The sequence below is a fragment of the Copadichromis virginalis genome, linkage group LG7 (genome assembly GCF_057382275.1).
Source record: "Copadichromis virginalis isolate Kocher_CV1m ecotype Utaka linkage group LG7, C_Virginalis_male_GT1.1, whole genome shotgun sequence".
NCBI lineage: Eukaryota > Metazoa > Chordata > Actinopteri > Cichliformes > Cichlidae > Copadichromis > Copadichromis virginalis.
The window spans coordinates 62874154-63018332 of NC_140624.1; the positions used below are offsets into that span (position 1 = coordinate 62874154).

A 144179-nucleotide genomic window follows, 5' to 3' on the forward strand; every position below is an offset into this window, starting at 1 on the left:
GGTTTATCGAAGAGTTCATGCTCCACTCACTGACTGCAAGCTTTCTCTGATCATTGTATTGTGTGAGCCTGGGGTGAATGTCCTTCACTTCTGTGAAGATCGTGATATTGTGTTAGCACACATCTGAATGCTTCAGTGCAGCAAACTGGCAAAAGTTCAGCTTTTCTGGAGGTGCACACATTCACTGATGATCAGTTAATCAAGTGAATTTGATTAGCAGCACCTGGCTGCTAGCTTCTCTCTTAATTCCTGTGGAAGCAGTAAGATTGAGTAAGGAAGCAGTTGAATGTCCTGTGGAGACTATTTTTCATGTAACTCCATGTCATGCTATAAATTATAGATATTAAAGACTAGACTTGACCACCATAACATCATCTATTGCATTTTTGACTGTTCAATATGAAGGCTTGGTATGTTTAGGTCTGTCTCAGGGTTGATTTTTATTATTTATTTACCTTTTTTAGCATAGGACTGATTATTTTTGCCAGGTTCATAAGCTAACATGCCAGGAAGTGTAGAAATGAACTTAACCCAGACTTCTTGGTCAGTCTATACCACACAGTAACCATATCTTTTGTGTCCTAATCCCTTTACAAATGCCCAAAAAGGGACCAACAGCACAAACAAAGGACTAGTATTCAAATGTGTCAGTTATGTAAAAAACATTCACCCACAGCTGTTATTAAGTGCAGAGTATCTTTAAAGACCAAGAGGATTTTTTTAGTTCAATTTTATTTATATAGCACCAAATGACAACAACAGTTACCTCAAGGCTCTTTATATTGTAAGGTCAAGACCCTACAACGATACGAAGAAAACAGAGAAAAACCCAACAATCACATCACTCCCTATGAGCGAAACGCTTATTTATGTACTGGAAAAACTGAGTTGGATGGGGAATGAAGTGTGAGTTCTAGATGATAGTATGTCCACAGAGATGTGAAAAGACTCCGCCAATGAAATATCTGGCAGGCAGGAATTTAGTAGAAGAGAGGCTCCTTTGTTTTGGTTATCTTTTTTTGTTCTCATGTGCTTGTTTGTGTGTGTACAGGCTACTGGCCAGATAACTATCAGCTTATTGTTTTGTGTTCATTTAGACTGGGAACATTGCTGCTATTTATAAGTCTGCATTCCTCACTTTTACTCTGTTAACCTTCTTTTGCTTTAGCCCGCTGTGTGTGTTTGTGCGTGCGTGTGTGTGTTAAACTGTGGATCCGTGCCGTGTTCTGATTAGAAACAGATGAAACCTACACTCACATATGCTTGCGGAGTGAGTCCAGTTCCTTTGTGTTGGCTGAGATCCCTCCCTGCTAAATGGCTGGAAACCGGTAGTGGTCTAAAAATAGCCCAGAACACAGCTAAGAATAGCCATGACGGGCAGTGAGTGTGTGATTGTGTGTGTGTGTGTGTGTGTGTGTGTGTGTGTGTGTGTGTGTGTGTGTGTGTGTGTGTGTGTGTGTGTGTGTGAACCACAGGAGGAAAATAAAGAATAGGAAAAGAAGCAACTTCAGACTGAGTAACCACATTGAAGTTCCCCACAACCTCCTTCTCTTCCCTCCTTCCTTTTCCCCTCTCTGTCCAGTCCAGCACATACCTAACGAGAGGAAGTCAAGGACTTCATGTAAAAGTGTGTCCGATATTTATATATACACAATGAGATGTCCTTTTTTATTTCTCATTTAGCAGTGGAGGAAAAGATTAGATCCATAACTAAATATAACAGCAGCATTGCAGAAGCACTCTTGTGAGTTAAAACTAATACAGAAATACTGAAAATACCACATTAACAGTAGAGCGAAACTAATGTTACACTACTGTCTCACTTCTTTAGTGTTGTGGATGGAAATCTGTGTGCTGTTAATGTAGTTAAAAAATAATCACACATATAAACATTTAGATGTGTGATTACGGTTTCATGGACAGGTGTGGACTGTTTTTAGTTTTTCGTGGCAAATTAAGGGTCAGAAATTTTTTCCAGGTCCTTAGTTATGTTACATCCTTTAAAGGAAATGATCCCCTGGGCAGCATTGGGGTGTGGTCTGTAGCAAGATGGTTCTGGGTTCGAGTCCACCAGCTGGCTTGGGGCCTTTTTGTGTGGATTTCATGTTCTCCCTGTGCCTGCATGGGTTCTCTCCAGGTATTCTGGCTTCCTCCCCAGTAACGTGGTCAATTAACATGGTCAGTGAATGCTTATATGTCCCTCTTTGTTAAACAAAGTGGGTTGGAGACCTGTTAAGGGTGTTCTCTGCATAGGTGGCAGTAGGATGGACCTCTCAGTGTGTGGTCTAAAAAGGTATTGCTGCATCACTGAGCTGAAAAAAAAAGCAGACCTATCAGACAGAGCAGAAACTTTGGAGGTGATGAAAGGGACATTCTTCAAAAGAAAGGTAGTCAGACATACCTTTCATGAGCAACATTACACAACATCTGATTCTACAATTAATATAGAAACCGTCATAAAGGGGACAAAACTGCTTAATGATATATGAACTTTTCCAGTACTACAGAATCATGTTGGAGTTTTTCCCATCCTCTACAAACTGTCATTCACCAACCTCAGTCAGAAGTAATAGGTTTACAGCTGATAGCTACATAGAAGCTATTTCTTAAGGAAATCATGAGGAAATTTTCAGAGAAATGCGTAGAAAGTTTGGGATCCATAACTTGAATGTTTACAGTTGTTTCTTGTGTCTTTGTAAATAATGTTGGTCTAATTTTGGACAAAACTGCAATCTGCTGCCTGCGATGGTGTAAATGTTGCATGTCATGTTCCTTGGCGCATGCTCACTTTCAGAGCAACTGCGCACACACACTGACGCTCACATAGATTTAAAGTATCGTCTGATGTTAAAGAGAAGGAGACCGCTCACGAAAAGAGATGCCAATGGAGCAAGTGAAGCCAAAAAGAGAAAACAAAATGGATGGAAAAGCAATGAATGGTGGAGTTGGGTGGGAGACGGGCAGCTGATTTGATATTATGGGATCTCCCTTTCCCTCTTTCCTCGTCAGCTGTCTCCCCCTAAGTTGCAAATGCCAAAGCAGGAATCTGTTCCAGCCACCTGCCGTTACACATATTCAGCCCTGACAAACACACACTCCTCATCAGTGGTTGGAAATAACTAAGACCTCAGGACATGTACTTATGTATTTGCATTATTATGTGAAGACTGTGATATCGCTTACTGTCCAAATATCTGGTTACTTTGGAGCAGTCAGGGATCAAACCACCAACCTTCTGCTCTACCTCGTGAGCTACAGCCACCCCCAAATAATGCTTTTGAATTTCATTAAAACACAACAAGACTAAAGATGTAATTTAATGCTCTTTGTATTCAGACATATTTTGTACAAAGAACCTAAGAACCTTGCACCTGATTTAACAGCACTGTCTGACAACACCAGCTCACACCACTTAATGAATGTGCTGTGATCTTGGCTATATTTACAAATGATCACTGAGCGACAAAGTTAGACACAACAGAGTGACTCTCAAACAGGGCCTAGCTTTGGTGTGGGCACAGCTGCTGCCCAGAGAGAGAGCTGGAGGTCAATGAGGGCAAGAGTTCTGCTATAGAGCAGTACTCTCCATAGATATTTCACTAGGTGCCTTAAAAGAAAGGCACCTAATGCTGTATAAATGAAATAGAATTGAACTCTAATGAATGTTAGCTGAATATTTGCGTGCGATTCTATCAGTCTCACCACTGGCAGCTAAATTTCCCCACTACCTTTTACAAGTAATTGACTGATTGAAAACCACCAGTTAAGTTTCCTCCATTCAGTTTATACAGTAAGAAGCAATGATGTGTATTGCAGTACCTAGAAGTATATGAATCTGTAACACATTAGCTTCGTCTCGGCAAACTACAACACTAGTCCCTTGGAAGAATTTAGTGTATACTGTGTACTTGTATGTTACAACTTGAATTGCTTTTTCTTAAGTATCTTATTAGATGGATGCAGTAGAGATGGACAGGATATATGGGAAACAAATAGGATTCAGTCAGATACGCTATGGAAAGATGAGTTGGATGGAATTTTGTAAGGTAGATCTTACAATAATACAACAGAGAAAACCCCAACAATCATAAGACCCCCTCTATGAGTTAGCGCGTTGGCAACAGCGGGAAGGAAAAACTCTCTTTTAACAGGAAGAAACCTCCAGCAGAACCAGGGTCAGGGAGTGGCGGCCATCTGCCGTGACAGGGGTGGGTGAGGGGAGGAAGACGGGACAAAAGACATGCTGTGGATTGGAGGTGGGTTTCAAAGCAGCTGTTATGTGCAGCAACTGTAGGCAAAGCAAAGCAGCTTAAATGATGTGCATAGATTTGTCTGCCGGATGGGTGAAAGTGAGCGGGTGAAGTTGCCTGGCTGCAGTTAAAGCTTGACTGCATGGCTGCTGATGTAGCTGACAAACAGCTACAGATAGGTTTCTGTTAAAGAAAAGAAGCTGCAGACTGAACTACTTGTGAGGCTTGTTAGCAGATTTGGCTGCTTGGTTGTGGAACCTTTTAAAATCCTGGAAAAGTTTTTTGTTTTCTTGTCAGTGATTGTCTCTTAACAACAATCGCCTCATCTTGCACACTCTCCCCATGATCACTTATTCTAATTTTCCGAGAGAGAGAGAGAGAGCGAAAGAAACTGTGTGTGTTGTCTTTTTCTTGATCTTTGTGAACATTTTATCCACATAACCCTGATGCTGTAACCTCAGAGGCTAATTGTACAGATGATTGTGCAGACTGCCAATTACTCATCAGGTTATCGTCATTATTATAGAGGTAATTTTTCCTGTGATAATTACTGAGATTAATTTATCTCTCAGCCCTAATTACAATTTTGTTTTTCTTCTATCCTCTCAAATGAATCATTTCACAATCGCTTTGGAGTTGGGTCAAACCTAAATTTGAAACCAGCAGACTAAGACTAACTTTAATGCTTAAACACTGTTTACAGATGTAATACCAGTCATTAGGAGACCTCTACTTTACCTTAAATTCACATTTTATTGCATAAACACGTGAAGTATTTTTACAGTTTGCTCCTTTAATAAGTTAATAAGTAAAATGTTTCCACCTGACTTCCTTGCATTCAGTCTTTATTTCCACTAAAAAAGCAAAGTGAGGCGTAATGTAGTAGCACTGTGTGCTCTGTGTGTATTTGATGAGGGAAAAGTAGGCTAGTGGAGTCAGTTTTATGTTTTAATAGAGCAGCCAGATTGACAAATTGCAAGGGAGTGACGAGGAACACTGCGGAGCACAGTGGCAAAAAATAACCTTCTACGGCCATCCTTCCAGTAGCCACACTGGTATTGGTGGAAGCTGCCTCACCCCTCCCCTCACTGCAGACCCTAACCCCCCCTCCCTTTTAAAGCACAACAGGTGTACATGACTGGGATGAGTGGGATAGCTGCTCCAACAGTCATATTTGTATGTCTGTGTTTGAAAGAGGCACTGCCATGCTCATACGGTGACAGACTGGACTAACGGGCTGTGAAGCGCTGAAGCAGGCCACCAAGACCCAAACCACACACATGTACAAACAGACGCACACACACTCACATCACCATCATCATTATCATCCAATATCTGTGTAAGAGAAGAGATTTCCCAATATTCACATGAAGCATCTGACCTTTGAGACACACACACAAATTAAATTCTGTTTATTCTTCACACATAACATGAGTATAAAAATTCAGAGACCTTTTTGTGAATGCTGTCACATGCTGGTGAAACGAGTATGTTGGGTTTGATTGTACCACTTGCATTTTACACTGCTGTCTGGCTTATAGAAGTCAGTTTGGAACCTCACTGGTGGGATAGCTGCTCATTTATCGCCCTCTTGTGGTTGGAAATGTTTGTTCTAAGTTCGACCTCTTCATTAGAAGAAGAGTCCTGGTGAAAGATCAAAACTTTCTCAGAGCAGACTAACTAACCACACAACCAGGGCCTTTAATTCATAAAAATCATATTTAGATTGCATGTTTTATAGTTTTATAGAGCTACTAATTGTAGTAGTCACAAGTAGCAGTGCAGTGCCAGTCCGATGCCTGTATAAACGGAGAGGCTACCATCAGGAATGGTAGTCATTGTTAGTTTGAATATGTGGGTCATCAAGAATGAGATTTCCATTCCAGATTCTTCTGGACCGGATAACAATTACTGCCTCTGATGCTGTTGGCCAACATGGTGCTGGTGGAAACTGTACTACTGCTGGCTGAATACATAGCAACAGAAATAGAGGGAGGTGTGTTAGGAGGCAGCGAGAGGGAAAGAAAGGCAGGGGTGTGGAGTTGAGAGTAGGGACTATGGCTGCTAAAGGGAAAGCTGATATGATGGAGAGAAGGATGGTCGATTTTGACTTTGGACATCAAGACGACTAAGGAAGTGAAGGCAGACGTAAGGATTTAAACGATTTAAGTCAAAAAAGGAAGAATTATGCACTTAGTTCAGGGAGGAATTGAGAAAGGCTCTGGGTGGTAGGGCAGACTTACCAAATGACTGGAAAAGTACAGTTGAGGGAAACTGCCAGAAGGTGTTTGGTGTATCAGGACAGAGCAAAGACAATGAGGAATGTTGTTGGAATGAGGAAGTTTTAGCAAAGGAAAAGTGCGATAGCCATAAAGAGAAATAAAGTAGACAGGAGTGCTGGGAGGCTAGATGTACAGCAGAGAGAAGGGAAGCAACAAAAAGGCTTATAGTGAGTATGGAGGAAAGTTAGCAAATGAAGAAGAGTTGGATGAAGATTTGGTCCAGGTGACATACCTGTGCAGTTATGCAGATGTGTGGGAGAGAGGGTAATGGACTTTTAGACCAGACTGTTTAACACAAGAGGGTGGACAAGCTTAGAAATGAGGACATCAGAGGGACAGCTCAGGTTGAGGGATGTGGAGACAAAGTTAGAGAGGTGAACCTGAGATGAGGTTTAGGCCATGTGCAGAGGAGAGATAGTGGACACACTTTACAAAAAATGTTGAAGATGGAGCTGCCGGGCAGGAGGAAAAGAGGAAGGTCTCAGAGAAGATCCGTGGATGTAGTACATACAGTAAAGTCACCCTGCTGTGTTTGACTCTTTTGTTTGTCTTCTTTTATCCAGACCCTGCGAAAGAAGGGTTTAAACGGCTGTGAAAGCCCTGACATCGAGGCTGATGACTCTGCTGGCCAGAGCCCAGAGTTGGACGATAAATACCGGAAAATCAATGAAGACATTGACCTGATGATCAACCGACAGAGAATCTGTGTATGTTCACACCTGCTCTTTTTGATGCATAGCGTTGTTTTAAGCAGCTTCGTGTTTCCTTACCAGTGACGACTGGCTTTGTTTGTTTTATGTGCAGGGTCTGCCCTCCAACTATGACATGGGTATATCCATCCCAGGCAGTAATCAGGGTGGGCTGCTCTACTCCCATCAGGGCATAGGGGGCAGTCTAGGTAACCATAGCCTGCTGCCCATCTCTCACTCATCTCTGCAAAGAAACAGCATGTCGCCTCAAAGTCCTTCCAGCACAGGAAATGCAGGTATGTTTGTGGTCAGTAGCTTTTTCTTCAGTCCTCATCAAAGACCTTATTAAATGTTCAGCTGTTTTGGACTGTAACACAGCTAGAGCTCAAAATGGGCCTTTGGGCAAATAAGCAGGCTGGTCCACACCTAGCAAATACTCGGTGTTAACCTACCTAGCACGTGTTTTCCTGTTTTTTGTCTTCTATTTAAAAATCTTTTCACAATCCTGCTGATTTTCCTTTCATAGACAGCCTGACGCGCTGCAGTGTTTCCAGATTTTCTATATGAGAAAAAAAAACAGTATTGGCCAACATTTGGTCCAGCAGTGACAAAAAGGTGTAGCAGTCAGGCATTAATGGCATTTTAGACTTAAGAATACAACTTAAAAAGTGACTCAGCCGTGAGTGTTTTCCTACTTTTTTCTATGATAATGACAATCAATAGATATGCTAAGGCCATAACAGGATCATTTTCCCAGTAATCTTTCTATTGTGGGTTTGCGTTAACTTTGCATTTCCTAACACGGTTAGTAAAACTACAATTTTGCCAGCTGTGTTAGGTTCTCTTGAATCGTCTTTTTCTTTAGTAGTAATTTATTGGGAGCCCTATATAGTATGTTCATTTGAATAATTATTATTCTTAAGAATGAAGACAATCTCTGCATATCAGGTTTGGAATAACAGCTGAGCTCTACATGATAAATAGTTTGCAAAGGTTCCTGATCAAGAATCTAACACCCAAAGTATTATGGCGTTGTATAATAAAAATGAACAACAAAACCCAGATTGTATACTCATTTGATGTGTGTGTTTCTGTCTGTAGGACTGATGGGTTCAGAGCTGTCGAGCACTATTTTGTCAAGTGTGGGTAAGAACGCAACTCTGTCTTATTTCTTTATATATATCTCTATCACTCTCTTTGTATAGATAGATCTTCGTCATAACAGAGTAAACTGAACACTGTCTTTAGGTCACCTAAATATTAAATGACATAAACGTGTGAAAAGTCAGATAGCAGAGCAGCCATAACTACAAATGTAGATGATGTTTTACATAACAGTCGGTTTTAGGCACTGAAAGAACAGCCAGTTCTTGAGGGGCTTCATCTACATTCCTCCACTCCGTCAGTTGTTGCTGCTGTGGTGAACATGATAGTGTAGTCTTCTAGTGGAAACAGGTAAAATGTGAGTGTAGTGGATCCAGCACTGCTGATTAGGGCATCATTATGTATATGTTTGCGCCACCTTGTGCTCAGTATGAGAAGAAATATGCCTGCTCTAAACAGTAGGTGTTACCAGTGGTAAATGTCATCAGGGCACTGACTGCAGCAGCATTTCCTTAATACAGTTTTAGTTGCTAGAGATGCACTATAGCGCCTCCTGGAGGGCAAGGAGTACATAAGCTCAAATACTCTGTTTTTAAGGGCTGAGTAAATCAGGGTGATGATAGGTAAATCCTGTGCTGTAAATCTCCTCTCTCTTAAAAGTCCAGCTGAAAACACACCATCCTCTTTCAGGCTCTTCTCACACACTAGGATCTTGACAAGATCAAAACTGGTAGCACGTGGTTGGGTGTGCAACTTTTTTTTTTAACCTGGAACCCTTTGGTTGCTAAGATATAGAACATCCATTGATGAAATATCTTGCAAGCACCTCAACAGCTTACTGCTGCTAGACCCACAATTAAAAAAGGTGCTTCTCAGAGTGTCATTTTTCATTTCATTTGGTAATTTGAGGACATGCATGAAGAAAACTGTAGCGATAATGTCTCTTCTTGCTATTTAGCACTCGTGTAAGTCTCCTCCCCTGTGATTGGACAGCTAGGTATCTCCCCTGTATCCAGTTCAGATGAGGAATAAAGCAGTACATTGGGAGTCTGTCATTGCTCATTGTTCAGCTGCTTAAACTCTAAAATATAAAATTCATTTCTGAGACAGACAATCTTCCCTCTCTGGTTATTGACTTCAGCTAGAGTTTGCAGTTATAAAACTTTGAGTGGATGGGCACGTTTTCAGACTTTTTCATTGGAGTGATGCACTTTGAACTTTCTCCCCAGATGTTCCGTTAAAGAGTGCTCCAGTAGCATTCAATCAACTATACATCTGCAGATACTGAAGTTAAAGACACTTTTACCAGCCTCACACTAGAAAAAGGGAAGATTCACCTATTTTATGTAAAAATGGTGTCGCACGAAATCTTAGAACATCCTGCTGAAGTGGTTGGTCAGAATCAGAAGTTTGAAAACAGCAATGATAAATATACTTCCATGAAATATAGGCACAAATAAAAATGGGTTTGGGGTACAGTAGTGATTTTGTAGTCATTTGTAATGAGAGATACCTTTTTAAAACTTTGCCCGACCAGGAAACGACAGCTACAGCAACCACTGCACCTCCCCTGGACTGCTGTCTCCAGGAGGCGCCCCCAAGAACATGCAGGATAAAAGTCCTTCAATGAACATGAGCCGTAAACCTGACCTGCGAACACTGATGCCCCCTTCCAACAAGTGCAACAACATACCAGCTGTTGTAAGTGCTTCCTTCTGCTTAGTCTTTTGATTTGTTTGATTTCATAAGTTGATTTTTATGTGCGGACTCATTTGAGTTTGTGCTTTATTGCTGCCCTGCAGTGTGAGGACTTTGACCTGATGTTGGTAAGTAGCTCTGAAAAAAATCTGATCAGCAGAGAGAACCATACTTTTCATGTATGCCTCCTTCTGCTAGTTTATAGATGATATACAAGCTACAAATATGTGAAATTAGTGCCAATGTCATTTACATTATTACCTTAAGTAAGGGAACTATTTGTACTTTAGAGATATTTGAAAAATTCTGCCGCTGAAGTGATTTTAAGGAACCATGAAGAAAGGCTCCTGAAGATGAGCTTGAAAATTTAGGATCTCTAAAGGAGTTATTGGCATGACCAGGTCACCGTGAATACCAGCAAACGCTAGAAGTACCACTTGAGATTACTGATTTTCTAAAATGAGCAAATCATGATTACCAGGCATGGCAGATAACCATAAAATGCTGGCCCTGAATCAGCTGTCACTGTTTAGCTTGGTGACATCTTACCTTTTCTTTGCAGAACCAGAGAATAAATCACTCCCAGACAGCTCAGACCTTGTCAACCCCTGCTGTCACTCTCTCTGCCACCACTATCCCCAGTCAGGGGATGGGTGGGTACCAATCTACACTTTCCTCATCTTATGGCACAGGTGATTACAACAAAAGCACACTGCTGCTGGACTCCACAGGTTTCCTCGTCTTTGCTCAAGTTTCTCTTTTTGTCCATCTTCAGATTTCTCCCTCAGCAGTGACCTGCCATCGCTGTCCGGTTTTGGAGGTTCTGTTCTGGGATCAGTGAACTGGCAGCAACAGCAGATACAGAATCTACAACACTCAGCACTGGGACACATGGGGTAAGCAGCTGTGTATATTACCTTCAGGCCACAGGCCAAGCCTTAGAAAGAATTGTCCAGAATCAATGCAATAATTTCAGCTGTTAGTGTCCTGGTTTATCCAGCATACACTGGAAAAAATGAAAATTAAAAAAATAGTTAAATTAATAGTAATTGTTACTTAATTATTCAGAAATCCCCTTAAAATCAGACATTTCCACGGAGCCCAAGTGCAACATGATCACATTTCTGTAAATCAATGTTTCCATCCACTTGTATGTTCAATTGGAAACAGCAGCCAAAAACAAGAATCTTCATATTCTCACCAAAGAATTAAAACAAGCGTTTAATCGACATTTCCTCTAAAGACGTTCTTAAAATTTGCTTTGCTCTGAGTTTAAGATGCTGTTTCTCTTGCTTTGATCTTACAGGAATTTGTGCCAGAACTCAAACCTAAACCTCTCCTCTGGCCATCAAAACGTCCACATCAAGTCTGAGCCAGCCTCCCCTCCCAGAGACCGGATGGTTGGAACAGGACTTGAAGGAGGCATGACCACAGTTGGATACTCCACCACAGGCCGGGGGTCCCATGAACAAGGGCGTTCCCCTGGTGACAGCGTGTCCAGCTGTGGGAGCTCATATGAAGGCAGCGATGAGCGAGAGGATCACCATGGGAACGACAGCTTCCTCCTCCACCCCCTGTCCAGTCATGAGGAGCACCACAACCCATCAGTTAAACGGATGAGGCTATCAGAAGGGTGGACGGCATGATCAGAGCCTCTCTACAGCCGGGGGAGGAGTATTAGTAAAGTTACCGCATAGTGTTATTATTATTATTATTATTAACATCATATTCTTCTTGTACTGAGTGGGTGTGCTATATGTGTAACATGTACATGGGGGTGGGGCTGCTATGTGTGGATACAGTGATTGCTCAGCTGTATTTCCAGCATATACTCTTGGTAGACTTCACACTAATGACTGCTTGAAGTTCAGAACCAGTTTTCAGACATCGAGAAAGAAAAGGAAGAAAACTGTTTGACTTAAATCCAACTTTTTACAGTTTTCAGAGCTTCATATTGTCCAAGGAAGTTTTTATTCATTTATTCATTTGATAGTAAAAGTGAACCAGGCCAATCCCAACCAGAGCCAGATTCTAAAACATCCAAAAGCTTTAAATGAAAGAGTTCAGTCAAATTAAAGAAGTGCTCAGTGAGTTAGATGAGACTTTTGTCTGGGCCTAAAAGTATTCATAATCACTTCTTCTTACTGTTCCAAAGGCAGGTGTTCATATCATTCATTTCCCAATGTTGAGGTCAGTGAATATATGAATAATCCCAAAGAGTCAAGAAAAATGGATGTATTAGAGGAATGTAGGAGTGTAAAAAGAACAATATAAAAATTCTCCTGAAAAGGAAATACTTCAGTAAATCACAAATATGTGAAAAAAAATTAAAAACAACTAGTTTAAACTTCAACTAGTACAAAGAAAAAAGTAAGAAGGAAATATCCAACTGTTTTCATTCAGAAGTAAAAGCTTGAAATTGTTAAGAGTTTCTTTTCCCCCCCACCTTTTCTACAAACACTGTTGGTCCATGATATCATTCAGGAGCCAAACATATTGAAGCTGTCAGAGGGGCTGTTGGTGTACATGTATTGCTTGTTTTATGTGTGTGTGTTCATGTGTGTGGGTATAAGCAAATAACATATGTACATATGTGCTACTTATGAGCATATGTATGCAAAGCAACAAAAAGATCAAGGTGAGAAAATCTGGTACTCTGAATAGTGACTCTAATGGTGAATTTAATGTCAGGTGGCTAAATGGAGCATCAGTTCACTGCTGCAGGTACAACATATTTATGCACATAATCAATCACTCATGTAACCAGAACATATGGAAAGTAAAGTGTGGCGAAGAAAATGGGTTGAAAAAATGGGAGTATGAGTAAGTGCAGGAAGAGAAAGTGATGTCAAATCGTGAGAGGTTTCATTGTGAGGGAGAAGAAAGTGATCTGGAACAAGTTGGATAGAAAACAAGTTTCATTTATTGTGAAGACAATTTCAGAGCAAAAGGGGTGACTACAGTTAATTCAGACATGATACCAAAAACATCAGAAAACACTGAAGCAAAAAAAGCTGTGATTGGAAGTAACTAAGTAAGTAATTCTGACAATGACCCACCTCAAAGTATTTTAGTTAAAATGTCAGTCACACAGGCTACATATACACAAAATGATGTATATTAGCAGAAGGAAGCTAAAAGCTGTAGGAATTTTATTATTAATTAGAATTGTATCATTAATTATTATTATATAAATAATAAAACCAAAAGAAATGAGGAAATTACACCCAAATTCTGGTTCTAAATGTAGTTTGTAAAATTAAACAATAGATTTACTTACTTTCTTTTTAAAATGTTCAAATGTAAGTAATCTGAAGTGAAGTATAGTTCACAATTTGGTATCCAGTTTATAAAAAGACAATCTAAAAGTTGTTATTCCTAGGAAAACAAACGAGGTCGTGTGTGGAACCAGACAGCAGAGGGCGCTCGCGTGAGGCGACTGCAGCAATGAAACTGTTATTCGTGTCTTTGTAATTGATGCATGAAAGTTAGCATGTGCTGATAGCTTTGCAGGATTTAGCAGTCAGGGTGAGGATCCTAAAAGCCATATTGACTGGGACAAGTGATGCTTTGCTGCACAGAGTTTGTAGTGTAGTGTTTTTCAAACTAAACTTTGCTTGTTAGATCAGATTGATATTTTTGGATGTCTGCAGTCCCGTGTAATAACAACGATATAAAAAGCAGCAGCAGAATGCACACATGCACACCGTTTCCCATCAGATGTTCAGGGAGACGTTTGCTCTAAGGTAGAAAAAAGTTTGTTTAGCTGGTGTCAGACCCAACGTGATCTCACAGCGACAATCCGTCAGAGCACAAAGGACAAAGCTCCTGTTTTCCACTTACCACTTTCATCATTTTTAAATACTAGCAGTGGTGGAAGAAGTCCTCAGGACGGTTAAGTTCAAGCGAAGTACCAGCCAAAAATGTTACCCGTTAGACTGTCCACCATGGTTTAGTCTAGTCAAGGGCGTAGATTTGGCATGGACGGATGGGACAGTAAAGAAAGACATTGAGTTGTTGTGTGGGACACCAGTAGTCCATGTCTGTTGCTGTAACAGTAGTTCATGTTTAGAATAAGAAATCCCAGCTCACTGATTTGATAGAGGCAATAGTGCCTAAAATGTTGCATAATTTTGGTGAGAGATCTTTTACTTAGAGTAGTTTTATGGACAAAAACCACCAGGTCATTCAGTGTTCCCGTAGTGCTAATGTATCAGAGATGTTGGTGTACTATAACTGAAGTAATGTTAAGTCTTTAAAGTCATATTCTTTTATTGTCATGACTGTATTTGAAGCTATTTTTATTTTTGTATGATACCTGATTTATATGGAATATGGCTGAAGTAAACTAAAGCCTAAAATACTTAGTCATTTGTTTAATAATAATTTAACATTATATAATTCACATATAAAACTATGAATTGTAATTTTAAACGGTTTAAAAGCATGTAGAATAGCATATGTAGGCAAGTATATTTCTCCTTTTTTTTTTTATCAAGAAGCAAAGACAAAAAGGAAAAAAATAAGAAACAGGGCAGCGTTCAGTGGTTGAATCATCCGTCCCCACCAATGCCAAAACCAAATCTACGCCCTTGAGTCTAGTGCTTCCCATGGTCATTTTACAAGATTGTTCATGATTTTACCTTTTTATGTAACAGCAATAATAGAAGCACATGTGAATACATTTTAGGATTTGCCACCATATTTAGTAAAAAATGTACTAAGAACAAGAATTTTGTCCACCATACACTAAGTTTATCTTTGGATATAAAATCTTGCAAAATAAAGAACAAAACATACAGTTATGAAAAGTTAAAGTACTTGGCTACTTTCCAGTACCGCGTGTTTGTGTTTGTGTAACTCTACAAGTGTACATAAGTGACTGAGTTGTGCCTTGCATGTCAGCTGGGTCTGACGCCAGCCACAGACAGGCTGAAGGACTGCAGAGTGAAATCCACTTATTTTTAGTTTTTAATACTGAAGAGATGCTGGTGGCTGAGGCTTGTTCACATTTGAATATTTTGGTTTTAAAACTGTATATTTGGAGCTCAAACCCTCAGCCATCATCTCTACTGTAAATCCAGCGAATAAATTCTCTCACTGAAAATCCCTGTAGCTGTGATGGGATGAAGTGATGTCTGTTAACCAGGGCAGAGCCCAGATGTGTTCACTTCTGCACCCTTTTCCTTTTCATCAAGCTGGTCTTACTGTACCACAATGAAGTGAGAGCCAGGAGCTCATCCTTGGGCTTCAAGTGGAGTGGCTTGTGTACGGGTGGAGGTGAAGCTCACAAAACAGGGAGATGCAGTGTTGACATTGTGAAAGCCCCTCTGTATCTGTTTTCAGTTTGATTACTGCCTGTACCTGAAGCGCCCCAATGAAATAGTTTCATTTCCTCTTTTTGGTGACATCAGTGAATGTCCTCTGTACACTGGGGGAAATGTACACTTTTGGCTCTGTTATGCCATTGTTTCATGCACTAATGTTTCTAATAACTATTAAGTTAGATATTCAAAGAGATTGTTAGCGGCATAAGCTGGCCTTTGTCGCCAATTTGGAGACAATGAAAAACAAATTAAACACACTGTTGTTGCAGATGTACAGCAATTCCCTCACTCAGAAATGTGGTAGTATTTGTATTTTGCAAAAAAAAAAAAAAAAAAAAAAATATATATATATATATATATATATATTAAAATATATTGGTCTCTGTCTGATTTGTTATCATTGCCTCGTTTTAACAGGATTGTGTGAAGACAGATATACTGCAGTTTCAGTCAAAATGATGAACCCTACTGAGTATGTACAGTGGGGCAAACAAGTATTTAGTCAGCCACCGATTGTGCAAGTTCCCCCACTTAAAATGATGACAGAGGTCAGTAATTTGCACCAGAGGTACACTTCAACTGTGAGAGACAGAATGTGAAAAAAAAATCCATGAATTCACATGGTAGGATTTGTAAAGAATTTATTCGTAAATTAGGGTGGAAAATAAGTATTTGGTCACCTCAAACAAGGAAAATCTCTGGCTCTCACAGACCTGTAACGTCTTCTGTAAGACGCTTTTCTGTCCCCCACTCGTTACCTGTATGAATGGCACCTGTTTGAACTCATCATCTGTATGAAAGACACCTGTCCACAGCCTCAAACAGTCAGACTCCAAACTCCGCCATGGCCAAGACCAAAGAGCTTTCGAAGGACACCAGGAAAAGTATTGTAGACCTGCACCAGACTGGGAAGAGTGAATCTACAATAGGCAAGCAGCTTGGTGTGAAAAAATCAACTGTGGGAGCAATCATCAGAAAATGGAAGACATACAAGACCACTGATAATCTCCCTCGATCTGGGGCTCCACGCAAGATCTCATCCCGTGGGGTCAAAATGATCATGAGAACGGTGAGCAAAGATCCCAGAATCACACGGGGGGACCTGGTGAATGACCTGCAGAGAGCTGGGACCAAAGTAACAAAGGTCACCATCAGTAACACACTACAACGGCAGGGAATCAAATCCCGCAGTGCCAGACGTGTTCCGCTGCTGAAGCCAGTGCATGTCCAGGCCCGTCTGAAGTTTGCCAGAGAGCACATGGATGATACAGCAGAGGATTGGGAGAATGTCATGTGGTCAGATGAAACCAAAGTAGAACTTTTTGGTATAAACTCAACTCGTCGTGTTTGGAGGAAGAAGAATACTGAGTTGCATCCCAAGAACACCATACCTACTGTGAAGCATGGGGGTGGAAACATCATGCTATGGGGCTGTTTTTCTGCCAAGGGGACAGGACGACTGATCCGTGTTAAGGACAGAATGAATGGGGCCATGTATCGTGAGATTTTGAGCCAAAACCACCTTCCATCAGTGAGAACTTTGAAGATGAAACGAGGCTGGGTCTTCCAACATGACAATGATCCAAAACGCACCGCCCGGGCAACAAAGGAGTGGCTCCGTAAGAAGCATTTGAAAGTCCTGGAGTGGCCTAGCCAGTCTCCAGACCTCAACCCCATAGAAAATCTGTGGCGGGAGTTGAAAGTCCGTGTTGCTCGGCGACAGCCCCAAAACATCACTGCTCTCGAGAAGATCTGCATGGAGGAATGGGCCAAAATACCAGCTACTGTGTGTGCAAACCTGGTAAAGACCTATAGTAAACGTTTGACCTCTGTTATTGCCAACAAAGGTTATGTTACAAAGTATTGAGTTGTATTTTTGTTATTGACCAAATACTTATTTTCCACCCTGATTTACGAATAAATTCGTTACAAATCCTACCATGTGGATTCATGGATTATTTTTTCACATTCTGTCTCTCACAGTTGAAGTGTACCTCTGGTGCAAATTACTGACCTCTGTCATCATTTTAGGTGGGGGAACTTGCACAATCGGTGGCTGACTAAATACTTTTTTGCCCCACTGTATAGGTGTACACATCAATAATTTTTAAACTTTCACATACGCTCACATATAATAATATCAAAATGCATTAAAATGGTTTAGTGATGGCATAGTCTGACATTATTTTATTTATTAAATTTCAGTTCAATTTTATTTATATAACACCAAATCACAAGAGCAGTCACCTCAAGATGCTTTATGAGTAAGCACTGGGCGACAGTGGGAAAGATGGCTCCCTTTTAACAGGGTAACTCCACCATTCCTCACTGTGTTACTGGAGGCCAAGCTAAGTATGCATCTGGTTATGAGATCCAGATCCCACAAACAACAGAAAATAAATTTTGATTTGAGCTCTCGATTTTTGCTGCATTGCCCAAAATAAGCAAGAAGACTTTAGCTGATAAATAAGTTTTAGGGGGGGGGGGGGTTTCAAGGATTCAGCGAACACCTCCAGACTTGGAGATAAAGACTCTTCTCTTGTGATTCTCAAAGACTGGATTGAACTCATTTTACACTAGAAGCACAATCTGTGCTGTAGCCTGCTCTGCTCCAGTATCTTAGGACATTACCACATGTCAGTCACCGTACAAAGTTGTTCTTACTGACCACCTTTATCCTACTGTAACAGATTCTTGTTCTAATGGCAGTAATCTTTTTCTGGATGATGATTCCCATGAACAAATCCATTCATGCTCATCAGATCACAGCAGAGTTTAACAGCTATTGGAGCAAGGTGTTAGACATCCTCTCACCAACAACTGGTTGCAGGTGATGGCTGGCCCTCCCTGAGCCTGGTCCTGCCAGAGGTTTCTTACTGCTATTCCTTCCTTTATTATTGCAGGCTCTTTACCTTACAGCATAAAGTGCTTTGAGGTGAGTGTTTTTATAATTTGGTGCTTTATAAATAAAATTTGAATTGAATTGACGGTGCTGGGAATGAAGAATGTTGTTCAACCCTCACGCAGAGAAATGGAGAATTGCTGTGTAGGAGTTGGTCTCACAGCTGTAGCTCAGGAGGTAAGCAGTAAATGTACTCATCATAAGGTTGTTAGTCTTCCCTTTGTTTTTTCACTCACTAGTATTTATCTTCTTTATCTTTCTTCTTCTTCTTTATTCTTTATTTGTCACGTGCATAGTTATACAAGTATAACACACAGTGAAATGTAGCCTGACACGCTCCTCGACATGTGCAAAAATTGGGGGGGTGGGGGGGGGGGGGGTGTAGAGGATATCTGGATAAATATATGATAATTGCAAGTAATCCATACAGCACAAAGAAATCTTCATGTTTGTTTCAGCAGACTAACCACCAGTGGGCAGAAAAGACCGACAGCACTATAAACATTGGTTCTCATTTGTTAGGAATTACACCCTTTATTAGTCCAGTTTCAGTGGATATTTCTTGGTTTAAAAGCCAGTTTTACTAATTGTGTTTTTCATTTGTTACTAATCAAGTGTTTAAAGTCTTTGAATCCTTAAAAAGTATACATTTGATCTCTCCATGTACTCTGAGGCCTTATACAACTGAACTTAATATGACAGCGTGTGTGTGCAGATTAGAAAAGCCTGCGTACCTTCACCACTTCTCCCAGATCTCTAATGCAATCATAGATTGCTTTAACTCTGCATTTATTCACTTACCTGTAAATATACCTGTTTAATCTTTCCCAGTACTTAGCAAGTGGGTTTATGATTCTGCCGATCCATGACAGAAGACTCTGCCTAAAATTCTGCTTTGAAATACCCTAGGCACCACAAGTAAGCCAGCAGTCCTCTATTGTGGTGATACAATACTACAAGGTCATTAATGTCTGTCTATGAGGTCTGTCTGCAAACTGTTTGTTACCCTCAAGCTATAGCTGTCTGTGAACTTTGCCTGCTGACATACTCACTTTTACAAGCTGATATGCAGTGACCAAAGTGGGAACTTATCATGGGATTTTCATATGTGGCTAACACAAGAGAAGCACCTACCGTCTCTACACATCTCCTGCTGTGGAAACATCGACAGCCGCCCCTCCACTTAGTGCTCGGTCGCAGCTCACTGTAACACCACACTCTGGTCCGGTTTGGCCACCTCTGGAGGACATCCAGTCATCTCAGATATCTCCTGGCTCTGGCCGATGACATATGCCAAAGTCCCAATTGTGCTCTGCACCCTGCAACCCAGAGCCTGGTCCTGGTAAAGGACAGTAAGGAGCATACTAGGGAAACAAATCAACAAATTTGACCCACTGTAAAATGTTGATGTACCCTGCTTTCCAGTGCACAACCACCCAAATAACCAGTTAAGTTCTGGTCAGGTGTCTGCTCTAAAGCGGTTGATGCATCTGCCTCAGGGGTTACAGTTTGAGTACTGAAGAGGGGATGGCTGCCCGACAAGCCACTCCAACATCTCTCTTCATCCTGCCACTTCTTGTGATAGCCTGGTTGCCACTGGATTGGCTACTGCAGCTGTGTACCCTCTGCACTCTCTCATCACTACACCTCTTGTCTGCCCTTTGTGGAGATAATTTCGCATAATTTCTCAACTGCACTGAACTTTTTAAACAAGATCGCCTTCAACAAATCCACTGGGGTTCAAGTATTCTGTCTGTAAACACTAAACCGGTTTATGCTTGACAATATTTTCACAGACCGGCCTTTAGGGTGTTGCGGATAAATACAACAAAATAAAACTAGTAACGGTACCGAAAAAAAGAAGATTTATTCATAACACACGTGAAAAGACCCAGGAAAATTGGGTTAACGATAAAAACGATAACAACGCTGAAAACCCTGAAAACCATACATTTCACACCTGAGCCTCAACTCTCGCCGCCCGGTACCAAACGACTCACGGACCAATAGATAGTAGAATAATACTTTTCTTCTCTCCAGCCATTTCTTTGGATGTTTGGCCTGTTTCAACTTTCTGAGGAAGAAGAGTTTCTGTTGTGCCTTCTTGTCTAGCTGGGGAATGTTAGTGTCAGCTGCACAGAGAGAGTGACTCCCCAACAACTTCTAAGCTTCTCCCCATCAACCTCCTCCAGCTGATCCAGCAGAACACCAATCACTTTGCTTTTATGGAAAGTAGGGGTGCAACGATACTCGTATCGATATTGAACCGTTCATACAGTGCTTTCGGTTTGGTACGCATATGTATCAAACAATACAAATTTTTACATTTATTTTATCAACTTTTCTTCTGACGATGCTGTCTGTGTTGAGAGCTCAGTGGATCTGCGTTCGACTACTCCGCCTAGGCTGCACTGTCGAGCGCATATCCACTGAGCACAGCAAGCTAGCAAGACAGAAGCGAAGCTTGTTGCAACATGGCAAATTGAACCTCCCTCATTTAGATTTGGCGTTTGGAACTATTTTGGTCTTCATGTGAAGTATGACCCTGAAGGTAAGCGCGTCATGGACAAAAGTAAAACAGTATGTCGGATGTGCCACACAATGCCCAATTACATGGTGGGAACTACTGCGTTAGCGCAGTTAGCTTGTTAACGTGTTGTTGACACCGTCCAGTCCCACGCACGGGGCGATCCGCGGTAGCACGTTATTGGAGATTTGCTGTGTTGTGGCGTTAACGTCATTTCAAGTTAACGCTGACAGCACTAGTGGGAACACAATGAATATGACTGCACATTTACGCCGACATCATCCTAACCTTGTTGGAGGTACCGAACCCCACCAGTTTCATATGCACATTCACTGAACCCCTCTTTAGTGAAAAATAAAATATGATTTTTTTCAAATTCAATACATAGATACGTTTTTTATTCGTGCACAAAATGAGCCGTCCATGTCACGGTGGAGGCTCTGCCGAACCTCTGAGACCGACTCACCGAACCCCTAGGGTTCGATCGAACCCAGGTTAAGAACCACTAAACTAACCCTTCACTCATATTGCACTCGTACAGCATGACCTCTGAAAAGTTATGTTATCTGCAACTCTATTACAGGTACTGATATTTTCTTATCATCACTACTAGATCAGCGGTCTCCAACCTTTTTTGCGCCACGGACCGGTTTATGCCCGACAATATTTTCACGGACCGGCCTTTAATGTGTCGTGGATAAATACAACAAAATAAAACTAGTACCGCTACTGAAAAAAAGAAGATTTATTCATAACACACGTGAAAAGACCCAGGAAAACCGAGTTAACGATAAAAACGATAACAAAATAACGCTGTAAACCGATAAAAACCCTGAAAAGCATACATTTCACACCTGAGCCTCAACTCTCGCGGCCCGGTACCAAACGACTCATGGACCGGTACCGGTCCGAGGCCCGGGGGTTGGGGACCGCTGTACTAGACAATACTTTAGTTGACAAATTGCATAACCACTTTTATACCACTAGCACATGTTTTTCAAGTCTCAAGGTCATCTTTACCAATTCCAGTGATTATAAGAAATATTGTTTATATTTTCCCTACAAGAGACAGTATTGCGCTCGATTGGGTCTACACAAATTTAATGAGAGTTTATGAGCCACATCTATCAGATAGTCATTTGTAATGAAAGATAAGAACATTTAAAATACAATAAGTTGAAGTAATGGTTAATGGGACATTTTTAAATTGGTGAATTGGGGCTGTGCCCCAGTTTGTTGTTGTGAAGAGAGCTTTCCATTAGGGGTGCAACGATACACAAAATTCACGGTTCGGTTCGATACTTTGGTGTCACGGTTCGATATTTTTTTCGATACAAAAAAATGTTCATGCTTTTGTAATTTGTCATTTATTAAAATTATAAATAGATATTTTAACTCAAAAGTACAGTTTTTAAATTAAATGTTGCTGAAACAACAAAGTAATTGTCAAGGGTAGTGTCGTGGATGAGAGAAGGAGGACCCAAACGCTGGACTCACAGGCAGGTAGGTGAAGGTGGATGTTTATTGCCGAAGGAGTGAGCAAACAGTACAGAGGGAGGAAATGGCTGGCTGACTGAATGAATGAACTAAGGACTGACTAACTGACTGGACATACAGACGACATCAGACATACATCATTAACATCAATGACACGACAGAGAACTGGTGAAACCGAGGAACTTAAATACACAGGTTGAATGATGACAATGATTGGAAACAGGTGAGTACAGGGCTGAACATAATCTGACTAATGACACGGGAGACAAGCTGACACGGGAAAAAACAGGAAGTGAGAACATTAATGTGGCGAACCAAACTGAACATGAACAAACTGAAATCACTGGGTCAACGACCCAGGAACCCTGACAGTAATAAAAAAATAAATCTATCTGATTGAGCAATCACTCATCTTTGGAAAAGAGAGTTTATTACAGCGAAATGGCTCTTTCCAAAATAAAAGCTATACTATACGCTTCTTCTGGGCTATATTCTCAGCAGCATATTAAACATATCAGGTCCCCATAAGGAGAATCATGTGCTAACGGCTGTCTAAATGACTCGGCTAAAGTTTGTAGCATGCGTGCTTGTTGTTTTTGTCTGCTTCCACTTGTCTTTGCACTAGGATGATGTCGGCGTAAATGTGCAGTCATATTCATTGTGTTCCCACTAGTGCTGTCAGCGTTAACTTGAAATGACGTTAACGCCACACACGGCAAATCTCCGTTAACGAGCTACCGCGGATCGCCCCGTGCGTGGGACTGGACGGTGTCAACACGTTAACGAGCAAACTGCGCTAACGCAGTAGTTCCCACCCATGTAATTGAGCATTGCATGGCACATCCGACATACATGAAGACCAAAATAGTTCCAAACGCCAGATCTGAATGAGGGTGGGGAGGTTCAATTTGCCATGTTGCAACAAGCTTCGCTTCTGTCTTGCTAGCTTGCGCTGTGCTCAGTGGATATGCGCTCGACAGTGCAGCCTAGGCGGAGTAGTCTAACGCAGATCCACTGAGCTCTCAACACAGACAGCATCGTCAGAAGAAAAGTTGATAAAATAAATGTAAAAATTTGTATTGTTTGATACATATGCGTACCAAACCGAAAGCACTGTATGAACGGTTCAATATCGATACGAGTATCATTGCACCCCTACTTCCCATAAAAGCAAAGTGATTGGTGTTCTGCTGGATCAGCTGGAGGAGGTTGATGGGGAGAAGCTTAGAAGTTGTTGGGGAGTCACTCTCTCTGTGCAGCTGACACTAACATTCCCCAGCTAGACAAGAAGGCACAACAGAAACTCTTCTTCCTCAGAAAGTTGAAACAGGCCAAACATCCAAAGAAATGGCTGGAGAGAAGAAAAGTATTATTCTACTATCTATCGGTCCGTGAGTCGTTTGGTACTGGGTGGCGAGAGTTGAGGCTCAGGTGTGAAATGTATGGTTTTCAGGGTTTTCAGCGTTATTTTGTTATCGTTTTTATCGTTAACTCGATTTTCCTGGGTCTTTTCACGTGTGTTACGAATAAATCTTCTTTTTTTCGGTACCGGTACTAGTTTTATTTTGTTGTATTTATCCGCAACACCCTAAAGGCCGGTCCATGAAAATATTGTCAAGCATAAACCGGTCCGTGGCGCAAAAAAGGTTGGGGACCGCTGATCTAGCGTTGGGATGGACTCCATCTATGCCATCAGAATGAAGAAGAAGACACACAGTATCAACAACAATGTCTCCCAAATGGTCCAGGACAACAGGAACAACCTGGGCCGGGTCATGGGGGCAGCAGCCTAAGAGGAGAAGCCCAGACCTCCCTCTCCCTGGCCACCTCTTCAGCTTGTCCAAGGCATTCTCAGGCCAGTCATGATATATCTCTCCAGCATGTCCTGGGTCTGCCCCAGGGCCTCATCCCAGTGGGACATGCCCAGAACACCTCAACTGTTTCCATCTTTGAAAAGCAGAGATGAGATTCTGAGACCACTCAGAGAAGTGGTGGCTTCCACCAACCCAAATTTCCACATGGCAAAGAAACCTCAATACACACAATGCACATTATGGAACTGAGGACACTTTATCTATTTTTTATTTTATTTTTCTTTACATTTAAATTTATGTTTATTTTGTGTTTAATTAATTGCCTATTTTATTCAGTCTTTTTATTTTGTAATTTCTTTTAAATTTATTGTTATCATTACTTTTATCCTAAGATAAAGCGATTGTACTAGTATAATGACAATCAACAAATGATCATTCATTCAAATTTACTGTCCACTTTTGCGTAGTCAATTATTGTAAATTTAGGGAAATTGGAAGAAATAAACACTAAAACAATATAATAATACCCTAAGCCCAAAGATCAAACAACCCACTTTGAGCAAGGACAGGCATCTGTTGCAATTGGTTAGTGGTGAGGGGAGGAAGACAGGACAAGACAGACTCAGACTGCACATCCTCCTCACGGTCACTTGGGAGGGCCTGCTGAGGGACAGCTAACCAGTGCTAAGCTACTTTGGCCAACACTGACCACCAAGATCTAGTTAGTTATAGGATTATTTTCAACAGTGTGGAGCCAGGACTCCAGTTTACAGAGCTTGGTTTTCAAAGCAATGAACAAGCTACAATTATTACAAGTACCATTAGCTCTAACATAGGGCAAAAAAAAAAAAACCTAAACAGACGACACCTGAGTAAATCATTTAACATACCCATACACTGCATATAAAAAGCAGAGGCAGACACATCATCCACTGGTTTGTAAAGTCCTGTTATGGAGCCTTGAGTTTCACCACAGCCTTGTTGGCGTGGATCTGACTGAGAAACCAGGGGGCAATGCAAATCATAAGTTAATGTCTTCCTTCAATCAAAATGCAGTCCCTACATTTAGCTCGTAGCTCGTGCGGTAGAGCAGGTCATCTACTAATCGGAAGGTTGGTGGTTCGATTCCTGGCTTCCCCCTAATCTGCATGCCAAAAATCCTTGGGCAAGATACTAACCCCATGTTGCTCTCCGATACATCCATTGGAGTGTGAATGTGTATGTTAGATAGGCACTAACACCTTAGAAAAAGTGCTTGTGTGATTGGGTGAATGAATTAGTTGTATAAAGCTCTTTGAGTGCTCAGATAGAGTAGAGGAGTGCTACATAAGAACCAGTCCATTTACCATTCCCTAAAGTGTACCTTGCTTCACTATTCTCTTGACTCTAAGCAAGTGATTCCTGCCCTCCAGGAAAACAATCATGAGCAATGATACTAACAATGTCTGTAAGGCATACACCATTAACAATGACATTTAAGGCACTGTTTAAAAAGTACATGCTTGCATTAACAACAGCCAATGTGTTATTGTACCTTGGCCCAGTTCAGTTCCTCTAAACAGGCCAAACCTTTTCCAATAAGCCAGTCACTGATTTCAGCAGCGGTAATATGGTAATATGAGCATATTTTATGCCACTGTTTATAGACCCAGATCAACGCCAGTAAATTTTGCATCAACATAACTACATATTAATGCTTGACATGTTTGCTGCTTGTGTGGCTGAATAAATTCTGCATCACAGCTTCAGTGTGAACTCTGTCTCCTTGTGTCTCATTTTGGCAGTCTGGCTTAGCTTGTTGGTCATCCGCAGGTGAGCAGGATTCTACAATAAAGGTCAAAGGTTCCAGTACGTTTCATACTTGAAGTAAGATAAATTCATTGGAAATAAAATGAGCCACTGTGCACATTAGCTCAAAGATTAAAACGTATGTTAGTCCATGTGGTAACCTTTTTGGGCAGGTTCAGAAGCAGTTTAAAACACACAGATCTCACCCAGCAAACCTCAGCTGTGTTTAGAAGTCATCAAGGACAGCCTGCCAATTGGCCAACAGCCCAGATTCCTGTCAAGCACTTTGCATGAATGTGTACACGAGTGCCTGGACTTCACTGTCTGCAACATACGCAACTTGCTAAAACACACAGACACAGCAGAAAACAGGGCTTCATGTTTGTGTGCTGCACAATGAACAGACAGCTTAACCAAAGTTACACTTTAATTATTCATATTAGAAAGATGTCTGTTCAGAGGCATTGGACACAAGGTAACAAAGAGATCCTCCACTTATTGAGAGAAACCATCAGCTGTGCTGAGATCAGTGTAGCCACAAGATATTTTTTTCACATATCTGTATTTGCTACATCTTGCATGACTTTGTTGTGTGTGTGTTTTTTTTAATTTGGGGGGGACCAATTACACAGTAAGAGATTTGTAGGATTTGAGTTTCTTTATTTGCTTCTCATATTTAGGAGTATTTTGTGTTATTAGATTGATGCACATTTCTTTGTACTTTGTTTTTACCTGTGTTCTCTTAAACTGTGCTGAGCTGCCACACACTAAAACTGCAGCGCCAGAATCGTAATGTTGCACTTATACCTGTTTGTGCGTTTGAAAATGGTCTTAAAACAAACCCGTTTTCTTTTAAAGCAGTCCTGCCAGGCTAACTAACATGTGACTAAAGTTGGAATTATCTTCAGTACTTTCAATATAGTATACTGTTTTAGTCAGCCAGACACTGAAAAAGGCAACATTTCAAGTCAAATAACAAAGTAAGATTCATCTTTCATGGCAACACAATCAGGTCCTTTTAAAAATGTAAAGCCTATCTGTATGTCTGTCTCTTGGCACATGCCCTGCGTTGTCTCTGCCTGTGTTTCTTCATCCAGTTCAAACCAGTTTCTGTTTATCAGCCGGACAGAAGCCGCCTGTATAGCGGAAGCCAAAACACTATTCATGTGACCTCTCATCATTGTGTACTGGGTGGGTGGGGTTGTTTCGTGTGTGTGTGTGTGTGTGTGTGTGTGTGTGTGTGTGTGTGTGTGTTGTTATGTGAAAGTCTTGTGTAGTTAGATTCAAGGTAAAACTGAGTGAACAGAGGTGCAGCCCTCATACACAGTTTGTTTTTCACAGTAGATGAGGAAGAACAGCCTGTTCTAAGCATGCAGGAGCTCAAGACTGAAGACTCCTTCCCAAAAGGTGGTTGGCAAATCTTTAATTCTAAGTCAGAACTAGTTGGATCAGAATGAAGTTGAATTGTCGTAAAATATTATTATCCAAGGTGTGCTCTGCTTGTCTCCCAGTCACAGCTTGGATAGGTTCCAATCACCCTGTGACCTTGAGCTAGAAATTAGATATATGAGTGATATTTTATCAGAATTAAAGTTGGTAGTGACCGAAAGAACGAGATCGCGGATACAAGCGGCAGAAATGAGCTTCCTCCGAAGGGTGGCTGGCCTCTCCCTTAGAGACAGGGTGAGAAGTTCGGCCATCCGGGAGGGGCTCAGAGTAGAGCAGCTGCTGCTCCACATCGAAAGGAGCCAGCTGAGGTGGTTCGGGCATCTGACAAGGATGCCCCCTGGGCGCCTCCTGGGTGAGGTGTTCCAGGCATGTCCCACCGGGAGGAGGCCCCGGGGCAGACCCAGGACACGCTGGAGAGATTATATCTCTCGGCTGGCCTGGGAACGCCTTGGTATTCCCCCGGATAAGCTGGAGGAGGTGGCTGGGGAGAGGGAGGTCTGGGCCTCTTTGCTTAGGCTGCTGCCCCCGCGACCCGGCCCCGGACAAAGCGGATGAAGATGGATGGATGGATGGATAAAGTTCTTGTTGTGCAATAAACCTTCTCTGTCACTGATGTAGGTGTTTCAGTGGCTGCATGGCTCTGTTCTAAGACCTTCCTGTGCTTTGAATCACAGATGTGGAAAGTGTTGGATGGGAGTGTTGCAACTCAAAAAAGTAATATATTCCACATTACTTGTGACTTTCCTTAAAATAAGTCAGCAATTACATAATTGCTTTTTGCACTACTCATTACATACACATATAGATTAAAACGCATTGTTACATAAATACCAGTGAATAATATTAACTATCTTAATGAGGACACAAACATATGAGAACAAAACAAACAACAAAAAGCAAAAACGAAAACCTTAAACCAGTCCAAAGTGACTTTAAAGACTCTACAACAGTGGTTCTTAACCTTGTTGGAGGTACCGAACCCCACCAGTTTCATATGCGCATTTACTGAAGCCCTCTTTACTGAAAAATAAAATATGATTTTTTTCAAATTCAAGACATAGATATGTTTTTTACTGATGCACAAAATGAGCCGTGCATGTCACGGCGGAGGCTCTGCCGAACCCCTGAGACCGACTCACCAAACCCCTAGGGTTCGATCGAACCCAGGTTGAGAACCACTGCTCTACAAGAATAGGTGTTAGTAGTTTCAACGAAGCTGTGTCTGTCCTGGACAGAGCTTGCATTACAGCATCACACTCTTGTCTTATGTGCAATAAAAATCAAGGTAATATCCTTAGCTACACTCCTCAAAAGCTGTAGACCCACTGTTTCTCCTCCCTGTGCAGGAACTGAAATCAGCTCATTGTACAGGGTGGGCCATTTATATGGATACACCGTAATAAAATGGGAATGGTTGGTGATATTAAAGTCCTATTTGTGGCACATTAGTATATGTGAGGGGGCAAACTCCTCAAGATGGGTGGTGACCATGGTGGCCATTTAGAAGTCGGCCATCTTGGATACAACTTTTGTTTTTTCAATAGGAAGAGGGCCATGTGACACATCAAACTTATTGGTAATGTCACAAGAAAAACAATGGTGTGCTTGGTTTCAACATAACATAACACACACACCTTTCTCTAGTATTTAACATTATAACAAGCTACACTGGATTAGATTAAAAGGCTGAAGGCTGAAGAATTGTAAAATACTATTACTCCTACAGTTAAATATCTACTATGTTCCCCCAAATTACTTCTTTTTAGCTGTTGCTGACTGCAGCTACAAGATGGCAGTACTGTCTTTACAGCACATGGATGCAAACAGGCAAGATGCTTTATGAGCGTGCTCTCTGAGATCAAAGGAGATCGCTTTACTTCGGTATGTTTTGTAATTCACACCTATTTTTAGATTTGACATATGTCCTGCATTACACTCAACACTGGTAACAGGTCGGCCAGACACAGCTGATCAGGCCCTTTGATTGTACTACATTGTTAGCATGCTTTTAAATGCTATCAAGTTGTCTTTCTTAGCATTGGTTTCTTATCTGTCGCCAAAGTCAAGTGGGCATTCTAAGAAGTGCAGCTCTGACCTTAAAAATTGACTGAGTTCATCATCTGAAATCCTGCTCTGCATGTTTTCAGCAGCTGACAGACAATCTTATCACTGCAGGCTGTGATACAGCAGCAAAAGTCATCAAAAGAATGTCAGCCAAAGGCTATGAGGTGTTTCTGTGGGGATTCCATGAGTTATTTCACACAGAATAAATGAGTGTTTACCCTCTACACACAAACACTCTATTTTTTCATGTAAGTAAGAGTGTACAACCAGCGTAAGACCAGTTTTTCAATTCAATTCAATTTAGTAACACAGCGCCAAATCACAACAACAGTCGCCTCAAGGAGCTTTATATTGTAAGGTTGACCCTACAATAATACATACAAGACTGTTTCTGAGAGAATGGAACAGAAAAGTATTCTCCAACATTTCTATTTACATCTTTTTCCCTGCGAAGCTATGCCACAGCTCGAGTGAAAACAGCATTAAGCAAAAGCTTGACTCTGTTTTTCCCTCCTTGCTGTTTGCCAGTGTGCAGTGGGGAACTAGGTCAGCAGCTCATGTGAGCTCTGTCCTACATCTGCTTTGCTACATCTCCAGCAGGCTGCTTGCTGGAGAGGAATCTTCAGCTGCAGTAACAAATCACAGGGTGTAACAAAGATTTTTACACAGTGGTGCTACCTCCCTTTTTTGTTTTTTGTTTCTATTAATGTGACACATTTTTGCATTTTACACCATTACTCAGTGATGAAGGCCTCTTCTCCTTAGCAGTGTTTTTTTAAACTCCTGAAATATATAAATAAGATAGCAGTAAGTATTTGTACTACCACTTGATAAAGAAGTCAAATCAACACAAGTTGGAGAGCTTTACCTCCAATGGAAGAGCCACACGCCACATTATTTTTCTTTAATAAAAGTTCTGAAACCAAGTCGTGACATGTACCTTTAAGCAGGTTACGTCTCCAAACAAAAGCAGGCTGAGATCAGGCAGAATTATCAAATTGCTGCACTTTGACTTGAGCATCTAGAACCAGAACGGTAAGTTACATGTGTCGAGAAAAGATAAGAAAACTTATTATTTACAATTAAACCAGAATTTAGGCATTATTGGTTGTCTACATGTCTGAATTTAAATATTAATTTTTTGTTATATTATTCTTATTTTTATTGTTTGAACTTCTTAAATGGTGAGCAGACATGCCTCCTCGTACATAACGCTAAAATTTAGGAAATGTTTTGTACTGTACTGCTTTTTGATTAATGTTTTAAATTCCTGGAGAATTCCCTGCCCGTGATGCTAAGCTTGATTTTTGCAGTTTGTAATCACTGACCCACTGCAGTAGTTTCCTGGGTGTTATTGCAACATATAAGAATGATAACAAATACTCAGATCCACCGTCTTATGTTATAAAATAAATCTTTTATTTTATCAAAAGTTGATCATGACAACAATATAATGCGCAAATGGAATAGACAGCAACAGAGTATATGAAAAACTAGTGCAAAAGAAAAATCACAAATACAAAAATATATTGCACTTGGTAATCTGAAATTTTACGTGGAAGAAGTCATGTTTGGACAACATTCTCAATTTGATATATGCAACTGTAAACATTTACCTTTTATGCTTTGCCTTTTTCTTTTTTCTCTTCTTTGCAAGCACAAAGCTTCTGGATAAATCTACAGCAAGAGAAGCTCTAGTTTAGAGCTGAAACCAGCAGGCGACTTGCGGTATTTTATCTTAGTTAGTTGCAGTTGTGCTTTTTCTGTGGACCCAGTTGGGGTTTACACCTGGTCTCTAAACTTTCTTTCCCTCACTCACACACACACACACACACACACACACACACACACACACACTACGTGAGCTCTAAACGCTCGAGGTGGTCGTTGATGTGACACATTTCTGCATCAGTGATGCCATCTGTCTTTTTTTTTTTTTTTGAATCTCAATGAATTTTCATCTTTGTTCAGGGGGGACAGTGGCAGCTTCAGGCCACAGTCACAAGTTCAGCCATCTGAACTACTGCAGATAGCTCTTATCCTGTCACTAATGTGCCCATTTAGAGTGAAATATTCTATGTATACATATACATATATATATACTGTAGCGTATAGGCCTGCGGCAATCTGCAGTATAAAAAACCACTGATAGTAAAACAGTAATAACGGCATGTGCAAAATTCACTGTGAGGCAGGAGGAGGCTTCTTCTGACCACTTGGAGTAGTCTTTGTTCTCTGCCTTGTCAGAGTCATAAAGTGGTGTTAAAAAACTGTCTTTTTTTGCCATGTCTTGAGCACACGATATGGCGGATCCAGCACGGCATGAAATCCCTGGTCCATCACTTCAATGGTCACCAAATACTCTCTCAGCTGATTTTCCCCGGGTCAGGCAGAGTCCAGCCTTATTTACGGTGATATATAATCTGGTGAGAAGCTGGCTGTGTGGGCCAGGTGGCTGAGAGCAGCTCTGTCTTTTTGTGCACAGGCTTCAGCGATCCCGGACTCTCCTCAGCGGGAGGGACAGGTGTCAGGTCTCCTGACCTCCACAGTCCCTTGCACCTCCAAGGGGTCAGGATAAGGATCGACCTAGAGGGAAGGGGTGGAAGGGGAAAACACAGCTTTATGACTACAGGATCCTCGTGAAGTGATAACTATAACACTGAAAAAAGGTGAAGTTTGTTTTTGTGAGGCAAATGTATTTTTGTGTGTCATTAGCCTTTATTAGTTGCGTCTACATCTTGTACCCATACAGGTGCTGCTTCCTAATTCTGTTTGTCAGTGATTTCACTTTGTTTTGGATAGGTCTGAAAATCATAAAAGTGGTTCAAATTCTATTTGTGATTTGGGCTCACTGAATGACATGTTATTTTAGATGTTTTTGTGTCTTGTCTGGATATTTTTTGTACAAAGACTGGACTTCATTCTAGGTCTGTTTATGTTGTTTGGGCACTTTTCCTGTGAGGCGACGATGTGTGTGTGTGTGTGTGTGTGTGTGTGTGTGTGTGTGTGTGTGTGTGTGTGTGTGTGTGTGTGTGTGTGTGTGTGTGTGTGTGTGTGTGTGTGTGTGTGATAAAAGTACCTCCGAATACAGTGGCGGAGGCAGATATCTGAACTCTGTGATGTATGTTAGCAGAGATCCGCGGTCCTCACCCTCCGCGTCAGACCTATCACATCCCTGCAGATAATCCTGCCTGTGAGACTCTGATATGGCCAGCTCACTGTAGCTTGGTGGAGCTGCAATAAACAAACAGGCGTAAGTTGACATTCTGTACCCTGTGCACATAAACATGCATGCAAGCATCTGCATTTACAGTACATACCCTCAGGTCTCTCTGGCAGGCCCAGCCAGCTCAAAGTGCTGCAGTTGCTGCTGATGCTGGAGGTGCGGGTGGTGCAAGCATGAAGAGGTATGGTTCCTATCACCAACGGCAATGAGAGTGACAAATTCAAACCACCTGGAATGTCCACGTACACCTGCAAGCAGGAAGCAAACATGCAAAGGAGACAAGTGAATGAATGTTTTAGTGTTTTAAAAGCAGGTTTATGATGAGTTTATTATTGTTTAAGGCTATCTGTACATCACAAGGAAGTAATATGTCTTTTGTTTTTGTACCAGCTTATTAGCCAAATAGTGCTAGGGTATTATAAAAAGGTTAGTCAGTTAATCAGATAATCAGTTCATATAATCAGTTAATCAGATGTCAGTAGCAAATAATTGTTTTTCTTTTGTTTTCTTTTATTTTTCGAAGGCATTTTTCATTGGATTTAAAATAGTCCAACGTATTTATCAAGTTGACTTTGAATGCAGTTTTATCAGACAAATGTAACCTTGCAAATATCCTGTATTCTGAATCCTTTGTTTTATGCTCCTGTCAGTGTCCCTGAATAAAATCAGCAAAGGGAAGCTTGGCATCATATTTCATTTAACATATGAAAAAACATGTGAACTCACCACAAGGGCGTATTCTACTTTGATGATGGGACAGTCCAGGATGGAGGGGGACACAGGAGGGATTTTGAGCAGTTTTCCCTCCCAGCTCTGGCTCTTCCCTTGTGGCAGAGGATCTCCTCGCACATTGGACACCAGCTGCTGGATCTCCTTCCCCTTCCCCTTAGCGAAGAAGGTCTGAGTCTGGTAAAGCGCGGCCTTAGGGACCACAACGCGTGATGAACAGTTCTCCACCTCAGCAAAAATTTGGATTGACTCACCTTGGAAAGAGGGGAGAAGAAATCAGTCTGTCAGACTGAGAGAGAAGCAAGATAAGTGAATTCCCAAAAATAGAAGAGAACACCTGGGGGAAGTTGTAGGAGGTGTGGCTTACCTGGTGTGTAGCCCTTTCGCTCTATTTTGGCACTGAGGGAGATGGGGCCTGAAGCACAGAACCAGCAGCACAGCGTTTTCTCCTTTGTACCAGCCTGAGGGGCCTGTTAACACATATGATCTCTTTAAACTGCTGGCAAAAGATTTTAAAGAAACAGCATTCAACTCAGAACCTGGACCCTTTAAAGGAGCAGTTTGACATTTTTAAAACCACTGTTTTCAGCATGAGAACAATGCAGCAATGGAAGAAGAACTAAGAGTAACACCACAATAAAAGCTGTCTATCTTTTTATTTGTGTGGATAAATAACATGTTACTTGTAGATGTGTTAGCAATGTTTCCAGTCTTAGTGCTAAGCTAAGCTACACAGCTGCAGTGCACTAGGAGTCATACGGTTCCTCGTAAAGTGAACAGGCTTACCAGCAGCAGGGGGGTGTTGATGTCGATGTGTTCAAACACAATGAACTCCTTCTTCACTTTGACGGGGAGCAGCCATGGACGGTGCAGTTCAGCTTTCACCCAGTACCTCACACTGCCATGCTTCCCTTCAAAGGAAGTCGCCAGAGCCCTGAGAAAGAAAAAGAAAAGACGGGAAGGGAGGACGATTAAAAAGTGTGGGTGGTCTGTGGTTATGCTCTGTGTGCAAGTTCAACATCCTTTCCTTCAGAACAAGAACCAGTACAACAAGTCCTGGTACTCAGAAAAAAAATAACTGAAGGTCAGCGTCTCTTACTGCTGTCCCTCATTTTTAAATATACTATCAAAACCTAGGGGTCAAATACCTCCAAAGGTTCACAAGGTAAAACTCAGGGTCCTGGTATACAAATCTGTCTCTAATCTTTGTTTAATCTTCAAAAAAAAAAAAAATTTAGGTAACTGTACCTGTCTGGGCCTTCAAACAGTTATATAAACAAAACCATGTGACAAATACAGACGGCAACAGTTACTTTAGTAAAATTTGCTTATAGACATCTGAAACATGAAGCCTCAGCTACAGTTACACAGGTCACGGAGCAGGTTCATAGTCGTAAGCGAAATCTTTCTTTACAAGGTAAACAGTAACCGCATTATTGTGCCTCTATACTGATACTATTTATTTATCCATACCCGCTCCACCCCCTTATTTTCCTAATTTTGTATTTCATCAGATACATTTGTCTGATTACAAATGTTTTGTTATCCAAGTTTCAGATTTTTTACATCATCAACAAGATTGATGTATCTCTCAATTACTTTGGTTATGTGAATATTAGAAGGTAGTATCTGTGGAAGATATGTTTTTAATGAGACAACATCAAGAGTGGAGACGGCAGTTAGGTTAGTGTAGATCGTACCGAAATAAGACTGATTAGTTTTATGTAATGTGAAATATTAGCTAATGGATACCACCATGGCAGTTTTGTATATTTTTGTATTACAACAAAAACATATTAGCTTAAAAATGTTAATTATACATAATCTGGTCCACGATGTGGAAGCACTCATTTGCAAAAATGTCCAGTGAAGAAACTAAATGTCAATTTTGGATAATGTGGGAATAAAATAGAAAACAGCTCCTCACAAACACATTTTTCTCTGTGCTGCGTTACATTTAAGTTCCAGCAGAAAATATATAAAAAAACAAAACAGGAAGTAGAGAGCATTCAGTTTTCTTTATTAATGTATGCATTTATTTCTTCACAGTCATGTCAGCAACCATGTCATGAACATGTTTTCACATCACATTTCTTCTTGTTGATCTTTGAGAATTTTTTTTAATCCTTTTGTTAAATTCTGATTATAAAAACAATTTGGTGAGTTTTCAATACAGTTTTAATGCAAATTATGTAATTAAATTACCTAAAATCAGGTGATTAGACTTTTAAATAAAACTGTGTGGAATAACTAGTTCACTAACATGAGGCAACAACAAAAGATTGTTTTATTGTAACAGGACAATAGTTCTAAATCTTAGGTTTAATCTTCAAATGTTTCTTCTCAAGACTGTAAAATTGTAAAACCTCAGCTCTGATGAAAATAAAGAGAAATGCAGTGAAGGGAAGAATTAATGATGAAATTCTCATGTACGTGTAGGTGTACGTGTACTCACATCTGAGGCAGGTTGAAGCTGAAAGCAAACTCATGTAAGCCTGGGTGCAGGACAGTCACGCCCTCCTCTGGACAGTCCTCATCTGAAAGACAGAGAACACTGAGACTGAGTACACCTGCACACTGCACCTAGCCTCCTACATTTTGGTACAAGCTATGGATGCACAATGTCAGGTAGCCTTATTACACAATGAACTCCAATTCACCTCAGAGGGATTATTAAACACACACACACACACACACACACACACACACACACACACACACACACAAAGAAAGGCATTTGATCACGAGGACAAAAAGGTTTGGAGATAAAAAAAAAATGGCACAATTGGAGGTGGAAAAATGGCAATACATTTTTTTTTTTTAAAGCAAAACTGCAGATTCTCCATTTGTAGCTTCCAGATATGCTGCTCTTTGTCATATTAAACTTTGCTATCAGCAGTTTTCAGCCTCTGAAACAAACAAGCCCTGCTTTACCTGTGCCTGTAGGGTGTTTACAATATAAAGCACCATGAGCCAACCGTACTTCTAGATAAATAAAATTGGATTGGTCTTTTATACTTAATATATTTGCTTTGTTGGTCAATCACAACAAGAATTAAAGATGCCACCCTGGCGACCTTCTGAATTTTATGAGGTTATGCCCTAAAAAATGGGTTGTTGGCTATATCTTACACTTTTTGGGAAGCACTCACATCCAGTCTTCTCTCTACTGTCACAAAATTCATTTGAGAAACTCTAGTAACAGTTGTTTTGCCTGAATGCGAAAAAGCAGCTTGTTTGCGGTGTCAGAGGGCTGCCAAAGCAACACACCCTGTGGGAGAAGCAGCACTTCCTCATTTCATCTCTTATTGTTTGTGTGTGATATTGCGTCTAAATGCTCCTGCTGAACTTCAGCTTCTTTCCACCTCAGTTCTGCTTCGTCCTCAGTCTCTGCTGTTTATGTATGTCTGTGTTTGCTATGAGAACTGTCATCAACGGCCAGTGTGTGTGTGTATGTCAGTGCGCGTATAAGCGTGCGCCCTGTCAAGTCACCGGCAACACGGAGCAAGCAGGAGTAGACCGGTATGAACCAGACTGAGCAGCTTCCTTCAGCTGGAAACTCCAACGCAGGCATTACAACTCGTCCTCCCATTGGTGGACAACGTGACATGAATTTGCAAGTCTCGCTCTGATTGGTTCAGCCCCGGCAAGCCCCTGCCCACAATTAGCCCAGCCATGTGGTGTGTGGCATGAAAGAGGAGAAGGTGGGGGAGGTAGAGAGGAAGGGTGTTATAGACACAGTGACAGCAAACTCCAGGCAACCTGCCGCTCTCACGCAAACTCTGAAACCACTGAACGGATGAAGGAAAAACGTCCTCTTCTACAGTCATGCCCTGTTATCAGAAGACACCCAGCTAGTTTCATCTTTCTTTTCTTACAGGCACTTCTGTGCTTAGAGAAAAGAGATATGACCCACGTAGAAGCAGAGTGAGTGAGAGTTTAGTGTTGAGGTTTTTGAAAGGGTCCAAACATGACCTTCAAGTTAATTTTACCAGCTGAGCTGAAATAATACTTAAAGTACTTTTAGCAAGCAAAAATGATGATATGTCTCCAAAGTCACCTTTTAAATGCGAGTGGTTACATCATTAGACGCTGGATATGTTCTGGTTTGGTTGATGTAAACTGTAACAGTCATTATTCAACTGAGCAAAGGATGACAATGATGAATTTTTTAACAGGAGATATGTGGAATATTCTGCCCTTCCATCATCTGCCCAAAAGAATTTTTATTTTAATGAATGAAATGACAAATAAGCCACTTAAATTGAGTTTTCTATCTACTGATTAAAAAATTGCATTTGTTCAAAAATACTGACAGACCTTTAAAAACATACAACGACTATTAATGGTAAGTCAATCAGTTAAACTTAAAAAATTGCAAATTTCTGATACTTCAAGGCTCGGACTTTTGAAAATGTGTTACTTTTTGTGTTGTCACATTATTGTACTGTGATTTGGTCAAAGTGAGATCTGCAAGGAACTCCAGGATGTTGTAAAGATGTCTTCAACTTACAACAAAGAGCCAAGCTGCATCTCCTGGAAGCTCATGAGATTTTTTGGAAGTCTTCAGAGACAGCCACCAGGTGGATGCAGCACTTTGTTTAAGTCTAAATACTCTGCAAGACCTGTGAAATTGTGTCTTTTCTTATTGACCTTTCCACCATCCATCGTTGAGTAAACAAAGAGCAAAAGCTGTGCCTCTAGACTGCTGGGAAAAGAAGCTCTGTCCACAGACCAGACTCCTGCAGGCTGCATCGTTTCAGTTTTGAGATTATTCATCTTCCCAACCTCTAATAATTCAAAAAAACCTGCTGAACAGACAGTTCACGTGTGACCTAAATCCTTGATGTGACATGTTTTACTCTTACCCAAATCATCTGGTCCTCCAACACAGGTATACAAGTGTTAGGAGCAGCAGCTGATTTTACAACACGCGCTGAGCGTCAGCCTGGTCCTCCCCCCTCCCTCTCTCGCTGGCAGTTTCTGAACAGGTTTGAACCGCTTCTAACAAAGGGAGTTGCCTGTGCTAGCCTAGTTGAAGATGTCATCAGTAAAAAGGTCCTTGTGCCATTAGTTCAACCAAAATGTTGCTCTAAAATACGAAGCGCCATGTTTTCGATTTTGCTCTTTTTCATCAAGTGTTTCACTGGAAGATTTCAACTTTTTCCCTCCTCCCTGTGATGTCAACATCCAGACAGTCCGCATGTAAAAGCAGACTCCCTCATCCCTTCGCGTATCAAACGTTTGCTTTAATAATTGGTTTTAAGTGAGGATGGATCGCGCCTACAGCTGCTGCATCAGTACCACTGCGCGGAGGGTCCCGGTGTTCTGTGGCTCTGGCACACGATTACGCACTCCGCGGTAAGAAAGTTTGGGGACGAGCTTCTGTCAAAAGTTTGCAGTGATCAGTTGCGCCGCATCACTTCACACAGATCACGAAACAGCAGAAGAAAAAGGAGCAACTCCTTACCTCTCTCCTCTCCTATCAAGGTGTCGTAATGATGCAGGTATTCCACCTCCTCTGTGTAGTTCTGAGTATAAGCCGTGTTTGCTCCGGCGTTTCTCGACTCTGTCCACCGGACCTTGGCGACTCCTCTCGCGGTTATGTCCAAGCTCTTGACCCGCACATCCCCAGTGACCTCCACAACAACCCTCCCCGACACCAGGTCTCCTCCGGAGAACACCGGCAGGTTGTTCTCATTCAGACTGTCAAAGTAGATCGCCAAGGCCCTCACTTTGCCCAGTACCATGATGACAACGAATGGACAAGTAAACAGGATGAGGAAAAGTGTCTATGGAGAACAAGTTGTGAGTAGAGCCGTGTGGCACAAATGCATGCGCCTCGCTCCGGGTGCCCAGCGCAGAGCCGGGTCTGCGGCTGTCAGTGATGGCTCATCTGGTAGCTGATGGTCCGCAGGAGATCTGCGCCCTCCTCCTCCGAGTGCGCCTGTGCTTCTCTACCGATCTTTGCTGGCGTCTGCTTCCAGCGCTGCGCTCTTAAAGCTTAAAGCTGGCCAGTTCGTGCGCATGTGCGCACGAACTGGCCAGCCTGCTTACACAGAAAGGAGCACGGCTCAGCCTCCGCCGCTGACATAATACGACTTACAGACAAGACGTTTGCCAACTTGTCCCCACAGGGTTTGTCACAAAATGAGAGTTTTTAAAAATAATCTTGGAACGATAAGACGGTTTGTGGAAACACACAGGCACAGTGTGCAATAAAGAATTGAATAAACTGTTTTAATGCTCCCAGTTCCTTATTAATGTGACGTATTGTTACTTAGACGATTAAGTGACTGCTGCAACAGGCATAGGCCATATTTACTGAGGTATCAAATGGCGATTTAAAAGCTATAGTTTTACTTTATCTAAAAAAAATATCTAAAAAAAAGTGTTAAAAACTAAAATATTTAAGTTAGCTTTTTCTGTTTATAAGGTGGAGTTTGTGTTTAAATGCAATATCAATGGAAGAGTATCCAGAGGGGATTGTGCAATACCTTTTAGACAAACGACATTCAGTAAACAGGTGTTATCAGTGAAAGGTAGTGAGATTTGGAACAATATTTGAGCTGTAATAAGAGAATGTGCTGCCTTCAACACATTTAAAACTAATCTCAAACGATGGCTAAAGAGGAATCAGATTCATGATCACTAGCTTGATATTAATATGTGTTATCTTTAATGTTGTATGTTTTTATTTATTTGTTGTTTTCTGTTTCATTGTATTATAACATTCTTTGTTGTAATTTTATGTATTTGTTGTCTGGATTAGATTGTTGTACATTGCCTGATGGCGTGCTAAATTCCTTATTTATTGTGTTTGTCTGACCTGCCAGGGACTGCAGATGCAAAGTAGACTTTTAGCTAATTCTAGAATATTTACATTTATCCACTGTCCCTTTTAAATAAATAAACTATTGTCCTGTTGATGACCCAGTTTTATCCAGGCTTTAGCTGTCAAACAGATGGCCTCACATTTGACTCTAGAACACTTTTGTATGCAGAGGAGTTTATGCTCCACTCAGTGACTGCAAGGTGCCCAAATCATCATCCCTTCACCAGCAAGCTGACAGTTGGTCTGAGGTGTTTGTGCTTTTTGGTTTTCTCCAAAGGTGCTGCTGTGCACTCTCGACAAACATCTCCACTTTGGTCTCGTTATTCCAGAAATCTTGTGGTTTGTTCAGATGTATCTAGGGATGGGAATCAAGAACCGGTGCTTGTAGAGAGCCAGTTCCCAGTAGTTCTATTCGTTGGAAGTGTTAGCCTGCCTGCCTATCTATTCTGCTTATTGATTCCACTTGCACATGCACTACAATCAGCTGAATTAAGTGTGCAAAGTCACAGCAACAGTTGCTTTTTCACAACAACAGGTCATTTTACAGAGAAACCAGAAAGTAATGTAACAAGAATTAATGAATTACTTTCTCCTGGGAGTACTTAAGTAACATAATCCATTACTTTTAAGAAAGTAAGTAGTAGAACACTTTCTTGTTAAGCGAGACCTGCCCTCCGCTGGGAGATTGCACAATGATAAATTTACAAAAGAAAGAGCAGCTCATGAATTAACAGGCTTATGTCTTCTTCTTTTACTCTAATTGACGGGGAATGACAGATTCCCAGGAGAGTGTTATAAGTAGTGAGGGAAGAATTGGTACCATTATTGCAAAAGATTTTTAATTATACTTCAAAACAAAGAGTCCATACCCCCAGAGTGAGGCAGTCATTTTGGTTATTCCCAAGAGCTGGTCTAAACAGAGTCTGTGTGTGAGTACCCTGAGTGATGGGAGTTATTCAGACCATGGCCCAGATTTGTAGGCAGGGTTTGGGTGTGGGGTGCTAATGTTTGTTAACTGTCCAAGTGGCCCAGGAGAAGAAGCTGTTTGTGAGGCTATAGTTGTGTAGTCATTGAGGCTGTCTATTCTAGTCTTTTTGTTGTTGGGAGTGATGCTGGAGGCCTTCAGACAGGTGGGAATGGTGGCGTGAGTCAGGGAGAGGTTGAACAACCTGGTGAGGATCCCTGCCAGTTGGTCCCACAGACTTTGACCTATAGCATACCAATGTGTGCCGCATATTGACCAGTCAGTGTAACGAGCCAGGATTTAAAAAAATATACACAAATATACCATTCTAACAAAAAGACTGGAGGAAGTGATGCCCTTTTTAATTGATGAGGATCAATCCGCATTTAGAGCTCAATGTTATTACAATAAGGGAAACGGAGTATAACATTTTTCTTCAGGCAGACAATACCATGATCAGAATTCAGAACGAGGAGTTTCTAGATTAATTAACTTGTTGCAGATGCAGGGTATACTCTTAATATTAATGTTTAAACTTCCCCTAGTCTCTCAAGCTATGAAATACTAGGAGACCTTGGGAGCTACTTCTATATGTTATTTGGGTATAAGATTATGAATGTAGTAAATTTCTATTGAAAATTATGCACATATCAATAAAAAGAGAAACAAGGCTCTTGATAGATGGGCTCTCCTGCCATTAGAACTTGAGCAGAATAATGGTGGGAAAAACTAATATCTTGCCCAGACTGCTCTGTTTGTTCTAGTTTTGCTTATCCACATCCATGATTACCAGTTTAGAGAATGAGACAAAGTGATAAATAGATTTATTTGGAAAGGTAAATTTCCTGGCGTGAATTATAAGCTCTCCAGTATGACACAATGAGGGAGGGATGGGCTTACCAAAGACTATTATTTATCAGCACACATAAAACTGTTATACTTTGATGGAGTCAGAAAACAGGAAACTCATAGAGCTGTCTTTATTAGGCAGGCCACTGCAGATGTTCACACAGTGGCCTTTCTAATAAAGACAGACTTTATATATTATCGATACTAAAATCATCTCAGACAGATGTGAAGTTCCTCATCAAGATTTCTTCTTATATCTCCAATTCAGACATTACTTTGAAAAGAGTATCAAAGGACTCATATGAAGTATATCAACTATTACATTATTACATAGATGGCTTCTTTCACTCCTCTTCGAGTGACCCACACCTGTTTTCACACCTTAACTCATGTGATTAATCAGAAGATCAATAGCGGGTCAAAGACATGAAAGGACGCTCCCAATCTGTCACGCTGGAAAGATTCATCACAGGGCCTTTCTTGCCATGTAAAAGTCTTCTAAATGCTTGACATGAAGATAAAACTAAGTCTGTCAATTCAAAAGCACAAGAAATAAAAGTTTTACTTCTTTCATAATGGTAAGATAAAAAAACAAAAAAACAAAAAAACATCCCATTCTCTGTTTGTTTTCTCTTCCTCCTCACCCCCAAACTGGTCACTTCTGGGATCTTCTGTTCATGAAAAGAGATTTCCTTCTCACCACGGTCTCCCTCTCTCTTCTCACCATCCTCATAGGGGATTGTTGGGGTTTCTGTCTAATCCAGTCTTGATCTCACAGTTCAAAGTGGCCTGACATTCAATATTTTGGTGCTATATAAAACTGAGCTCAAATAGATGGGCAGAGAGCAAAGAAAAGACATCAGTTAAAATCTGGCTTTGCACAGTTTTGCCTGTTTTGGTACTTCCTCATTCAGCATGTGTCTGTATGCTTTCTAAACTAGTTTGCATGGAAGCGATATTCACATAACTTTCTTGCATATTGGTATGGTGCAGGCTTCTGTTGAAACAGCTTAAATCCACTGTTTTTTCACATTTCACACCCTGAATTATAACAACAAGATTTTCTTAAAAACGTAAAACTGAAATATAATAATCTCTGACCTTCAGCTTTCTCAGAAGTGCAGTGCCACGGTTTTCTCCAGACATGGCACACAAAGTGAAGGCCAAATAATTAAATTCCTTGCCATTTTAAGTCTTTCAGCAGTTTTCAGTCATTTCAAGTCTCCTTTTTTCCTCCTTTTCAAACTTTAAACACAAGGCACACAACACCTTGCGAAGGCAATCATGCTCACATCCCATGTCTCAAATTTTGCACTAAAATCTCATCAGACAGGCTGTGAGAAGATTTGATCAGACTGACAAACTGAACTAAAAACATTTCCTGTATACATTGATTTTCTTTCAGGTGAAGTTGAGAGTATATAATGATGTTTCAGTTAGCTCCCACTTTATTCTAAAAATGTAGCTTTTGTTATGCTAGTGAATTTAAAATGTTAGCACATTTAGTTCAGTTTTAGTCAACTAGAAGTCAACTGATACTTCTTGTTAAATTGACCCCAAGGCATCTTCTACCATCCACCATGACTTAAGGGGTCCCCCTGCTGGTAGATAAATACAAAGCCGTTACTGGCAAAGGGAGTTAAAACTCAGAACCTTGTTGCTGGAGTATTGAGATGGTAGTGCTAACTGCCGCCATCCATTTATCAGTGAAAGTAAATTTTGAAAGTAATCTTTTAGTTGGATGTTTGAGTTACAATCCTACCCCAGTGTTTCTTTGTGCTACAGTGAACTACTTAATAAAAAGAAATCGCTGAATTAATTTCATAAGCAAAAATTTGCAATAAAAAGTCAGAAGACTACAGCTTAAAAACAAAAATTTTACATGCAACACAAATCTTTGAAATTCAAATCTTCTACTTTACTCTGAATTTAAAATTCACTTTTCTCATTAACACTTTTTTTCCCTTGTGCTAATTTACTTAAAGTTAAAAGAACTCAATGGATTTATTTAGTCTGTCAAACATTATCATCACTGACACACTGCAGGCAGTCACTGTTTCACAAGAAGTGAACAGGAAGGGTGTAAATCTGTCGGCTTCATGGTTTAGGCTGTTTTAATTTGACCAGAGAGAATCCAGCTCCCCCAGGCCTGTTCCCAGTAAGCCCTATTCATGAGTCCCTCTATGTAGACACTACTTACCACCTTTGGAAATATAATGAATCTTTCTAAGGGATCTGCTCAAGCTCACTTTGTAAACTGCATATCAGACACAGAAAGCCATGTGGGTCTGTGTAGAAATATATTTTGCCAGAGGAATGCTACACACTTGATACAGTCTGTCCTACTTTTGGCTTCATTCCAACCACAGTAATTACAGACAGTGCAACAGGAAACAGAGAGAGATAATGTGCAGCGCGACAGACGTAATGATCTGGTGGTAAGAGTAAACAGTATCAGGTCAGTGCAGTTTGCAGAGATAAACACATTCAGCACCTTGCATATAATTTCAGTCATGCAAAACACATACAACCAGCAGCTTACGCAGACATGCAGATCACATCATGAAAACACGAGTGATTAAAAAGAACAGATGACGAGTAAGTCGAGTAACACTAAGATGTGGTCCAAAAAGGCAAAAAACAAAAAGAAACAGAGAAAGCAAACTGGAAGAAGTGAGAAGCAGACAAAAAGAAAAAAACCCACTGAGCTGAGATGTTAGTATTTCATCTTTAGAAAGAAATGTTTCCTGAAAAAGATAATATTTCCAAATAGGAGATTTTATTTACTGTAGGTGTATAAATGCATGCAGCTCTATCTTCAACATAGCATGGGACGCTGGCATCCCGTTTGAAATGGCACAAACATGTTGAGAGAAATCAAAAAGCTGGAGATGCAATGCTTACATGCAAACAGAAGCACATCTTCATTACATGCAGACTCTGGGACACACTATACATGTATACTCATGACAATCATTATTATTACCACAGTTACTTAGTTTGTGTGCAGAGTTCTTATGAGAAATGAGAGAGATTAAAAAACATGAACAGCTTCGTCTTGTCTTTTAAAAGATTTAGAAAATCAGTGTCCTTCCTCAGTAACAAAAAGAAAACACTTAACAGTTACAACTTCTCATAATAATTAAAATTTACAAGAAACATATAAACAAGATAGTTTACATTGTTTACAGCTAGCTCAGGTTTGTCCTCCGGCGTTTGCTGGGGCTCTGCCCGGGGTCAACTTTCAGCTCGTGATACTGCATCTGTCCATCAACACAAACAGATAATACTGTGACAACAGACAGACTCCAGCTCTGGTTCATACAGTATAGAATCTACCTAGAGCAGCACCAGTGACCTAATCTAACAACACAGGCCCAGCTTCACTTTCTTACAGAGAAAACACTGAGCTTTCTCTCTGGAAACAGCGTGAAGGGGAAATGCGCAGTCAGAGGTTGAGGGCAGCTGGGCAGGATCAGGAAATTCATTCTCTGAATGATTCCTAAGAGCTTAGATGGAGCACAAGAAAATCCAGGAAAGTCTCCTTCTGAAAAACCACCACATAAACCTGAAACCTGTATCTAACCACACCTGTACAAACGACCACAGAATATAAATTACTGATGTGCTTTTAATCAGGTTACATGTGTGTGTATGAGCAGGTCTCATGTTATCTGCTGCGTGATACCTGTAGGTGTTTATTAAAGCCACACACAACACTAATGCTCAGGCAGCTGTCGACAGCAAACAGGACTATGTGCTTCATCTATCATATAAATGTGACTTTAAAATGCTTTTCTATTACTTTAATGAAAATGCAAACACAATAAATGACAGCTGTGTGATTCACTTAAATACTGTTCTTCCAATATGTTGAAAAGGAAACATTTCCAGTATTAACTGTGTCCATGCAGTACACTGACTGAGAACTCAGGGACTGAGGCGTGAATGCCTCGTGAATGACAGCCGCTGTAGCCTGAGGATTCGTTTTGTGAAACATCCTGTTCTGAAGTTCTCCTACATACGATGTACCTCTATTTACATGCATTCTTCATGGATTACAAAATTACCCACCACTTGAACATCAGAGGGGACTCTGGAAAGGAAGTCAAGAAGCTCGTTGTTGTCGATCATGTATGGATCACGAAGTTTCTTGGTGAACTTATTCACACCTGCAGAAAAAACAACTGTTTGAGGACTAGCAGAGACCAAGCAGTCCAAGCTGAGACTGAGTCACCATGGTTCATTACATGATATAAATACAACAACACTAAGGCAAGATCTACAAGATCTTTTTGGTAACCATCAAATCAAGTTGCTTTGATAAAGTCCCATGTAAAAATGCTCATTTGCACTATGAATTAAGATGGTTGCAGCCTGGTATTTTAAAGAATGCCATAACTAATATAGTTTTTATTCTATTACTGTGTTACCTGGCAATAAGTAGCAGGTTTCTCTTCCAGGAAACTGCTTGCTTTAAAAGCTAACTCTACTCTCACAAATATGGTCCAAAAACCAACATGGTGAGCATAAATCATTTAGAACATAGAGCCCAGAAGATAGAAACAGGTGGATGTTTATCTAATTGGATTCCCATTAGATTAGTTACAAGTTTACCCACAACCTTAAAAAATAAAAATAAAATATGAGCACTAAGTATTTCATTAAACATCTAGAAGGGCAGAGACCTCATCCCCCTAAAGCCAGGACCACATTTCATAATTTTGAGGTAAACGATCTGGAGCCTCACAAAAATGTAACTGAAACTCCCTTTCTCGTGCACCAGCTCTACACCAACATAGCGTAACATTTTTTTGTCTGTGTGTGTAGTCGTCTGTGTGTTGTGAAATCAAGACTCACCCCATGCAAGCACGAGGTATCGTAAAGGTATGAGGTAGAGAAGAAATGTGGCCAAACACAAGGCAGTGATTGCCAACCAGCTTAGAAAAGGCACGGTCCAGTTAAAAGTGCTGCGGGTAGAAAAGGACAAAAGAGCTCATTAAAAAAAAACATTCAACTGGATGTATGTGAAAAATCACAAGTCACACCTAACAGCTTCACAACAAACAGCTGCAAAAAGGAATCAGAGAGGAAACTTGTTAACCCAGAAAACATACTTCTTCACTCTCTCTCCAAAGGACGCCACCTCATCCAGAGCATTCTGAACACTGATAAACACGTCCTGAATGGCGTACAGTTTATCCATAAAGCCTTTGGGCTCTGAGTCCTGACAGGGACAGGAGAAACATCATGAATACATAGGCATCATAGGCATGACTGTCCAGATGGTGATTGTGAAGTAATCTTTCCGTGTGTTTGTGTAGGAAAACACATCTTGACTTTGGAAGCCTTATCTTGGTTTTGAGGAACCTGAGACAGCTAGCTAGTTGTTCTTTCTAAAATGTCAGTCAGCAGCATCTAAACCTTCAAAATAAAAGCCCTAAAGACCTTAAACTCTTTAAGGACTTGAACTTTGTAAGACTGTACACAAAAAAACTTTTTCTTAAATGTTTGAAACACTTGTACTACATAAATTTCTAACAAAGAGCTATTATTATTATTACGAGGTTAATGGTCACAAGAATGCCAGATGCTACTTTTGCATATTTGCCTTCATATTTTTTAGGAAACTAATATTATATAATGTAATACTGAGCATGCAGATAGGCAGAAACACATTTTTATCTTTGAAGGCCTAAAAGGCAATCTGGGATAAGCCAAACACCTGTGTTCCTCTATTAAGAAGTCTCTTGGTTAATATTACATATTAATGTTTATAGTTTTAAAACATCATTACCTTTTCCTCTTTATCATCTTCATCAACTTCCCATTCAAACATGCCATCCATGGACTACAACAGAAAATGAAGCGATTATAACGTTGTCTGAAAGAGGAGCGCTTATAGAAGGCCTGCGTTTTACTTGTTTTCTCACCACATCAGCTCCATCCCTGCTGGAGCAGAAGAAGTAGTTCCACACAAGTAGAAGCAGCAAGGCTAGTGGCAGCATGTAGAGCTCAAAATTCCACACCACCACCACAAACAGCTAATAGAAAGCAAAACAACATGACACTCAGTAGATCATTCATCGGTCATGTGTACAGGGATGTGTGTGTGTGCATTAGTGCCTTTCATACCACAAAGGAGACAATGCTTCTCTGTGCAGACTCCCATTCAAAGCAGCTGTTGATGAAACTTCCCCAGCTAATCAGCACCATAATGCAGCGCTTGACTCTGTTGAAGTTCTGCTGGAGCAACTGAAAGACACAAAGATGTTTCTAAACATTTCAGTTGTTACATGACCTAAGCTGTTCCCCCGAGGATGTATGCTTGGACCACTCGTGTTCATCATTTACATACTGTCACAGATAATCCTCAACCATGGCTTAACTTCCTCTTCTGTGCAGACGATTAGCAGCTCTATATAACTACCAAACGCTCTGCCTAGCAACCCCCTTGATCCCTCTTCACTTATTAAATGTCCTTAGGATGTAAACACCAACAATATAGAGCTCCTGGTTGTGGCAATGCTTCAGAATTAGATTTACCTCTTCTAGTTCGTCTAGTTAAAGGCTACGTCTATGGTTACCAACAATGGTCCACACTCTGAGCATCATCCTGGAGTGCTCTTGTGACCAACATAACAATATAGAATAGAAAAGAAATATGCGTTATTGTCCCTCATTGGGGAAATTCAGAAATTCAGCAAAGAGACAGGCAGACGGAGCACGCAAAATCACACAAAGATTAATTTAAAAAAAAAACAAGAAACAAGAGACTGTACGGAGCAAATTTACAACATAAAAAAATACTGTACAGCTATTAAAAATAGCATATTCAGATTCAAAGAAATATGCAGCTGATTAGGATAATTAAAAAAATGTACAAATATATTATATATTACACAATTTCCTTAGGCATTATTAAAGTATTCTGATTCTGATATAGATACAAATATATACTTTTAGCACATAGTTGGCCTTCACTTTCCTTTCACATTGTCCTTTCTACTGGAAGTCCTGACAGTCCCAGTGACTCTGCAGTCATGGTTCACAAACACTCACATATGAAGTCCTGTATCTAGACTGGCTCCCACTAAAGTATCACAAAGACACAAGATCACAACAAAGTCTCTCTCCTCCTCACTCAACATCTCTTGAACCTTGTTCATTTCTACATCCTTCCCCCCCAACCCAAACTAACCTAAACATTGGGAAAATGACAGATCCCTTGGCACTTTGGAAAGTTTTCCTCTTAACACCAGAAATCTTGAAATCTATGACCCTTTTCAGAACCTTTACTCATATTTGTATTGTACTGGCTGGTTGTTTTTTAGTCTCAAGTTATAGAAGAATGATAAGTTTTGTCACCGGTTTGAAAAAACATCAGCAGGAAATACTGATACATACTTGCTTGGAGACTTTTGGTTCTTCTTCAATATATTTCTGTTCTGCAGGAACCACAGTCCTCAAAGCAGCTTTAACCTTAAAAAAGAGAAACACACAATACGGTCTGGCATAACATTTTCTATCTGGTCCAGGAGTTTGTAAAAAGTGGATGTACGTATTGTAGAGGTTTTACATTTTTATTGATTACATTTAGAAGCCAAAAACCTTCTTGACATAAATGTCCTGAAGAACTATGTAAAACCACAACAAAAGCCAGCCTAAAGTCTTGCTTTGCTTAGTTCTAAAATGAGCATTCACAGCACAGCGTGACTCTCACAGCGTTGTAGATGACATCAATCTCTAGGTAGATGCACCCTTTGGTCGGTGCTGTCAGCTCCTTATTTTTCAACAGGTATCCCTTCTGCTCGCCATTACGAACCTAAAACACAAAAACATAATTGGGTTTGGCTTTAGTTACTTTAACTGGTTATCGATTGTGGGGGTTTGTCTGTATTAATGTAGTCGCTTTACCTTACAATACAAAGCGCCTTAAAGCGACTTTTGTTGTGATTTGGTGCTATATAAATAAAAGTGAATTGAAACTGAACTGATTCTCTGTGATTCAAAAAGACTTTTACATGCTCAGTGGATGCATGTAAGACCAATCTAATGGGCATTCTCTGTTTTTTTAAGCACCTTGTAAGCTTTCAGTTTTCATGCTGCTATTCAAGGTACTACAAGCAATAATAACAGTCCAGCTACACACATGACATTTTGATCATTTGAGTTTCTGAATAAGTTTAGTATACTAAACATCCGCAAAATAGCTACTACAAGAATGAACTCTTTTTCTTTTCAAAGCCTGTCTGGGTTTGTTTTATATCTTAAAGATAGGAGCATCGTAACGTTGGTACTTGTGCCAACTCAGCCAGCTGTAGCTTATTGCTGTTCTCTAAGTCTCAGAGTTTCTGTGTTGATGGCTTCTTAACCCCTTTAATGAAATGATCAAACACATAATATGGCTTGCTATGTGGTGCTACCACTCTAAGAACTGTGTGCTATAGATTTGGAGAAATTCCAATATTTTCTTTGTCTGAATCGTTTGCACAATTTGCCTAGTGTCTGTTCATTACACCCATACAGCTGGATGCAACTCAACAACCAAACATGTTAGCACTTTACACACATACACATCGTGTGTCTTTCATATACTTTTATTACACTCACATTCAATAATGGAATTGCCACTTTTCCCAGGAAGTCTGCACTCCTGTCTCTGTCTTCATCAAACACTGTCACCTCCAACACAGAGTGAATGTCTTTGACATTACTGAGGAAAAAGGGGAAAAGTATGGTAAATGGACTGGTTCTTATATAGTGCTTTTCTACTCTAACTCAGCACTCAAAGCCCTTTATACAACTTGGCTCATTCACCCATTCATACACGCACTTTTTTCTATGCTCTTACTATGTAAGTGCTTTCTATCATTCACACACATTCATATAGAGACAGATGCATCAGACAGCATCTTGGGGTTAGTATCTTGCCCAAGGATATTTGGCATGTAGATGGGGAAGAGAAAGACGGAACAGTTCATATGTGGAAATGTATTCAATATTTGGGAAGTGGCATCCCCTGCAGCTTAAGAAAAACTATCTATGAACACTATAACTTTTCTTGAAATTAATAAACCCATCCTTCACCCTTAATATAATGCTGTGTACCACAGCTTTGATCCTGATGTCAACTGTGAGTACGCTAAAACAAAAAGTTATCTAAGAGCTCTGTCAGAATGAAAGACAACAAGGCCAGAGGAAATGGCTGACATCCTGTTGATTGATGTGTCTGACTGAAAATCAGATTTTGTTTTGTTTCTGATTGGCTACAGGAGGCTTTCAAAAGCAGCGCTAGTTCCACTTCTATTGGCATCCACCTCAGAAATCACCAGTCGGTTTGGCTCTACTTCATACATCGCTCGTGGAGAAGCTCATACAGAGATACTCATTCTTAGGGCTGGGTATCGGCTCTGATTTCTATAACTGATGGCCAATGCGATTCAATTCAGTTAGATTCAGTTTTGACTCAGACAGTCAAAAATATTATAATTTGATTATTTATCAGCACATATCCATATTTTATATCTATGTATAAAAACAAAGCTGACACTTATGAGACTTCCACAGAGGCGTAAGCATCACAGTAGATGCCTTTGTGTCGAAGTAACTGAGGATAAAACACAAAAACATAAAGGAGATTTTCCTGGCCTGGCTTGTTATAGCAGATAACCCCGTTAAAAATATTCTGCAGTAGATCATGTGGAGCAGGGAAATTATTTTACTGCTATTGTTAAATAATTGTCATCATTACCATTGCATTAATAATATAATCTGGAGTTTATATTGCATTCAGGGGTTGAACAGTGTGTGTCTTTCAGAAAGGCTAAAAAGTCACAGGCTGACAGGAAACAGGCTTGCAGAGAGTTGCAGAAGCAGGAAGTTATTTTGAGCAGCAGGCTAAGACGAGGCTTTAACAATGTAACAGACAGCTTTAAGAAGGCCTTAAGCAGTTATGACTATTTTATACACAATGCATATCTGTGCTTATTAAAGAGTTGGAGCTCGGTCAATTAATTGGGGGTCGGAAGCTTTGTTCGGCGCGATGTTCGGACAATCTATTGTGCAAGTGACTTGGAGCCATAGAAGGAATTGCAATACATGCTTACAAAACACTTATATATCAGATCATTTTATATTAAGCTTTTAAGTAGAGGTTCTTGGTTAAAACATTTATTTAGTAGAAGACATACACATAGTCTCAGTGAGCCTCTGGTCTAGTGAAAGCTCAGAAGTGCAACAGGTGAATTGAGAAAGAGCATTTGAGGACGAGACACAATTTTGAACCTTAACAATCAAAAACAGAGAAAAACCATGAATTAATATATGAACATTACCTGATGCTGGTTACAAGTTACAGAGGTTTTATTAGAGACACAGCCTAGCATTTTGTAGTTTGGCATGATTTGTAAAAGTTTACATTTCTTTGGTATTAAACAGCAGAAATTAGGCTTTCTTATTGGAGGTCATTTTTTTAAAAAAGGGAAAAAAACAAAACTGGGGCCGACAGCACTGAACACAACGGGAAACTGGTGCGTAATAAACAAGCGAATAATGCAGAAAATAGAGATTTTTTATGGTAAACTGGTAAATTCACGACAATTTTTTTTGTGAAGCGCAGTTTTGACCTTCTTTTGCTGCTGGTTCAGTGAATTGGGTGGGAGTGACGAAACCTGCAGCATCAGAATCTGTGAGATGCCTCTTTCAGCACGCTATGGTGTGTCTGTGTACGTGCCACCATATTAACATGGGGATTCACACTTTGTGTTTCCATCTTTGTGCTGAATCTGCTTACTGGCTCTTTAATCATTTGCTGTTTTAGCTGTTTGGTGGTTGTTGAAATGATTTCCTGAGCTTTAACCTGAGATTCTGGCTTTACTGGCAAAATTACATTCATATTTAAAAATCACATTCTTCAAATTAAAATCGATTTGAGTCGATTTTTTAAACCCACCCCTCCTCATTCTACTCATCCATAAACTTTTTCCTCTGACAGCCAAGAAGGCTATATATGTATCACAAAAAGCATCCAACTCAATAATCATCATCTGTGTCACCTGCTTTTTAATGAGCTTGATTTGTTAACAGCTTATCTGCACTGAGCAAAGATTCATGAAGTCACAAAATTGCCGTGAAGTCACTAAGGCTTCAGTAACAGCTAAAGGTCCAGGTTCTTCTACTACCTAATTTAGTAGCAACACACAGAACAGTTACTAGAAAACCATAACCAATAAAATACAGCAAAGTGGCAATTTTCATGCATATATATTTTTAATACAAGGAGTTGAAACAAAGGAAATGGTTTGCTTTTTTCCTGGTTTTCACTGATAAATGTCAACTCACAAGGTGAAGACTTTGTTCCACTCTGGATTGAGGTTCTTGTAAACGGTGTGTGTCTGCAGCCTGTCATTGTTCAGCTCCAGCACACAGAAAGGGTCACTTTTACCTGAGCGACCAATCAAGATAATGATAATGGATGAATCACAGTAAGAATGAAGAATAATGCAAAGTATTATGAGCAAGCAAAGGCAAGAAATCAGAGTCATTTTTTCATTTACCGGTTACATCTGCAACCATGAGACCTTCTGCTCTCATCACCTTCACCTGTACTATGCCCACATCTTTTAAGTTAAAGAATGACTTCGTCACACCCTGCACAAGAAAATTGAGCACAACAGTGTAATATGTGTGTTAAGATGGTGTAGTTATTTCATCTGAGTTGCCCTCAGTGTGCTGCTTACATATCGTTGGAGTATCTCTCTACGCTCCTGTGGGTCATCTAGCGGGGTCACAGAGAGGTCGGTGATAGAGACAGCAGCCGAAGCGGTTAGTGTGACCAGCAGCACAACAAAGCCTTGAGACTCCTCTAGTGGCAGCTCCAGGTGATGCGTCTGCTCCTTAGCAAGAGTGGAGAGGTCCAACTGGCAGCTGAACCACATTCAAAACAAAACACACCAAGCTAATGAGCTGAACATTTAAGTAAAAATGAAGTTTGAACCAAAAACTGTTGCTATCTATCTATCTATCTATCTATCTATCTATCTATCTATCTATCTATCTATCTATCTATCTATCTATCTATCTATCTATCTATCTATCTATCTATCTATCTATCTATCTATCAACACACAGACAGACAAACAGACAGATTGGGGGGCATTGCCCCCGAGTGCTCCGATCAGCACAGGTACCACTGTCACTGACCACTTCCTTCACCCCTTGGTATTTCTCAACATTGTAATGTTCCTATGCCTGATGTTGCTCTCACTTGGTATAGTTACATGTATCTTCCTTATCTGATTCTCCACCACAACCATGTCCAGTTGGTTAGCCATCACCATCTGCATCTGAAAGCTCGGACATTCTCAACCACCCTAGGAGGCGTGTCCTGCTTTGACCTCTGGTAGGATTTCTTGATATCAGCCTCTTCTTCTGTCTGTCAGTGGTACATGCAGGCAGGGGCCTATCCTTTCATGATGGTTCTTTCTCTTTTCCTGTTCTTTCTCAGGTTTCTGATACCTGAGGTATTCACTAAGCACATGATCATTTGTGGCCATCATCCTGATGTATTCATGGATTTTTGCTGTTTTATCTGCTGGACTTGGGGTGAAACCCTTCATGCATGGTAAGGAGCTTCCTTGTCTTGATGTCAGTGGTTTCCCTCTCCTCCTTTGGCGGCCTTATTAACCCAGCAGGGTATCTGATGACTGGCGGGCGTAAGTGCTGATTGTCTGGATCTTGTCCTACCGATTCAGCTGACTCCTCAGGACTTGCCTTACTCTCTGGAGGTGTTTGGTGGTTGAGTTTTTCCTAGCAGTCTCTTCATGGTTCCCATTTGCCTTTGAGCTTCCAGTATCAGTATCTCGTTCGTTCCTGTGATACAGCTTGATGTCATCCATGTAGAGGAGGTGACTAATGACTCCTCTTTTCTGTAGCAGTATCCATAGTTAGGCTTGCTGATGTTCTGGCTGAGAGGGTTTAGGCCTATGCAGAACAGCAGTGGGGACAGAGCATCTTCTTGGTAAATCCCACACTTGATGGTGACTTGGTTTGGTTTGAAGTTGAACTCTAGTATTGTTCACCACATCCTCGTTGAATGCTCTTAGGGTCCTGTTGATCTTGAATAGTTCTAGGCATTCCAGGATCCATGTGTTAAGCACTGACACATGGGTAAAATAAAATCCACTTTCAAACTGAGAGAAATTACATTACACTTAAACACTAGCATTTGTGAAATGTCAAATGTTCAACATGAATTAGAAATCAAAATCCTTTCTCCCAATAAAATAATAGCACACATTTCTGAAGCTTGTGTCCAAGAATGAGAACACAGACAGAACATTAAACACCACCTAACTAATGCCACCTCACTAACACCTATTAAAAGACAGTTTTTTCTCCATCACTTTTGCCATCTGTTTTCTCCTAGGGGACTGTTGGCTTGTTAGGTTTCTGTCTGCAATAATATAGGGTATTTACTTTGATAACGCTATATAAATAAAGTTGAATTCACACAGAAATCACCCAAACATAAGTAGAGACTGACCGCCCAATGAAATCGTCCCTTCTTCCAGTGTCTTTGTCCCACACCGTGATCTCTAGCACCCCACCTGTCTCTTCATACAGATGCAGGTCAAACTGCTCCCTCCACTGTGGGCTCAGGGTCTTTGGCACTGTCTAGACACACACACACAAATACTGACACATCTCCTCATTTGAAAGAGCTGGGCTTCAAACATGAAAGTATGACCTTAGTTGCACATGCTGTACCTTGCTCTTGTATTTCTGGGGCCCGAGTCTGAACTTGACATATGGGTCACTCAGACCGTTGGGATCCATGGGCATGAGGTTTCGACCCTCGATTAGTGCGATGCTGACTATCCCTCGCCAGAGCTGGGCTTTTCGATGTAGCTCTGACAGACGTATAGACTGCTGCTGCTGGGCCACACACACACACACATACACAACTTTATTTGCCACATAGTAACAACAAGAACACAATGCAGGGCTCTGTTGTTCCTGCTCTAAAAGATGATGATCAATCAAACCTCGAATCATGTTGCTCTAAGGTAAATACAAAAATTAAAAAAACTGCCAGAATAGAGGTAAAGTAGATAAGTCGATAAAGTCCAACAGCCTTGGGATTGGAGAAAAATAGATATTTATTTAAGATTTTTTATGTTATCAGGCCATACATAAAGGATCCATAAAGTGAATTTCTTGAAAACTGACTCTGTTTTTTAATTCACTTTATGAACATTTTATTGCACAATTAGAATATTTTAGTGCTGCAGTAGCAAAATAAAATTTTGTGTTCAGCACATGTGCTTTTTATGTCTTTACTACACAAGTTTACTCAGCTGAGTTCAAACCCAATAGAGAAATGCAGAAATGTTTTCTCTGAGCAGATCCTTTTGTTTATGTCAGGAGGACAAACTGCTGGACATACTCATGTCAGGTACTTCTAGTAACACCTTTCTACTGAATTTGAGCAGTTAAAGCACTTTCTATTACAAATCCCATTCCACCAATCAAGAACACACATTCATACAGGCCTTTTATCTACATAAGCACTTTGTATTGCTTTCACACAAAATCCACCAACCTTTTAAATGGTAGATGATGCCAAAGGGGTTTGCATTTCCTTGATCTTGGGAAAATAATATTGTCCTCCTTATTTCTATATATAATATAGAAATATGGCTAAATAATGTAAAATAATACGATCATTTGAACTGAAAGTTATTCGATTCCTCTCATAAACCTCATAGGAGGCAGTTACTGTACAATGTCTAGACATTGCCTACGCCGGTATGCCATCTGTACAAACTGCCTTTCCACTCTTCCTGCTCACAAGTCTCTTCACATTCTTCAACTTTTCTTTGTTTGCTCCTTTTATGGGCATCTTTGATTAGTAAAGTTTATTCAAACAGGAGACAGAGCATTTATTGGGGACATGATTAAAGATTAGTAAATCATCCAACTTTTATTTGAAGAAGTAAGGAAGAGAATTAGCTTGGCCTGATAACACCATGTTAACATGGATGAAGAACAGAGCCCTGGTGGCAGATAGTGGGTGGAAATGACAGCAGCAAGAGCAAAATATCTCTCGTGATAAAAATATGAACTCAGTAGGGGAAAAAAATCTCTGACACAAGATGGTAACAAGGCTGTCAAGGTAAAGACACAATAAAGTGAAGAGCAGAGTGATAAGCATAAAGCTGTAAGGACAGTTTAAGGAAAGCTGTTACTGCATGCACAGATGATGATGATGATGATGATGGGCATGGTGATTATTTACCTTAGTGGATCGTTTCCAGGACCTCCTGAGCAGCATAGTCTGAATATACATAAAAATGGATTATTTCTACTGACTTATGCAGGGTGGAAAAGTTGAATGGATAGCTGTAACTAAAGGGCTGCAAAGTGTGTCTGCATTTTTATTAAATAATATGAAAACAGCCAAAACCTCTTTCATTTAAATAGGGTACCATTGTGTTTAAGCCACTAGGGGAAGCTGTAGGATGGGGTTCTGTTAACTAAATGGGAAATAAAACTAAGGGGAGGTGTCCTGCTTCAATTAAGCTTTATAAATAAGGCACCAAAAAAAGAGTCTACCAAAAAAAAAGATCTTCACCAGAACTGAGCATTCATTATCTCAGCCTCAGCAGTGTGCCAATTAGAGCCAATGAGACTTTGACCTGTCCAAGCTTTGATTTGAGTGTCATGGTTTTCTGTCTGTTGTTGTTTGTTGTCTTCCTTTCTCTCCGTCTCCCTCCAACTCTCTTTTTACTGCTGTTTCTCTGTATCTGTATCTCTGGCTGCAGCTGGAGAACAAATTCAGACTTGGCCTATTATGAATTTATGTGTTGAATTAAACATGAACAAGATGTGCTGTTTTTAATATCTCAGAGCTGAGGATACAGTTGGAAACCATCTCTTCATGCAGCTCCATTTAACTGAGCAGAAACTATAATCACAGCTAAGCAGACCAAAATAAATAGAATTACTGAGTTTATTCAATACAGTGCAGTCTATGTCTGCTGTATGCAGCTGTTTAAAGAGTTCTCTCCAAAGCCATCCTACTACACTTCTTTGTATTGGATTATGTTAAAGGTTAGCCCTGTCAAGTTGAGCAACTTGATTCATTTCATATCAAGTATTATAGGGCAAGGTTTTGTTTGCAGAGTTGGACAGTATAGCAATGTTAGGAAGTCAGTACAGAAAGAGAAAACAATATGTTATTATCGTGTTATAATCATATTATACACTGCTTTTCTGAAACACAAGTAATATATAAAGATGAATGTCAAGACAGCTCCACCTAATGTAATACAGAAATGGGCACTCGCATCTCACACGGCCGACCCGATTGCAGCAAGAGTCAACTAGTGCTGTGGACAACGTTTCACAAAGTTAAACTTTTGCTTTTTACATAATACGGAATCCATTCATTGTGAAACATTGTGGGGCAATGTCACCACATTTTTGAAACATTTAAGGGAATTTTCATGAATAAAAACTGAGCTGGCTGCTGAGCGGAAAGACAAGCCTAGATGGGGATGCTGATATGTAACTCTAGCAACCGAACTGTGCAAAAATACCTCCCTTTAATTTGTTACATTTTGTTTGCAATGATCTCTGTTCTACAGCTTTCTGGAGGTCTTTCAAAGTTTTTCACTGATTTTGGCTACATTTTCACAAACTTTCTTCTTTGTTCTTTAATTGAATCTATGGAAATGCTAGATGTTGGGGTTTGGGGTTGAACTTCACCCAGATTTTGGGGATCTTGTAAATATTGATGAATTTTGATCCATCAGACACAATACTACCTGGAAAGCATCTAATCAGCAACACTTTTTTTTTCAGCACAGTAATTAACTAAAACACACTGCCAACACAGTGAGAGTTTACCTGGATGGGGAAAAAAGACACACAGTGGTACACTATTACTCATGCACTGGTCTCCCCAGAGTCTGAACCTAAGCAGTATTGAAGTAGTATGGAATGATCCATATAGAAAACAGAAGAAAAGGCAGAAATATATAAAAAAGAAACGCCTTAAATGTCCTTCAAGAAGCCTGGAAAACTATGGCTTTCTGAAGGCTCCTTTCTGAAGAAAGCTGCCTCAGAGTTTATGCTGTGCTTTTATTTTATTTTATTAATTTTATTAATAAAATACATTTTCTTAATATTATTCTTATTCTTATTTCTTAATTATTAGTATTAATTTTAATCTAATATGTTTGCCCACTAACAATGAAAGGTCAGTCTATAATTTCAATGGTAGGTTTATTTGAACAGTGAGAGACAGAACAATAACAAAAAAATCCAGAAAAATTCATTTCCAAAAAGTTATAAATTAATTTGCATTTTCATGAAGGAAATAAGTATTTAAGGCCTCCCTATCAATCAGCAAGATTTCTGGCTCCCAGGTGTATTTTATAGAGGTAATGAGCTGATATTGGGAGCCTCAACTTGTTACCTGTATAAAAGACAGCTGTCCATAGAAGCAATCAATCTATCCAGATTCCAAACTCTGCACCACGGCCAAGACCAAAGAGTTTTCCAAGGATGTTAGCGTCAAGATAGTGGACCTACACAAGGCTGGAATGGGCTACAAGACCATCGCCAAGCAGCTGGGTGAGAAGGTGAAAACAATTGGTGTGATTATTCACAAATGGAAGAATCATAAAATAACTGCCAATCTCCCTCGGTCTGGAGTTTCAATGATAATGAGAACAGTGTGGAACCAGCCCAGAACTACTCAGGAGGAACTTGTCAATGATCTCAAAGCAGCTGGGACCATAGTTACCAACAGTTGGTAACACAGTATGCTGTGAAGGACTGAAATCCTGCACAGCCCGCAAGGGCACCATTTGAAGCTGCTACTGAACATCTCAATGATTCAGAGGAGGACTGGGTAAATGGTAAATGGCCTGCATTTGTATAGCACTTTACTCAATCCCTAAGGACCCCAAAGCGCTTTACACTACATCCAGTAATCCAGTGATTAGTGGCTGACCTGCTCTGCCACCTGAGCTACAGCCACCCGTGAAAGTGTTGTGGTCAGATGAGACCAAAATTGAGCTATTTAGCATCAGCTCAACTTGCCGTGTTTGAAGGAGGATGAATTGCTGCCTACGACTCCAAGAACACCGTCGTCACCGTCAAACATGAAGTTGAAAACATCATGCTTCGGGAGTTTTTCTGCCAAGGGGAGAGGACAAGTGCACTGCATCAAAGGGAGTATGGATGGGCCCATGTTCCGTCACATGTTGGGTGACAACCTTCTTCCCTCAGCCAGGGTATTAAAAATGTGTCATGGGTGGGTATTCCAGCATGACAATGATCCAAAACACATGGGCAAGCCAACATGGATTGGCTCAAGAAGAAGCATATTAAGGTCTTGGAGTGGCCTAGTCAGTCTCCAGGCCTTAATCCCATAGAAAATCTGTGGAGAGAGCTGAAGGTTTGAGTTGCCAAACATCAGCCATGAAACATTAATGACTTGGAGAGGATCTGCAAAGAGGAATGGGACAAAATGTGTGCAAAACTTGACCTACAAGATATGTCTGACATCTGTGATTGCCATCAAAGGTTTTGCCACCAAGTACTAAAGCTTTAAAGCAGAAATTTGCAAAGCCTACTTTGATGAGGCTCCACATATTTGCCTTACTATAGTCAGTTTTCTGATTATTGCGAGAGCCAATCAGCCTGCAAAGACTCATCCATAAAGTCGGATTAGGAACTAAGATATTTGTTCTCTATAATCCCAAGTGAAACAACCATATGTTTGTGGTGTTAAAAATGTTGAAATTTAACAGCCAGCAGATATATCAGAAAAGATGCTACCCATTTGCAATTTGAGATTAAAAGTTTGCTTCAAAATAACGTTTATGTAAAGACCCAGGAAGAATTTCATCTTAGCCTTTTGATCACTGGTGCAGGAAAATATAGTAACAGTGTTTATAATTCATGCTGATTTTATTTTATTCATAAGGGGTGCTGAGAAAACATGAAGCCAAAAGATGAAGATAAAAAAATTGAGAAAATGCTTTGAGAAACCTGAAAGTAAACATCGAAAGCTACAAAGACAAACTGACTGCACAAAAGTTATTACTAGCCTATACAAGTCTGACAGATGACTCTACTGCATTGTGCTCTCTATCGTGACTCAAAGCAGCTACTCAACTAGAGGTGACCTAGGAAAGGGTCAATCAAGGTGAAACTATGGAAAAGCACTAAGAGCCTGATCACCACTACACTTACTTTATGCACATAATGTTTTAGTCCATACTTCTTAACCTCCATCTGCAGCAGGAAACATAGAGACCCATCTTTACTGAAGGACAACAAAACTAAAATCAACTTCAAAGTTGATTTTTTTCCTATACATGTGCAAACCTGGAAAGTAACTAAATGTTTTGGGTTTATTAATAATAACATAATTATTAGTAAGCTACTGTATGCCAATTTTTCAATTCAATTTTATTTATACAATGCAAAATCACAATAACAGTCGCCTAAAGGTGCTTATATTGTAAGGTAGACCCTACAATAACATACAGAGAAAAACCCAACAATCATATGGCCTCCTATGAGCAAGCACTTTGGCGACAGTGGGAAGGAAGAACTCCCTTTTAACAGGAAGAGATCTCCAGCAGAACCAGGCTCAGTGAGGGGCGACCATTTGCCGCAAACAGTTGGGGTGAGAGAAGGAAGACAGGACAAAAGACTTGCTGTGAAAGAAAGCGTTACTCTGAGACAGCATATTTCTAATTTTAGAGATTGTGCAAATGGAAGAAAGCAGTTCTACATATTTGTTTAATATGTGCATTGAAGGACATATTCTGGTCAATAATAACTTCAAGGTTCCTCACAGCGTTACTGGAGGTCAAGGTGATGCCAACCAGAGTAAGAATCTGGTTAGATACCATATTTCTAAGATTTTCAGAGCCGAGTACAATGACCTCAGTTTTATCTGAATTTAGAAGCAGGAAATTAGACCTCTAATTTTCTACTTCAATCTTGCTTCCAGGTCTTTATGTCTTTAAGACATTCCTGCAGTTTCAAATTGGTGTGCGTTATCTGGCTTCATAGATAGATAAAGTTGGGTGTCATTGCATAGCAATGAAAATGTATGCTATGCCTTCTGATTATACTGCCTAAGGGAAGCATGTAAAATGTAAACAGAACTGGTCCTAACATGGAACCCTGTGGAACTCCATAACCTTAGTGTGTGAAGTGGACTCACCAAGGAGATGAACAAATTGGAGTCTATTAGACAGATATGATACAAACCACTGCAGGGCTAATAAAATAATAAAATATTATGGCCAACTGTATAGAACACTAAGGTCTAGCAGGACAAGCACAGAGATGAGTTCACTGTCAGACGCCATAAGAAGATCATTTATAACCTTCACTAAAGCTGTTTCTGTGCTGTGATGAGCTCTGAAAACTGACTGATACTCTTCAAATAAGCCATTCCTCTGCAGATGATCTGATAACTGTTTTACAACTACTCTTTCAAGAATTTTTGAAATGAAAGGAAGGTTGGAGATGAAGGCTGGCCTATAATAAGCTAAGACTGCTGGGTCTAGAGATGGCTTTTAAAGTAAAGGTTTAACAACTGCCAGCTTGAAGGCCTGTGGTACATAGCCAATTATTAGAGATAAGTTGATCATATTTAAGATTGAAGCATTAATTAACTGTGGGACTTCTTTGAACAGTCTTGTAGGAATGGGGTCTAAAAGACACTTAGATGGTTTGGAGGAAGTAATTACTTAAGTTAAATGAGAAAGACCAAATGGAGAAAAAGACTAAATAAATATCAGTGGTACTTAAAGTAGCTCTAGATAATGTTACATCTGTGAGGTGATTACAGACAGTTACTGTTGGTGGGATAAGTAGTTGGATGCATAGTTGGAAATTCCATGCATAGGAAGCAGCATATGCTACGCTCTGAAAGTTGGTCTTTTGCATAAGAAGTTTTCCTCTGTGCAAGATGCAGCAACAGCCGAAGAGCATCTGCACATGCCACAGAATGGTATGTTTACTAAAAATTTACTAAAACTAACTTTAAAAAATAAACTAAGAATGCAAAATCAACAATACAAGTAAAATAAAATCAGGGTTGCAGGCAAGTGATACAATTTGATATCATAATGGGAAAATGGAATAACTGAAAAACAAGAAATACAAGGATGTTACTTTAGGCCATTCATAAGCCAAAGATATTAGAAGAATATTAGTTAAATTGATCTTCATATAACATCATGATTAGATGCAGCTTTATATAAAAAAAATTGCTCTACCTCAACAATTCAGCTTATCCATCAGTGCAAGAAAGGAGGAGAAACAGTGGAATGTTTTTCTACATAAAACACTTTTCATTTAATACTTTTTCACACTAACAGACTTCCTCTAACAGAACATTTTCTGTGTGTGTGTGTGTGTGTGTGTGTATGTGTGTGTGTGTCTGTGTGCACGCGGGAGTGTTTAAGCTCTTTACCATGTCAACCAAATTTCACAGCTGACATGTAAAAATGATTTCCTTTCAACCTGCCCCTACGTTCTGACTGCATTAACTCATGTCAGTGTATCAGTTGTGGTGTTTTTGACATTTATTTAACTAAAGCAGGTCAAATTAAAATAAGATTTTAAAAAAAAGATCAAGTGAGAGAAATATCAGCTGACATAATCTTCATACATACTGTTGAGTCTCGGCGTTCCTCGATGGGACTGTCTTTAGGTGTCAGGTTGACGGCCAGCTCCAGAGTACCGAGGTCCTGATCAGGATACTGAGGGTCCTTCAGCACTAAAGTCACAGGTATCGTCCTGGAACACACAGTCATGAATATGTGCAGGTGTGTTTTCTGCTCTGCTTTCTGGCATGCTTTTTTTTTATAAGGCCAGTGTCACTACACGATGATTAGGTTCAGTAATTAGGTGCAACCTAATTCATTCGGTATTAAACGTACCTGTCTATGTAACTACAAATCATACCTATCAAATAGACTCCAAATTGTTCATGTAAATGGAGAGTCCTCTTCACACACACCAAGGTTAATTATGGAGTTCCACAGGGTTCAGTGCTAGGACCAATTCTGTTTACATTATACATGCTTCACTTGCGCAGCATCATCAGAAGGCATACTTTTTCATTGCTATGCAGATGACACCCAACCTTATCTTTCCATTAAGGCCAGATAACACACACCGGTTAGTTAAACTGTTTGAATGGCGTAAAGACATAAAGACCTGGATGACCTCTAATTTCCTGTTTATAAATTCAGGGGGAAAAAAGACACATAAATGTTTTAGATCGTCAAACAAATTAAAATATTAGACAAAGATAACACAAGCAAACACAAAATGCAGTTTGTAAATCAAGGTGTTTATTATTAAGAGGGAAAAAAAACAATCCTACATGCCCCTTCATGAAAAAGTCATTGCCCCTTCCTATTATAACATAAATTAACTGTGATGTATCACATCTTTTGGAAAGTTCAGCTCGAATAGGACCTGCCTAAAAAAAGCCTAAAAAAAGATCTTCAAAAGCCTTGATCCCCAAGACCTTTGTACAAATACTCTGTGGACTGACGAGATAAAAGCTGAACTTTTTGGAAGGTGTGTGTCCCATTACATCTATTGTAAAAAGTAACAGCATTTCAGAAAAGGAACATCGTACCAACAGTAAAATATGGTGGTGGTAGTGTGATGGTCTGGGGCCGCTTTCCTGCCTCAGAACCTGGAAGACTTGCATGGTACATGATAAATGGAACCACGAAGTCTGCTGTCTACCAAAACATCCTGAAGAAAAATATCCACATGGGCTCAAATTGTTGTCACCAAAATATGTAGTTTTTTGCTTTGTATCTGTAACCAGACCTTGAAAAAAATGTGTAACTTCTGTAAATATTTTTTACAAACAGACAAAAAAAATGTTATCTATGAATGCACAAACATAACATTTTCAGATATTTTGGTTTACAAGGTTATATAACTCAGTTCACAACTACGCAGTCTGATTTACAAGTACAAAATATTTATGACCACAGTTTGAACCCGGCCATCTGTTTGTGACCTCAAGCTGAAGCACACTTGGGTTCTGCAGAAGGACAATGATCTAAAACAGACCAGCAAGTCCACGTCTGAATCGCTTAAGAAAAACAAAATGAAGATTTTTGGGTGGCCTAATCAAAGTACTGACCTGAATCCAGTTGAGATGCTGTAGCATGACCTTAAAAAGGCGGTTCATGCTTGAAAACCCTGTGGCTGAATCACAACAACTCTGCACAACCAGTTATTAGGTTTAGGGGTTAATCACTTTTTCACTCTGGGCCATGTACGTTTGTACTTTTTTCCACCTTAATATTAAGCACCTCCATTTAGAAACTGCATTTTTTGTTTACTTCTGCTATCTCTGTCTAATATTTCTTCAATGATCTGAAACATTTAAGTGTGGAAAACATACAAAAAAAGGAAATCAGGAAGGGAGAAAACGTTTTTTCACACCAATAAAAACATACATACAACAACATTTTATCTGTGTTTATTCTGTGTCTTTTTTCATTTCGTGAAACATGCAAAGAATTATTAAAATATTTCTTTATTATTTTGTTCTTGTTTTTCAGAACACAATGTTGGCACTAATATCTGACATACCTCTGCTGCTCTAGAGACTCCAGGTAAAGAAAAGCAGAACCCATGAAGTCATCCTGAAGGCCGAAGTCATAGTCAAACACCTGCAGAAGAGAAATAAACAATCTCCACTGACCAATGTTCATTAAGAATTTATATGGAAAAGCTGTGTATGTGTGTGTGTGTGTGTTAGTTCTAAGTCTTTACCTTGACATACAGAGGTTCATTCAGACTGTCAATGATTAAGGTCGTCTTCTCATCCCACACTGGGTTGAGGTTTTTATGGATGATTTTGCTCCTAAAAACCTCTTTGCCAGCAAGCTTGAACTTGACATATGGATCACTTGTTCCTACATCGACGAATAAAAATAGACAAATAAAGCTATCACACATGCATAAAAGCAAGAGCTGAAAAATGCAATTAACTACAGATGTCACTGCACCTCCTCTGTCTCGGACAGCCAGGTTGTGTCCTCTTTTCAGCTCGATCTCCAGCTTGTACATCCCCGACCGAGCTTGGTCAGAAGAAAACCCCGAAGGACATGAAGTACCCATTCCCTGTTAGCACAAATGAATGCATTAAATACATGCAATAAACTGCTTCTCTACAAAAGCCCTCTCAGCCACATCCTGACTTTAAACTCACCAACATTTTTTATGAGAAGTCTCTTCCAGCCTGTCACTGAAGTGTAGTTTCACTAACTCATGGTAGCTATCTACATCTAAGCTTACACACTTCCTCTGACCAAAGTGTCTAATTCAGCTTGGTATCTTGTCCCAGGGGTGATTACTAACAGGAAATTACATGAAAGAACCTTCCTCCTATCTGATCACAGTGCTGAGGTGCAAATTTTTTTCCATTTCCTAAAACTTTCATTGCGGTTGCAATATGATCACCTCTGTGGCAATGCAGAAACAGAATATAAGTAACAGCATGGGCACGAGTGGCCTAACGCTGCTTTAATACCTGTTATACAGTTTCTGCGAGACAGGACCGTTTAACTTCATTGAACATTTCTACACATATTGAAAGTGGAACTGTCACAGACATCTGCACTCTGCCACGCCAAAATCAACTATACATGGATATTTACAAAGACCACAGATGGAGCTCAGTCCATGGGTCAGTGGGACATGTTTCAGAGTCTGTGATCAGGGAGATTAATATAAGAACGACACAACTAGAGACAATAAATGACTATAAAAACTTACATACAAAGAGACACTAAATGACAGATATATAAACCTCATTTGTGGTCCCTGCATTGGCTGTGTGTCGTGACATGCTGCAGTTTTGTTATGGTATCACTATGCATCACTAAAACAAAACCCTTCCTTAATGCTGGTAAAGCCATTGAAAAGATCAAAACAGGAAGTAAAAGATTAAAGAGTTTCTCAGCATCAGAAAGCCTCATCTTTCCAGCTCCTGCACTGATAAATGATTAAAATGATGCTAAAGACTGACCCAGTCTCATGTTTGTGTCTTCCACCAGTTTGCATCTGCCTGCAACGATTCGCTTATTGAGTTCAGTCACTAATCCACAACTGAAAGGCACAAAACAACTACAGAGACACACAATACAACCATGGGTTCACCACTGTCAGTAAAACTTTACGCATTAGATAATGTAATGTAATGTGCAGTGAGTCATTTAATTCTTAGGTGTTCTTAAAACACCATACAGGTGGTATAACTCATCTTATTTTTAATTGCTGGAATTATTTCCATGCAATATTAAAGCTAAGACACTTCATTGAAAACATGTATGTAAGCAATCACTGACAATGAAACATCAATCTGCATCCATCACTGCAAATGTAACACAACTACTCTGCTGGGAGAGCAGCATCCTGTCAACACAAGCACTTCCACTCAGAGAGATGCTCTGATCAATATTTCTACAATATGATATTATATATGAGCTCCTTACAGTGGACTCACTGGAAAACAAACTGAGCATGTGTACTGTACTGTACACATATTCACAGACTACTTACAATAAATTTTTGCATTGCAATATATTGAATAATGTAGTGACAGCTGAAACTAATTTTGATTTTTGAGTAACTTCTTGATTTGTCTTCATTAATGGTTCAGTTTGACAACACTGTGAAAAACACTGTAAAATACCAAAATATCTACATTTATGATATAAAATGGAAAAAAAACTGCACACTGCAGAAAGAAAATTGGCTACAGACAAGTTTGTGATCTAAGTTTTCTAATTGTCTGTTTTATTTAATTCAGTAAACAGGTGCTACATTTCTTTTTTTTAAATATCCTGTCAAGTCTGGCAGCTTTTGTAATCAGAATTGCGATCTGAATGTATTGTGGTACCAAACAAATGTTGCTTTTGCAAGAACAGCTATATAGAATCTCTATAGCCTCCTCTTTCTTTTGTGAATCTTCAATATTTATTTATTTCTATTTGTGTTACTTCAGTTATCACATTTATAGGCAAGAGAGCAAAAAGAGGAGGTGGTGGTGCGGTAGAGGAGAGATACGGGGAGATAGAAACAAATAGAAATGCACAATGTATCGCCAACTCCAGTACCTGTTAGAGACAAAACCACCCCTCTAATACGAGTTGAAAACAGGGTCCCAGGGCCCCAGACCACCCGGCAGAGCCCTCCCCCCCGATAAGGGAGATGTCCAGGCCACAGAGGGCCACCATGGGAGCAGCCCAGCGGCCACAAGAGAACATCGAGCCAACACCTTATTGTTCTACACTTTGGGACCAGAAAGAAGAGGAAGAAACTGAAAATCACTATGCAAAGAGAGTGAGTCATCAAAAAAACCTGAACCAGCAGAGCGCTGCAACTCAGCGCTGTACAGGGATGCTAGGTTGAGCTGTGGTTCACCAATCAGCTCGTTTGACCACTTAATTTGATTGAGTGAGTTTCTGTTCTTTAAAGATAAATCTCTAACACAGAGCAAAGGGATAAAATAAATTCAGTAAAAGTACAATAAAATCAAACCATCAGTTTTTTTTATTAGTTTGGCTAGTCGAAGTCTTGTCAAACATAATTATGAAGTAGCACACAGCTTCAGAGTTTCAAAGCTGTAAGATACAGCTTTGAATTTTGCAGCAAACTGTGAATAGAAAGAATTTTGTCAAATAAGTCAGAGATTTTGTGACTATAGTTTGAAATTAGGATTTTGTGGTTAGAGTTTTTTGGGGGGTTTTTAATGGTGGAAGGTTTCGCATATTGTGTTTTAGCGAGGGTGAAATAAGGTGACTGAGTTAAGACCTTAAGTCAAGACTATGTAAATATACATTTACAAAAAAAACTGTGGTAAAAGTGTGATTTTATATTGATGCAGTGATGTAACAACATAAATTATAAACCACTTTTAAAGCTTTATAGCATCAAGTCTTACAGCTTTCCTGCCCAGCTATAAATCCGGTAGACACATTATGAAACACAGGCTTGCTTTCTGAGGGTGAAACTTCTGAAGTGTGCCAAGTTCTGCTCTGGCAAGCTGTGGAAATTCCACTGGCGGAAACAGAAAACATGATAATAAAGTGAGTGAGACTATCCTGTGTAACATGAGGAGGCTGAGTGTGTCAAGCTGTCTGTGTGGAGGCTGGATTGTTGGAGGAGGGCTGTTAAAGTCTTATGTAGCCTAGTCTCCACCCATAGCTGCATGTAACAAGTAGGGTAAGACATATGAAGAGATAAAATCCAACCAGCAGGCAACTCGTCTGAGTATAAAGTTTCCTGTGTCAATTTTACGTACTGTAAAATTACTGTGCCTGAGTCTTGAGCCACTCCTCATATCTTTACATGAGCTTTCTGAACGTCTTTCAAAGTCTTTCTTAGACACTGGCTGCTCTTTCACTCGCTTTCAGTCCAGTTTCGCAGGACATCGCTTTTTCTTGTTGTTTGTCAAACCACTTAACTCTGACCTTCTAACTATTCCCAGATCAGTGTGGGTTCATTTTGTCAGAGAATCGACCAAAAGGCAGCGAACATCCAAAGAAGAAAACAAAGTCTATGTTACCTTATAAACTGTATGTGTTTTTCTATGTATATATTTTGAATAGCGAATGAAATGCAGACCTCCTTTTGCTCATTTGTCAGTGGTTGCGTTCATGATAAGGTTACATTGCATACTAAGCCTTTCTTGTCTGGATTTGGCTCCATGTTTCATGTCCTGTTTACATTAGGAATGAGTGCTTCTTTTTTAACTCATTATGAGAGCCCACTATTTGTGTGGGTTAACACAAGCATGTGCAGGTCATGTACAAAGGACAGTCTTGTGTAAAATGTAATCTACAGAGGTAGCTCTGGGTTATTATCACCTGGCTTTCTCTAAAATTACCTCACAATGCTGGAAGTGATTGACTGTGTGCCCCAAAATGAGTCACTGAGCACATAAACTCATCGGGAAAGTGTTTGGAGAGGTTAAATCCAAGGGCCGTTTTCCCACTGACTTCTGTAGGACCAGATGTCTGTTTACAGCCTAGAGGAATATACAGGAAGACAGTATGTCTTCCAGAATCCAGCTTTAATGCACTTCCACGTTGGCTTTGGGTTCAGATCCAGAAACTGAAATGTCCATTTTTTATTCTTTCTGTGATCCAGATCAAAGTACTGGATCACTGGTAATGTAGCCTTTTGCATGTTATTATCATCTTTTAAAACCTTGGGCATCAGAAGAGCTAATGACCTTTACACACCAAACACTTGAAACTCATGCAAATATTTTGTGTAATAAAAATTTTTCTCAGTTATTGTAGTTATTATAAAATGTAGCCATTTACACCGGCCATGAACTCTTGCAGAATTAATTTGCAGCATTTATTTTTTTGGAGTCATGCTTGATTTTTCAGATAAACAGATCTGACCAATCATACCGCTGCATTTGGCAACAAGCACACTCATAGCTCAAAGCCCACACCAGTACTGAATATGCAATGATATGGAAATCTTTTCGCAAGCCTCAACAGTTTCCCCTGTTTCAACTATTATGCTAAGCTAAGTGGATTCTAGCCTCAGCTACTTACTAAACACCCAGACAAACAAACAATAATTAAATGTATTCCCAATGTCTGTTCCTTTGAGTTGTGAGAATTCATGCCAGTTTTACACTTGGTGGCATTGGTGATTGTACTTTTGCTTTTAAAGCGTGACTGGAGAAAATCTGTGGTATGAAGACTCTTAGAAAATGTACCAGTCACATCTCTTGTGTGAAGCTGTTTGTTATCTCTCATCTTGGCAGTCAACAGCAACCATCTATTGCGGTGTTACTTTGGCTTTCATTGCAACAGCTCACAGGTTTTACTGCTTCATTGTGACCCAGCATTAAAACGTCTTTGCACACCCTGCAGCCTATCACTTTGGCCGGTATGAAAGACGAAACAGATGAGTATGGAGGCCAAAAAGTGCACAAACCCAGTCCGAGGCTGAATCAGGATGTTTACATTATATGACTAACACGTTCTGCCAGAATTAACAAGCAGCTTAAGAAAGGCTTAAATGTCCTGTGGTACTAAATCAGGAAGCAAAGCGCCAAGCTGGGAACACCCCCAGCTACACCGATACATGCCTATTTTAGGACTGGACGTCCATGTTTAAACACTCACCTCTACATCACATCTACAGACAGATATCATATTTTTGTAATACAGTATTTTATCTAAAGTAATGCAGATGTTAGTGTAAAGTAAGCCTATCATGACAATTGCTATTATATTACTATATCACTACTGTTATACACTTATAAGCTCACTAATTAATTTTAATTTTATAATCAAGTATGAAGGTCTGTAGTAATGCATCTCTGATGACATGAGTATACTCACTTTAACTGAAAGTAGTAGAATGGCTACTTCTTGGTTTTAGGAGATTTCACCCCAAATTTAAACTAACTACCTTAGGAGGAACCTCGTGTAATACTTCTATTAGAATGAATTAACATCGCATAGATAACAATAACAGCACTGCTTGTCTTTGTTCTTAATAACACTTTGGTTCTGACCACATCCGTCATCATTTTCACTCTGAATGAATCTGAAAGTCTTTCAGTTACTGATTGTCAAGCAGACAAGAGTTTGATCTGTAATGTGTAAAAAAGAAGGTTTGTTCGACAAAACTCTGGATTGTCATCAGTAAAGTTATATAGTAACGACTGCCATATAGAACCCAACCACTATAGGCAATATTTTGACATTAATACAAATATCTGATCATTTAAAAATCTAAATTTTTTTCTTTCAGACACAAAAACCATAAACAAAGTTCCCTACCATTTGATGTGTGCAGTTATGTCCTTGTTTACGCTCTGTTTACCCAATTGTGCTCAGCTGGTTGTTGTGTTTGTAGCATTACAAACATATTGGCAACAGGGAAAGTGCAGAGTGCCCTTTGGTGGACAAACTATGCAACGTCAAAGAAACACTCTTTAACATTGTTTCTTTACTTTTTCATTTTTATTTATCAACTGTTATGAATGTTAATACAGTCTGTCGGGCAAACAGCTATGATCAGCAATATCGTCCTACTAATAAACCTGTGAGGCGTCGTCAATGCACCCATTCACCTTCTTGCACTTATGCGAAGAAAATGGGAAAATACAGCAACATTTTCCAATTTCTCCCTGGAGGCCCCCAGGTCATTTTAACCCTTTAAAACTCAACCCATCAAAAAATAGCCAGAAAATTCGGATTTATTTTGGAGCTAAGATGTTTATTAACCCTTAAAACAAAATCCACATTTTTTTTTGCTATATCATGTTGTGTATGATCGGCAAAGACATGTCCGATCATAGTGTCCAAAGACATGCAGTTTGTGGGGATAGGTTAATTGATTAGTCTAAATTGCCCATAGGAGTGAATGTGAACGCGAATGGTTGTCTGTCTCTGTTTGTTAGCCCTGCGACAGACTGGGGACCTGTCCAGGGTGTACCCCGCCTCTCGCCCTATGACAGCTGGTCTAGGCTCCAGCACCCCCGGCGACCCTGAAAAGGATAAGCGGAAGCGAATGGATGGATGGATGGATTGGTTTTTGGCAAGTTTTTGTTAGCAACAATGGTAATTTTAGATTAAAAAAAGAAAGAGTTTTGTCCATAACATTTTGAAATGATGACAAGTATTGATCATGTTGAGGAGATAGAGGTCTCTGAAACTCATGTATCAAATATGAAACGAAGGGCGTTATAGGGTTAAAGCCAATAAGTTCTGGGTCTACCCTAGGGTGCCCTCCTAATTTTGTTTCCCCATAACAGTTTCATTGTTGCGCAGTTTTGTTTGTCAAAAGGCTAATTTAATTTTTTTTCTCTCTCTGCGGATTATATAAATAATTGAACAACTTATTACTGTTCAACTGTTTAATAACTGTAATGTGATTAATGAATTTTTTTTACTAATAATAACGTTTCACATCATAGAGTTACAGAAAAATATAATGGAATTACAGTATAACACTTCTTTGTAATGCCCCGGCACTGCTAATAATCTAATCTTTGTGTGTACTGTAAGTTTATAGGACACCTTTTAAATGGTGCTTACAGGTACCGTCACATGAAGCTGAAAATGAATCCAATAAAACAACAGAAAACTCAAGGTAGGAAATATCTTCAGCACTATATCTCCTTCATGTCCACAGCAGAGCCCTCCATAACATGTTGGCTTAACCTAATGTCCCCGATAACATAAATATCCCTGCTTATACAGACTGTGTGATCAATACAGTAACTAAAAGGCTGAGAACAAACCCGATTCAACAAAGAGAACACAGATGAGCTAAAGGAGTTCACTTTACACTTTTTTTTCACGGCGCCTACAAAGTAGCTGGACTGAGGAAACGTGTGAAAATGTGTGAGTTGTACTCTTTCATATTCAGTAAAGTTATAGCCGCGTTCAATATGTGAGCTCTAACATCATCGCGTGGTTGTCAACGCTGTGTGGTTAAAGTGACCAAGTAAATGGTTGCACCTGTGAGTGTGTGCACAGAAATGCATACAAACGCAGTTTCTCACGTACGCTCAGTAACCCCTAACACACACAGCAGATTTGTGAATTATGAGGCTGCTTCCTGGGTAGCAGAACCACCAAATGTTGTGCTATTTGCAGCAGTATAAATGCTGCAATAACCTGAATGCCCAGGAACACAGTCAAGCAAATCTAAACGCAAAAAAATGTGCAGCTAATCTCAAGTTTAAGAATGCTAGCCAGAATTCTTACTATTATTACTATCTCCTGTTTTTGAGAAATGACATATCTAGTGGAGCGTAAACCAGTTACCCACAAGATTAAAACCATCATCAAGCATCTCTCACACCAGGGCATAGACGCCGGACTTCTGGGATTGTCCTGTGTTGCCTCAGTGTTTATCCTTGGCCCTGACTGGGATCTGGGGAGTATGAGACCAGGACAAATGTTTGGTTGTATTTCTAGTCCCTTCATGTCTGCTTTAAGCGACTGCAGCTGTCAGGGAGCTCTCTTTAGGTGAGTGGTCTGTAACACTGGTCAGGTGGCTGGTATCGTTCCTATCGAGCTTCTCCAACAATTACTTAATACTAACTGCCTGGGTCTCTGCCTGAGTCACAGCTCATCTCATCATATTATTCAGAACCAGTTTCTTTCTCCTTATTTGTTTCATTTTTCAAAGTCAATTGCCCCAAATAGTCAATAATTGACATAATGAATGCTAGTCAGAATTATTACTAATATTAATATTCCCACAAAAACACAGAAAAAAACACAATCACAGAGCTGAAAGAAAGGTGGATAAAAACAAGTGATGGTATTAATGCTGGAATCCACTAGTGATGGGTCGTTCGTGAACGAAATGGCTCTTAGAGCCGGGTCTTTGATGTGAACGACCCGAGCCGGCTCCTTATCGCGAGTCGTCACGTGGGTTTTTGCTTTCTTTCTCTCAGCCTCTCTCTCGCACTTTTTTCCGCTTCACTCTGCACGGAGCCTTGTGCTTTACGCTGGGAAGAGGGGGGAGGGGCGGTAGTTACACTCAGTAGCACAGGAACAGAGCCAGAGGGAGAGAAAGAGAAAGAGCCAGGGACAACAACGTCACATTAGAAAGGTATAGTAATCATCCACAACTATTTTTAGTTGCGGATGATAAAGGATTCTGAAAGTTTATTCATGCAGGTCCATTTGACAGAGAATGTGCATCTTCTTTTTGTTTTCATATTTTAATTTATGTTTAATTGTGTTGTGGTTTGCAGTGTTTTGTGTTGTTTCACTTTAAATTTGTAAAAGGAAAAAGCTGAAATATTAAATAGTTAAAAGTTGAAATGTGAATAGTTGATTTTTGTATTATATGATTTATTTATTACATTTTATGTGGAGTGAATAAATAAAAGTATATTTACGGTGGCCCCTACAGACAAAGCACATACAAACTTCAAATCACGTACGAACTCTGAAGCACGTACAAACTCCAAAACACATAAGAACACCAAAACACGTACAAACTCCGAAGCACATAAAAACTCAAAACACGTACAAAAGACAACAGAAGTGCTCCAGGATGCTGGGCGCAGTGTTGAGCTTTTGTTACCTAGTGGCTACACAAGCCAGCAAGTACCAACGACCGGATTTGGTGTGTGGTAGTAACAGGTAAATGAACTTTTTTTTTAATTATTTGAATATATATGAGTGCCTGTGTATAAATACACAAACAATACACACATGCTTTCAATTGTGTAATTTAAGTGATCTAGTAGCTCTGCTTTGGAAGTTCAGTTCATGCTAGAAATGTGTTTTGGAGTTTGTACGTGTTTTGTCTCTAGGGGCCACCGCACATATATAAATAAAACCAACTTTTTTTTTACGTTAGTAATTCCTTTTGTGCATAATTTTATATTATTGTTAATAATAAATTAATTAAAGCAAAAAAACAACCCGAAGAGCTGGTTCGGAGCCGAAAGAGCCGGCTCTTTTTAGTGAGCCGAACCGAACGAGCCGGATCTCTAAAAAGAGCCGGAAATCCCATCACTAGAATCCACAATGGCGCACATACTGAAGCACATATTCAAACAGCTCACCGACAGCAGCCGTCCACATGAGGAGATGAGGGGGAAAAAGTCATCCCTAGAGGCACAGCGGAGTAACCCCAGGATCGCTAGACGGGATTCTGCCACTGAGGCCTCACAAAGAAAGCGATCCAGGGTCGAGCAGTCACGGGAAGATTATACAGGCAAGGAGGTAAAAGGTGGAGTGAGGGGAGGGCAACTCTGACAGAGAAGCTCCAAAGGCCGGGACTCTGAGGATACTTCTGAAGCAATTCTACCCTGGCAGATGCACAAACTTCAAAAACCAAAAATGTTTCTCCCATGAAAAGTGTGGCAGCTGAAAAGGAGCAGGTGCAGTAGAGGAGGTGAGGAGGCTGAATGAAAGAAGCAGCAGTGCATGAGTGGGAGGGAGCAAGGTGAAGAATCATCCTGGTTGGCTTGCCTGTAATCCTTCCCTGGTGGATAAGCCTGACTGATGGCTGTACTAAGAGGTACACTAAGGGAAAACACCACAAGAGGTGTCTTAAGGTCACAGACCAAATTAAGGCCACAAAGCACAGCTCTAAACTAATATACGTAAGACTAAAAAGTCTCACAGCCAAGCACTCAAACATTATTCAGAGATAAAACTACACAAATAGGCTGGTAATAATATTGAATGTCAATTCCAATAGTGCTGGATTTAAAAAGACAAGGCCAAAAATTAAGCCTTAAAACTTTAGTGAAAGCACCAGCATTTACCCTGAAATCATGGTGGAGACATGCTCATGTAAAAACATGCACGTTGAATACTTTGAACCGAATACTGACAAAATACCAGTCTGTAGCCTGCAAACACACAGCTGCAACAGGTTAAATATATCCTACATTTATGAACTCTGCTAACAGATGCTGTTATGTCTTATTTAATTCAATTCAATTTTATTTATACAGCGTGAAATCACAACAACAGTCGCCTTAAGACGCTTTATATTGTAAGATTACCCTACAATAAAACATACAGAGAGAAACCCAACAATCATATGACCCCCTATGAGCAAGCACTTTGGCAACAGTAGGAAGGAAAAACTCCCTTTTAACAGGAAGAAACCTCTGACAGAACCAGGCTCTCGGAGGGGCGGGGCCATCTGCCACAACCAGCTGGAGTGAGAGAAGGAAGACAGGAAAAAAAAACATGCTGTGGAACAGAGACAGAGGTTAATAACAGATAAGATTAATAAAGTATGATTCAATGCTAATCATACTTGTTATTAATGAAAGGTTTTCAACTAGAAACAATTCCTCAGTGAGAGAGATATCCTGCAGTATTCACCCTTTAATCAAATCGACCAACCTTAATCTAAAGTGACATTATGATCTTTTTTTAGCTTGAGCCAGGGCAGATATAAATGATACATATATCGTAGCACAGTAGCAACTGAACAAATACCCTGAAGTCCCTCTGCTAACAGTGTGACAAGAATGAGTATCACATTAGCTGATAGAGAGCCAGTCCGGTTTCACTCTTGTCCTCTCATGCTTCAGTTGACTTGCACACACAGGAGAGTCAACATAAGCTAGTCTTGTTCTGAGAAGCTGGTACATTTACTGAGGGGATTGGTTTCCCTATAGTCGGCTGCTCTTTGTACCTTACAACAACATAAAGCACCTTAATGCAAGTGTTGTTGCTCAAACAGCTCAAACTCAGTAAGTGGCACTTCTGTTGCCCACAGGATCACACTATTCACATGTATCCACAAAAGGAATCCACAGTGCTCCAAAAACAAAACTCTGTGTGAACGGAGCAGGACAGACACCCAGCAACAACCCTCGCACGTGGACCTCATCTCGCCTTTATAATGTCGGAGGGCTTTTTGTTGAGTGACCCCAGGTGGAGAAAAGGAGTGGCAGCAGGGTCCTCGAGAGAGCAGCACCACACACACATACACCCACACAGCTCCACAAAATCTAACCAAGCCCCCTTTTTTTAATTCTTGCACTGTAGTAATGGAGATTTGCATAATTCAGATTTTAAAATAAGCAATTATTAATCTTGTACTCTTCTTCTTCTTCCTAGCGGTTTATATCACCCGACGCAGGGTCCGCTATCTTGCATGCCTTCCTCCACTTCTTCCTATCGAGGGCGTCTTCTGGTGTAACATTCACAGCCTTCATATCATCCTTGATTCGGTCCATCCAGCGCTTTATTAATTATTAATCTTGTACTAATAGTGAGTTTCATTTGAAGTAAGAATTTCTGAGTTCCTAGTAAGGAACCCTCCTGTTTTAGCTCCTTGTCCTTTAAGAACACCTTTCTCAAGAGAAAAATTTCTCCCCCTTGCAAACAGAAGGTGGTAGAGCTTGTGTGTGTGATATTCATCCACTAATCATGAGATTAGAAAAAATACAGTTTGAAACCTGAGCTTTTGGCTCACAAGGATTAACTGTGCATGCTCTGACCTTTGACCAATGAGCATCTGTCCGTGGAACAGTGTATATATAAAGGGAAGGAAAACCATTAGCATCTGATTTACCAATAATCTTTTCTTATCTGCAATGACTATATTAATTTCAACATACATGGATAAGTAAATGAGACTTTGGAGTCTATCTTGCACAAGGAACCACACAGACCACAGTAGGCAGGGTAATATGATCCAAATGGTAAACTAAGATTTACAAATGTTAAAATGATTTGTGTGTGACTTTGGAGGACACACAAATGTGTTTATTGGGGTTCATTGAGTTACTGATTTAGTCCACTTAGACATGTTACTATTGACTAGCTACCAGGCCGCCAGGCGCACCTCTCTCTAGCCAATCCATTCTCACTCCCAAGTCATCACATACAACAATAGCAATAATATTATTTGTATAGCACTTTTTAAAAATACACAGTTACAAAGTGCTTCACTGTTGAATCACACATTCAAACATAAAAACACAGAGTCAAACACATGCCCTTATATTCATTACAGCAGACACACATTACCAGAACAATTATAGACAGAAATTTTGCAATGCTTCTGACATGAAAGAAACAAACTGGGTGAGCTTTGAAATGTGAAATTCAAAATGAAATGTTTTCTCAAAAATAACAGCAGCGTTCTTAGCAGATGTTAGTGTGATAGTGTCAGTTCATTTAAAAGTGTGATGTGACCACAGTGACGTCCCAATTTAAAGCATTTCACTTGCTAGGCCCACGTCCTCATTTGAGGTTTGATAGCGTTTTAGTAGATAAAGGTGAATGACTTGGACATGAATTGAGCTGCGGTTTAGGGAAGGCCTCAAAGGGGACTGGGTGGGCCCTGTCCGGCTAGAGAAGTGAAGAAGTTAAAGAAGTAAAACGGGGAGGGAGGGACGGTGGGGCACGTAAACGAGAACAAACAGCTTGTAGAACTGGGGGAACATATACAGATGAGAACCGGAAGGAGCGTGTTTGGAGGCGTGGCCCCGCTCCTGAATTTCAGATACTTTATCTCCAATTAGCTGACTGATTTGCCATCTTGGTTTTTGAAATCAGGTATGAGAAGCAAAAAGGTGACAGAAATATGAGAAGCAGGTCAGTCCTAAAGATGTTCTGCTTAATTTATATTTTTCACTTTATTAGGGACCAAAATGAAACTCAACATCATTTCCGTGTGTTTATAGAGCTCATAGAGGAGGGAAGACAGGGATCATTTTCCCAGAGAAGCCAAAGTTGTCTGGATCCCAGCAAGGATTTGAGAGAGATCTAAATGAGAGATGTGATATTACTTTTGTAAATTCAGTCTAAAGTGATGCCACTCACTTATGGCGTGCTGATGGGTGGGTATTTGTCAAGTGACCTAGAAATCTATTTCTCTCATAGGCCTTCAAAATACAAGAAGTCTACATGAAAACAGAGCCCCTTATTGGGAGTATTATCACAGTTTATGGGTTATGGCTATTGTTTAATATTATTTTCAAATATTTTAACTTATTTATTACAATGTAAATAATTTTATTTTTTAAATCTGCACAACAAAAATGCACAACAGAAGACGAATAATGCTAACTTCCACAAGCGGAGACTAATATAAGCTAATTCTATTCTATTTAACTGTCTGTGGACAATGTATATTTACAGGTCTAACTATTTAATAAAAGCACAAAGGAGGTCCCACTTTATTCTAACTAAATGTTGCATCATGAGTCTTTTTTTTTTTTAAGTTATTTATGCATCAGTAGCCCATGCTGCATTTTATATACCTCCAATGTCAGTCAGCGAAGCGGCTGCGGCACACCTGCACCAGGGCAAACCTCCGCCTACCCCACTCCTGCTTTACAGGTGAAAATAGAGCAACAGGACCGCTGAGTCTTTGATTTTATTTATTTTCTGCTGTGTTTTACTTGCATCTATTTTAAAGAGTGAGTGTAAACACAAAAAAATATTTTATTTTATGTGCTGGAATGTGCAGAAAATAGGTTTAAATGTTAAACAAATTTCTCCCAGTCAGAGAATGTTGCATATAATTAATTTTTTTAAAAGATTAAAACTAATAAAACAAGTTTTAAAAAGAGACTTTTCCATTTGATTACATTTTGTATGATGGATTATGCAGAAAAAGTAGAATTGGGCTGAAAGATCTATCGCTTTATCACCTATTCAGGTTGTAAATCTAAGTAATTAATTACTTTTGACAATAAGTAATCAGTAAAGTAACGGGATTGTCATGGTCCGCGGCCCGGCGTCCGGGGTGCTGCTGGGATGTCCACGCCCACGAGCGTGGCTGCTAACCCCACACCTGCATCCCATCCCAGGCGATCATCAGGTGGACTATTTAATCCTGCCCTACCTGCTGCTCCACGCCAGTCCGTAGTCGCCTCTCAGCGATCACAACTCGGCGTGTTTTTGTTTACGAGCCACCTGCCTGTCCACCTGTCCGCCTGAGATTTGGTTCACCATCAGCTTCGCCGTCTCGACCCCTTTTGGAGCTCCACCCCCCTCTGGTTCACTCGGCCCGGCTATCACCGTGAGACGCACACTCCACCTTCCCTCGTATGCTGCCTTTTTTCCGCACCCCAGTAATCTGTCTCTCTTTTTGTTTTACAGCCTCTCACAGCCCCGCTCTCGGCGTTCCCTGCGCGGTCCCTCGGTTTCTTCTGGTTCCATACGTTGTTTTTCAGGCTACCCTCACGGGACACCTTTAGTTGCAATAAAAATTACTTTCTTTATTCGCTCCTACCCTAGTGTGTGTGTTCTGCTACTGGGTCCTGCCTGCGCTCGGAACTTCGGTTCATGACAGGGATTGCTTTTGGGGGAAGTAATCGGTAATTAGTTACTGATTACTTTTTTCAAGTAACTTGACCAACATTGATTGCTACACTCATCTTTGTTCCTGTCTTTCCCTCACCCTCAACCAACTAAATCTCCTGAGATCTCTTCCTGTTAAAGGGGAGTTCTTGTACCCTGTGATTGCTTGGTGCTTCTTCGTACTCTGATGGTTATAACCATCCACATCCACAACCATATAGTTTGATTAGGTGGGCCCCACCTGTGTCATCAGTGCTAAAAAATATATTGATTACCTCACTTTGCCCAACCTGGGGCACACAACAACAGCCTATCCTTAAATTACTGTGTTTGCCCATGTCTATCCCAGGTGGAAAACCCAAGTGGGTCCTACGTGTGTTTCCCATTTTGGACCAAGTTAAGTGTTTCCCATGTTTGACCCAGCTAGGACCTACTAAAAGTGCCCACTTGGGATTGCCCATATGGGTTTAATGTGAAAAACCCAAGTAGGCCCCATACAAAAAGCCCAGTTTGAGCCCATGCCCACATGGTACCCATCCAGCCCAAGCAAAAACCAGGTGGGGCCCATATACACACGTTGGCTGGGTAGGGCTCTCTCTGATAAGAATACCACACAATAATTAAATACTTTATACAATGACTACTCTTAACTACTTAAAACACAGTAATGTGATGTAAAATGGAGATCACGGAACAGTTTTTTATTTTGTCATTATCTGTTAACCTATCAGATTTTGACGCATATGCCATTTGACACTTATCGCGTTACAAATCTTGTCATGTACTTGCTTGTTTCCGCTCACACACTCAAAACTTGTGATAGTTAACCTGCCAGTATGAATGAGGGCTAATCTAATAGTTACAGAACTGGCTCTCTCAGACATATATTCATTTGAAAACCCAAATCATCGAGGCAGGAGCTCACCAGCTGATCCTCACTGCTCTCCAGATGTGTCTTCTCCGCTGCGGCAGCTGTTGCTGCGTCGCCCCCGCCATCGCCGTCCGGAGGCTCGGCCAGCCTCTCCAGGCACGCAGACCCCAGAGAGGAGCTCTTGTGGTGGGACTGCACCAGCTGAGACACCGTGGGTTTGTTTGGGCTGGTGGACTTGTGCTTGATCGAAAACTGCAGCTTGTCCCGGCCGACTGCTTTGCCGCAGAGCTGTGCCTCCTTAATGTCCACATCATCCGGAGAGGAGAAGAGCAGGTCGGGCTGCGAGGAGGAGATTACCCGGTCCAGGACGACATTTTCCTTCCGCTTCATCTTCTTGAACATCCACATGCCTCGCTCCTTCTTGTCTTCTGGCTCTCTGGCGCCCAGCTTGGGGCTGAGCAGCGGCTTGGCTTTGGCTTGAAGCTGTTTCCACATCGTGTTTTGTTGGGATGAACTGCTCTCATTCTCGTCCGCCTCGCTCCGCTCCATTCCCGCCTCTACTCGGAGCTCCGGCAGGCTGTCACATCGGTGGACAGGACCACTGAAATACCCCGTTTGTACTATTTCGCCGCATCAGACGGCTGCAAACGCGCCGAAACCTGTACCCAAAAGCACGGAAATACTTCCTCCAGCCAACAGGGCTGTGCGTAGCTCATCTGAAGACCTGAAACTAATGACGTAGTGCCCCTTACCCTGCACCATCAAACAGTCTACCAATAAGATCAGTTTACCATTAAACTTTAGATAATTTGTAGTACGAAAGTTTAACTGCACACCAGTCTTTCATTGACAAAGTATATAACTGTATATGAAAAATAAATGTTTAGACCTCATCAACAAAGAGATGAGCTACAATATTCTCACACGTAACCCTCAAAATATATAACCCCAGCAGAAATATATATTTTTATTTAGTCTCTTTGCTTTTTATACAGTGAAATTACATTATTTACTCTCCTGCACTGAAAAAAACCTTTGTACACAGTCTGGGAGTAACTTAAACTTTTTCTTTGAACATTATTTGCATTATTTTAAAAGAAATCAAATTATTAAAATTCATTTTACGGGACCTTAGAAACAGTGGGTCAGTGTAATAGTATAAATAATAACCAGCCTGGTTTACGACGCCTATTACTCTTTTTGGATAAGACGACGAGATCAGTGGGTGTCCTCAGGATGAGCACCAGACACAAGCTGCTAAAGCAGCTGGATAAAAGGGACATTCGTCTTGTGCCAAAAGAAAGTTGGCAATGAAGCAACAAATGATGAAAAAGCATCCATGAACCCTGACTTTAGTGCATGTCGTTATGAAAGTTTAAATGGCAAAGAAACATCTTCAGGATCTAAATTTGTTTGATGGATTTCAATTTCAGTTCAATTCACTTCCTTTTATATATCACCAGATCACAACAACAGTTACCTAAAGCCACTTAATACTGTAAGGAGACCCTACAATAATACAGAGAAACCCAAACAATCAAATGACCCTCAGACAAGCACTTTGGCAACAGTGGGAAAGGAAAACTCAATTTAAACTGGAACCAACCTCTGGCAGAACCAGGCTCAGGGAGGGGCAGCAATTTGTCAAAATAGGTTCCTATGTCGTCCAGTGGTGCACTAATCTTAGTCTCTCACTGAGCATGCTCCTGTGACTGGCCAGCACATCAGGAATTGGTTGGGAGGTATTGTCCAGCATTGTCCTTATCTTGGACAGCGTTCACCTCCCCGATACCACCGTAAGGAAGTCCAGCTCCGTCCCCATAACATTACTGGCCTTGCAGGTCAGTTTATTGAATCTGTTGGCATCTGCGACCCTCAACCGGCTTCCCCAGCATGCAACAGCATGCAGGATGGCTCTGGCCACAACAGACTCATAGAAAATCCTGAACATTGTCTGACAGATGTTAAAAGACCTCAGCTGCTTCACAAAATAGAGAGGACTCTGGCCTTTCCTGCAGTGTCCAGGGTTTTTTAAATTCAGTCCAGGTTATTATCAGTGTGTACTCTGAGGTAGTTATAGTCCTCCACAATGCCCAAATCGACCACCTGGATTGAAACAGGGTGACAGGTTTCCTGGTCCTCCGAATGTCCACAATAGATTCCTTGGTCTTTGTCACGCTGCAGATGATTCTGCTCGCACCATGTAACAAAGCAGTAAACCACAGTCCAGTACTCTGTCTCATCACCGTCACCAATGCATCCAACCACTGTAGAGTCATCAGAAAACTTCTGAAGATTGAAGGGCTCTGTTCAGCGACTGTAGTCCTCGGTGTAGAGGGAGAATAATAAAGGGGAGAGGACAGTCCCTTGTGGTCGCCCAATGTTGCTGATCACCTTGTGAGACACACAATGCTGAAAGCGCACATGTTGTGATTTTCCTGTCAGGTAATCAACAATCCAGGACATGTGAGAGGCATGTACCTCCATCGCTTTCAGGCCTGATGGTACTGAATGCACTGGAAAAGTAAAAAAACACAACCCTCACAGTGCTTGCCAGCTGGTCTAGATGGAGGTAGACATGATTGAGCAGGTAGATGATGGTTTCCTTAACTCCAGAGCACTGCTGGTAAGTGAACCGAAGGGGGTCCAGATGTTGGTTGAGCTGAAAAAGTTTAAAGTATGGAGAAAGAGCAACAGAAACAGAAACAGACTGCATGCCAGTTAGTTCATGTGTCTGCAATAACAGACACATGGTAAAATAAGAAGACGGACACAAAAGAATTTTACACAAAAGAATTGTTTTATTTGTACCTATTATGGCCTTGTTATACTGCAAATCACTATGTTACGCTGTTCCTGAAAAGGGCTATGTTATAAAGAAAACTGTATCATCACCACATAATAAAGCTAGTATGTTACAAATATGGGATGTAGAACAATTTTAATTCAGGAAATATTCTCTAAAGCATTTTCAAAACCTCTGACATGACAGTCCATAAAATAACATCCGTAATATGGTAAGCATCAATGTTTCTTACACAGTGAGGATGTCGCCATTTAACCATGAAATTAAAACTAAAATACTGTGTCATTGTTGCACATATGACAATATCATAGTTGTAGTAAATAGTTGTCAAAAGATCCATATAAACAGAAAAAGTAACTGATGAACAACAGACACAAAAAGCCAAACAACACAGCGTTCCTCTAAATCCAAAACAATTTGCATAAAATTAAATCCTCAGTTGAGGACTTATAGCCAAAGACGCTTGGTTTAAAGAAGTACTCTGACTGAGCCTTCTTCCTTTAATGTTTATATTATTCCTCGCACTGGAAGGTTCGCCATCACTTGTCTTATCCTGCAGGTAACATTTGATCTGTGATTTTTTTAAATAACGACAATAGCTTTTTGGATTGAAAAGACTGATGTTTACCAACATATATGTTTTTATTATAACTATATTCTGTTGGTGAGAAACAAAGCGTTGATTCTGTTGGGATTTCTTTGACCCTTTTCCCATATTGTTTTCATCTTTTTACACAGCCAAACACACTGAAACAGTGTTCATCTGTCATAAATTAGAGTTACATGTTAATGATTTATGGTAACATATACAAGCTGATTTTTAATCTTGTGTGGAGATTTCAGTATTCCAAACTTTCGTTCCATATATCTTCCTTATAATGTAAAATCTCTGATGAACATGTTGCAAAAAGAGTGTAGAGCTCTGATATGATGGCTTTTTATTGTTTTTGTACAGTTTCAGTAAAAGTCTCATCAGCTCGATGTATATTTATTTTGACTTTAAATGCATACATAAAACAAAGTTCCAGATGAATCTGACTGATAGTATTATTGCTGTAATTATTATTACCATTACTGTTATTATTATGATAGATATTGCAACTTTTTTGTTACCACAGCAATCATGAAATAGAAATCTGATATTGCAACAGTCCTGTTGTATATAAAACAGAAACTATCTTGCACTGAAATGCAAAAAGGCAACATGAAATATACACCTGGTTAGGGCTGCTCGATTATGGCAAAAATGATAATCACGATTATTTTCACTGAAATTGAGATCACGATTATTTGACGATATTTATTTAACCCTTTAAGACCTACTATAGAACCAAGTCCACCAGAGCTTATATTATTTTTATTTATTTTTTTTACATGCTGTAGTGCCATTTGTGGGAGCATTTCAAGTTGCTATACATCAATACAACTGTTATAGCCCATATTTTAATAATATGTATGCATTAAGTGCATAGTAATTACATAAATTGCAAAAAAGTGCAATAAACTACAAAAAAAATTGAAAATCGCTTTTGTTTTGTTTACATATATTTCTACTTGGAGAAATTTAAGAGGTTTATCCCTCAAAACTTTAAATACAATAAAGTTGCAAAAAATAGTTTCCCACCACAGGAAATTTATTTTGAGTGTCTTCATAGTTTTATTTTGGAGATACAGCAATTTTTATATACTGCAGGAAAAACAAAAAACAATCCTATGATGCAAATTTGCAAAGAAAACAGCATGTGCATCATTTCACTGTGGGAAGTGTTACGAACAGCTGATGGATCGGCAAAGCGTGTTTCTGGAATATTATGCTTTTGTTCCTGCAAGCGCTTTTTATGCAGTTTTTGCAAAGCTTTATGTGGAAGGAAACCGTGACCGAGGACAAGCTGATGGCATCAGATGTAAGTACAACTCCTCCGGTTTCATATGCAAAACAAATTATTGCGCTACAGGGATTTAAAAATAGTTACGCAAAACGGAGCGTGCTGCTCTGACCGGCTTTAAAGGGTTAACAATGACTTTAAAAAAATAATATAAAATAGTGTGCAACACCACTGAAGTTTTTTTTTTTTTTTTAACTCTTTTCAACCAACGGCAGTCACTCTCCAAATAACTTCTGCTTAGCTTTCTGAGCTTCCCTCGGGTCCTCTTAATCAGCGGTCTCCAACCTTTTTTGCGCCACGGACCGGTTTATGCCCGACAATATTAATAAATGAGGGAGGGGCTAATAATCGGCTCAGTCATTTTTAATGATCGTTGAAAGCCCAGATCGTAATCGTGATTAAAATTCGATTAATTGAGCAGCCCTACACCTGGTAACCCACAAGTGATTTTGTCTTACTGGATTCAAGTTGGTCTTAAAGTCAATTTATGACTACCCCTCTATAGTAGTGGCCACTTGGTATTTGATTAAACTAATTGTAACATTTGTTACATACAACAAACTACGAGGACTGCATGAACAGCATGCTCTGCTTGTGGCTCTGTTGGCTCATTCAGGTATATCTTTTTGCCAAACAGTGGAACTGCTTCACCTGTTTTGATGCTGCAGACCAACGCTGATCATTCATTGTGAATGTCATGAAGATGGTTTTATTTTTCTTTGTGTGAGTTTGTAGAAATACCAAATATTCTTAAAAAAAATAACAACATAAAAAGTTATGCCCCCTTTAAATACATGGATTTAAAAAGCATTTTGGCATTATCTTGTTTACCAGGCAACCCTTAAAGAGAGCCTATTTTGCTCATTTCCAGCTTTACTTTTATTTTTCTACAGCTAGGCCAGGTAGGAGGTGGTTCTGTACTCACGTCTGTGTGCGCCAGATGACCACATTATGAAGACCCACTCTCACTGACATCATGCAGAGCCAAAACCAGAGCTCATGTGAGCCTCTGGCCATGTTTAAATAAATAAAATCAGTTGTGTGAACATCGAACACTATAACAGCACTGAAACAAAATAGGTTCCCTTTGACTTTTTAGGATTGATATCTTTTTAGGTTGCACGTTACTCTTCCTACTCATAAATGCCTAGATTATTCACAATGCAAGACAACTGCAGACAGATGTGTAGGAGACTGTAATGTGCTTATTAACTGTACATTATATAAAATATGGATGCACCACCAGGTTAGAAAAGTTCAGCCAATGCAGAAGAGTCTTGATGTGTAATACCCCACCCAACCATCTCTGGGTTTAATAGAAACCCATTTAAAAACATCAGCATGTCCACTCAAATACAAAGTACTTTATATTATAATTTCAGTATTATGGGAAATAAGTTATTAGACTACTCCTGATCCTGAGTCCTGATCAGGACACTGATTATATTAAGCCTGATTAAGCAGATATTAAACCTCAAAGAGCAGTGTGTTTCTCCAGTCAGCATTTCAGTTCCACTCACTGTATCATCTGACCATTGTAGGAAAACCCCACATTCAGAATAAGTATTATTAGTATTGTTATTATATTACCAGCAGCTGTTCCAGCTGTTTGTCAGTCCACAAGTACAGTACAAACAATCAGTGAATAAACTACTTAATTCATTGAGGGCATACATGGAGCATTTCAAGTAAACTAACCATCCCTAAGCCTGTGGTCTAAAAATAACAAAGTGCAAGCTACTCCCTATTGTTTAACATGACTCACTTGGCTAATGACTGTACTTTATCAAACGGCAAAAACATCATGCTGTCATTCATCTACTATATTTTTTGTGACCAGAGTTTAAAGAATTAGGTGAAATATTGACACTGAAGAATTTTTCATCTCAACCCCTAAAAACATGGCATCGGTGAGGGATCACTGCCATCTAAATAAAGATATAAAGGGACAGAGATGCTGTGGGAGAGCGGAGTCACAGTTCCTGTTCATGCATCTGCTGCTGCATCTTCTGAAGCATCTGCTGCATCCTCCTCAGCTACAGACACACCAGATAAACACAAGACAGAGACAGGGGAGCAAGAGGAGCATGAAAGACAGCTTACATAATAACACATATGGGTCATCAATTCACATCAGTGTCTTGCTTATATAACACCCACTGTAATGTATTATTGAGCATCTGAGGTATATCACAGAGTCACAGAGTCGTGTTTTTGACACTCACTTCTTCATCTTTCGTCTTGATAAGCTTCTCAGCCTCAATATCTGGTGTAGACAGTGGCAGAATCGGGTTGGGGCTCTCCACACGCTTATCTGCATTCATCTTACTGTAACAGGACACATAAACATGAGGGATGAGAACAACAGGCTGCCGGCTTCCATTTGTTTCGCAGTCATCCATCACAGTAACACTGGATTTTTTTGTCAGCAAGACAGGAAAATGAGCTAACTCGTTCTTCTGTCTGCAATGGAAGCACAAAGTGTTAAAGCCTTTACTAACAGGATTGTTATCTGATAATAACTTCATTTGAATTATTATGATGGTAGATTCAAATGCAAACAGAAACCAAGGCTACAAAGTAAAATTGATGAGATAACAAGTCAAACTTTTGACTTAGTAATAAAGTCACATAATTTGGCTACGCAACTAATGACACAAAATTATGAGATTAAAAATAAATGTTGTGTTATTAAGTAAAAATGTATACTCACATTTGGAATATACATATATACCTACTGCTCAAGAAAACTTTAAAAAATTACAAGAAAATCATGGTCTTAAGAAGTGTAATGTAATGAAATGAACTTTTTGTCACATACTTTTTGAATATGTCAAAGATCTACTAATCGCCCTGGTTTTGTTCTCCATATCTCAGTTTTACTCATAATTGACCATGTTTTGTGACCATGTGTAGGTTTTGTCAGGTTCACACCTCGTCATGTTCTGGATGCACTGTGCCCTGTAGTTCTCATAGTGACAGTCACTGGTGATGTCCTTCAGGTCGTGCATGTGGGTTCTTATCAGCATGGTTCTCAGCTTCACAAAGTCGCAGTGAGACGGGTTCTCCACTGCACGCAGGACAGGATGAACGTGAGGGTGAATCCAGACAGACTGTTGGCCAATCAGAATTGGGAAAGACAGCCGCACAGCTGCAACCTCCAGTTTAGAGCTGCTTACCCTCCACAATGCCCCAGGGGTAGACTCTCCCTCTCACTCTATGACCTCGAGCTTCTACCACAGTGTTGCTACCAATCACAGCAAACGGCGTGCTCTCCTGCATCACAAGCAGCAGCCACAGAGGAAAGATTCAGATTCCTAATGTCAGAATAAAAGTACAAATACTACTGTTTTATTTAGTGGTACTTCATTCCAAATAAATGTTTTCAATTTCATGTTTTTATTCAGCTAGAAGTAAGATTGTATTGAAGCAGGGGTTAGTTGCAGCTATCATCTGAAAATAGAAAACCATAAAGAAGGAAATTAAAGACGCTGTTTTGGACATATTCAATGTGAATCCTGCTCACCTTCAGCTCTTTATCTTGCTGCTTGAACTCTTCATCCTCATCCGAGTCACAGTGAGGGAACTGATAGATCTTTATCCCATATTTATCGATCTCTTCCCTCACCTGGAAGAAAAAACACATATGAGATGTGATGGATAGCAGCAGAACCACACACATACATACGCCCACAGAATGAGAAAATTTAGCAAGAAGTCAGTGCCCTTCTGTACTGTATATGAAGGCTTTAGAGAGATGTATGAATCATCCTGCGCTAAAAAGAGCTTCAAAAGATTTGCATGTCATCACAGAACTGGACCACAATTTAGGCTAAATGAGACAAAAATGGATCCTTTATTTTATCATTTTTTGTTATGTATTAGAAAAAACAAATAATAAATCATCAAAAACAACAAAGATTTTTCCAGCTCAGACATCAAAGGTACACTTTTATGAGACAGTGTAGCTGTTGCGTGCTATGCTTGCAGCACCCAATACCAATAAAAAAGTAAATTTGAAAAATTTTGTTTAGGAAATTGTTGATTATTTTGCTACGTAGATTATACATATCTTCACGAATACTGTTTCTTTGAGTAATTTTGTATTCAGGGCCACAGAAATGTTGTTTAATAGTACTTTATATGTTTTTAACAATTTAATATTTGTTTAATTCCTATGCTTACAATATTATAATGCAATGCTAGCACTAGGCTAAAAAAATGTGTATTGTTTCAGAAAGATGCTAGCTGTGGACTGTCACATAAATAAAGGAAGTAAATGTTCAAATAAATTTGTATTCTTTTGATAATGTGGGTAACAGGGTTGCATCGGTTGAGTGACACTCAGAATAGTCAGAACAGATGAGAAAAACACAAAATATGTCAAAGAGGAGGCCATGAGGTTAACACAGAGCTCAATCATGTCACTTCCTTTTTGTTATGTATTTAATATATACTTTACATCAGTTTATTTAACATTTATGTGTGTTTTTCTTAGGTTTTTGGTTGATATTTGGTCTCCATTAAAATTACAGTGCCATAATACTAGCAAAAGCATCTCCTAGTGAAAATGCAATGTGAATGCTGAAAATGTGAAGATTTTGCCTGAAAGGTTTAAAAATATTTGAAATATTCAAAGCTCAACTTGCAGAATAAGCTTAATTGCATAAGATTACCAAAAGATCAGCCAGCTTAAGTGTAAAAAACGAGAGTACCAAAACCTGAAAATGTGCTAAACAAAATAAAAAAACATACACAAACTAATCTTAATTTGTAGTCTAAGGAAGACTACGATGACCTGGGTGACTGAGAACCTTCACAGACATAATCTTAATTTGCTTACATTTGTGTAAAGGAAAGAGAAAGACATTTTTTTAATCATTCTCCATCCTCTTAGAGCAGGTGATGTCATCATGCAGTGGAGGAATAAATTCCATTAACTCAGTTTTCATGTTTGTAAAGTTTATTTATGGATGTGAAAGGGATTACTATTGCAAAAAAAGTAATTAAATTACTGTTACTTTCCCATAAGCACGCTGTGTCACTGCGTTACTGAACCGTGATTTTGTTAGTGAGAGTGTCTCATGATAATGACGTAAGCGACGGTCGTGGTAACAGACGTGTGTAGATCAACAATGGATAATATATAGAGTGCGGAGAGAGTACGACCGTGCAGCATTTAAAGCTTAAGTGCTGACATTACTTTGAGTTTGACTCTGTAAAAAGTGTCAAAAACATTAGCGTCCACTGTTCACTGCGTGGGAAGAAAATTTCTTTTTACAGCGAAAAAACTGAGCAAGTACTGAGCACGCTGCCACGGGAATGTGAAATTCACAGAGAGACCCCCGGATACTCCCACTGACATGACCGCTGCAGCACCGGGCAAACCTCCACTGGCTCCACGACTGCTAAACAGGTGAAAATAGATTAAGAAAATAGAAAATAGAGCGACAGGACTCAGAGCCGCAGAGTCTTTGATTTTATTTATTTTCTACTGCGTTTTACTTGCATCTATTTGAAAGATGCAAGTAAAACACAAAACATTATTTTATTTTATGTGCTGGAATATGCAGAAAATAGGTTTAAATGTTAAACAAATTTCTTCAAGTCAAAGACTGTTGCATATAATTTAATTTTTGCTTGATGCAATGTGCATAAGGTTTTTTGTTTTTGTTTTTGTTTTGTTTTTTGCCTGTCCCGTTTGGCTCTTTTGCCATCAGAATTATTGTCTAAAGGCGAAGAAAGATGCCCAACGGATTTACTTTACCAAATTGACCATCCCAGCCTTGCCGTAATGGTCCATTTGATTCACCTTTTATTGTTTATTTTATTTTCATTTGCTGAATACGGGACAGACTTGACTGGGGGAAAGAAGGGGAGAAAGAAAGAGGGAAAGAAAAACAGCTGAGAAGAGGGACGGGGGAGAAGGGCAAAAAACAAAAACCAACAGAATAAGCAGAGAAAAAAAATACATATATCGATCACCTGGATCACCTGTTGAGAAAGAAAAAAGAAAACAAGCAGAAGAAAACAAGAGTAATAGAATAAACAACATCACAATGATATATGGGAATATGACAGTAAATACTAAATATTAAACATTATTGTGCAGCACATAAGATCAACAGAACACAGTGTGCTTTGAGGTAGGAGCCAAAAAGGGTGTAGTTTGTGGGTGTGATCACCCGTGTGTACACCTGTGAGCATGGACGCGCTTGTTTTTAAAAGGTTCCTTCATGTAATGATATGCTAGAGCAGGGGTGTCAAACTCAAATGGGCCAGTGGGCCAAAATTCTAAACTGGAACAAAGTCGCGGGCTAACATTAATATTTATTGAAAAAAAAAAATTCTTCCTCTAGATATAAGAATGAATCTTTTCTTATGGACTCAAACAAGTTTTGCTGAAAAACTGAATATGGAACAAGCAAAGCTTAATACTAAACAATATATATATTAGCTGTATAATACCAGTAGGCCTGCTCCAATAGTAATTTGGTATGGCTTTGCGGGCCAAATGTCATTAGGCTGCGGGCCAAATGTGGCCCGCGGGCCAGAGTTTGACACCTCTGTGCTAGAGGGTGTGGGGGAGCCACAGCCCCGTCCTCCAGGGCATGAAGCAGGTATGGAGGAGATCAAAACTCCAAACATCCAGAGGCCCCCAGAACACAAGAGACCAAGGAAGACCAACAGAGGGGCAGCCGCGCCACTGTCCCAGAAAGAGATGAGGAGAGTCCCAGATGAGGGCTCACTCAGCAGCCGCGGAGCAGAAGCCAGGGGGGGTTGCAGTGACGCGCCCGTGAGCTCCGCCGGCAGCCAGCTGCGCCTGAGTGACCGAGCCCCAGGCCGGGGGCACCCCACCTCCGAAGTGGCCCGAGCGAGCCCCAGGCTCCAGGCCCCGATAAGCGGCCGCCAAGGAGTGAGCCGGTGTGTACCCGGACGCCCATCCCACAAAGAACCTACAATGCACCGATATCCAAGGGAGTCCGCCACCGGCAGGGGAAGTGGTGGGGGAGATAGGCCTCCAAACCTTGGAGGGCCTGAGATGTGCCCAGAGAGGTGGCGTCTGATACCCAGCCTGACATATAGACACAGAAATACAGGCACACACAGATACAAACATCCATCCCCACCCTCATGCTCTCATATGCACTTACTCCACACTCAACCAACGTGGAGACAGACATAAAGAGACGCTGTACACACGATCACACTCCCCAAGCGTACTCTACAAACCGGGTCTAGGTACCCTTGCCCCTGGAGGGGGGAACTGCACCCAGACCCAGGTGGTGTTACCCTTTTCCCTGCGGTGGGGAGAGGCAGACCACCCGACTCCGCAGCAGCAGGGAGGCCCCACACTCCAGACCGCAGTCGGACGGCCAACTCCTCCTCCTAGCCCTCCCGCTCCAGCAGGCCGCAGAGAACGGGGGTGAGAGAAGACTCCAAACCTCCCTCCACCCGCTCATTGTAGTGTTGATGCATGTGTGTTCTAAGGTGCAATTAAAACCCAGGAGGGCATGGAGCTACCTGCCAAGGAGCAGCAGGTAAGCGCATAGCCCCTCCTGATAGCCCTCAATGTCTACGTGTATTTAAAATTGAGAGGTGGGCAACGACGCCAGGGGTGAGGTGTACACCCTGATGGTAATTTGGACTCCGTGATTGTGCCCACCCCCAAGATCCTATATGTATGTGTTATGAGAGTGTGAGTAATGTGAATGTCTAAGTTGTGGGATAAAATTGAGGCAGAGGCAGCCAGAAGGGGACAGAGGGGGGGGGGGGGGGGGGGGGTAGCTTCCTCTGCACCCTGGTGACATACCCCTACTCCAAGGCCCTGCATGTGTGGGTGGTTGTGGTGGAGCGGGAAGAGGGAGGCAGCTGGATAATGTGCATAAGGTTAAAGGATTAAAACTAATAAAACAAGTTTTAAAAAGAGACTTTTTCATTTGATTACATTTTGTATGATGGATTATTCAGAAAAAGTAGAATTGGGCTGAAAGGTCTATTGCTTTATTACCTATTCAGGTTGTGTATCATGTTTTTAATTTTGTTTTACAGTAGGTAATGACATCATGCAGTGGTGGGGAAAATGCCATGAAAAACGAAACTCTTCAGAAAACTTAAACTGTAACTTATAAGTTAGGGTGGATTTAAAGAGGATTGAAAGATTTCTCCATTAATTTGTCTGTAACATGAAGTATGCAGAATTGGTTAAGTGCTAGTTAAGGATCTCAGTAATGTGAATTTTTAAACAGCATTCACATTAATTTGGGACTTTTCATTTATTTTACAGTGAAAATACTTCAGCATAAATTCACTTTTTATTTTCCACATATAAAGCTGTCATAATTGCAGTGAAATCATGTGTCTTTATGATCTTACCCTTTCTTTGAGTTTCTTTATCTCAAAGGGAGTGAGGCAGTCAGCTTTAGCGATGAGAGGAACCACATTAACTTTATCCTGCAGGGCCTTCATGAACTCTATATCAACAGGATGAAGCCTGCAGGAAGATACGAACTTCCCTGAATCTGTGTACGATACATGTGTGCATATGTGTGTGTAAGAAAATATATATATATTACCCATGTCCGAATGGGGGTATGAAGTAGAGGCAGCAGTGCACTCTGTTGTCCTGGATGTTCTTCCTGTTGAGTCCGCTCTCATCTCTGAAGTACTGTTCAAACTGCTGGTCGATATAATCTGTAATGGGCCTCCAGCTAGAAAATAACGGCATATTTGCATATTTACATGTTTTGCTAAAAAACTGATCTACTTTTCTAAAGAGTCATTTTGATCTCGAAGGTGGTTTGCTTAGCTTACAGTAATAGCAGGTTTGTGTCTGTCTGAGCTAGCTTACCCAGTTCATTCACTCAAACATGGTCCAAAGCAGACAATCTGACCATATGAAAGGAGAGTCTACGTGGACTTTACTTAATAAGTAAAGTCCACTTTACTTAGAAAAATAAGAGGGCTTCTTCCATTTGATGTTTATCACCATGCTCATCTTGTTCGGTACAAACTCAACCCTTACCACGCCGTGTTGTTGACAGCATCTCCAAATCCTGGGGTGTCCACAACTGTAAGTTTCAATTTCACCCCCTTTTCCTCAATGTCCACAGTGTGCTTTGTGATTTCCACTGTCTGACTGATGCGCTCTTCGGGGCAAAACAACAAACAGATATGGATATTAAACCAGAGAGTTATACAATGACTCTGTAGTCACTGTATAACTGATGAAAGAAACAAGAAGAATGGTGTGAAGACGTCTGATAGATTAGTCACTCACCTTCAGCGTTGAGCAGCTTTCTGTCTTTATGAAGATCAGTGAGGAAAAGGCTGTTCACCAGAGTGGATTTACCTAGGCCAGACTCACCTGTAGGATACATATTGATCATTACATCAGTGTAACATGCTCACTGTCACATGGAAACTAATTTTATTGTCAGTTAAAGCAAGGGAGTAAAACTTGTGTTATTAATTAGTGTGGCTCGGATAAAGATTATCTGGGCCAATTGTTGTGAAGACTGAAATTTCTGGTGCTTGAATCTGCGATTTGACATGTTTACAGCAACGCTTTTTGCAGCTCATCTACCCCTCAAATAGTCTCGCACACCAAAACAAATCCCTACCCTAATGAGGACACACGCATGATCTTTCTCTTAGAATGTAGGTATGAACAAAGTCAATAGCACAAAGCAAATATAAAAACCAGCAGAAAGACACTTTAAAGTGATCACTACGGTGATTCCACCTTAGAAACATAAACAGGTAGAAACAGAGGATGCAGTCCGACTGCTCATCAGTATGTTGTTACCTTTTGAAGTTCACAGTCTGGTTGCTGGGCTGGGGTCAGCATTCCCTCAGCTTTTCCTCAGCCTGCACCACTATTACCTCCTTCAGCACAAAACTGAACTCAGTTGATTGTAGTGCATGTACAAGTAGAATCAATAAGCGGGCTCGATAGGCAAACAGACTAGCAATTCCAAGAAATTGAACTACTGGGTACTGGTTCTTTACAAGAGCCGGTTCTCGATTTCCATTCCAATTTTGGTGTGTGTCTGCACATTACCAAAGTGATAGTTAAATCACACAAGCATATCCAGCATATAATTGAAGTGCAATCTCTCAGCCTTAACTCAAGGGCTTTAGCAAAAGATTTGTATTAATTAACTTTTCTGTTTTATTACTCAGTTACTTGCCATTAAATATCATTTATCGTCAGGGGGTTGCAGCCATATAGTTTATGGATGCAGGTGGCTATTGAAGTTTGCTAGCATTAGCTGATAAGCTAGCACTTAAGAGCCTGTTATCCAAATAAGGCCATTTCTGGTTCCAAAAAATGCAATAGCCATCTTTTATTTGCAGTCTGTGCGATACACACATTGAGCATTTATTTCTCAACTGATCAGGTAATCTCCAAAGCTATTCCTTAACAGGCAATATCAATTTCCCTCTGTCCTTAATAACAGGACTGTGGGTCAGATATCCATGCAACATGGATAACATGGATCAACACCTAGTCTATAAGGCGCCCAGGAGGCATTCTCATTAGATACCTGAAGCACTTTGCTTATTTCCTTTCAATGTGGAGGAGTAGCAACTTCTCTGTCTAATGCTGAGCAAATATACTTTTTGATGTTTTCTACTGCTTGTAGTCATAATCTCTTTCTTTCTACTCTTCACCACCCTGAGCTTGTGGCCATGGGTAAAAATGTAGATTGATCACCACAACAGACTGCAGAAGATACACCAATCAATCTGTCAGTCTTCAATCCACATTACCTCACTCATGAACAAGACCCTGAGAAAAGAACAGCAACTCATCCCCAACCGAGAGGGAGCTTTCCACCTTTTTCCAGTTTAGAACGATGGCCTTACGCTTGAAGCTGCTACTTCTTATTCCAGCAGTTCACACTCAGCTGCAAGTCTCTCAAGTGCAAGCTGAGGTCATGGTTCAATGAAGCCAACAGAACTACATCATCTCCAATAAGTCGAGATGATATATTAAGACCACAAAACCCAACATCCTCTACCTCTTGGCTGCACCTGAAAATGATGAACAGAACTGGTGACAGAAGACAGTCTTGGTGGAGTCCAGTACCACTGGGAATGAGTCTGACTTACTGCTAGCAATAAAAAACAAGCTGTTACTACACCAAGCTCCCACAACAATGTGCATGATACCTCACATGAACTTTGATGGCCGTGAGTTCTGGCCCTGATATGTTGATGGACATATTCTGAAATGCCCACATATATACTAGGTCTGTGAAGGTTCTCAGTCATCCAGGATCCAGGTCATCGTAGTCAAAGGAGCTTGCAAAGAAAAGCGTCTGGACTTCTTTAAGTTGCTTGAAGACGTTTCACCTCTCATCCGAGAAGCTTCTTCAGTTCTAAGGTCAAATGGTGGCAATTTCACACCTTGGCTCAGGCGATTAGAGGATCATCAGGGGGTCCTTTTGTCCCTCTTTGGGGGGATACTCCCACTAGGTTTAAATCTGGGACTCCCCACCATTTGACCTTAGAACTGAAGAAGCTTCTCAGATGAGAGGTGAAACGTCTTCAAGCAACTTAAAGAAGTCCAGACGCTTTTCTTTGCAAGCTCCTTTGACCACATATATACTAACTAGTCAAAGTTTTTAAATAAAATGTGACAGACTACTGTTAACCTTTTGCCTATAATATGTAGCTTGTTAGATGGCAATTCATATTTAAACAGGCTGTGCAGAAAGTGTAATGTGAAAGTTTGATGTAATGACATCCTGTCTTGGTTTGACACTTTTGGTGCATGACAAAGTTGTGTCCTTTTAAACCTCGTACCTGCAACCAAGAGTGTGAAGTCAAAGCCTTTTTTCACTGACTTCCTGTGCAACTGGTTGGGCAGTGTGGCAAAACCAACATATTCTTTTTCCTGGAAACAACCACACAGATAGAAAACAAAGCAGCAGTGGTTAACCCAGAAACTTTGGTTGACAAAGAACCACCTGTGTACACCAACACAGTGGATTTCAACTCAAACAAACAAGATGTGATTGAAGTGCAGATTTTTCAGCTTTAATTTAAAGGCTTAAACATCTTTCTCGGGCAATAACGAGTACAATATGCTTTATGTCTTAAAGATATGCCTATAGTTTAACTAGTCGGTATATGTCATCTAGCTTCATAGAAAGATAAAGTTGGGTATCATTTGCATAGCAACAAATATGTATGCTATGACTTTTATTGATACTTCCTTAGGGAAGCATGTATAAAGCAAAACAGAAATGGCCCCAGCATAGAACCCTGTGGAACTCCATGACTGACATCTGTGTGTAAATAAGATCCCCCATTTACATGAACAAACTGTAGCTTGTCTTATTATACGTGCAAAATCTCCAAGTATTCATAATACAGTATAGCAGGCAGTTGTTTCACAACAGGAGGGGGTGGAGAGAGTGTACAGTGCAGAGGCATACACGTATCTGGAAAGATGGGTGAAAAGGAACAAGAACCTTCAAACAGAGGCTTGAAAGAGACAGATGTCTCTGATATGAACTCAGTAGCAGGTCAAATATAAATCCAGGCTCTCCCATCATACATTAGATTTTCTCCAAATGTTTTCATCTGAGGATATTACAAGCTTTTAATATCAAATCTTATACACAGTGCATTAGCTGTGTTACTGAGCAGAGGTGGTTCTGAAGTTGGAGAATGGAGAATGTTTCTGTGTGTGTGTGTGTGTGTGTGTGTGTGTGTGTGTGTGTGTGTGTGTGTGTGTGTGTGTGTGTGTTACTGTTTTGCTTGCATATTGACAGTTTGTCTGTGAATGTGTTTGTAAGTCACACCCACACACAGATCATAAAATACAGAGATGCAGACTGCTGCGTCTGTGTCGGCTGCTCTGACTCAGCCTCAGCGCTGCTGTCCAACATGGCACCACAGCAGAAAACAGTGAAGCAGGATGAAGGCAAAAAAAATCAATTATTAACCACTCGTGGGATTTTGTAAATATAAATCTGAAAATAAAGAGTGAAGAGTGGATGCTGTATGTAAGAGCTGTCAGAATATCTTTTTGTGAAAATATCAGCTGCAGGGGAGGGGTGTAGCGGCAGTTCAGGGGGCATGGCTAGGGGAGGCTGGTCAACATACACCTGGAAGTAATTGTGGGATTTCACGACTCCTACTTCCTCCTAACAGTAGATGCTGGAGAGGGGTGCTGAGCCGTAAGCAGGAAGCAGTAACAGAGAGACAGGATGATAAGCCAGACACTGTTGGCCTGTGAAAATCACTGTGCTCGTGTGCATAGTGTAAATAAACTTGTCATCACTGCAACTCTTTGGCTGAGTATCAGGTCGTTATGCTACAAAAATGTTCCCTGAATCTCTGAAAAGCAGTCATTTACCAAACTGCACCAAATTTCACAGTAACATATTACAGTGGCTAAAGAGACTAACATAAAGTGATAAGAAACATTTTTGGAGTTGAATTCATTGATTATGTTATGAAATTTTCATCCAAATCATCTATGTTAACTATTTTTCAGCTTTGAACAGCTTGTTACAAAAAAACACACATCTTCTGACTTGTGACTAAGGATGTAGTCCACTCAAATTAGCTCTATGCTCTCATGCTTGGACACTAAAAAATGAACTTGATTCCTAGGTCATAAAAATTGTTCTTTATCTCATACTGAATTCATCCTCCAGATGCTCCATAACATCCTCCTTTAAGCTAATTTACTTTTCATTGACTGTGTGTTAGAAAAAGGAGGTTTGAACAATATAGGATGATTTTTCCAAGTTCGGAGATTGGGCTGGATATTCCTAATATGGTCATCTCAGTCACACAGCTCTGGATGAGCACAGACGCTAGACCCACATGCTGTCAAAACTTATCTATACAAGGGGCACTCTAAACAAAGGTGGGTTAAAGGGGAAGAAACTGAAATAACTTTTCAATTCACTACCACCATAGTTAGCTGAAATAATTAGCTAATCCAGTTGTACAGGATGTTTTCTAAGCAGAAATGGCAAAACCTCTGTAATTCTAGCTTCTTAGTGCAAGGGTTTGGTTTTTGTTTTTTTTCTGTTTCACATCACTCAGGATTAACTCGGGATCTTTAAGACTTGGAAAAGCCCAAGATGTGGAGACGTCACTGGACTAAACAGACTGACTCATTACTGAAACATTTTAATTTTTATTAAAAACTTTGACAGCCCTGCCAATGAAAGAAAGAAAAAGGCCCAAATACTGAGAAGCTGGACTCAATGAGATGATGACCAGACCAGCATAAAAGACCAAAAGTGTTCACAGAGCTGTCCAGCAGAGCAGATGTGTGCAGATGTTACAAACTGCCCCCCTCCCTGCCAAGACTGCCCTATATTATTTATGTTATTTTTCCCCACTCTGTGAAAAAATTCTGGAGGCACCCATGCAGAAGTGGGGTCTCTGTTACTGCTGACCTGTAATATGCAGCGTCGTTGCTGCATATGCCACTGATCTTTAAGACAGGAAGAAGCGTCAGGAAATACTACAGCATTTCACCCGTGCAGGTGCTGCGCAGAATAGGGCTTTTATTTTGTAAGTCATGTATATATAAACACACACACACACACACACACACACACACACACACACACACACACACACACACACACACACTTATCTGCTGTGTGCCTCTTACCTCTCCATCATCTGAGACGTGAAGCCAAATTCCATCAGACACGAGGCAGGGATGGCAGGAGGAGAGAATCCGAGCAAACACACGTTAAAACGCTCACGCGCGTCATGGAGGCACCACTAAGCAGCCTTGCTGAGAAAGCTTACCTGTCTGGGGCGCGCGGCTCTTGTACCTGCTGTCGGCAGTCATGCTGGACACAGCTGGTGGAAGATGCGTCCGGAGTGAATGAGAGAGGAGGGTCTGAGCCGTAGCTCAGTGGGCGGAGGGCTTCAGCACGAGCTCTGACATGTGCAGAAGTAAGAAATCATAAGACATAAAATACATAAAACCCTCTGTCGTCGTGTTCTACTCTCTCTCCCGCAGGTTTGCAGCATATTTATTGTGTAGAGGAAAAAAATGGATTGCAGTTCACGTGAAACCCCAGGGGGAGGCGCCACAACCCCATTATTGCGCAAAGAACGTCACTTTCTATGTCATCTGTCCCCCATTCCACTGTCATTTGTCCCCTTGACCCACATTTTGAGATGATGTGCCCCTGCTTTTAATAGGTACGTCCGGCAGAGTAGGCTGCCTTTGTGGGTCAAGCGCAGGTGAGCAGATCAGCCTGCTCTGCTGTGCCCACATGCGACTCACAGTCACGTGACACTGGCTACACATTTCGGCCAGTGTGATAAATGAGTACAGAAAATGCAGCTCCAGTAAACAATTGATTACTGGACGAACAGACTCAGGTATCACGTGACAGTTACTTTGCATCTTTCGCTTGGAGGAGTGTGAATGTGCATATTGAACAGGTATGAATAGGGTTGCCAACCGTCCCTTAAAAAACGGAATCGTCCCGTATTTAGAAACAAAAGTACACGTCCCGTATTGAGCTAATAAGGGACGCACTTTGTCCCGTAATACAGTGAGAATCAAAAGTGGCCTATAACTTTTAATGGAATTAACGCTTTGTTTGAAAACATAATTCCCAGCCCCTCTCCTGCTTTGTGACCAATGAGCTGACAGCACACTTATGACAATTCGAGTATGACAATTCAGATTACCGCTCATCTCATTGGTCGAGGAAAGGTCGCTTGCGGAGAAAATACCGGAAGACAACAGATGACCACAACAACAAGCATGGCCAACAGGGAAACAAACGCCGACACTGCGGTGCAAGTCTCGGATGACAGTACACCTAAAGCTGGGCAGACACTGTGCGATTTTTTTCAGTCACGTTATTCAGCTCCTGCTCAAACTGCACGATTGACTCGCAGGGATTAGAAGTTTGCAGGTCACGATGTACTCTCACACTATACGGCCCGATGCTCTGATGCGACCTGAGTGCTCACACTGTGCCAACATAACATGAAGGTTATAACAGAAAATCTGTCGCTCGCTCTCTCTGTCTTTCACTCACACAGACACACCACCATCAACTTTGCTAAATTGCTAATGAAAAACATGATCAGGCAGCTGTGATTGAGCAGCAGTGTAAATCCAACTATTTTCACGGTTGTTGTGGTCGTGATAATTTTGTGATGCCACATCGAAAAGGCTCGGATGAGCTTTCCAAAGTTCTACAAGTTGTGCCTCCATCACTTGTGTCCAGATCACACGCTGCACAGCCGTGCTGCGCCGTCTTTTTCACCGATGTTTACGTGTTTGCGCATGAGCAGTGTGAGCGGCTGTGGTGACACAGCCGCAGGGATTTAGGCTTTCAAAGGATTTAGGCTTTCAAAGGGTCAAACCTATCACTGCAAGGTTGACCAGCTGGAGAGAAAGCTAACAAAAAAATCCAAGTGTGGAGTAATTTATTGTAGGGTTGTTTTTTAATGAAATGCTAGGAATTTCAGTTAAGTGAAAAATGATTACCACTGTAGTGAAAATGGTAAATGGTAAATGGTAAATGGCCTGTATTTATATAGCACTTTTTACTAGTCCCTAAGGACCCCAAAGTGCTTTACATATCCAGTCATCCACCCATTCACGCACACATTCACACACTGGTGATGGCAAGCTACATTGTAGCCACAGCCACCCTGGGGCGCACTGACAATATATGTTTAGCTTTATCCTTTCTTTAATTTCATTTTTAGCACTCATCATCTACTGTGCCAGGGGTGTCTGTATATTATTTAAATGACTGGGGATCACCATTTTGACCTTAAGGTCAGAGATGCAACATAATAACCTAGAGCTCAGTGATTTAATCCCTGCTTGAAGAAAATACCATGAAAACACCATTACAGAGCGCACACTTCTAAACTGAAAGTGCACCACTAAGACCTCTGATAAGTTTGCTACTGAACACAGAAACTGTATTAATGTTTAGTGAAATTTAAATACATTTTGTATTAAAATCATTTTTTTGTTTAAAACAGTCATTTAATTATATTTTAATGGCATTTTCATTTAAAATGCAAAGTGGAATGAGTATGCTGTTGTTCTGTGTGGCAGTTCTTTACATTGATTTTATTATATTAATTGAATCAGTTCCCAAAAAGCACTGTTGAACTGCTCGCATGGCTTATAGGGCACTGCCTAAAGTGACCGTCAGGTGTCACAGCTATACTTACTGAGAGAAAAATAACAAAAAAACAATTTAAAAAATCCAGAAAAATGCATTTTCATGAGCGCCACAGGGGGGATTTTGTCCCACACCTCTTTGCAGATCCTCTCCAAGTCATTAGTGTTTCATGGTTGATGTTTGGCAACTCGAACTCTCAGTCCCTCCACACAGAAGTTTGTGGAATGTGTGCGAAACTTGTGGTCAACTACAAGACACGTCTCTGTGATTCCCAACAAAGGGCTTGCCACCAAGTAGGGGAGACCGGGGATAGTTGTAACATTTTTGACATTTCTGTCTGTAAATTGAAGCTCTTTTAAGGTAGTGGATTCAAAATGTAATGCAAAGTATTTACATGTCTCTGCTATTAAATAGTGCAGCTATTTTCTCTGCAGCACAATTACCCATTGCATGGTATGGTCTCAAACACAAAGAGTGAAATGTTACAATTAACCCCATAGTCTGGGTTAGTTGTAACATATCCTGGGGTAAAATGTAACACAATGAAATAAGGGTACTAACAAAATATTAACATGTAATCTTTGTTTATTCAACACATGAATGCACTTACATCCATTTATGTAGCTGTGTGTGTGTGACAGAATGCAGAAATCTAGCTTTTGAACATATTCCAACCCCCCAAAAAAGACAAATTATGGAATTTTCTGCAACTGAATATTTCATTAATTTTGGTTGGTCTTCCTTGAGTTTGGCCTCATTGGCTCAGTGGGCATTATAACCTACAACTCTTGCACCAATTTTGAACATAACAATGAAGCTGAAAAAATGTAGTTGTTCACCAGCATCGCAATTCCATTACTTTTTATCATGGCTTACCTTGGTGTGGTTTGCAAAGTGCTTCAGAAAGATGAGGGAATCTGTTTCTTGCACTCATCCTGATTTATTTCCACTACCAGTACTTCCTACTGGTCCATCTCTGACACAGAGGTCTGCATAATGTATGTGTGGGAACACAAACAGTGGAGGAATTGTGTTGCCAATGGCATTAACCACATATACAAAAGCGACCAGTGAACCTCTCTCTGCTGATGTCGTTGCCCCAACTTGTTTAATATAAGTTAAAGTAATAGTGTGGTAAGTTGTAACATCTGCATTATTGTTACAACTAACCCAGACTGTTGCTGTTACAACTGACCCAGACTCCTATAGCCATGAACTAGCTAACATTACAGCCAACAGCTAAAACATTAGCACTAAAGACCTACACAGAATATATCCCCATAGACATACAAATAACATAATTTAAGTTTGATGACTTTAACTGCAAAGCAGATAATGCTATTAGAAATTGAAATAAAGTAGAAAAACTTACTTTTTGGCATACAAATTACTTTTTTTGGTGTTAAATTGTCTGTTTTTGACAAAATGTGCTGATTTTTCACATGTGATAGCAGAACTGAATTGGGCATGCACAGGATGAGTCACATCATTTGAAACTTAGCCCTGATTGGAGAAATTTGAAGTGTTACAACTGACCCACGTTACAACTATCCCCGGTCTCCCCTACTAAAGCACATTTTGCAAATCAAATGCTTATTACATTCATAAAAATGCAAATTCATTTGTTCTGTCTCTCACTGTTCAACTAAACCTACTACTGTAATATAGACTGATTACAAAATCAGCAGGTGTTCAAATAATTTTTTCCCTGACTGAACATTTATGTATAAGTTATGACCAAAGTTCATTTCATTTTTTCCCTTTTCTTTTTGTGCTGGTGGAACATATATTTACTGTATGTAGCTTTGTGAGCATATACGTGTTTCTTCCTTACAGACAGAATTACAGTCCAAGGTCACACGGCGACTTTAGGAAACAGGCTAATGCAGGAAGGCTGGAGCATAGCTCAGTACAATGGCTGATCACACATGTTTTCTGTTGATTCCTCTGATGCTGCTGAGCGAACCGCTTTGCAGGAGGAAGTACTTATTGTTCTGAACAAGTATTTTCGCCCTCTCTCTGGCAGGTGGACAATGGAATCAGTAGAGAGTAGGGGAGAGATAGCCACAAGAAGCAAACAGTTTTATTTGTTTCTTGTAAATGACGCAGGAATACCAAGAACATTTTTTTATTAAGATTTACGGTCAGCATGTTGGGGGTCATACAGAAATTAGCTTTGTTTCTTGCTCACTCTAAAGGAACTAGGTGGGTCAAAATACCATGATTAACCACTGATAATAACAGCGACAGACTAATTTTTAATTTGTCACACCAATGTTTAATCTTTCAAGATTAGAGAGAAACAGAAGTAGGAGAAAAGAAAATGAATAGAAAGAGAAACAAAGGTGAAAATGGGAGAAACGGTTTGGTTTTTCTGTAATCGCTGATGGTGCTCCACAGAGGCAGGAAATGGTGCTGTTACACATAGGAAATGACCTGATGAGATAGATAAAGGCTCCGGAAATCCAAACAAATCTTGGCAGATACAGCTGAAGGGGACACAGCTCACAGAAACATCTGAAACCACTCCCATAGTGTGATTCACGGGCCACATAGGAAAGAATAGAATCAAATAGAAGAGAAATGTCCTTTATTATCCCTCATTGGACAATTTTTTTTTTTTGCCTGTCCCGTTTGGCTCTTTTGCCATCAGAATTATTGTCTAAAGGCAAAGAAAGATGCCCAACGGATTTACTGCAGTGACATGCCCGTGAGCTCCGCCAGCAGCCAGCTGTGCCTGAGTGACCGAGCCCCAGGCCGAGAGGCCGAGGGCACCCCACCCCCGAAGTGGCCCGAGCGAGCCCCAGGCTCCAGGCCCCGACAAGTAGCCACCAAGGAGTGAGCCGGTGTGTACCTGGACGCCCACCCCTGGACACAAAGAACCACCGACGCACTGATGTCTGAGGGCGTCTGCCACTGGCAGGGGGAGTCGTGGGGGAGAAAGGCCTCCAAACCTTGGAGGGCCTGAGATGTGCCCAGAGAGGTGGCGTCTGATACCCAACCTGACATATAGACACAGACATACAGGCACACACAGATACAAACATCCATTCCCACCCTCATGCTCTCATATGCACTTACTCAACACTCAACCAACGTGGAGACAGACATGAAGAGACACTGTACACACAATCACACTCCCCAAGCGTACTCTATACCCCAGGTCTTGATACCCTTGCCCCTGGAGGGGGAAACTGCACCCAGACCCAGGTAGTGTTACCCTTTTCTCTGGGGTGGAGAGAAGCAGACTGCCCCGACTCGGCAGCAGCAGGGAGGCCCACATTCCAGACCCCAATCGGACGGCCAACTCCTCCCAGACCCCATCGCTCCAGCAGGCCGCAGAGAACGGGGGGGACTCAAAACCTCCCTCCGCCCGCTCATCCTGAGGATGTTTTACCAGTCAGTGTTGCTGGAGTACTTTTCTATGCTGTGGTGTGCTGGGGGAGCAGCACAGCAAAGAAGGACTCATCCAGGCTGGAGAAACTGATCAGGAAGGCTAGCTCTGTGGTCGGCATGAAGCTGGACACTCTGGTGACAGTGGCAGAGAAAAGGACACTAAAGAAACTGCTGGACATTATGGACAATGCTGGGCATCCTCTGCACACGGCCATAAACAACCAGAAGAGTCTGTTCAGTGACAGGTTGCTTCTCCCCAAGACAAGAACCAACAGACTTAAAAACTCCTTTGTCCCACACGCCATCAGACTGTTTAACTCCTCTCTGGAGGGGAGAGGGAGGGGAGACAGGAGGACAAAGGAGGGGGGAACAACTAAGCTGTAGTGCCTCTTCACTTCACCGTGCAATACCTTTTGTGCAATACTTTTTCTTAATAGTCAATGGTGCAATAGACTCCATACTTGAAATGTGCAATTCACTTGTATTTTTATTTTTATTTTATTCCTATTTATTCTATTTATCCCCTTTGTAATGTCCAATGTCCTCATTGGACAAATTAAGGTGTTACAGCAGCAAATTGACAGGCAGATAGAGCATGCAATTTTAGACAAAAATAAAGAATATGAAAATAAAAAGTAAGAAATAAGAGACTGTAGAGTAAGGGAAATTTTTTTAAATGTACAAAATGTTCTGTATATTTGTGGTTAAAAAAAACCAGACTTTTAGCAGAAAATGGAAAAACTGGGCAAATAACAATTTTTGCATAACATGAGTAATACAGTTGTTCAAAGTTGCTTTGTTTTCATTGTCAAAAGAGTAAAAATTTGTTAAAGTTTGTAAATGATAGCTCATAGAACTAAGCTGAGTCTCATTCAGGACAGAAAAAAAGAGAGACCCATCCATCCACTGTGACCTCCTTTTGCTGTAGCTTTGAGAAACTGAGTGTGGCCAGTGTAGATGGTTTTTGGCTGAGCTGATTTAATGTTAAGTTTGCTCAACTAATGTTCTCTGAGGATGGTCGTGTAGGAGATGATGTTCATAGTATTCTCAGTATTCTCAAAATATTTGTATGTATTTAATATAAATTATGATATTTGGTGTCCATCTATTAATCCAAAATTGCCACTGGAAATATTGTGACTATGCAGTATTTTTCCCACGCCCCTTTATCCTGCCAATCCAACAATTTTTGTCCCTGTCCTTGACATGAAGGAACATGTCATGAGGCAGCAGCCTAAGCAGAGAAGCCCAGACCTCCCTGTCCCAGCCACCTGCTTCAGCTTGTCCAGCTGTGAGATAAATTCTCTCCAGAGTGTCCTGGGTCTGCCTCGGGGCCTCCTCCCAGTGGGACATGCTCGGAACACCTCACCCAGGAGGCATCCTGATCAGATCCAGCTAACAGGCCTAGTCTGGCCCTGTACCGTCCTTCTGGAGTTAACTGGCCTAGACCCGGCTCTACACCATCCTCCAGGAGCTAACTGGCTAAGGTCTGGCCCTGCACCATCCTCCAGGAGCCAATTGGCTTAGGCCTGGCCCTGTGCCATCCTTGTGGAGCTAACAGGTTTAGCACCAGCCTCGCATTATCCTTGTGGAGCTAACTGGTTGAGGTCCGGCCTTGTACCATCTCCCATGAGTTAACTGGCTTAGGCCTGGCCCTGCACCGTCCTTCAGGAGCTAATTGGCTTAGGCCCGGTCCAGCATCTTCCCACAGGAGCAAACTGGCTAAGATCTGGCCCTGCACTGTCCTTCTGGAGTTAACTGGCTTAGGTCTGGCCCTGCACTGTCCTTCTGGAGTTAACTGGCTTAGGCCTGGCCCTGTGCCATTTTCCTGGAGCTAACTGGTTTGCTTCACCCAGAGGTCTGTACTGTTCACTTCTGTTAAGTACTAAAATTGTGGATGATGGCAGTATTTACTATTCTTATATGCCTCTTGGCCTTTTTGGACCCTCGGATAAGCAATTGCTTATGGACACATAGCAGGGGAACCTCTGAAAATGATCTTTATTCTGAAAAAGGCACATGCTCTATAATGCTGCAATGCTACAGATGTCCAAACTACCTCAACGGACTCCTTTTGATGTGGAGGAGCAGCGGCTCTACTCTGAGCCCCTCCCGGATGGCCAAACTCATCACCCTATATCTGAGGGAAAAGCCAGCCACCACAATCTCTTTCTTTTGGTCATTACCCACAGCTCGTGACCATCAGTGAGGATGGGGACGTAGATCAGCTGGTAAATCAAGAGCTTCACTTTTACACTCAGCTCTCTCTTCACCATGATGGACCGGTACAGTGTCCACATCAACATGCAGCCACAGCACCAATCCGTCTGTCGATCCCTCGCTCCTCTCTCCCCTCACTCTTGAACAAGACCCCAAGATACTTAAACTCCTCTACTTGGGGCAGTAACCTTTCAATATTGTAAAAATTGAAAGTATTATGTGGGGGTTTTGGAGCCAAAAGAGCCAAAATGCAGAATCAAACCTAATATTGCAGAGTAATGCACTAATAAAACACTAGAAATGACTCACAGTTCACAGACTAAAAACCAGTGTTGGGTAAGTTACTTTAAAATAGTAACTTAGTTACATTACTAGTTACTTCTCTCAAAAGTAACTCAGTTACTTCAAGTTACTCGTTACTTTCAAAGTAACTAGTTACTAGGGAAAGTAACTTTGGTTTTACTCAGAATTCTCTTGTTAATGTGTTTCTTCCATAACTTTGCAGTCTTCTAGCTTGCTTACTTGCCACAGTGCACTGTGCCACCTACCAATAGAAAGGAAACGATAATGTGCACATTTCCACAAGAGAAATCCCACGCCTGGACCGTCATTGACTGCTTCCATGATTCTAGCCTACGTCACAGCGTCATGTGCGCCTTTTACATCCAACACAAAAACTGCAGTCGTGGTGCTTTCGATTGTACTCAGAACTCGGAAATTCTGCCTTCTGAATAGGAAGATGTAGGTAACACCAGACTGCAGATGAGCTGCACACAGAGCTGGACTGGGACAGAAAATTGGCCCGGGCATTTTGACTAGAGACCGGCCCACCATTATAGGAAAAATCATAAAGCCTTTGAATGAAAACAAACACTATTGTGACAGTGATGTACACTGTTTTGATGGTATATATGCATCAATCTATCAATCGTTTGTTGTAAGATTCAGATAATTATTTTTTAAAAGCTAGACATTTGAAATGAGAATAAGAAAGAAAAGTATTTCTTTGCGCCCACCTCTCCCTGTTAATGCCCTACATGCCCCCCTGGCAAAACTTTGCTAGACCCGCCCCTGCACAGTTACCAGCTGTCAGCTACCTAAAAAAGGATCCTGGGGTTATTTGTCTCTCAGAAACAGTTCATAACTTCCCTTCAACTCATTCATGTCACCTAAAAGGTAAACCTGTTTCTCCATCACCTGTTCAGCTCTGATGATTCAGTAAGGACATCTCCTGGTTTCATCTTCATGTTTCCCTCTCACCAGATAACCAAACCATATCATGACCAGCAGCTTTTTTGCAGCTGTGGCTCCAGCAAACATCAGCTGATAGTAGAAAGTAATATTAAATAAATTCTAACAACAGCTGATCAAGCTTAAAAGTGCAGCTGTTGTTTAGCGCGACATCCGCTGGTTTCCTCTTTCGGCGCAAAGTGAGCGATAAACAAACAAGAGAGCCGATCAGCTGATCATTGATCAGTTTTCATGATTGAAGTAGAAACGGGAGAGGGAGGGGGAGAATGAAAGAAGAAGAGGCAGCTGTGCAGCAAAGACACAGAATAACTCCAGCTTTGTGTCTTTTTCATTGTAGCTGAAGTCCGGGACAAACTGTTTCTTTTCACCTCAATAAGAAACGCGTAATAGTTTCTCTGAATACCAGACAGGACGGTTGACAACTCTAATAACTTATGAACAAAATAAAGTTAAACATCATTAACTTCATAGCACCACCCAGCTGTATAGAAACTCCGTCATGCTAGCTAGCACGCAGTACGGAAAAAGTCAGAATAACGAAAATAAACTCCACCTAAACTTGGTTCATATCTGACCCAGAGAGACTGCAGGTCATAACTTCTTACCTGAAGTTCAGTTCACACTTGGACCACGCCTCGGGTCTCTTTTCCTTCTGCGTCCCCTTTCCTTCATCCACCTGCTGGCTTCCACCACTTGCTAATGTTACTGAATCTGTGGAAGCTCCGCGATAGCCACCACACGAAGTAACGAGTAACGACCCTATCTAAATCCCAGTAACGACTAACGCGTTCCTGATTTTGGCATAATAACTAGTTACTGTGCTCGTTACCACAATAACAACGTAGTTACTGTAACGCGTTACTTAATAACGCGTTAGTCCCAACACTGCTAAAAACACAAATGATTTTAGTGAGTCCAATAATTTAATTATAAATGCTCCAAAGGAAACAAACAGCACAAATGCTGTGAAAGAGTACCTGGCTGGCTGAAAACGTATAGGCGTATTAGTAGACTTTAGTTTGTTCTTGTCACGATCCTGGGTCTTATGACCCAGTGTTTTGAGTTTTAGTTCATTTTGATGTTGATAGTATGTTTAAGCTCATTAGGTCTCCTATGTTCATTTGCTTATTAGTTCCCCCTTGTGTTTCCAACCCATGTTAAGTCTCCCCTGCTCTTCATGTGTTTCATGTCTGTGTCTTACATTGTCAAGTTCTGGTTGTCATGTCTGCGTCTCATTATGTTTCCTATTTTATTTTGAAGAGATCTTGTGTTTTTATATTATGTTTTGAGTCCTTTGTTGTACTGTTTCTTGTTTCCCTAGGTCTGTTATGGTTATCATAGGTTTAGTTCTTTGGCTTTGTCATATGGCTTCCCTGTGTTCCATGTTATGTCTACTGTGACGTTTTTGTACCACGTTTCAGGTTCCTATGTTCTGTCTCCCCAGTTGCTGTTAAGTTTGCATGTTTAGAGTTCAGTCAGTGTGTTTCCTGTTTTACTTTGAAAGTCCATGTCTCATGTGAGTGTTTCTAGTTTTGCTTCCCTTGTCTCGTCCAGCCTGATTACTCCCAGCTGTGCTCTCCTTCTGTGTCTCATTCCCTCATTATCCCTCTGTGTATTTAAGCCCTGTGTTTCTCTTTGTCAGTGTCGTAGTCTCCCTCATGCTGTGTGTTTTGTTAGTCATCCCAGTTTAGATTTTGTAGAGTTTTTGGTGTTCAGCAATAAAAGCTGCCCTTTTGCGTTCAATCCTGTCTCCAGTGAGTTTGCGTTTGGGTCCAATCCCTGCCTGCCACACAGCCGAAACATGACAGAAGACTACGACCATTACATGGCTCCAGCAGACAGTGAGCTGTATGAGCGCCAGGAGGCAGCCCTCGCCCAGCTGGAGGAGGAGCTCCGCTGGAAGCCGTGGCGCGCTCCGGATTTTGAGCACATATTCCGCGGAACTCGGCTGGCTTTTGGAGGTCCCCGAAGTTGCCAAAAGCCTCCGCCTGTTGCCCCGCTCGCACCCAAGCCTCGGCCGCTTCAGGTGGGAGTGCTCCGTTTTTCTTCGGATGCTCACGCTCCAGCCTCTGCATTGCCATCCCGCACGTCAGAGGCTCAGCTGTATGCCCCGTCAGCTTCCTCACCTCAGAGGAAGCGATGCTCATACCGCTGTCACTTTTCACTTGCTGAGCAACTCCCGGGGGTGAGTTATAATGACTGCCTTTCACACATCCCACCTGAAGCCATAACTGAAAAGAACAATAAACTCACCCCAGACACTGTTGGAATCTCCCTTTTGGACGATGACATAGACTGGGAAAAGTTTTTTCATTTTGCTCCCTCTGAACAGGGAGAAATCAAAGACAATAAGCACTCGCCAAAGGCTGTAAATGCTGTTAAAGGAAAAACTGAGTAATGTCACCAGGTCTCAAACACACAGTTCAGGTTCTGTCAGTTCAGGTTTTGTCAAGTCTGGTTCAGTCAGCTCACTTTAAGATTGTTAACCCAAGGACTTCAAAGACTGTACAACATGGTGGGAAAGATGCAAAATACATTTTTGCTAGGTCTGTTTTTGTCGACCCAGTACATATTAACCCTAAGCCTGCCAATTCTAAGACTGTTTTTTTCTGAGCCTGCTCCTTTGCCTGTTCGTGTTTCTGCTGCCAGGGCAGCTCAGGCCCAGCGTACCCCTGCACCCGTACCATTTCCTCGGGTGAGGGAGGCTGAGGTCCAGTTGGTCCCTGCTCTGGTTTCCGGGCCGGCTGAGGCTCTGTCAGTTTCTGCACCCGTACCAGCTCCTCGGGTGAGAAGGGCAGTTGCCCAGCCGTTGCCGGTGCCGGTGCCTGTCCCAGCTTCCAGGGTGAGGGGGGGCTGTGAACCAGTCCACCCCTGCACCCATGCCGGTCCCCAGGGTGAGGTCAGCCAGGATACAGCCCGTCTCCGCACCCGTACCTACTCCAGGGGTGGGAGCGGCTAGTGTCCGGCAGGTGCCTGCACCCGTTCTTGTTTCTGCTGAAGGCTCAGGCAACCCCGCCCAACAGTCCTCCCCGTGTTCCAGAGGCTCAGGAGTGTTCAGTCCACAACCATCGCCACCATCACTACTGCATGCTTTTCAGTCTATAGCTCAGTCATTAGCTCTGTTAGCAGCCCAGTCCATAGTTCATTTTCCTGTGTTTCCGTTAGCTCAGCCCTTAGCCCACTGTGCAGCTCAGCCAGCTCCCCAGCTGCTCCGCCGGAGGGTCCGAGGGGCCCGTTCAGCCCCCAGCTGCTCCGCCGGAGGGTCCGAGGTGCCCGTTCAGCCACCAGCTGCTCCACCAGCAGCCTCATCCACATTTGCAGCAGCCGTGTCTCCGCCCACGCCGTCGCCTGGTCCGGCTTCAGCTTCATCCGTGTCTTCATCCGAGTCTGGTCCCGCCTCGGCCTCTGCTTCTGCCACGCCTGGTCCAGCCTCTGCCACGCCTGGTCCAGCCTCTGCACCTCGGGATCGCCGGCCACTTTCCGGGCCACCAGCTGGACGTCACCGCCATCGAGCTGGTGGCCCGGTGAACCGTTTCCATGTTGCCGCCGTTGCTGTCCGCATGGACGGCCCCCGGAACTGTTTCCATGTTGCCGCCGTTGCCGTCAGCCTCCGGGCCGGCCCCCTGAGGAGTTGTGAACCGTTCCCTGTGCTCCTGTGCTTTTGATGGACATTTTGTTTTTGTGGCTTTGTTTTGTTTTGCTTTGTTTGGACCTGTAGCTCACTGTGCGTTTTGTTAGTCTTCCCAGTTTAGATTTTGTAGAGTTTGTGTTCAGCAATAAAAGCTGCCCTTTTGAGTTCAATCCTGTCTCCAGTGAGTTTGCGTTTGGGTCCAATCCCTGCCTGCCACACAGCCGAAACATGACAGTTCTGGTTGGAGGTTCTTATGTTCCCTGTTTGGTTCCTTGTCCATTTAGATTCTCCACCGTCCTCTGTGCATCCCTCTGTGTGTGTTTGTGTTTATGTGTGTGGACTTGTGTCTTGTTTCTCTTTTCTGCCATCTCAATCTCACTGTCCTGTGTCGTGATCTCCCTCACTCATGGCTGTGTGTTAGTTTAGATTTCAGTATTCCCAGTTTAGGTTAGTTGTGTATTTCTATGACACCCTAGCAATAAAAGCTGTGTTTTGAGTTCAAGTCCTGTCTGCGAGTTTGCATTTGGGTCCAATTCACCTGCTCCACACACAGTTCATGACAATAATAATACATAAACAGACTGTTTTGCAACCAGAATAGTCTGTGAAAACTCAATGAAAACAAATTATTTACATCATGGAAACATTCATAATTATTTTCTTATCCATCCATCCATCCATCTTCATCCGCTTTATCCGGGGCCGGGTCGCGGGGGCAGCAGCCTAAGCAAAGAGGCCCAGACCTCCCTCTCCCCAGCCACCTCCTCCAGCTTATCCGGGGGAATACCAAGGCGTTCCCAGGCCAGCCGAGAGATATAATCTCTCCAGCGTGTCCTGGGTCTGCCCCAGGGCCTCCTCCCGGTGGGACATGCCTGGAACACCTCACCCAGGAGGCGCCCTTGTCAGATGCCCGAACCACCTCAGCTGGCTCCTTTCGATGTGGAGCAGCAGCTGCTCTACTCTGAGCCCCTCCCGGATGGCCGAACTTCTCACCCTGTCTCTAAGGGAGACGCCAGCCACCCTTCGGAGGAAGCTCATTTCTGCCGCTTGTATCCCCGATCTCGTTCTTTCGGTCACTACCCACAGCTCGTGGCCATAGGTGAGGGTAGGGACGTAGATCGACCGGTAAATTGAGAGCTTCGCTTTTACACTCAGCTCCCTCTTCACCACGACGGACCGGTGCAGCGTCCGCATTACTGCAGCTGCAGCCCCAATCCGTCTGTCGATCTCCGGCTCCCTTCTCCCATCACTCGCGAACAAGACCCCGAGATACTTGAACTCCTCCACTTGGGGCAGGAACTCATCCCCGACCCGGAGTGGGCACTCCACCCTTTTCCGGCTGAGAACCATGGCCTCAGATTTGGAGGTGCTGATCCTCATTCCCGCTGCTTCACACTCGGCTGCGAACCGTTCCAGTGCGAGCTGGAGGCCCTCACCCGATGAAGCCAACAGAACCACATCATCTGCAAAAATCAGAGATGAGATTCTGAGGCCACCAAAGCGAAAGCCCTCCGCCACTTGGCTGCGCCTAGAAATTCTGTCCATAAAAATTATGAACAGAACCGGAGACAAAGGGCAGCCCTGGCGGAGCCCATCACCCACCGGGAACGAGTCCGACTTATTGCCGGCAATGCGAACCAAGCTCTTGCAACGGTTGTATAGGGATCGAATGGCCCGTAGCAATGGGCCAGACACCCCATATTCCCGCAACACCTCCCACAGGACACCCCGAGGGACATGGTCGAATGCCTTCTCCAAGTCCACAAAACACATGTAGACTGGTTGGGCAAACTCCCATGCACCCTCAAGTATCCTGGAGAGGATAAAGAGCTGGTCCAGTGTTCCGCGACCAGGACGAAAACCGCATTGTTCCTCCTGTATCCGAGGTTCGACTAGCGGACGAACTCTCCTTTCCAGCACCCTGGCATAGACTTTCCCAGGGAGGCTGAGGAGTGTGATCCCCCTGTAGTTGGAACACACCCTCCGGTCCCCCTTCTTAAAGATGGGGACCACCACCCCGGTCTGCCAGTCCACAGGTACTGCCCCTGATCTCCACGCAACATTGCAGAGGCGTGTCAACCAGGACAGCCCTACAATGTCCAGAGCCTTCAGGAACTCGGGGCGGACCTCATCAACACCAGGGGCTCTGCCACCAAGGAGTTGTTTAACTGCCTCAGTGACCTCGCCCCCGGAAATTGGCGGGTCATTCCCCTCATCCCCAGACTCTGCTTCCTCCTCGGAAGACGTGTCAGTGGGATTAAGGAGGTCCTCGAAGTATTCCTTCCACCGCCTGACAATTTTCTCAGTCGACGTCAGCAGCGCTCCGCCAGCACTATACACAGTGCAGGTAGAGCACCGCTTTACCCTCCTGAGACGTCTGACGGAAACAGCCAGAATCTCTTCGAGGCAGTCCGAAAGTCTTTTTCCATGGCCTCTCCGAACTCCTCCCACACCCGAGTTTTTGCTTCAGCCACTGCCCGAGCCGCATTCCGCTTGGCCTGTCGATACCTGTCGGCTGCCTCCGGAGTCCCACAGGCTAACCAAGCCCGATAGGACTCCTTCTTCAGCCTGGTGGCTCCCTTCACCTCTGGTGTCCACCATTTGGTTCGGGGATTACCACCACAGCAGGCACCAACCACCTTGCGGCCGCAGCTCAATGCAGCAGCTTCGGCAATGGAGACGCTGAACATGGTCCATTCGGACTCAATGTCCCCAGTCTCCCTCGGAATGCTGTTGAAGCTCTGCCGGAGGTGTGCGTTGAAGATCTCGCGGACTGGGGCCTCTGCTAGACGTTCCCAGCACACCCTCACTACGCGTTTAGGTGCACCAGGTCTGTCCAGCGTCCTCCCCCGCCACCTGATCCAACTCACCACCAGGTGGTGATCAGTTGACAGCTCAGCCCCTCTCTTTACCCAAGTGTCCAGAACATATGGTCGCAGGTCTGCTGATACGATTACAAAATCGATCATCGACCTACGGCCTAGAGCGTCCTGGTGCCACGTGCACTTATGGACACTCTTATGTTCGAACAGGGTGTTCGTTATGGCCAAACTGTGATTAGCACAGAAGTCCAATAACAAAGCACCGCTCGGGTTCAGATCAGGGAGGCCATTCCTCCCAATCACGCCCCTCCAGGTCTCGCTGTCGTTACCCACGTGAGCACTGAAGTCTCCCAGCAGGACAACAGAGTCTCCAGGTGGAGCACCCTCCAGCCCCCCCCCCTTCCCCCCCAGGGACTCTAAGAAGGCTGGGTACTCTGAACTGCCACTCGGCGCATAAGCGCAGATGACAGTCAGGACCCGTTCCCCGACCCTAAGGTGCAGGGAACAAACCCTCTCGTCCACCGGGAAAAACCCCAACGTACCGGCAGCAAGCCGAGGGGATATTAGAATACCCACCCCAGCCCGCCGCCTCTCACCAGGGGCAACTCCAGACTGAGACAGAGTCCAGCCCCTCTCCAGGAGACTGGTTCCAGAGCCCAAGCCATGCGTAGAGGTGAGCCCGACTATATCTAGCCGGTACCTCTCAACCTCACGCACTAACTCAGGCTCCTTCCCCACCAGAGAGGTGACATTCCATGTCCCTATTGCCAGTCTTGGCAGCCGAGGGTCAGTCCGCCAGGGCCTCCGCTCCTGGCCGCCACCTGGCACACAATGCACCCGACCCTTATGGCGCCTCCTGCGGGTGGTGGGCCTGCGGGAGGATGGGACCATGTCTCCTCTTCGGGCTGTACCCGGCCGGGCCCCATGGACTAAGGCCCGGCCACCAGACGCTCGCCCTTGGGCACCCTCCCCGGGCCTGGCTCCAGGGCGGGGCCCCGGTAACCCTATCCCGGGCAGGGTAAACTGTTCCCTCGGTGTCCTTTTCATAAGGGTCTTATGAATCGCTCTTTGTCTGGTCCCTCACCCAGGGCCAGTTTGCCATGGGAGACCCTACCAGGGGGCAAAAGCCCCCAGACAACATGGTCAATCAATGGTCAATGGTCAATGGTAACTTTATTGTCCCTGATAGGAAATTGATTCGCAGTATGTCAAAACAAACAACAAACATACAACCAACACATCACGTACACTCATTAAAAAAAAAAGCCCCTGGGATCCCTGGGACACACAAACCCCTCCACCATGATAAGGTAGCGATTCAAGGAGGGGCAAGGAGGGGAGAATTATTTTCTTAAATATTCTTATTCTATATTGTTATATTTATTATAAAATCTTTGGACTTTGTACTGCTGGTTTCGTAAAAGAAAATACAGCATCTTGGGGTATGAAAATTATGAACAGATTTCAAACAATTTTCTGCTATGAAAACATAAAGAAGCTGAAGAAAACAAAACCATCCGTGACTGCAGCCTTGTTATAGTACTTGTGGTGTGTGGTGGTGTCATGAGAATACAGACGAGCTGAATTCTTACAGGATGAGTGTGTTGTGAGCTAAATGAATGTGTCATATCCACCTTTTGTTAAAACAAGTGGAACCAGAGGATGAAAAGGATCAGAAGGCACGATAAACCCAGTAGTGCAGAACATCTGTCTTATCTGGGCAGGTTGGTGACTTTCTAGTGCTGGGATTTCCTCCAGTGTGAGTCACCAACTTGTTAAATCTGTGACTAAACTAATTAAAGTCATTATTATGGAAGCTGTACTCCCTTGGGCCATATGTGAAGTAGCTTATGACAAACCATCAACTAACCTCACGCTGTAAAACAGCATTAGTAATTTCAGCCAATTGACATTGAAAATGTTTTTTTAGGAGGGACCTGCCCAAGAGGGCAGGAGAAATTAACAATAGCACTAGTTCTATGAAGATAATTTAAGTAGAAAGGACTGGATTGCTTATTATGTAGATAAAATAACGCAGTCATTAAGCTACTTGCAAAACAAGCAATTTATTTTATATATAACCCCTTTGTAAATCCTGTTTACTGAAGACTGTTTATCAAAATAAGTAAAGCGATTCTCATTTAAAAAAAACAAACAAAACACCGGGACCCTAGGTGTTATGGTCAGGGACCATTAAAAAAAATGGCGATCCAGGATCGCTGAGTTGTGCACGTTAAAATAGTATAATAAGAATATTCTAATAAAAGCTAGAGAGGGTTGGAAAGCACGTGTCAGTGTCTCCAGTGTGGCTGTCCTGTGAATCCTGGCGGTGCTAACTGATCGGCGCATCGCACTGTAAGGACCAGTTACTTGGACATTATGTCATGTCAGCTGAAGGGCTGACTGAATTCTAAAAGCTTAAAAAGTCACGATTAAATAAATAAGATGAGTAAATAAATAAACAAAAGCTGAAATACAGAGTCGATTCTGAAACAGAAACATTAGATAAAGTAAAGATATACTGAGGTAAGGTAAAATAAACAATAAAATAAAACAGGATAAGCGGTGGTCCTCCTGGGGCTCTCGTTCTCGTCCATGCCTGCTTCGTGTCCTGGGGGGCAGGGCTGTAGCTCCCTACACACACTATTAGACCCTTAAATGTAGAAACCTTATGAACACAAGTATGCTCACACACATAATTTGACTAATATAATATCACCATCATATTTGTTGGGCATTTTTTTTGGCCTTCAAACAACAATTCTGATAGCTACACTGCCAGACAGGACAGGCAAAAAAAAAAGGAGAGGGAAGTTGATGGGCTATAATTGCAGTAATTGCAGTAATTGCAGTAAGCTGAAACTGGAAGTGCTCCACGCCGGGTGACAGAATTAATGTGTCACAGAGACCTGAGGGCAGTTGTGCTTTTTCCCCTAATCGCAAAAAGGATTTTAGATTTGAGAGGAAGCTAGATGCTGAAAAATGTAAACAGTTAGTGGGAAATATAAAGCAGCAAAAGTAAGAGCAAATTAGAGAAAATTGGACATGCACACATGATTGCATGGTTAGAAGAAGCTGAAAAACTTAAGCAAACTAAAATCAGGGACAAAAATCGATCTGAGGCTGGAGGAGATACGACCCCACCTGAGCCCACACAAAAATCTCAACCCACACTGTATCTTCCCGTCACCCAAGCATTTGGGAAGCAAGAGGATGATTACACAAGCCCCCTCCAGGCCGAAGCCCTTATCCTTCCCGGGCTGGAGCGGAAGACAGCCATTGGCATCCCTGTTAACAGTGAAGGAACAATCACTAACTCCCCTATTGCATCTATTTCTACCACAAAAATCTCCATTGCTATCAGTAAGCTGCCCGCAGTGGACACAGCCACCACCTATCAGCACACACTCTGTAATACAAAACCCTTTGCCAAGCCAACAGATTAATCTCTCCAATTCCATTTTTGGATGTCAAACAGGGAAATCAGAGGATAGGAAGAAGCAGGGGAAGGCCAAGACAAAGCAGTTAGAAATCGCTACAACTGTGGTGGGGGCCGACATTGGGCACAGGACTGTACTGAAAGGAAAAAGGGCAGGAGGGATGATGACCACCAAGTGAGATGGGAAGCAAGACTAGATGTGGGGAAGTGAGAGTAAAGGTGTTATTTTGTGCTTATAATGTATAAAAATAGTAAAATAAAAAAATGTGATGACTTCAAATTACAGAAACAAAAGTCTAGCATAGCTAATCCAACAGGGGGCAAACAACTCAACATCAGTAAAGATTGTCCACAGCGATCACCCTGATTAGGGAGGAAATTGGCAGGGATCAAAGAAATGAGGGTTTTAGTGTTGCTGATGACTGTAACGTTAGGTCTGATAACAGTGGGGGAGAAAAGGGGGACAAAGAACTAAATTAAATAGATATCAGCACAAGTCAAACGACAGGCAAATGTTATTGTAATGCATGGGGTTTTGTAGCAGCTAATAGAGGTCATGAGTGGAGATACATGCTAAAACACAACATAAAGAGTCACCTCACCACTGCAAAGAAAGTAGGTAAAGAACATAGGGTCGTAAGATCTTTGAAAAATGCTGAAATGGGGGACAGGGGGTTGGATGCATTAGGCATTTGGGCATCAGGCACCAACCCATTTGTACTGTTTAAAATACTGATACAGATCCTGGATCTACACACCAGTTTACACTGCAACACATACCACAAACCTCACAGGAGTAATGACCATAAACATAACAAACGCATTAGAACTAGAGACAGGTTACACTGACAAAAATAATGTTAGATTGTGTGTTTTGGACTGCCTGACAAGCTAATGTTTCTAGTTGCGGCGTGCGCATCCAGCTAGTTTAGCATGTATGCTCTGGTTGTTAGCTTGCACTTCACTGCCCCTGTGTGAAACTTGTTTGCATTATTTGTACCCACCCGTAAGACCATAACCCCTCCAAAACATATCATGGAAATTATATCTATTTTTATAGGAATGGGCAAGGTCAGGACCTGCGTGACTGAAGCGGGTGCAATGTCCCCCAGGACATAACACAAGCCAAGGACTCTTACCTCAATGATTAGTTTATGCAGATTAGTCTGAGAGCTGGACTCCCCCCTGAATGGAAAGGAACCTGTGCACTAGTTCCCTAAAAATGCCTTTCAAGTTTTTTATCCTCCCAGAAATTAAGCAGCTGACCCAAGCTGTAAAGAGCGGGGAATCTGAAGAACAAAATGGGAGTTGTATTCCCGAGAGTCTGGAGGTGGGTATGTGGATGCCAACAGTGTTCCATGGAGAGTGCCCGATGAGTTTAAAGCTAGAAATCAAACAGAAGCAGGTTTTGAGTCAGTCTTTTCCCAGAGGGTGACAGTTAATAAAAATGTAGATTAGATTAACTACCTTAAATGCAATCAAAAGAGATTTGCATGAAAAAATTGGTCCAGAGGCTGATCGTCACTGCTCTAACCAAGACCATCTAAATGTAAAGATTTAAATGCCGAGTGCAAGGATTCTTTGGCCATAAACAACTATAACCTAAGACAAAATGAATTAAGGTGCACCATGCAATGACCTCAATGACCTTTCATTGAGGTCATTGCATAGTGGGGTTTGGGGGGTCATTTCCCATACATATGGAATATGTAATGGAGTGGAGACCCTGGGATGTTACACCCATAATATTGCATTGTAGCAGTCATTAGTGGTGTGCGATACTGCTGATTTTGGGGAGAGCAGTGTATCATGACTTATGGCATGAATCATCATAGGTTTGCAAATTCTGAACACATTTTACTTGTTACTAAATCACTGTGATTCTACAATAACGAGTTAACACAATAAAAGCACATCTTTCAGCCTTTCACAGAAACTGGAGACCTGAAATGTGAGCGGGTATGAGCTACAAGCTATAAATGAGCTGTGAACCAAATAGACCTGACAGTCAACACAAAAAAGTTCAGATATTTTTAATTATGGATGTTTGACATATATCATTTTGAATTCCACAAAATTCAGTAAACATAGATAATAGAAACAAAGAATTGATCCTCCCACACTAGCACCAGTATTGATCCAATAACAATACTATCATTGTTATTGATACTATCAATATTTGTATGAATTTGCCCACCTCTAACACTCACTGGAGTTATTTATGAGGAAAGCAGCACCAAAGCACCAAAACTTTACTTTAATATTACCCAACACTAGAATTTTAATTCTCATGAATTTGCTGTATGATATTCATATGTCTTTAATTACCTCTGCAAAGGAAGTTATTTTATTTGGGCTGATTGGATGGAGTAAATTTAGATCCGGATCTGGATCTAGAGCCAGGAAGTTTTGGAGGGTTTTTTTTTAAACTTTTGTTAGACAGGGCAAACAGTTCATGTTTATACTTTGAGCTGAATTATGCCCAAAACAAAAACACACACACAGGATGACCAACTAACAGTGAAGAAACCAAACTGCTGGCTCACATGGCAAACACTGGCACCAGGACAATGCCAAAGTTACCACAACAGTGTGCCAAGGTCTTACACCTCTAAAAGTGCCAAAAACTCACAGCAGCTTAATTTGATTGTGGATTATAAAACAGTTAAAGAGAAAAAGAGGAGAGTGCCCACAATGGTTCAGAGAACAATGAGCAACAAAGGGAAGTGATAACAGACAGGATATCCTGACAGTGCTAGTGCTGCTAGCACGTCACAGCAAAATACTGCCAGGACAAAGCATACAAGTACTCACAACAAAGCCCAAAAAGATGCCTCCTTGTAAAGATATTCATTCTGAATTTTTTAAGCTCAAGTTATTATATTCTAGACAAGCCTCCACACACCCTGTGAAGTGAAATGAGTTGGAGCTGTAGTTGGAAATGTGTCAAGTTCAGTGAAGTAATTCAGACCTGGAAATGAGTTCAGCTGGGATCTATGGATTAAACTAAAGTCATGTAAACCAAAGTTAAGACAAGGTGTGTTAAATAAAATTTACAAAATGCACAAGCACAGCTGAATAAGAGTTGAATTCAAAATTGACTTTGAAGCTGAGCTGAGCTGACTAAAGTGAGGAGCAAGTGGAGTAAGTATAGTTAGTTAGGTCAAGTCAGTTTTATTTGTAGCACAGTTAAAATGACAGGAGTGAACCCAACATGCTTCCCAGACAAAGACAAATCAAATAAAGACAAATAAAATCCAGCAATAGAAAAAAGACTAAATAAAAGAGCAGTAAGAAAATGTTCACAGTGGACTTCACAAAACCACAAGCCACCTCATGCTTCACACAGAGAAAAGTTGTGACCTAGAGGAAAGATCTGAGGCTGGGCTGAGTCCAGTGCAGTGAAAGGAAGTGGAAATATGCAGACCTTACTTAGCTATGCTAAGCTGAATTTAATAGAGCAGAAAGGAGAGGAGTGCAGAAAAATACAGTCAGGTAACCTGAGTTGTGATCATCAGAGTCCAATTAAGATGCCTCGGTGTCTCCTGGCATCTTTGGACTTATTTATAATTCTTATGTTGGACTAATCTTCACAAAATGTGATTTTATTCACTGAAAGTAGATCTCAGTGTTAATTCATCAGCAAATTATGCTCGCTGGAAGTATTTCTGTGTGGCTGTAAACACAGAAAAAAGGAGGAAGCATCTGGCTTTCTGAGGACATGTGCATTTTGCACACATTATGTACACAAACACACACACACAGTTTTTTCAATAACTATTCTTTCTGCCTGCAGGGACAGCAGTCAGAGTTTTGATTAGAGCAGCGGTTGCTATCGTGTTGTTGATCCAACAGGAACCCAGTTTTCATGACCCACTCACCTACTACGTGACATCATGACTCTTCTCCTTTATATGCATGTGTGTGTGTGTGTATGTGTGAGAGAGAAAACAGCTCTTGTAGTAATGAGTTTCCCAGGTTGAGAGCTGATTATGTTTTTCCTGAGGAGGGTCATTTGTCGGCATGCTGACGTCCAAGCTGGAGTAGCACCTGCTACCTCTGCCCTTAATCTGAAAACGTGATCATGAATTGGCCATCACGTTTTCAGTAAGAGCAAACATTTTCTGTTTGACTGTTTTCATCTTGCCCATGTATTAATCTCCCTCAGTATAGCTCTGATTTACTGCTGTTCTGGTTGAACCTGTCTGTAACGGTACTACAGCTGGTAGAGACAAAAAGATTTAACTGCTAGAATCTGGAAACTGCTTAACCTCTGCCTCTGCTTAACCTCTGCCATCTCCTGGGCCTCCTCCCGGTGGGACATGCCCAAAACACCTCACCCAGGAGGCACCCAGGAGGCATCCTTGTCAGATGCCCGAACCACCTCAGCTGGCTCCTTTCGATGTGGAGGAGCAACGGCTCTACTCTGAGCCCCTCCCGGATGGCTGGACTTCTCACCCTATCTCTAAGGGAGAGGCCAGCCACCCTTCGGATGAAAGCTCATTTCCGCCACTTATATCTCGTTCTTTCGGTTACTACCCACAGCTCGTAGGCATAGGTGAGGGTAGGGACATAGACCGACCAGTAACTTGAGAGCTTCACTTTTACACTCAGCTCTCTCTTCACCAAAGTCCACTGCGGCTGCAGCACCAATCCGTCTGTTGATCTCCGGCTCCCTTCTCCCATCACTCGCGAACAAGACCTCGAGATACTTGAAGTCCTCCACTTGGGGCAGGAACTCATCCCGACCCTGAGTGGGTACTCCACCCTTTTCCGGCTGAGAACCATGGCCTCAGATTTGAAGGTGCTGACCTCATCCCCACTGCTTCACACTCGGCTGCGAACCGTTCCAGTGAGAGCTGGAGGCCATCACCCAATGAAGCCAACAGAACCACATCATCCATGAAAAGCAGAGATGAGATTCTGAGGCCACCGAAGTGAAAGCCCTCCGCCACTTGGCTGTGCCTAGAAATCCTGTCCATAAAAATTATGAACAGAAATCCCTGCATCATGTTAGTCACTATTTTAGTGGTTTGGAGCTTTGTAGAAGGTCTTTATTACAATGCCTCTTTCCTACCTCCACCCTGTTTGTGTTTATTTACTGTGTGGCATACAAGTGAGTGAATCAGCCCTTCTTACCCCCCCTAATAGCACTGCTCCCCTTCTGTCTACAGTGCAATGTCGGCATAACTAAAACCTAAAACACTGATGTTCTGGGACCCCACTGGTGATAGAGTAATTACTATAGGTGTGGTCCAGCTTCTATCAGCATGCATCATTTTCTCTACAGTAAACACACACACACACACACACGCGCACACACGCGCGCGCACACACACAGGGTATGTTAACATCTGTTTTCCCATTAAGAAGCTGATAAAGACAAATCAATAACGGTCTCTGCTTTGCTTCTGGGCTTCATATTTTAGAAATAAAAAGATCTTTGTAGAGTAGGAAGAATGATGTATTTACAAAGATACTTGGTAAAATGTACAGCAAACTCAGGGATCATTTTTAAGACCACATTTGACTGCTAAAGAGATTGAGTCTATCCATGTTTAGAGTAGGGATAGCCAATCAGAGGCAAGGACTTTCTCTGACGCTCACTTTGAACTTCAGCCGGTGGTTATGACTAAATCCATTAACTCACTACCATGGGGAATTTGATATTTGTATTAGTAGTAGCTGTATCTAATAAACTGATGAGTGTATGAAGGTCAGTCCTATGCGAAGCAAAAGGGTTTTTTGGTGAAGCCAATATAATACAATTAAAAATAATAATTGCAGTGAGATACATAAATATATAAAGGCATCTCTGACTATTGAAGGCATCTGTCTTCATTTAATGTCACTGAAGTCAAAGTATGGGGTGGAAACTGTCAGTTTTAAAATCTTGACTTCACTGAGGGCGTTTGAGGAAAGACAAAATTGGAATCCAGGGTAAGCATTTCAGTCATTTCACTGGCAGGTTTGGTTCACTTTGAGAGAATCAACAGAATTCAAAATGTTAAACTGCTCAACCCAACTTTAATATGACTAATTAAGTTAAAGCAACAAATTCAGACCTTCAATTAACACATACGAGTTGTCATACAAGTAATTCCTGAAGATGTTGTATTAAATATATTTGCATATTTGTATCAATATATGGGTTCTAGAGTTTAAGCCATCCCACAGACTGAACTCCGGTTCGCTGCACACAGGAGCGTGCCTGCTGATGCACGCTTATAATTGGCTGAGACAAAGATGCATTCGCAGCTGATTGGCTCAAAGTTTGCGGCTTCTGTTTTTTCAGGAGGCTGAGCAGCAGCGTGATAAAAGAGCAGCCTGTGAGCGCACGCTGTAAAAGGCGTCAGGACAGGACGGTAGAGAGCAGTCAGCAACCAGAAGACTCCCTCACTTCTCCTCCCACACAAAGAACATCAGAAGAGCTACAAGAAGCCATGCTCACCGCTTGCTTGGAGGTCCTGGGCTTGGCGCTGTGCGTCACGGGCTCTCTGCTGGCGATGGTCGCCTGCGGGCTGCCCATGTGGAGGGTGAGCGCCTTCATCGATTCCAACATCCTGGTGGCTCAGACCCTCTGGGAGGGACTGTGGATGTCCTGCGTGGTGCAGAGTACCGGCCAGATGCAGTGCAAAGTGCATGACTCCATGCTGGCTCTCGAGCAGGATCATCAGACGGCGCGCGCCCTGACGGTCATCTCCGCAGTCCTGGGGATCGTCGCCCTAGCGGTCACGGTGGCCGGAGCGCAGTGCACCAACTGCATCAGGGATGAGACGATAAAGGCGAGAGTGGTTCACGCCGGGGGAGTGATCTACATCATCAGCGGACTCTTCGTGCTCGTCCCGCTCTGCTGGATGGCCCATCGCATCATACTGGACTTCAACAACCCCAACATCCCTTCCTCCAAGAAGAGAGAGATCGGAGCGGCAATCTATGTGGGCTGGGCGGCCGCCGCGCTGCTGCTGCTCGGCGGGACCCTGCTGTGCTGCTCCTTCTCCCAGACGGTCAGGGGCGCAAATCCCATGAAATACACTCCGACCAAGACGATCGCAGTGAACGGGGAGTTCAACAAGAACCTGTATGTGTAAACTAGAAGACATTGTATACAGGACACTTTGATTTGTAGCAGTTTTGCTATTTTGAATCTCTGAAAGATGCGGTGCCTCTATACATACTCATGTGACGTACTGAGGGCGCTCATTTGACGCTTAATGCAGCTGTAACTGTAACTCCGGAGCACGATCGTGTCACATATGTGAGTTACTGCTCTGAATATTGTGTAGTATTTTTCCAATAGCGGAAGTAGTCAGCAGTTCACTCCTGAGAAACGCGTTTAGGATTGAAAAGATGTTGAATGTGTTGCCAGGAACTTTTAATAACCATGTGGCTGCTGAGGCTGAGTGTTGAGCCTCGGCCTCTGAACGGCTTCAGTGTAAATATGTTTTCCTCTTCCTCTCTCAGTCAGTGGACTTATTTCGATGTTTGTGAGAATTCGCAGGGTTGGCAATAATTCAAACCCTGCGCACCCAGGCTCTAATCAAGGGGACAGTTTGCATTTCTCCTTATGCCTTCAGGTATTTTTTAGAGTACTTTTTCTAATAAAGAAGAAAAAACACTTGTGTGCCTTTACTATTTATATCTCAGTCAATCAATCACTACGCATTTGCCTGCTGTTATCAAAAAATCGTGAGGAAAATATATGAACTATTTCAGTTGGAGAAAATTCTAAGGTCCGTTTTGTAAGTGGCTGTGATTTAAAAGCAAATTAAAACCTTTCATAATAAAGTGATTAACATAATGTGACAAAACAAGTGCTTCCGATTTCTGTCCAAAACAAGAGTGATGAAGAGAAATGAAGCTGAACTAGGACCAGGATGTGTGTTCGTGTAATACCACTTTGGAACACAAGATGGTGCAACAGTTTTCTCCCCCACCTAACTACACTCAGTATGTTTTATAAGAATATTTGCTAGCTATTCTAATTTTATCCCGTAGAGAAAACACACTGAAAGAGCTAACAGATGATGAGGCATTGAAGAAAAATCCAATACAAGGTGTTGCTTCCTTTTCGGGGGGACAAGAGAACCCAAAGCACACAAGCAAAATACCCTCCACAGCACAAGAGAGCCACCACACCCTCTCACTGAAGCACTCACAGTTTCAGGGCTTTAATGTCTTTTGTTTCCCATTTGGACCAACAAACCAATCCAGAATCTTGAGTATAGCAAAGCCAACCTTTTCCGTCACAGAGCAGCCTAACCCGGGATGGGATGTTTACTGGCTGTTGGTTTAGGCATCTCAGTGGGTGCTTTAAAAAGATCTAGACTGTTGCTGTTACTGTACTAACATGATGGTCCACACTCTCTGATATTACCATGAGCTTCACTTCTTTTATAAAGGTCTTCTGGCCTTCTGGTACATTCATAAAGTAGGTGTGACAGTGTCATCAGCAGGTTTGTCTGTAAAGGAAACTAAAAATAGAAAAACAATGGCAAATAATCAGATTCCTGGTTCTTGCACCCTAACAGAGTGGTACATGGGAGAGCCATTTGAACAGTGCACCCAGCACATCATTAGGGTCTGTGCAATCAAAAGGGTGCAACTCCAGCCACAGGAAGCTTGGCCTAGATCTGGGAGAGTGGAGCAATTAGTGCCCTCATGTGCATAAACAGAAAAGGAAAACATGCACACAAACACCATCAGGACAACAACCCCGCACAGCACACACACAGCACACACACACACAGTATGTGGCCAATCGCACGAACATTTCCCCTCTGACTGAGATTCCAAGCAAGTGGAACAACAACTTCCACTTTTCAAAAAGAAGCCTGTTTTTGGTTTTAGTGTTGCTTAAAGAGAAAGCAGCCAAACCCAGTACACTGTAAATACTACATGTGTGTTTAGACAACAAAGTCTAGAAGATCAATGGTGCAAACTTGGAGTTAGCTCAGAACTTAAAAAAAACCCAAACCCCTGACAACTGAACGTAATTACCTGAAAAAGTCTTAAAGGTTCTGTTTTTAAAAGAACCTGAAAAAAGAACTATTTGATTAAACACGTCTAAGCACATTAAAGCCAGAATTCTATCCAAATGATATACAGTGGGGCAAAAAAGTATTTAGTCAGCCACCGATTGTGCAAGTTCCCCCACTTAAAATGATGACAGAGGTCAGTAATTTGCACCAGAGGTACACTTCAACTGTGAGAGACAGAATGTGAAAAAAAATCCATGAATTCACATGGTAGGATTTGTAAAGAATTTATTCGTAAATCAGGGTGGAAAATAAGTATTTGGTCACCTCAAACAAGGAAAATCTCTGGCTCTCACAGACCTGTAACGTCTTCTGTAAGAAGCTTTTCTGTCCCCCACTCGTTACCTGTATGAATGGCACCTGTTTGAACTCATCATCTGTATAAAAGACACCTGTCCACAGCCTCAAACAGTCAGACTCCAAACTCCGCCATGGCCAAGACCAAAGAGCTTTCGAAGGACACCAGGAAAAGTATTGTAGACCTGCACCAGACTGGGAAGAGTGAATCTACAATAGGCAAGCAGCTTGGTGTGAAAAAAATCAACTGTGGGAGCAATCATCAGAAAATGGAAGACATACAAGACCACTGATAATCTCCCTCGATCTGGGGCTCCACGCAAGATCTCATCCCGTGGGGTCAAAATGATCATGAGAACGGTGAGCAAAGATCCCAGAACCACACGGGGGGACCTGGTGAATGACCTGCAGAGAGCTGGGACCAAAGTAACAAAGGTCACCATCAGTAACACACTACAACGGCAGGGAATCAAATCCCGCAGTGCCAGACGTGTTCCGCTGCTGAAGCCAGTGCATGTCCAGGCCCGTCTGAAGTTTGCCAGAGAGCACATGGATGATACAGCAGAGGATTGGGAGAATGTCATGTGGTCAGATGAAACCAAAGTAGAACTTTTTGGTATAAACTCAACTCGTCGTGTTTGGAGGAAGAAGAATACTGAGTTGCATCCCAAGAACACCATACCTACTGTGAAGCATGGGGGTGGAAACATCATGCTATGGGGCTGTTTTTCTGCCGAGGGGACAGGACGACTGATCCGTGTTAAGGACAGAATGAATGGGGCCATGTATCGTGAGATTTTGAGCCAAAACCTCCTTCCATCAGTGAGAACTTTGAAGATGAAACGAGGCTGGGTCTTCCAACATGACAATGATCCAAAACACACCGCCCGGGCAACAAAGGAGTGGCTCCATAAGAAGCATTTGAAAGTCCTGGAGTGGCCTAGCCAGTCTCCAGACCTCAACCCCATAGAAAATCTGTGGCGGGAGTTGAAAGTCCGTGTTGCTCGGCGACAGCCCCAAAACATCACTGCTCTCGAGAAGATCTGCATGGAGGAATGGGCCAAAATACCAGCTACTGTGTGTGCAAACCTGGTAAAGACCTATAGTAAACGTTTGACCTCTGTTATTGCCAACAAAGGTTATGTTACAAAGTATTGAGTTGTATTTTTGTTATTGACCAAATACTTATTTTCCACCCTGATTTACGAATAAATTCTTTACAAATCCTACCATGTGGATTCATGGATTATTTTTTTCACATTCTGTCTCTCACAGTTGAAGTGTACCTCTGGTGCAAATTACTGACCTCTGTCATCATTTTAGGTGGGGGAACTTGCACAATTGGTGGCTGACTAAATACTTTTTTGCCCCACTGTAAAAGCTAGAAATGACAAGGCAAGAACACTATTCTCCTGCATTCCCAGTGCTTCCAACCATACATCATTCTAAAACATGGATAACACTGGGACTAAGCTCAGCACAATCAACATGTTGCCACGGATCTACTAATTATTCAGTGTTCGGAAAGCATTCACGATAGCCCAAGAGAGCAAAGACAGTCATGAATGTTTTGCATGTTTATATGGACTGTATATAAAAGATGGAGCCCTGTCTTCTTTGTCTTCCAGCTGCTCCCTTCAGCGGTTGCCACAGCAGATCATCTGTCTCCATCTCATGCTGTCCCTAGCACGTCCTCCATCACTACTGTGACTTCATTTATTAGTTTCATAGGCCTGTCGTAAAGAAACAGGGACACTGTGCTCCATGATAACTTCTAGATCACAATTATGACTGACTTCAAACTTTAATATGAGTAATTTAAAAACTGAAACCGTCTGCGATCCAACTCTTTTTTGAGCTATGAAGCTTCAATTTTAAAGTTGGACATGCTAACATGAGAGTCTGTGGGGACTGACTCACTTTTAGGGTGGACGTTTTTGGCAGTAGTTGCAGTTTTGTACCCTTGGTACCAACTGAGCATCATGTAAACCCCACAGCCGACCGGAGCATTGTTGCTGACGTCTTTTATGTGATGGGACAGAATTTCCAGTTTTCATTCACTCACAGATCATTTTTATGGCATCAGCAATTCTTTATTATCAACATCTGCACACTATGTGTCACGATAAAATATGTACAAGCCACTGAGGCACAGGAGGTATGTGAGGCAGATATACAGGATTTTATTACACAACCTCTAACATTCACACATAAATCAAAAAAGTGACCTCCTTCAACCCTTTATCTTGAAAAAACTGTAGTCGGCAAGTGGGAGTTCGCTGATCTTGTGTCTGTGATTATAGTGCAGTGATTGATGACTCAATCAGTAATTAATGAGCCACGGATGAAGGCACTCTGTCGCCCACTGGTGGCTTAACCTCCTCATAGGAGGCCAAAGAAAAGAGTCATTTGTCCTCCAGTTCATGTATGACACCCCATCAAAGGTGGGTAATATTCATGATCCCAGAGGGTTTCGTTACACAGTGTTTGCTCATAGCACCAACCCACACTGACAAGCCCAATAGTAACTAATGACAATAAAGGTCGTCATGTATGGGGAGAGAAATGTGTCTCAAAAGGGTTCCAAACACGTACAATACACATAATACGTGCTGGGTGTGTTCAAAAAGTACCTTCCTTTTCCTATTCCCAACCTCTCTTCCTTCCTACTACTTTTCCTTTTTTAAAGGTAGGAAAATTGCTATGGACTCAGGAAAAGTGAAGCTTGGTGAGCTGAGAATTGGAACAGCCTTTCGCTTGTTTCTCCTCATCAGTGTGACGACGAATGTCCGCTATGTTGAAACTGCAATATGCAGAGGATAGATTACAAAATGCGCACCTTACATGGCCACAATGTGTTCAAACACTGTTGTTTATGGAGGTCGAATAAACCAGAACAGCCTGTGAAAAATATCCCACGATTACAAAGGTTGGCAATTTCAAGGAGGAGGAAGATTTAGTGCCAGACTAATATCTACAGAAAACGAAAGCCTTCTTCACGCGTTAAAAATCTGCTGGGTTTAATAAAGAGACTCTGTGTCTGTTTGTGACTGACAGTTGTAAACAGGAGAATTTTTGTGGCCGGTCATACGGTAGATGTATTTGTATGAATTTCAAATCCAAATTCAAATTTAAATTTCGAATTTGTTGTGTATTTGTATGAATTTGACATTCAGGAGAATTTTTAATCGAGTCACACAAATGTGAATGAAAAAGTCTGTGACATATAAAAATACCAGTATGTCACAGCTACTTCACACACATGGCACAGCAATACAGTGACGGCTGTTTTCAAAGAGGCTCTCGTATTAAACATGAGGTCACACTGGATTATTCTGGTCGCTAGGCCTCTCCATGCTCTAAGCAGAATGCTGCTTTTCACTGAAGTGAACTGGCTGCATCTTTGTATAGAAATTACAGCGGTTCACCCTGCGACGCCTATAAAATAGAATGCATCTTATTTTCTTATATTTTCCTGCTGCGATCCAGTGGAACTTGTTTCCTCCTCCATGTTTGGGCTTATTTGATTGCCTTTAATTGTTTTAATGAACAGTCATATGGAAGCAATAAAGGAAGCATGGAAGCTCCTTTCCTTAGTATTTGTATTATTATGTATATGATCTTAGTGTTATGACCACCACACAGATACTTCTGGGTCACATCTCTCAGTGAAGAACCTTTATAAGCAAAATACTTTTGGAACACACTCTCCCTTTCTTCATTTCACCAATTATTTTGTAATTTTTAGTCTTTTGCAATTTTCATACTTTTATTTGCATTTGTAAACCACTCTACAATGCCACATTTCCTCTCCTGAAATTTGAAGCTCAAAGTTTTCTACTATATTTCAGGTCTGTTTGAGATTTGATGCTTCTTAGCGTGGATTCTCCAAGTCTCTGGAACTGCATTCACATCCAAAAGAGAGCCCCAGTTGTTTTTTGACTGTGGTGGGGAGTGCTGTCCTTTAGCAGCTTTGATGAGGTTCTCTGTGGTGGTTCATATCCTAAAATCACTTAGGAAGAAGATCTACTTTTATCATTGGATACGAGTGTGTTTTCAGCCTTCTTTTAAATGTGGGTGAACTGACGCTTAGGTCAGGCTAGGTGGGCAGATTAGTAGATTTGAACTGGTTCCCGTTTTTCCTCCAGCCATGACGGCATAAAATAACCTGAAAAGTGTCATCTCCAATCTAACTGGCGTCAAAGTTGTTTCAAAGCTGTCAAGTAAGATGAGAAAGGCCTCTTTGTCTTAAAGGATGAGGTGGAGTCTGAGCTGACTGATCACACATCAGAGGTAGACAGACAGCGATAGCAGTCCATTTATAACTGGTATTCTTTCAGCAGCTGGCCAGCGATCACCAGTCTCTGGATCTCGCTGGTGCCTTCGTAGATCTCCGTGATGCGGGCGTCACGGTAGTGCCTCTCAGCAGGCATGTCTGTCACGTAACCCATCCCACCCAGAACTTGGATCGCCTGATTTGAAGTGCAAAAAGAATATACGACGATAAGAAGAAGGGTCTGTATGTGTTCATTTCTTGACTCTGCATTACAACCGCTTTGTTACCTGGTGTGAGCAGAAAGTTGCAGCTTCAGACGCTGCTAGTTTGGCCATTGCAGCTTCCTGCAGGAGAAGAAGAGCCAAAAGTGATGTCTGATATTCTCTATCAAATGCAAACCTTAACTCAGAGGTGACGGTACCTTAGTGAATGCTTTCTTTGAGTCTCGAAGAAGCGCAGCCTTCCAGGTGAGCAGCCGAGCGCCCTCTATTGCCACAGCCATGTCTGCCAGTTTGAACTACATGAATTAAAAGCATCAAGAAAACTACATTCAGCACAACACTGCCAAGCACCATATATACTGCCCTGCAGTGAATGGGAGGAAGGTATACAGCACATACGCACACACGCTACTTTATTAGCTACGCCTTGCTAGAAACTAGATGGACCAGTCTAACCCTGCAATCTGACTGCAGCAGCAGAATACTGTACTGAAGCCGTTTCTAATTTCGCCCTGAATTTGTTTTCAATTCAGTTCAAATTAGTATTATTTCTATAGCTCCAATTAACAACAGTTGCCTCAAAACCCTGGAAGATTTCTTTGTGTAAGCAACCAAACCTTCGTCTGACTTATATTAGCTAATCCTAGCTTACTTGCTAACCCAAATGATTCACTAGCTACCCAGCATCACAAGCAAATAAATGCCCATCTAGTCCTTGTGTAGCGTTTGTGTGTATGCACTAAATTCAGGAGATACTCCAAAATCATACCTTTAATATGCTAAATGCACAAATCTCCTTAATACAATAAATCAATTATCTAACAAAACAAAGCTCAAGTCATTTAGGAACAATTCCAACTCCCCTCTAAAGACTTGTATAGATATTTTCAAATAAGACACTACATCCTGAACCATAAAGAATGAGATATGAATCATAAAGCTCCGAACAACAGCTTTCTCATATATAAAAAAGGCTTATAAATGAGCCCCCACCATCCACAACACAGTGGAAACAGAGACCGATACATTAGATGAGAAATGGAGCATCTAAAGTTGATGAGTCCAACCTGGTCTTCCAGTATAAATATACTTCTGGCTTTACTTTGAATATCTTAAAATAAAAAGCTTTGTGTTTTTAGCTTCCTGTCAGAGGAAACGTGACATCAAGGCTTCCTGTGAACTCGAATATATGTTCTTTCAGAGACAACTGCTACATGCTAAAATCAGGGCTTTGTGTGGAAATGTGTCCCAAGATAAACTTCTCAACATCCTGGCAAGCAACAGAAGTGAACATCACTTAGAAAGGTTTTAAATACAGTAAAATAACAGTTGTTATAACTCTCCTGTTACCTGAATGGCTTGCAGCTTGCCAATGGGAGCTCCAAATGCAGTTCGTCTGTGTGCGTAATCAGCAGCACATTCCAGAGAAGCCTGAGCGATACCGAGAGCCTGAGCTGCAATGCCGATCCGCCCGCTGTCCAGCGTTTGCTGTGCAACACAAAGATGGGAGGTTACGGTTACTTTCCCCCCCTGTATAAAATGGGAAAACTGTAACAATGCACACAATTCTGAAAGAGCCAAGAGAGAAAAGCCTTCACCTTGATTTATATTAAACCATGTCAAGGAACCATGTCCAAATATACAATGGTCTCCAATGATCCATCAAGTATTTTCAATAATTCGATTATAAAGAAAAAGAAAATTCTTGTTTCGATGCTGTGTTTAATGCACGTCTCTGTACGCGCCACTTTCATCATGGAAATGCGAATGCAAGCATTTCACCCACACCCAATATTTTTCATATTTAAAAATATAAAAATTAAATACCATCATAACATCTTGCTTTCAGTGGCACAAAAACTTTCCAAACACAGGGCAAACTCCAGAATGTTGATATGCTTTATGCCTTATTTTAGATTACATATTTACCTTATTTTATTTGGCTTTGACACTACTTGAGAGCATGTATATATTTTTGCATTTAAGAAAAGGTTTTCTCTAAAAAAAATTAAATAAATAAATAACATTTAACATTGCGGAAAAAACCACAAAGGGTTTGTTTTTTGACAAATGAATCAGATGAGGAATGAAACAAAAAACATCTCTAAAATGGAAATCAATGACCAGTTTGTTTTGAAAGACCTGTATTTTTTATCTTTTGAATATTTATCATTGCTGATTAATAAGGCAAAAGTATTTCTTATCCAATTACTCCATTCATAGATCGATTACTCAATTACTAAAATATTTGATAGCTGCAGCCCTGTATTGAATGGTTTTTGCTCAAATCTGAATACATTACAATGTAACTTAAAAAACACTGATGTGGCTTCAGTCAGTATTTTGCTGCTAACATTAGTGAGTAAGTAGACCAACTTTTGCCATCTACCCATGCTGTGTAAGTGGGTAAGCTAACATTAACTAACAGTAGCCAGGAAATTTCAGGTATTTTCTAATAAAGCCTGTCCTTCATTTCCTGTTGTTACAGGACAATGAACCCATCTTGTTTGCAAACATGATTCACAGCAAACACATGTTAGTGGAAATACAAGCTAGCAGTAACTTAGCTACACAACATACATATGGTATGTCAAGTCCAAATAAACTTTGTTCTCACTGTAATGACAGCATATACACAAACAAGTCTCCCAGTTGTTATATGCGCGTGTTATGTGCTACTAGGCAGGAGAAAAAGAGGAAGACCCAAAATGGAGTCACGAGTAAGATTGAATAAAATGACTGAATGAAATTCTAAAAATGCAAAGTCTGCCTCCACCAGCCTTTCACATAAAAAAAGCATCATTGTCTGTTTCATTACATCTCTACAAAGAAAATATCCAGAGCTAACCATGGCGATTTTGAATCCTGATCCACGTGGGCCCAGCATGTATCCCAGTGGTATCCTGCAGTCCTCCAGGATAATATTAGCAGTGGATGAGGCCCTGATGCCCAATTTGTCTTCCTTTTTCCCCAGAGAAAGCCCTGGGTGTGGCATGGGGACAAGGAAAGCACTGATTCCCTACAGAATAGAAACAGCATTCCCCATCATTACAGGTGTACATCATCTCTGCGGTGAGAACGTGGAAATGTGCTGCGTCATGCCTTGTGTTTCAGTGTCTTGTCTGTGGTGGCAAAGACAATGGCAGCAGAGGCATCCCAGCTGTTGGTGATCCAAGCTTTGGTTCCGTTCACCACCCACTCATCTCCCTCCTGATGTGCTGTGGTGGAGGCTGCACCTGCATCACTGCCATTGCCTGGAATTTTAATTCAATTACTTTAGTTTGATGAAAGAAAGAAAAATGTGTGCTAAAATGTGTCCAGACAACCCTTAAACATATATCACATCCACATATATTAGCGGCTGTTGTTGTGAATTGGTGTTATACAAATAAAATTGAACTGAATGAACTGAGTATATACAATATATACATACAGTGGCTTGCATAAGTATTCGGCCCCCTTGAACTTTCCCACATTTTGTCACATTACAGCCACAAACAAGAATCAATTTTATTGGAATTCCACGTGAAAGACCAACACAAAGTGGTGCACACGTGAGAAGTGGAAGGAAAATCATACATGATTCCAAACATTTTTTACAAATGAATAACTGAAAAGTGGGGTGTGAGTAATTATTCAGCCCCCTGAGTCAATACTTTGTAGAACCAGCTTTTGCTGCAGTTACAGCTGCCAGTCTTTTAGGGTCTGTCTCTACCAGCTTTGCACATCTAGAGACTGAAATCTTTGCCCATTCTTCTTTGCAAAACAGCTCCAGCTCAGTCAGATTAGAGCAGGGGTGTCAAACTCAAATACACAGTGGGCCAAAATTCAAAACTGGAACAAAGTCGCGGGCTAACATTAATATTTATTAAAAATAATAATAATAATAATCTTCCTCCAGATATAAAAATGAATCTTTTCTTATGGACTCCAACAAGTTTTGCTGAAAAACTGAATTTGGAACAAGCAAAGCTTAATACTAAAAATATATATATATTAGCTGTATAATACCAGTAGGCCAGCTCTAATAGTAATTTGGTATGGCTTCGCGGGCCAAATGTAATTAGGGCCAGAGTTTGACACCTATGGATTAGATGGACAGCGTTTGTAAACAGCAGTTTTCAGATCTTGCCACATATTCTCGATTGGATTTAGATCTGGACTTTGACTGGGCTGTTTTTCTTCTACTACACGACTCAAAATTAAAGCAGACTTTTGTGTCAGACAGGTCGCATTTACCTGGCTCACTGAGGGCAAAGCAGCCCACCTTCTCTCCTGTGGTGAACGGCTGGATCCACTGCTTTTTCTGCTCTTCTGTACCAAACTTTAGTATCGGTCCAATGTACAGAGACTATAGGCCAAATAACACAGAACAGGCAGCAATCAGAAGACAAACACAGCCATGTTCACGCTCGGCTCTCTTTGCTGACAGATTGTACTCACATTGTTAACAGAGACCACGACTCCGGTGCTGGCACAGCCTCTACTGATTTCTTCCATAGCCAGACTGTACGCCAGGTAGTCCATCCCAGCTCCACCCAGCTCCTCTGGTACTTCCATGGCCATCACACCCATTGCCCCCAGTTCTTGAATCTGGACGGCCAAAAGAATATTTACAGCTATGCATTCACCAAAGCACTGAATCTCTATTACTATCTCGCACTATTATTCTTCTTCATTATTCCAAAGTTCTTCCACTTCTCAGTTTTATAATGATTTTAAAAGTTGTGTATTTCATGAACTTCCTGGTCCCAGTGCAGCCTACTCACAGTCTAAGAACCAGGACAGATGGATATTAAAGATGAACTCAGAAACTTTCAGGATTCGAGAAAAAATGTTGGTATCTTTAGACACAAACTTATGATGAACTACACATTTTGCCTGATAATAGTCACTGTGCAGCTTTGTGCGGGTACCTGTTTAGCGGGGTAAACATGCTCTTTGTCTAGTCTGGCAGCGATGGGGGACAGCTCTCTGTCAGCGTAGTCTCTGCAGGTCTGTCTGAGTATCTGATGAGTTTCTGGTAACTCTGCGAGCTGAGACAGGCTTCGACAACCAGTGAAAAACGAGCTGAGAGCTGAGGAAGAGAAGAAGAAAAAGGTTTTGAATACTCAATAAATCAACTTTATCAATATTTAGTCATGCTTGTGGTGTGTGCTATAGGTGACAGCATCATCCGACTAGCCACTTGGATTCAGACTGAAAACCCTCAAAAGCTGTTAAGCCATTCAGCAGTCAGTTAATAAATTACTTCATAGTGAGTGTAGAAACCATCATGATCCCCAGAGGATGAACCCTGCTAACTTTGAAGGACATTCAGGGCCAGCAGCAGTTACATAAGCACATTTTCCAAAAGCCATGTGACCCTTTAATTAATTGGTTTGATGGTAAGACTTAATAATGAGCCCCAGCTGCAGCTTCAAACATACCCCGGGCGAGCCAGATGTGACATGTTATTATTACAAGTGTAATGATTCATAAAGTTCAGTTTTCTTGCTATGCTATTACGTGAACTGTCAGGACAAAGGACAGCTGAAAGTGCAAAGCTCATTAACTACACTGACATTTCATCAGTGCTATGATGCATTAACAGTGCTTGTTGTAGCAGACTCTCAATAACACAGCTCTGGAAACATTGCAGTCCTAACAGCCTGAAAAAGAGCTCAAACATGCCCATATTATGAAGAAGGTATCTTACCGCCACATCAAATTCCATCTGTTCAATTAAATTTTATTTAATGCATCAGAATTTGGTGGAAATCTTGTCAAAAAAAAAAAAAAAAAAAGCTAGGATGGGATTATATTTCCACTGTTTCGAATCCCCTCTTTTTTCCTGTGAACTCAGGAGAGCAGATGCTGGACCTTTGTCCATTTCTTGTCTGACAGAGGATTCTAGCTGCTCAGTAGTCCTGGGTCTACTTTGTCCCATTTCTGGTTTCATGTTCACATCCAAATGTTTTTAGTTTGGTGAAAGGCTGAACTCCAGGGAGGACATGCTGTTGGAATAGATGCAGGATGTGGTTCAGCATCATCTTCTGTGTTTAAGACCTGTGCAGCAGCTGCCAGTTCCACAAGCACTTTTGATAAAAGGCTTCTTCTCTGCATTTGGACAGCACAGTGAGCCGTGTTCACAGATAGCAATTTCTGGAAGTCTTCTTGGGCCATGCATTGATTTCCATCACAGAATCATACTCTGTTTTAATGCAGTGCTGTGAACAGGGTGGACACCAGTGTCAGGGATTTGTGACAGAAGGATGGTTGGGAGACAGTGGCACTGACACAAAGATAGGACACTCATCTAAAGATGTTCAAATCTTCATTGTGAGTGAGCAGGATGGACAAGCTTAGAAAAGAGGACATCAGAGGGACCGTACAGGTTGAGCAATGTGGAGATAAAGTTAAAGAGGTAAGGCTGAGATGGTTTTCGACATGCGTATAATGAATTCATTGGACAGAGGATGTTGAAGAAGGAGCCGCGAGGCAGGAGGAAAAGAGGAATTTCTCAGGGGGGGATTGTAGTGAAGGAGGACATGCAGAGGGTTGGTCTGATAGAGGAGGATTCTGGAACAGGGTGAGACGTAGGCAGACGATCCACTGTGGCGACCCCTACAGCGAGCAGCCGGAAGAAGAAGACAGGACACCGGCTCACCAGTAAACGTCACGTTATTTAGGTAAAAGGTCGAGCTCACCATCGCATGTTTGACACTTCTAAAAATCCTGACAGAAAGAAATCTCTCTCACTCAGACTCTGATAACACAGAAGTTCCTCTCGAAAATGGAGTCGGTGCTGTTAGAGTTATTGATCACAGCTAGACGACAAACTTGTAACCCTTTTAGCCGAGGAGCTAACAGTAACAAACATGCTTACCACTAAGATACGTCGCCTTTTATATCAGTTATTCAAAGCTGGCAGACGTGTGGATTTTTACTGCCATATATAGTGTCATATATAGTGTTCAATGATGGAAACATATGCTTGGCATAACATAAACGTGTGACCAGTGGTTATGTGTTGGGCTAAGCTAACTTGGTGTGATATTGCCGTTCGTGCACAGCTAACATTAGAGAAATATCGTGTTCTAGTGACAGGTAAATTTTCTTCTGAAAGTCCTTCATTGTTCGGTCTTTTCTTTCATAATGTTCCTACCTCTTCTTGCTTTGAAAAGTGCAGCCATGTTACCGTCCTCTCTGCTCGAAGCACAGCCCTCGAGTTCAACAGCACTGTTATGAAGCCCACTGCTGCATTCACGTACTGTCGGATACTATTATTACTATTGCGGGGGAAGCACTAAACCCCTTTTACTTCTTCTTCTTCTTCTTCTTCTTCTTCTTCGTCGTCGTTTTTTTTTTTTTTTTGGCGATTGGCAAACAACGATGTGGTGCATTACCGCCACCAAGTGCCTTGGAGTGTGGACAAAAATTCGCTCATACCAAATAATCAAAAAATAAATAAAAATGAAAATAAACAAAATTTAAAAATTGCCTTCCATATAAATTGGTCTGTTTTAGAAACTGAAATAAAGCAATAAAACTTTCACAACTGGAGTTCCTTTGCAATAAATTCTTTCTATCTAGCTTGTTTTTCCCCAGGATTTGGAATTAGTTGGCTTCTTCCTTCCTGATAATTTTGACAGTGCAACAGACCATGTTCAGTGGTTTCAGTAATTCCACAGTGACTACATTTCCCTGTTTGATGTTTCCCTATAATGAATAGTGAGCTGTTTAACCCAGCGTGTCCAAATCTGAATCGAGATATAATTGTCTCTTCTCTCCTGGTTCTCCCTGTGCTTCTCATGTTCCCTGTCTCCCTCCTCCTCTCACTGCTGTTGCCATCTTTCCCTCATTTTCTGTTTTACATGCTCTTCATTTCAGCTTTACTAATACTGATATTTAAATCAACTGGATCTCCTTTAGCAGCCTTCTTTGCAATTTTATCTGTCACCTCATTGCCAATAACACCATAATGTGCTGGTATCCATACGAATTTAATTGTCAGTCCCATCATATTTAATCTCAATTAAAATGTCTGGTATTTCTACACCAATATATCATTAATCATTCTCTCTATTATTTAGCATATTTTAGAAGTCAGTGCTATTGGTCTATAATTATCTGGTTTTGTTTCATCTTTCCCTGGTTTGCATATCGGGACAGGAGGCCCTGGATGACCATGGAGGTCTAAACAACAAAAAAAAAAACAAAAAAAAAAACTGCCCACTTGGTGGAAAAATGCACCATGTCGACCATGTAAGAGTGGGAAGTTTTAGGAGTGACAGCAACAGAGAGAGGGAGAGAGAGAAAGAAAGTGTCACAGTCTGGCGAGAGCAGACTGTATGAATTGAGAAAAGGACCCAAAACGCAGACTCCAAGGAACAGGGAACAGAACTTGAAATGTTAACAAAAGGCGAGCCGTTTAATATGGCTGGTAGAAAAGGTACAAACAAAGGGCAAGGCAAACTGAAGCAAAATTAACACAAACCTAAACTGGGGAATCTAAACAAACAATAAGAAAAACCTAGACAAGAAACTTGGAAGCATGGCATGAACAACAGACGACCTGACAATCACACACTGAAATTAGAGGACTTAAATACACAGCAGGTGATTAGGGGAAGTGGGAACACATGGAGGAACAGCTGACTGACATGAGCCTAATGACAGGACAAGGGAAGTGAAACTAAATACAATGAACAAAGAACACACGACTCCTTCAAAATAAAACAGGAAACATGAGACAGACATGATAATACAAACTTGATAACATAAGACACGCAGCATGAAACACGAAGGTTGAGGGGAAACTTAAATACAGGGGAAGAAAACACAAGGAGTCTAATAACCAAATGAACTTAGATAACCTAATGAACAAAATAAACTCAAACTTAAAACGCTGGGTCAAAAGACCCAGGATCATGACAGAAAGACAGCAGAAAAAGAGAGAAATCGAGTTTTGAGAGATTTGTGATGTTTAGTGTGTTTGGAGTGTGTAGTTAATGTGTTGTCTTGTGTAGTTAGTGTGTAGTGTTGTGGATAGTTTTGTGTTGTGTGTCAGAACAATGAGGCGACTGCTGTCTCCAGGTAAAAAACAGGAGTGACACACCTGCTGCTGTCAGACCTGCAGGCATCAGGCTGTGATGTTCTCCTTTATAGTGGACAGAAATATTTGGAGTGGCACAAATAATTTGTGTGACATCTTATTGAATGCAGAACAGCTGATTGTTCTGTAAATAGTTTGAAATGGTTATTTAAGAAAGGGTAAAAGGTAAATGGATGCAAATAACTTTGTTGTTTGCAAAACTTGTGCATATGACTTTAAAACTGGCAATTTATATTTGCATTTAAAGTTATGAAATATGATTCATTAAACATGTTTGTGGTTGTTACAGTAAAAAAAATATAACTTTTTCTACTCAGATTTTATGTTTTTGTCTGATTTTAGATCAATTGTGTTAATACAGTATGTCAAAATGAAAACATAACTGTAAATTCAGACATGTGAGGTTGTTCTGAAAAGGATGATACCAAACAAGGCAAAGCAAATAGTTTTTAAAGGTCAAATGTAGAGGAAACATCAAAAGTAGTCAAAAATGGCCAATTATACCCTGGACCCCAGAGGTTTTTTTTTAAAGTAACGCAATAGTTACCTTTCAAGTAATTAATTACTTTTAGAATCTTGTAACTCAGTTACTAACTCAGTTACTTTTTTGAAGAAGTAACTAGTAACTATAATTAATTACATTTTCAAAGTTACTTGCCCAACACTGCAGATGACACAACCATGGCAGGTAGGGCGGCAATGATTCATCGAGTAATTCAAATAATTAGGTTATAAAAAATGCAATACTTTGTTTAATGCACACCTCTGTAGCATGTTAATGTATTAAATGACGTAAACCCAAGTGTTTCACATTTGCAACAAAGAAACCAGACAAAGACAAAGTGGATGAGCAGCTGGTACACTCTCCACTTGTCTCAGAAATGTGA

General features: G+C 41.3%; 6 protein-coding genes and 1 long non-coding RNA gene across 12 annotated transcripts in view; 3 read left to right on the forward strand and 4 right to left on the reverse strand.

The window, feature by feature from the left end:
• mef2ca (myocyte enhancer factor 2ca) overlaps positions 1–15740 on the forward strand; it is a 36770-nt gene extending 21030 nt beyond the window's left edge. For 2 of the 3 annotated variants that reach the window (XM_085464659.1, XM_085464660.1), the window contains 8 exons: positions 7096–7239; positions 7337–7517; positions 8323–8367; positions 9863–10026; positions 10128–10151; positions 10586–10715; positions 10799–10919; positions 11330–15740. In XM_085464659.1, coding sequence (XP_085320785.1) covers positions 7096–7239; positions 7337–7517; positions 8323–8367; positions 9863–10026; positions 10128–10151; positions 10586–10715; positions 10799–10919; positions 11330–11669 — 1149 coding nt within the window. In that variant the 3' untranslated portion in view covers positions 11670–15740. The remainder of the gene's footprint in view (positions 1–7095; positions 7240–7336; positions 7518–8322; positions 8368–9862; positions 10027–10127; positions 10152–10585; positions 10716–10798; positions 10920–11329) is intronic. The other variant, XM_085464661.1, reaches the window with a different exon arrangement.
• A 15048-nt stretch (positions 15741–30788) lies between these two features.
• arrdc3b (arrestin domain containing 3b) lies at positions 30789–39355 on the reverse strand. The gene is made up of 8 exons (XM_085464667.1): positions 38817–39355; positions 35802–35883; positions 34133–34280; positions 33714–33816; positions 33344–33600; positions 32712–32865; positions 32471–32625; positions 30789–31977 (listed from the first exon to the last, which is right to left on the reverse strand). The coding sequence occupies exons 1-8, from the start codon at positions 39094–39096 to the stop codon at positions 31900–31902; spliced, it is 1257 nt and encodes a 418-aa protein (XP_085320793.1). The 5' UTR covers positions 39097–39355; the 3' UTR covers positions 30789–31899.
• A 2131-nt stretch (positions 39356–41486) lies between these two features.
• Positions 41487–82484, reverse strand: mctp1b (multiple C2 domains, transmembrane 1b). 4 transcript variants are annotated; one of them, XM_085464666.1, is made up of 22 exons: positions 81802–82484; positions 66087–66201; positions 65851–65993; positions 65668–65747; positions 63714–63837; positions 61267–61308; positions 57296–57334; positions 55765–55929; positions 55541–55671; positions 53736–53922; positions 53553–53646; positions 53338–53440; positions 50608–50710; positions 49718–49819; positions 49402–49476; positions 48130–48249; positions 47928–48038; positions 47792–47845; positions 47112–47221; positions 46855–46964; positions 46069–46166; positions 41487–45257 (listed from the first exon to the last, which is right to left on the reverse strand). In XM_085464666.1, the coding sequence occupies exons 1-22, from the start codon at positions 82294–82296 to the stop codon at positions 45186–45188; spliced, it is 2673 nt and encodes an 890-aa protein (XP_085320792.1). In that variant the 5' UTR covers positions 82297–82484; the 3' UTR covers positions 41487–45185. The 4 variants fall into 4 exon arrangements, with proteins under 4 accessions (XP_085320792.1, XP_085320791.1, XP_085320790.1 ...); XM_085464665.1 differs by having other exon boundaries at positions 55765–55932; XM_085464664.1 differs by lacking the exon at positions 61267–61308 and having other exon boundaries at positions 81802–82483.
• On the forward strand, positions 80297–80797 carry LOC146706499 (uncharacterized). Its single transcript, XR_014921571.1, has 2 exons — positions 80297–80595; positions 80676–80797. It is a non-coding gene; the product is annotated as an uncharacterized LOC146706499 (long non-coding RNA).
• A 2041-nt stretch (positions 82485–84525) lies between the features above and the next one.
• Positions 84526–101501, reverse strand: septin5b (septin 5b). Its single transcript, XM_085464668.1, has 13 exons — positions 101239–101501; positions 101096–101106; positions 98254–98344; positions 95720–95806; positions 95465–95588; positions 95016–95150; positions 94816–94933; positions 89966–90067; positions 89619–89715; positions 89374–89509; positions 88665–88767; positions 86869–88475; positions 84526–85770 (listed from the first exon to the last, which is right to left on the reverse strand). The coding sequence occupies exons 1-12, from the start codon at positions 101279–101281 to the stop codon at positions 88413–88415; spliced, it is 1110 nt and encodes a 369-aa protein (XP_085320794.1). The 5' UTR covers positions 101282–101501; the 3' UTR covers positions 84526–85770; positions 86869–88412.
• Positions 101502–126683: 25182 nt separating this feature from the next.
• On the forward strand, positions 126684–127981 carry cldn5b (claudin 5b). Its single transcript, XM_085464669.1, has one exon. The coding sequence runs from the start codon at positions 126807–126809 to the stop codon at positions 127452–127454; it is 648 nt and encodes a 215-aa protein (XP_085320795.1). The 5' UTR covers positions 126684–126806; the 3' UTR covers positions 127455–127981.
• A 3785-nt stretch (positions 127982–131766) lies between these two features.
• On the reverse strand, positions 131767–141525 carry acads (acyl-CoA dehydrogenase short chain). The gene is made up of 10 exons (XM_085464670.1): positions 141343–141525; positions 139112–139272; positions 138639–138788; positions 138435–138546; positions 137298–137449; positions 137044–137214; positions 135546–135683; positions 134396–134491; positions 134262–134318; positions 131767–134170 (listed from the first exon to the last, which is right to left on the reverse strand). Exons 1-10 carry the CDS (start codon positions 141368–141370, stop codon positions 134018–134020), a joined length of 1218 nt encoding a protein of 405 aa, XP_085320796.1. The 5' UTR covers positions 141371–141525; the 3' UTR covers positions 131767–134017.
• Positions 141526–144179: the final 2654 nt, after the last annotated feature.

Coding starts and splice junctions, on each gene's coding strand:
- arrdc3b (XM_085464667.1), bottom strand. CDS start 39,096: ATGGTACTGGGCAAAGTGAGGGCCTTGGCGATCTACTTTGACAGTCTG. Junction 33,817..34,132: donor TCAACACCCCCCTGCTGCTG/GTAAGCCTGTTC, acceptor ATGTGTTAACAG/GCCCCTCAGGCTGGTACAAA. Junction 32,626..32,711: donor CCTGCCAGAGAGACCTGAGG/GTATGTACTGTA, acceptor TGTTTATTGCAG/CTCCACCAAGCTACAGTGAG.
- mctp1b (XM_085464665.1), bottom strand. CDS start 82,296: ATGGAGCGGAGCGAGGCGGACGAGAATGAGAGCAGTTCATCCCAACAA. Junction 65,994..66,086: donor GGCTGTCCGAGACAGAGGAG/GTGCAGTGACAT, acceptor TCGTCGATGTAG/GAACAAGTGATCCATATGTC. Junction 50,711..53,337: donor TGGAACAAAGTCTTCACCTT/GTGAGTTGACAT, acceptor CTTTTTCCTCAG/TAATGTCAAAGACATTCACT.
- septin5b (XM_085464668.1), bottom strand. CDS start 101,281: ATGACTGCCGACAGCAGGTACAAGAGCCGCGCGCCCCAGACAG. Junction 95,151..95,464: donor GCTGTCAACAACACGGCGTG/GTAAGGGTTGAG, acceptor GTTATTTTCTAG/CTGGAGGCCCATTACAGATT. Junction 88,476..88,664: donor TCAAGACGAAAGATGAAGAA/GTGAGTGTCAAA, acceptor GTGTGTCTGTAG/CTGAGGAGGATGCAGCAGAT.
- cldn5b (XM_085464669.1), top strand. CDS start 126,807: ATGCTCACCGCTTGCTTGGAGGTCCTGGGCTTGGCGCTGTGCGTCACG.
- acads (XM_085464670.1), bottom strand. CDS start 141,370: ATGGCTGCACTTTTCAAAGCAAGAAGAG. Junction 137,215..137,297: donor ACAAGACACTGAAACACAAG/GCATGACGCAGC, acceptor TCTATTCTGTAG/GGAATCAGTGCTTTCCTTGT. Junction 135,684..137,043: donor CAGGATTCAAAATCGCCATG/GTTAGCTCTGGA, acceptor TGTGTTGCACAG/CAAACGCTGGACAGCGGGCG.